A 144,179-nucleotide genomic window follows, 5' to 3' on the forward strand; every position below is an offset into this window, starting at 1 on the left:
AATCCTGTATGCCCAAAAGTAAGAAAGTGCTTAAAAAATGATGGCAACATGTCAAAAGAACACAGGAGCCAACTTGAAGGGGTTCCCACTGGCCCAATGTGGGACAATTTGAAATTCAAAATTACTAACATCATAATCCACTGACTAGAAAATCATAAATCCATTCTGACCTTAATACACTGAAATTTTGGTCAGGAACAGGATACATACATAACTTCAAACTACCACCCCACAAAATATTTCAAAGGGAAAAACAGTAATTTTACAGTGGAGAAGCCTGATAGGTAGTACATTAAGCAACTGATCAAAATAAATGCCATCAGAAATGGGGCAAACTGGAATTGTGCACTACCCAGATGCAATGAGAACACAATCGCTCCTATAATATCCCTGCCAGAAAAGCACAATTGGCATCTAATCATGAGGAAACGGATATAGTTAAATTTAGGGACATTTTACAAAATAACTGGCCTATAATCTACAAAAGCGCTGTGCACAGCAAAACTCAGGACTGAGGAACTGTCCCAGAGTGAAAGAAATGAGAGATGCTACAACCTAAGACAACACACGATTTTGAACTAAATTCTTATAAAACTTTATTGGGACAATAGGTAAAACTTGAATGGGGCCTGAGGATTAGACGGGAGCAATGTATCAGTGTTCACTTCCTGATTTTGATGGCTGTGCTGTGGTTACATAGAAGAATCCTTTCTTTTTGGGAATACAAAAGTACTGGAGGGTGATGGAGCCTTATGACAGCAACTTACTCTCAAAGTGGAGAAACTTTATTTGTACAGTATTTACAACCTTCACGTAAGTTTGAGATTATTTCAAAGTTTTCTTTAAAAAGCATAATGCAGAAAACTAATCAATAGAGTCTTATTATTCTTAAAGAGCTGATAAAGCAATTCAATGATGTGTAACTCTAACAACGGTAATTTTAATTACGATAAACTCTGTCCAATTCCTGGGTCCACCATGCACATGCATGTTCTTCAAAACTGCTTTACTTTTGTATCATTAATTCACCTAGAAGTTTTTCTCACACATGACTTTCAAAATCTTATTTAAACACACACTACTCTTTCTATTAGTTAGGATAGGCATATGTTCATAGGTGCTGTTCAGTAGAGAGAAGCTATGTGAGTCCTATTTTTTAAACCAAACAAAAATATAGGTATTACTATAAAAATAACTTCTCCCTCTTGTGGCAAAAATTGAAAATACATTCTACCAGAGAATCCTAATATAGAGGCACTTAGAACTATTCCTTATAAAGTATTTCCACATAATTTCATGTGAATCCTCTAAATAGCACAAAGCATTTGCAAACAATATACTTAGAGGTAGTTTCACAGTTTTCTTTAGGTCAGCACTGTCCAGATTCTATTTGGATAATATTCTCTGTAGCAAAAAGCTGCAAGTTTGATAAAACGGCCACAGCAAAGTGCCAGAGTTCAAAGGAACCAAATTCACTCACAGTATAAAGATTAAAATAATAGGCAGGTAAAAAGGAAGGGCTTCATTCAAAGGCACCTGCCTATTTAAAATTACATGGGCATCAAGAAGGCTTCCTACCTCGCAAAGTTTAATCTTAAATATTTGCAAGTCCACCATTGGAGATTAATTCCTTGGAGTTGGTTCTGACCAATCTTCAGAATTCATGAATATAAAGACACTCTGGAAGGGACAAGACATTTTCCTTCATTTAAGATTGCCAATGGTCAAAACAAAAGAAAGTCACTCATCTGAGCTATAATGAAACTTAACCGATTCATTCCAGATTCCTACCCCTGTTCTTAGCCCCCCATTCTTCTTCCTATTAAGTCATCAGTCACCGGTAATTCTCTGTTTTACCGATCTTCCAGTGATTAGAAAGTAATTTAAGTGGTTTTTGAAAGTAAACAATTCCGGTTTCAGACTTTGAAATTAAAAGCGGCTCAGTTGGATACTGTCCCATCAACACAGTAACATAAATATTAGTATCTTGGCTAAAATGAATTATTGACAATTTTAATACATGTTGCACAGTACATATTAATATAGAAAAATACATGTTATCAGCAGCATAATGTTGACCATGTTCTAATCCATTCCACCTGCTCAAATATTAGTGCAAATAATTATATATTTGTAATGCATCACTGCTGTCTAGTGCAAATCTATGCCTTCTGAATAAATGACTTTCCTCTGAGGTTGTTTGCTATTTGGAGTATCATGTGATATATTCGTATTTAAATTGGCTTTGTATGGTGAGGCCGACTACAATCTTCTAAACCATTTAGAAAACGAGCAAGTGTATTTATTTGTCTCTCCCCCAAAAAGTGATATTAATCCCAAGAACTGAAGTTTACTGTTATCTCTCAAATAATAATCTTAATGTATACAGGGCCTTGTTTAAAAATATCAATCTTGTTAAGCCCAGCGTTATCACCCTAGCTGCTCCAAATCACCAATTAAAATTCTTACTCTCTAATGTGTCGGGTTTCTCTCCCATATACAATTGAGGGGATGTTTCTCCCCTATATTTGGAAAGAGAAAAGACTGATCAGTGGTAGGAATAAAAGTTAAGAGTTAAGGCAATTTTTAAAAGATTAAACAGGCATTTTTGATTACATGAAAATGACTGACTATTGCTAATACACTGAGTACATTTTCACTCTCGCATTAGCCATTTAAAAGCACCAAATAATTAACAGATTGGCAAACTTATGACATTGAAATAGTCTATTTTTTAAGGTAGAAATACTGATTTCCTCATATCTTCCAAGGTAGAGTTGTCATTTACTCCCATGTTAAAAAACATGGTACAAAATACCTGGACTCTTTCTACTTTAAAAATTATTAAGCAGAAACAGTTTTATGATTATGTAAAATAATACTCACTAAGGAGAACTTTTCGATGAAAAGATTTCTTTTAGGTACACACTTAATATTCAATTAAAATTTCATGACCACTTATAAAATTTTAAAAAACAAATTTAAGAGTATGACCACACATTGCACACATTAAAAAAAATCCAACAGTAAATTAGATACTGACCCTGTATATCAACTTCATAATCTAAACACTACAATGAGAACCAACACTAGATGAAAAGAAAATGAGATTAAGCAAAACTATTGAACCTATCAAACTAAAAGACCTATTTAATGTTACATAAGGAGAACAGTGTACAGAACATAAAGAGTGAGCAAGAAAGATTCAGGCTTCAATCCAGGCCTTTTACTAGCTATAAACTTTGAGCAGGTCTACTTACTAACCTTTTCGTGCCTTAGTGCCTCATCTGTCAAATGGAGACAATAGTACCCAACTCCTAGGGCTGCTTTGGAATCAACTGAGATAATGTATGCAAAGGGCTTAGCATAGTGCATGGGACTTAAGTCAATAAATGTGGCCAGACTTATCTTTATTATGCATCACAATTTAAAAATTGCAGTTTTTACTTTATGTAAAATTATTTACTCTAACAATATGGACTGGACTTTTTCTCCAAAGTATACAATGTACTTCAGGACAGACTCTCAAGCAGAGAGAAGTACTACAGGAACTGAATACAGCTAAACTAATTAGATGGAAGCACAGAATGCTTTGTATGTCAAGTTCTCCATCAGAAATCAGGAGAATTCAGTATGCTTCTAGAAAACATCTCACACTTCTGAGTCAATGGGCAAGATATGGGTAATATGCAGAATATTTTTGCATTAAAAAAAAAAGTTAAACTCCTAGAATGTGAGCTTTTTGAAGTCACTAACAAATTATTCATGGAGCGAACCTCGCTACTCTGACAGTTTAAGCACGCCTTGTCACTATCTTATAAACATGACCACCTTAAGGGGTTTCGTGGCATTTCAGGAACCAAAATTTCTTTATCTGGATACATGTAAATATTCACCATCATAGATGAGAAAAAGGCATTTTCAGAAAGTAAATTCCCTACTTTGAAGCAATCTATTGGCTGATAATTAAATTATTTCACTGTAAGCCAGAAAGCTGATATTCAGATAGCAAAATATTTAAAGTGAAAGGGGAAAGAAAATGGTCTAAAATGTATCACAGATTTAACCTACTTAGCAGCTCTTTTTAAAACAAGGAAGGTGCTAAGGACTTGCAACCATGATGATACTCAAAATGAGGCTGATAATGGTCTTGGAATAGTCAGTCAACTGTCTAATGATCCACCCAGCTGTTACTTAATAATTCTTTATAAAGACTATTCATTTACTCTGGTTGACTGTCATTTTCAATACCATAACTAACAGAAGCCAGACTTCCTTCTAAAACCTGTGTTCTGTATTTCACTTTCTGTACCATTTTATGCAAACATAATATATCAAGTTTTAGAAAAATAATCTGGAGTGTTTTAGAGCATATTTTCAACTTCAAAACATTACCTAAATATTGCATGTTACCTTATATGGAACTGCAGAAAATTATAAAGATTCTCCTTATTCAAATGTAGGCTAAAATTAGTAATACACAAAGTTCCATTATGAGTATCTAAAATTTTACCATGTGCACATGAAAAACCATTTTACTTACTGATCATCTCTTTTGAGCCATAAATTCTGGGCAAAATTTTGTAGTGGCCATACATATGAAAAATACTTAAAAAATTGGAATACAAAGAATGCAAAGAATGCATATTGCTTTATACAATGTTTTGTTTTTCTTAGAGAAAGACAATCTGTTTAGGCTAAATTTCTAATCTTAGTCAACTATTTTTCTGTTAAAAAAAGTGAGAAGACCTATGCTATGAAAAATAAGGAACATCTTAAACATTTAAATAAAAAATAATTCATAAGATTCAGCATGGACATCCTTAAAAAGTAAAAATGGAGTGAAATAAAAAAAAAACAATCGCAGGGAATCTGTTTATTGAGCATTAACGTTAACACTTCTAAATTAAGTATTCACTTACGGGTTTTCTTTGTCACTGCTCTGTCAATGGACATAATGAAAAATATTGCACAGAACTCAAGCATAGAAATAATAATTAACAAAATAACTAAGCAACAAGTATATGGTTTACATTTAAAAAATTAATCCAAACAAAATAATTTGAAGCATTTCTCTGATTTGGAAGTCTTAAAATGTTCTCTCATATTTTATTTGAAATTTTTTCCATTTTTTTTTTTTTTTACAAATTGACACTGTGTACAAAGAGTTCAAATGACCAGTAAAACTACTGCTTTAAAATTGTTGGCTTTAAGTAACAGAGGTATAATCTGAATTCACATCAGAATTTTTTCTAAAATGGCAATAGTACAAGCATATGACTTTCTCTAGTAGCCAAAACCTGTTCTGGCTCTCCCTTGGCTAAGGAACAGAAAACTAGACAGCCTTCTAAAACTGCCACAATTTCCTAAAATGCTTTGATAAAAGTTGGCATACTTCATTTCTCTTGTTTACCTTGATGACACTGGGCTAAACCAAAAATGAAGAAAATTCAGTCAACAGTAACTTAAACAGTAGCTAGCTCCGCACTTGGAAATTTTGGTAAAATTGAGGATCATTCAGAAACATATTCTTAAAAGTAGTTTTCCAAAATTAGGCCAAAAAGCCTACCTTTAACATGGAAAAAAATGCCAAGAATGAGTTGAACATTAAAGTTTATCTGCTCCTAGAAGACTGAACAGCACAGTGGAAGCTGGAAGACCGCACACAGGGAACGATCCGCTCTCAGAGCGAGTTTAAAGAGTTCATGGAGTTCCACTTGACGTTTAAAATTTTATAAGTGATTTATAATGTCACCATATTAAGCCAATTCAATTAACTACAATCAGTAAGAACTGCTTCAGAAATGCCTTGAAAAAGATAATGCAAAAACTATAGATTTGAAAAGCAAGTAGTCTTTGCAAAGGTCATCTCCAGACTTAGAATATATAGAATCTACCAATTCCCAATTCCTCTAAAAATAGAAAACTACCTGCATGTTTAGTAATCCCATTTTGTTCCAGTTTAGCATTAAGATAGAAATCTTAAAAGGACTGCATTGTTGCTAAACATTGTCAATACTTCTCATATGCACCATTTAGACTATACCTCACTTTTTAATTTCCCTTATAATATTAAAATAATGAATAAATATGGTCCTTTAGTTAAGGTCCTCCACCTTATCTTAAGTGAAATATAAAATAAGGTAGTTTTATTAATTTCTTGCTAGCATTGGCTTAAAATCTGTTAGCCAAATAAGAAATAAACTTCCCTAAGCTTTTTTACCCAGAAAGCAGATGTATTCTGATCCACTCCTAATATCTACATTAAAACATTTCATCATTTTAGTTTATAACATTTCTCTTGGAATAGTATTTTTGTTGTACCTCAGAAAAAATCCAATGAACCAACCACAGAAATATGCTCAATTGTTAATCTTTTGAAAGAGGAAAAAGTTCTCTAGGAAAACCTAAAATAACAATTGCCAGTGCTGAAAAGGTCATTACAAATTGATAAATAATAAAAGCAGTTTTGCTATATTTTATCCATTATTAATGCAAAACAGGATGGTGAAATTTCCCAATGGAATATGTTAAAGAACATGGACTGGAACACTGCTAACACCTCATTTGCCTTCTCACACCAACATTCTCCAGGATGAAAATAGCGATATATAGTTTCACAGAATTTGAAATTTATAAGTTCAAGAATGAAATTAAAATTCAACTTAAGGGGAAAAAGCAAAATAGGGCCAGTAGTGTCCAAATTTCAAATAAAATCTCAAGGGTAAGTATGGCTGCTGTTTTTCCAAACAGTCATTTTTCCATAAAACGTTGGCTGTGTCATAAGAAATCTCCTGTGCTTTCTATCAACCGAGGCCTGCTGGAGTGCAACACTTTCCCTTGTAAATTCAACCTCAGCTGAAATGTCGAGCAAGGCGGGCAGATCTATAGTCAGCACGAAGTTGTACGAAGGAGTGAAGAATGTTCTTGTCCAGATTAGCAAGTTGTTCTCCTGAGCAGACTTGCTTTAAATTATCTGGGGCAACTACCAGAAGATTGCACAGTGCATGCAGAGTATCAAAAAGCTGTAATACCAGTGGAATCTGAATTGAGATAAGAGAAGGAAAAAAATAACAATGAAACAAAACAATTTCTAGTCTTACAATTAGTTTGTAAATTCTCACATACGGTTAGTCAGGACTTACTAATGTGGGAGAGTTCGATACAAAGTCATTTGTTGCTTAACGACGGAGATCGACGGAGATAACATTCTGACAAATGCGTCAGTGGGTGATTTCATTGTTGTGAGAACAGCACAGAGCGTACTTACACAAACCTAGATGGTATAGCCTACTACACACCTAGGCTATATGGTCCTAATCTTGCAGGGTGCAGTCTGTTATTGACTGAAATGTCATACAGTGCATGACTGTATTACAATATTTAAAAGCTCCTGAAGTGTTAAAACTCAAATATTTCAGACATTACATAAACTTGCTATAACCTTTTTGAAAAGATTTGAATGTCAATTTTCTTCAATAGTAACAATCACTTACACATTTATAGACTACAATTAGTTATCATTAATTTAGCACTTCTCCTTATAATTTAAATCTTAAGGAAAATTGATTTCAGAGAGATGTACATGAAGAAAGAACATATTTTCCTGATGTGTGACATAAACAGCATTAGTTACGAAAGTCAACAAGATCATTTGGACTGTGGAACTGAAATATGGCCTTGTCTAAAATAAAGCACAAAGCAAAAATGTGTTAATATTGAAAATATGATTGGAACAATACTTCTTCAGTTAGGAAATGTTAGATCTGTCTCACAACAATATCAACAAAAGTTATAAACTTTTCACTAATGATTACAAGGCAGTATAGATTTTTTAACGGGCTGACTTAGGTTCTTGAGCCTATGCAAGTTTGATATTTGTGAATACATACCTTGAAGTCTTTGGCACACTTCCTATATTCAGCTACATCACAAATTGCTAACATGCCACCCATACAACTGTAGGAATACTGTTGAAGATGCTCGTAAATAAGTCGATGAAATCGTACTCCAAGTTCCATCAAAACTGTATCTACGTTCTTCCCATCCATGGAATTTTTAATCTTCTCCACTTGTTTTCTTACATAAGCACAGACTTTAACACAGGCCTGTAAAATTTTTTCTACACTTATTACAAAGAAATGTGTATCAGCTTAGCTAAGGAGAAAATACATACAGTTTCTCATTAATCTCTAAGGATAAAAGAAAAAAGCTTAGAGCACAGTAAGATACACTAATGAAAATGTTAACAAAAGTAGTAACAAAGCAGATATTCTTACTAGCATACGCATTTTACTCACATTAGTATACTGAATCAAAACATTGTTTTCATCTTCTGGCTTAAAATCTGTTTTCTTTTGTTCTGCAGCCAAGATATGCTTCATCTGTCCCATCATACAATTTAATGTCCTAGAGAATTGAGAACACCATAGATTTGATCCATTTAATTTATTGTATATTTACTTTTATATTATTTATACTACGTTAAATGAAAATTATTTAACTTCATGTCACCATAAAACTATTTTACTATTGGTACTCTTTAGATTTTAGAAAAAGTAAATTCTAGGTCTTGATATCAAAGAGCTCTTGGTTTTATTAGCTTCCTGCTCAAAACATGGGGCAAAGTTCATTTGCTCAATACTTTAAGGAAATCTTAAAGATCTTAAAAGCCTGTCACTAATTTATGTCTTTAACAACTATATATAGAGGATGCTTAGGAAGGGAGGAAAACAGAGGGCTTATAGAGAATGGCCAAAGTTTGGAAGAACAGGTGAAAAGCACATGAGTTTCACAATCTAAGGACAAGTGGGAGGCTGGGTATGCGGTAGAGAAGAACCAGCTGAGAAATGAGAGCATGGGTTGTAACACACCAATAATGTTTGAGTTATGTGATATTTTCCAAAAGCAATCAGTAACCCAGTTATGGGAATAAAAGAGACTGCACTGAACCAGAGTTTAGGATCTGTAAGACAGCTACGATTAAAGGAAACAGACTTTAGGGTAATTATGAGGGAGTATTTCAAGAAATGGACCAAGCAACCTAAGCACAACAATGAATAAAAAGTAAAGCTAGGAAAAGGATAGTAGATTGGCAAAGGATGAAGATATTAAGGGCTAGAGTTCTTGCGTAGGTCAGAAAACAGGTATATGGAGTTGGAAGGAGGTTATGGGCATTGACTGGGATATTCAGGGTCAAGATTTTTGTTACCAAGGATAACAGGGTGTAGCAGGATACAGGAGTAGGTAGCTAAAGTGGAGATAACCGAGAAAATGAATGGGTCACACACAGGAAAGTGGAAATAACCTAAGACTTAAGGTTAAAAGAAAAATTGAGCCAGATGCCCAAATCCTTAACAAATGTAGGGAACTGACATAAATGATTGAGAGACAACAGCAATAAGTAAGGGAAGACAATGTTAGCTTCAAAGGCAAAGGGGTTCTGGTCTAACAACAGATGCATCCTAGTCTGAAAATATCAGCAGGGATGCAGGTGAATGCTGAGCTAACCTCTTGGCCCTACAGTGCATGAATAAAAGAGAATTAGAAGTTCAGTCAAGAGACCACCACAGACCACTGTGCCTTCAATTAGTCAACTAATGCAAAGACTTCAAGACTAAGGCTTACACAAAAAGATGAAAAGAAATTATCATACATATTAAGAAGGCAACTAGGAAATATATATTTCTTATACCTTTGAAGGCTTAACATATCCAACCTCCCCACCTACCAAATATGATTTTCAGGTATTCTAAGGCAAAGCAAGAAGAAACAATTTAAGTTAATAGGAGAGACACAGGCTAGGAAAACACATACTTCTTGAAGTGATGATTATAATGTATATAATGTATATGTAGGCATTATTATTATATTAAATGAAGTTCTGTGTATGTATAATCTCATGTGGTCCTGACTAAAAACAAAGGGAGAGACCAGTTTTTAGAATTTTTCCAAGCATATAATTCTTCAGCAAACTAGTCTCAGTAATTAATTCTATAACATCCTTATTTCTTCCAGTTTTATTCTTCAATTTTATTTTTTCCTCATTATCACATACTCTATGGTAGTTCTTTATCTTAGTGAGAAAAATTGGGAAGTGAGTTGCAAGTTTGTTACTTCTAATAAAGAAAAAATGATTTACTTTTTCATAAATTAAGAGTGGATTCCAGGTTATCATACTTATAACAGCACTGTAACTAACTTGCATTCAAAGATGCTTTCCTGAATAGAAAAGAGTACAATTACAATAAATAAAAAAGCCAGGCCCAAACCTGGTAGCAAAGGCTTTAGAATTTGAGTCACAACTCTACCACCATTAACTGTGTGATCTTGAGCAACCTATTTAATTTCTCTAAGCCTCCATTTTCTCATCTGTAAAATGGAAACTGAATTTCCTACCTAATAGATGAAATAATACAGGTAGAGGTCCTGGCACTGTGCCTGGCACATAGCAAATGCTTGATAAATGGTAGCTATTATCATCATTAATAAATATATCATAAATAAATATCTCAAAAAAAGGTAGAGATTCACCGCTCTATACCATGAACAGGTAATTAACTACAATAAACATTACAAAAACTTTTGAATGTAGAGTTTGCATTCACTTAATGGACGTTACCTTTAGAAAATTAGTATATTTATTTAAAGCATTTCAGACATAAGCCTGAAAATTCTAAATGAAAATAAAATCCTCTACGTATATACCATTTTTAAGGAGTTTGAAGTGCATGTGTGTATGGAGGGGGGAGGGGACTTACAAAAAAGGCTTTTACCTGAATGTGGTTAAAATATAAATCTAAACATACTGATTCCCAGAAATAATAAACTTAGGGATCCAATACAAACAAAAGTCTAATAAGAATGAAAGCAATATGTAAAAATAAAATCAAATATTACAGCAGGATGATGGAATTAAGAGAGACCTTTTCTGAAAATCATTTTCATGCTGCTATAATGGTGTTTTTACAATTTAAAAAAAGGCAAGAGAAAAAGTAAAACTAACTTACCTATCAATGCCAGTATCCAGTTTCATCTCCATTTGTTCAATTATTTCTTTTTTCTTCTGAAGGCATTCAGATAACTTAGGAGAGGAGCTATTGAATATTTAAATAGGAAAAAAAATCACACTAGTACCCTTACAACTCTAAAAGTTTTTCATATGCATATGTGTATTGTTATATACACACACACATTATTTTAATTTGCTCACAAATATAAGCAGCACATAAGAAGTAACTATTTAGTATTCACTATGCCCAATTCATCACAATAGACTGGGAAAACATACCCAGTTAAAAGAGAAGGAAGAGGAAGATTAAGATTTGTTACTTTCATCTCTGAGGAGACATCCCTTAAGAATATAAACATGTGATTTTGAAATTCTGGAATTATTTGGCTTCCTTTTTAATCTAATATCTGGTATAACAGTAAGAAAGGTCACAGGCTATCACTAGAGTATTAACAATAAAGTAAATTATACTAATTACAATTTGGAGACTAAGAGCCAATCCAGTTGTATTTGGCTTTCTTACGTTAAAAAAACTCAAACTTGGGGCCAGCCCGGTGGCCGAGTGGTTAAGTTCACTCGCTCTGCTTCGGCGGCCCGGGGTTTCGCCGGTTCAGATCCTGAGCTTGGACATGGCACCGCTCATCAGGCCATGTTGAGGTGGCATCCCACATGCCACAACTGGAGGGACCCACAACTAGAACATACAGCTATGTACTGGGGAGATTTGAGGAGAAAATAGCAATTAAAAAAAAAAAAAGAAGACTGGCAACAGTTGTTAGCTCAGGTGCCAATCTTAAAAAAGAAAAAAAACAAGACCCTCAAACTTGACAGTCATATTTGCCTTCTGAATATCATCTAAATGTCAAAAACACCCAAATTGTACTACACATACAATTTTATAAAGCATGTTCAAATATACACTACCTTATTTAATCCTCACATGCTTTAAAAGTTCACACAAATTTGACAGGAAGATAGAAACCAAACTTCACTCATCAAAATCTGTTCTATTAATATCATAAAATTTTTGTTGTATGTTTTTATATTAGAACAAACGGGTACAAGCTAGAGGTCCTCTTTCACATTAGATTTAGGTTTATGACAGATTCAATCTATTCAAATGAACCAAAATTAATACCACAGTAGGAAGAGAAAACAGGAAGGCAAGGAAAAATGACAAGGACTTTTGCTTTTTCTCTCACACTCTCCTGTCTTGTTCGATCTTTTTATGAAAAGGTATTACTTTTAAAACTTAACAAGATATGCAGAGTGTAATAATACTCATTGAAATACCAATGAATATCATAGCATTTGACTAACCTTATTAGTGGCACAAGGTGATCATTAAACTGCTTGTCAAAAAGATGAAAAATAGTATTGGCTTGTTGCACAACATCCAAAAAATATAGATTTGCATTCCTAGAATCTGAAGAAGGAATTCCTAAAATTGGAAAGAATGTATTTGTTAGAATCATACTTGAAGAAATTCAACTTGGTAACAAAAAAAGAATGTAGTTTTACATATACAACATGCATAAAAGTGTCATTTTAATAAAACAGCAATGAATAGAGGAGTAAAATTACGCTTGTTAATAACTTAAGAAAATTCATCCAAAGTTTTTATACCCAAATTTTCACTATGTACTCAGACTTCATTATTTGCTGAGATAAACTGAAAAAATAAACCAATAAATGAATCATGCCAAACTATACCTTCCCCTTTCCTTTCCCACTCTCATGCTCAATAATTCACATGAGCCATGATACACTTCCATCATTTTGGTTATAACCAGGCCTCATTATCTCTGATAACAGTTAAAATAATTTTCTGAGTAGTTTTCTGTTTCAAATCTCCTTATCTTTTATGCTATATATTGTTGCCACAGTAATGTACTTAAACTTACACATTTCACTCCCTATGCTCTCCACTATTTGCTCAAAAATATTTAGTCTCCTCACTGTCTACAGAATAAGTTCTTGATTTTCAGCATATTGTTCAAGCCACTCCACATTCTGACCCCAAAAGATAGCTGACCTCTCCAGATTTCAGTTTCCTCTTTTTTGTAAAAGAGTGATAAATAAACTCTAAGCTCCCTTCTAACCCTAGATGTTTATGTTTTTAGCTAAAATTAGAAAGCATAAGGGGCTAGGAAAACTGTTCACAGCAATTGAGAAAATAAAAAGTTTAATACCTAGAGTTCTTTATAGGACGATGGTTTTTTCAAGGTTTTAAAAATGGAAAACAAAGGTGTTTTATTTTCCCACAAAAGACACAATCATTAATTACTAAGAAAGTTAAAGGCTCCAACAAAAACTTGAGGAAAAAATAAAGTCAATACATGTGTAGAAAATACTAATCCTTGCTATTAATGAAAGACATGAAAATTAAGGCAACATTTACATTTTTAACCAGTAAATTGATAAAGTTTTTAAAGAATATTCGATGACATGCAGAAAAACTGGTACAGTGACACATGCCAGTAGCAGTGTAAATTAGTGACAAAAACCCCTTAGGAAAACATTTTATATAGAGAAATTCTAAAAATTTGTAACACACTTTGATCTCGTAGTTTCACTTCTGCGACATCATCCAAAGAAAACAGTTCAAAATAAGGAAAACACTTAAAGTTCTATAATGTTCAAGGTAGCATCATTTATATTACTAAGTTGCTGAAAAGATCTAAGATGTCTAATAATAGGGGACGGTCAACTTTATAATATATATGCACGACAGAATTTTATACAATCATTAGAAATAATAAAAGTACTAAGTAATAGCTGCATAGAAAATATTTATGAATATAAGGGACATTCTCTTCCTATCAAGAAATTTCCTAAGCCCTTCCAAACTGTGAATTCTGCTATTAAAATGAAGATGCTAGCTTTCCATACTAGCTAAACATTCTAACAAATCCTTCATACCACACGGATTCAAATTAATGTTACTTTTTTAATCTTCTTTAATCTGCACATCTTTGAGGTGAGTATTATTATCCAAATACAAATTACCACATTAAGTCATTTGCAAATGGCAAATGTTAAATACTTGACGTCAAGAACCTGCTGTAATTAAGTACAAAAAAAAGCAGGATATAAATGCTTATCTACATCATGAGAGCAACCATGTAAAAAAAAAAACGATAATAATAAACCACAAGGTTACTGAATTATGGCTAATTCTGCTTCAATGTTAGAAACTTTATGGAATGATGTTATACGCAGTCAATAAACATTTTTTGAGCATGTGCTATGTGCTTTATAGTGCTAGACTATGATGGCGAATAAGAGAGGTAAGATTCCTACCACAAGAGCTTACATGCTGTTCTCTCTACTTAAAATACTTTCTCCAAATATTCAGTTTATTCCTTCACTTCATTTGGCTCTTTGGTTCATATATATGTCTCTTAGAGAGGCTTCCTCTGACCATCCTTTTTAAAAAAAGCCCTCTGCCCCAGAATGCCCCATTCCCCCTCCCCATTAGTCCTCCCTATCCCTTATTCAATTTTATTTTTCTTCAATAAACTTTGTAGTCATTTGTCAATCTTTTCCATAAGAATGTAAGCTCCATGAGTACAGGAGTAGGCACTTAATAAGTATGTGTTGAATGAATGAATTCTGGTGAGAGGAGGCAGACATTAACATATGAAAATTTAATTGTGATAAGTGCTATGAAAAAAGTTAATTCAATGATGAAATAACGAGTAATAGGCTGGGAAAGGAGGGCTACTTTAGCTAGGGTGATCAGCAAAGGCCTCTCTGAGAAGGTGACATCTTAGCTGAGATCAGAAGGTTGAAAAGCCAGACATGAGAAGAGCTGAAGGAAAATGATTTGGGGGATGGGGAAACACCAAGCACAAAGAGCCTGAATGAGGAAAAAGAATGAAGGCCAGAGTGGCATGGACAGTGAGGGGAAATGCAATGAAAGGAGGCCAGAACAAAAGCCTTCAGTTTGTTGTTGTTTTCCCCCTAAGAGTAATAGGAAGCCAACAATGGTCTTAAACAAAGAAATGATAATTAAACTTACTGCTGCATGGAGCGAGTAATTTGGAGAGGCAAGACTGTACACAGGGAGATCAGTTAGTAGTGGACAGATAGAGATGACGTGTTTAAATTAGGGTGGCATCAGTGGAGATGGAGAAAAGATGAATTTGAATTATGTTTGGAAGTATATTGTCAAGATTTGCTGGTAGACTGGCTAACAGGATTGACAAAAAGGAAGAAATATGGCAAATCCTGGATTTGGTGCTTGAATAACTGGTCAATAGTAATGCCTTTTAAAGACATGGGAAGAATGGGAGAAGAACAGGTTCAGGTGTAAGATAAAAGAGTTTCATTTGTAATCTGTTAAATTTGAGATGCACCCTGAACAGGTGGAGAGGTCACGGAAGCAACTGGATCAATGGGACCGGAATTTAGGGAAGAAGTCATTATTATCCTATTAATACCAGTAAACCCAAAAGACAAAAAGCAAAAGAAAAATTTTAATATGAACCTACTCCTTTCCAAGCTTATTTTGGAGTATTTCCCTTTCTAAACCTTACATTACCCAAATGCATCAAGCAGAATTGTATCATCTTCATTTCCGCTCCCTTGCCATTTTATAACTTCTCGCATTATACTACATTTTGCCATACACTGTAGTGGCTTATGTATTTACCCTACCCTGCTCAATGTAAGCAATATGAGAAGTATGTCTTTGTACAGCTTCTTGCATTACAGAAGCTCAAAAAGCATTATTCATTGCACTGAACTAAATTTGACAGAATGGAATATATATAAAACAATATTATGTATATAGTTCAACCAAGCAGCATCAAAGGAATTTAACACAAAGTATAATACAAATAAATATACTTACCAGCAAGTCCTGTTTCCAAAGCATAATCAATATGCTCAATACATAAAAATTCCACAAGTATGGTAAAAATTCTAAAGGCATTCCTTGGTAAATCAGAAGGATCAGAGAGCTTTAAAAACAAAAACCAAATACATTACTCCTCAAGACTACCTTTAAAAAAAGGCAACATTTTTTTTCAGCTATCAACTTTGTAAAAGACTTTGCAGTCAGTATTCAGTTACCAGTATTCAGGTATCAAAATGATAACTTAGACCTCTTCCTCCCCACCCCCAAAGCCTCTCTCACGTACATACACATATACCAGACAAGTGGTTTTCTGACCTGGATTGCAATCCCTTAGTGGTTTGTGACAAGAAAGAAAGAGAGAACCAATAGAAAATAAAGTATAAAGTACACAGTAAAACAAAACACAGTTTCATGAAATACACACACACACACGTATAACAAATGTACACTAGGCTGCCATGTAAAACGCATTTTTTATTGTGGATCATCGTCAAAGACGTCTGAGAGCCACCAACTAAACAAAGGCTATTCTGGCAAAATTCAGAACAAAAATGATTCTTCATTTTCCCGGGTGGTGGGGATGGGGAAATGAATAATAGATGCACTATAAAATATGACAGGCTCAAATCCCAGCTTCATCACTTCCTGGTTGAGTGAACCCTAGAGATGTTATTTAACCTCTCCAAGCCTCAATTTCTTTATCTGTAAGGTGGGAATAATATTACTACGTACTTACATCCTAGCCTTAAGGTGACAATAAAATATGAAGATACATGTAAAGTATTTTTAGCACAGTGTTTGGCACATAGTAAGCTCACAATAATAACTATTCATTTTGATAATGATGTTGCTGCTGCTAAACACTCAGTAAAGGAATTACTAGCAGTTATGCCGAGAAAATGAAATCCCTCTCTAAAAGTTAGAAAATTACCTCTCAACTTTTTATAACTGCTTCCTATATTATTTACCAATTGATTATTGCCTATTTGTAGTCTCCATTCAAGCACCCTCTCAGAGTAAAGCTTACTATCTGGTACATACAGCTGGGAGTTGAAGTGCATAACCCACTTTAAATCCCCTAAATCTCCACTAATTATGAATACTAATTTGGTATTACTCAGTTCCCTTCCTGGTCTTCTTAATACTACCCCAACCTTCACCCTTCATCAGTCTCTCTACCACAACCCCCACCTCCCTTCTTTGCTCACTGATGCTGAACAGATGCCCTTAACAAGCCATAAAGAATAAATTTAATTTTTCACCTCCCTCCTGTTTACATCCACACATCCATGCATAACTGATAGAAGAGGTGGAGAGAAAATTGGAAAGGACACGGAAGACATAAACAACATCGTCAATCAACTGGAGCTAAATGACATTTATAGAATACTTCATCCAACAACATCAGGATATTCTCTTCAAGTATACACAAAACATTTACCAAGATGGATCACATTCTAGGCTAAAAACACAAGTCTCAATAAATTTAAAGTGGATTTACATTATACAAAGTATGTTCTCTAACCACAACAGAATCAAACTGTAATCAATAACAGAAAGATATCTAAAAAATCCCCCAATATATGGAAACGAAGTAACACAGTTCTGAATCAGTCTTGGGCCAAGGGAAATTTTAAAATATTTTGAACTGAATGAAAATAGACACAACATACCAAAATTTGTGGTAGGCAGCTAAAGCAGTACCTTAGAGGGAAATTTATAAGACTAAATGCCTATATTAGAGGGGCTGGCTCTGTGGCCTAGTGATTAAGTTTGGTGAACTACACTTCGGTGGCCGGGGTTTGGTTCCCAGGCACAGACCTACACCACTCACTAGCAGCCATGCTGTGGCAGTGACCCACATACCAAATAGAGGAAGACTGGCATAGCTGTTAGCTCAGGGTGAATCTTCCTCAAGGAAAAAGAGGAAGACTGGCAACAGATGTTAGCTCAGGGCGAATCTTCCTCAGCAACAGCAACAACAACAAAAAAGCTTATATTAAAAAAGAAAGGTCTCAAATCAATGACCTCAGCTTCCATTGTAAAAAACTAGAAAAAGAAGGGCAAATGAAACCCAAGTAAGCAGAAGAAAAGAAGCAATAAAGAGTGTAAACTGATGAAACACAAAACAGAAAAACAGAGAAAAATCAATGATACCAAAAGCTTATTCTTTGGGAAAATCGATAAAACACTCAGAAAACTAGGAATAAACGAATTTTCTTACTCCAATAAAGAGCATCTATGAAAAGACCTACAGTTAGAATCATTCGTAATAGTGAAAGATTGAATACCTCATTCTTAAGATAAAGAATAATGCAAGATGTCTGCTCTCACCAGTTCTACACAACTTTGTGCTGGAGGTTCTGATCAATGCAATAAGGCAAGAGAACAAAATAACAGGAACCTATATTGGAAAGGAATCTTTATTGGCAGACAACATGATAGTCTATACAGAAAATCCTATGAAACCTATTAAAAAAGTTATTAGCACTAATAAGTGAGTTTAGCTAGGTTGTAGGTACGAAAGCAACACATAAAAATCAACTGTTTCTATATACTAACAAGAAAGTATCAAAAACATAAATTAAAAAATACCATTTACATCATATTAAAATAGCACAAAAAAATTACATACTCAGGGATAAATCTTGTATGCTAAAAATTACAAAACTGCTGAGAAAAATTCAAGATCTAAATAAATGGAGAGATATACTGTATTCATAGACTGAACATTCAATATTGTTAAGATGTCAATTCTCAACAAAACTATAGATTCAATGCAATCCCAATAAAATCCCAAACTTTCTTCCCCAGAAACCAGCAAACATCATCAAGACTTAGATAAAAATGCAAAATGCTGTTTATGGAAATGTCAGAGGACTTACGCTACCTGATTCAAGACTAGAAAATCTCTTGTGATCTTGAGTTAGACACAGATTTCTTATATACGATAGCAAAAACATTATCCATAACAGAAAAGTGTTAAATTGGATTTCATTAAAATCAAGTTCTATTCCTTCAAATGCTGTTAAGAGATTAAAAAGACAAGCCAGAGGCTGAAAGAAGACATCTGCAAATCACATTTGTAGATATAAATATCTGATAAATGAATTTTAACTAGAATACAGTCATGTGCCTGTTTAACATTTCAGTCATCAATAGATCACACATACAATGGTGGCCCTATAAGATTAGTATCACATAGCCTAGGTGTGTAGTAAGCTATACCATCTAAGTTTGTGTAAGTACACTCTATGATGTTTGCACAACGAAACCACCTACTGACTTATTTCTCAGTATCCTCATCAGCCAGTGACACATGACTGTACAGAATTTTCAAAAAATAAGAAAATAGACAACGTAATTTTAAAATTACACACAATACACAAAAAATACACCAAAGAACATATATGGATGGCAAATAAACACATGAAAAGATGCTCGACATCCTTAGTGATTAGGAAAATGCAAACTAAAACCATAATGAAGTATCACTACACACCCTATTCGATTGTCTAAAATTAAAAAGATTGATCCTATCAAATGTTCAACAGCAGATGGAGCAAATGGAACTCTCACACAGTTGGTGGGAATGTTAAACGAAACAATAACTTTCGAAAACAGTTTGGTAGTTTCTTAGAAATACCATTATGACTCTGTCATAATTTATATACTTATATACTCAAGAGAAATGAAAGCATTTATCTGCATAAGACATATACATGAACGTTCACAGCAGCTTCGTTCATAATAGTCAAACACCGGAACCAATCTAAACGTCCATCAATAGATAAATGGATAAACAAATTGCGGTATATTCATGCAATGAAATACTACTCAGTAGTAAAATGATACATACCAATTAATACACACAATAACATGGATGAATCTCAAAATAATTATGCTGAGTCAAAGAAGCCAGAAACACATGCACATACTATAATATACTATAATCCCATTTATAAAAAATTCTAGAAAATGAATCAACTTCTTAAGGTACAATTCACAAATGTACACAATTTATAAAAATTATCAAATTGTTCAGTTTACTATATATGCAGTTTACTGAATGCCAATTATATTTCTAAGTTACTTTTTAAAAAAGGAAAAAAATCAACCTGCTCATTACACTGTCCTTTTTAAATATCTTTTAAAGCTTCCATCATCATCTACGAGGTCAAGTCCAAATTTCTCAGCATGGTACAAAATTTGTGGTAGGCAGCTAAAGCAGTACCTTAGAGGGAAATTTATGAGACTAAATAAAGAGTTTTTGTCTAGCTTTTTAACCTCCCCTCTGATTACTCTCCCCATGTACATTTTTATTTCAAGCATTTCATGCTGCGTGATTGATCTCTGTATATGTCTTTGTACATGTGCTATTCTCTCTGTCTGAAACAGCCTGCCAGAATCATCATCTTGAAGATATCCTGTTAAGCTTTCGAGACCCTTGCCTCAAATGTCTTCTTTTTGAAACCTTTCCTGATAAATTCTGTTCCCCCAATGCCTTAACCAGGCAGAGCTGGTTGCTTCCTCTTTGGTCCCAGCAGTGTATACCTCCATTGCACTAATTCTTTATACGTCTACCTCCTTTCTCCACATTCTTCAAAAGTAATGTATACGCCTTAATATTTATATCCTCAATGCCTAACATGGCAGCTGGTACAAAGCAAATACATGATAATGATTATTGAATTAGATCACAGTGAGTTGAACTGAATTTCAATTTTGCGACTTTCCAGACAGAAGGTCATGATTTAGAGCTAGTTGCTATGATTCAAAAGATAAATTTTGATAACTTCATGTTCGATGATTTGAGGCTTTAAAAATATTTTAACATATTTCCAGCATACAGAAAAGCAGAGAAATTACCATACAAAGTATATCCATCGCCCACCCAGATGTGTCATATCTTAACATTTTTCCAAATGTACTTCAGTTTTTTCTTTTTTGGGGGGAGTAGGAGTCCAATATTATAAATATGGGTAAAGTCCCCTCGGTACTCCTCCTTCAAGGCAGTCATTACTCTGAATTTATCATGCTGTGCTTGTGCACATCCCTAAAACATACACTGTTTTATTTTTTTAGAACTTTATATAGTAGAATTATACTGAATATATTTTTTCCTATCTCGCTCTTTTCACTCAACATTGTATTTCTGAGACTCACTCACGTTGATATATGTAACTTAGCTTAGTCATTTAAATGGCTGTATAGCTTCCTAGTGTACGAAGAAGGTTAGTTTATCAATTCTCTTCCTGAGGTACATTTAACTTGTTTGTAATTTTTCACCGTGACAATGCTGCTATGATGTTAGACATGTCAAGTGCTCCTACTGAGTTTCTCTAAGGAATTGCCAAATTACTCTCCAAAGGAACTACACCAATTTTTAATTCCACTGGCAGTATATGAGAATTTCTATTGCTTCACATCCTTACCAACACTTGGTATCATCAGATTTCTTAATTTTTGCCAATCTAATGAGAATGAGATAGTATTTTCCCTATTTAAGTTTCATTTCCCTATTAGTGAGATTGAATATCTTATTGGTAATTTACATTTTCCATATTTGCTTTTGTGTAGCCTTTGATTTGTCTCCTATTGATTTATATTTATAATTCATATTGATTTTCTGTCCATCAATATAAATATATAGACCACATACAACAATACAAATAAAAAATTAAGACTGCTTCAACTCTCAATTCCACTACTTAAGAAGTATGTATCTCAGTTTCTTTATCTGTAAAACAGAAATAACAACTTCACAGGATTGGTAGGATAATTAAATGAGTTAAAATATACCTAAAGTGCTTAGAAGAGTGTCTAGAACATAGTATGTGCTCTATAATTATCAGCCATTATCATTTGTTTTATATAACCTGCTAGTAATATTGGTTACAAATACCTTCTCACAGCCTGTGACTTATTTGCTTACTTTGTTAAAGTGTGTTTGTTGGACAGAAATTCTAAATTTTAATGGAGTCAACCTTTCATTCTTTTTCTCTGGCACGTCTGTTCTCAAAACATCCTTCTCTCCCTAATGCTCTTTATGAGATAGGTTTAACCCTCCCTTTTCTATCTTGACTTAATATCCTATAAAAGAAAAATTTGGTATGCTGAACTTTAAAATTATATTAAAATATACTTGTAAATAATTTTAAAATAATTCCGTTTCCCAAAACAAAAATCCTATCTTTTTTATTACAAAAAAGTTGTTCCTAACCAGAGAGCAGATTTCTATCTTAGTACAAATAAAGCAAGAATTAAAATACACAAGTATATACAAATAAAATAAATTTACAATTACTCTTACCCTATGACATCTTTCAAAGGCTTGTTTCGTTTCTTGTAAAAGATTAACCACCACTTCTTGGGATAGGAAAGTTTCCCCATGAGTATCGATACTTGGCCCCAGTGGTAAGTTGGTACGTTGTCTAATTCTCTCTTTCAAATCTTGAATACTAGTGTATCATATCGACAAATGAAAAAAAACCCACTTTATTATACACAGATTTCAATTTCAAGTACTCTCAAATTTAGTATACGTCAACAAAAAATGGACCAAAGCCAGAAGACTCAAAAGTTGTAATTCTAATAATTAGTTCTGTAAACTGAAGCAAGCCTTAATCTCCAACCAGAAGACTTTCATCTGAAAAATTAGTAGATCTGGAGTTATGATCTCTTTCAGATCTAAAATTCTGACTCAACAGCCCAAAACTCCTTGTTTGGTTTCCTTAAGAAGCTGGCTATTCCAAATGAATTAATATTCCAGATAACTAAATTGTTCTGCTTAAAATAAACTTTAAAATTTCAATGCTTTTTAAATATATTTAACCATTTAAACATATTGCACGTCATCATTATTACTAAACAAGATATAGTAAATACAATTTAGCTTTTCTTAAAGACTGGGGGGTCACTTTGAACATTTACTATATGGTACCTTTAGAAGGTTAGATTTTTTTTTTTGCTCCCAGAATACATAGGTCCAGAATACTGTGAACTAATTTTTTTCTTTTAAAGATTTTATTCTTTCCTTTTTCTCCCCAAAGCCCCCCGGTACACAGTTGTATATTCTTCGTTGTGGGTCCTTCTAGTTGTGGCACGTGGGACGCTGCCTCAGCGTGGTTTGATGAGCAGTGCCATGTCCGCGCCCAGGATTCGAACCAACAAAACACTGGGCCGCCTGCAGTGGAGCACGTGAACTTAACCACTCGGCCACGGGGCCAGCCCCGAACTAATTTTTTTTTAAATTCTAATTCTAATTTTAATTTTTTAATTCTTTAGTTTGTTCTTCCTTTACTTGCTACTGCCTTTCAGATGTCACCTTTTCTTCCTAATTCTAACCTCTTCCTAGTCATTATTTAATATATGACAAACTGAAAAACAAGAAACTGATTTGAGTGTGTATGTATGTAGACTCTGGACTCTGACTGCATGATTCCACAGAAGTCATTCTGCTTCACCCTAGAATCAACTGGGTTCCAGATGGTTGAGATCTGGATAACTGAGGTGCCACCAATTCTTACAGCAAGTCATTTTCTTCTAGTATGTGAGTAACTGCAGGTTTTAAGGTATTAATTAAATAATTTTCTGCCCAAACCACTGAAAAGCTCAGGGTACCTAAATTGTGAACTATTTACTGTTTTTATCACATCTGCAACAACAACAAAAAATGACGTGCTTCTTAGTCAATAGCCTAGAATAATATACTCAGTCTGATTAAAAAACTGCAGAATTCTTTACAGTACTTGTATTCTGCTTTACATTTTTAATCATGCTATGTTAGGTCATTTCAACATATGGTTCAAGGAATTGATCAATGGTGTAAACTGGATTAAAAGAGTTCTTTATAAAAAATTCCAATGACTGTCAATATTTGACCAGTTTGTCCAAATATAATAAAGTTCTTAATATTCTTAGTTTTAACTACAACATTTAACAAAAACACTCACCCTCCTGTGCCAATCGATCTCTTTTGATGGTTTTTTGAATCATAATAGCGCTGCAGGATCATAGCACTTCTGCTTTTCAAATATCCAGTCTCCACCTCAATATAGTTCTCCAAATAGGAAATGAAAATGGATTTGATAAGCTTAGACAAGAAAGTCTGTTTATCAGTACCTAAGTTAAACTCCATCAACTTGCTGGAAAGATTTGTGGTTCTTTTCATGGAAAGGGGGGAAAAAAAGATTAATGTATATTTTAGGCATAGTAACAATACTAAGGAATACATATTTTTACACTGTGACTTTAATAACTTATGTTAAAGCACCATTTCTTAAACCTTGGGAAGGTACTTAGGATGCAGAGAGCAGCTGTTTAGGGTTATATATGAAGTAGAATGGATATTACAACCAATAGTACAGTTTTCAAAACTGCCATCAACTCCTAGGGATGACTTAGGAGAGGAAACCGAGGCAACCAACCAGTCTAGAAATGGCAACAGTGGCAGAAAGGCTTCAAGCATGCTCTAATGCCATTGATGGCAAGGTACTCAAGTCAGAATACTGAGAGATCCGTTCATTCTCTTTTGTGTTTGTCCATGTGGACTTTCCTCTAATTTTCTTTTCCCCATTGTTAAAGATAGGCTCAAAATAGTGTTGTTGTCGAGATGGACTTTCTGACTATGATTGCTTTTGAAAACCCTCCTCCCAAAATAACACTAAGGAATAGCAATAGGGTTGGGAAAAAAACTCCATATGAAGCATCTGATATAATATTTCTAAATGTGACGATGTCATTTACAAAAGCACAAGATAAATTCTCAAAACAGACTTAAGGCTGAAATTGTCATTTGTTAAGAATTTGTCACTTCCTTTTTCAATTTCTAAAGTTTTAACTGAAAGTAAGTGCAGTTATACTAGTTCTTAGAGGAAAAAAACTAAAGAATAGTGAACTAGCTTACAATTAAAATCAGAAACAAAATTCTCCAGTCTTAGTTTAATCAAGGTAAACAAAGTTTTATGTTTCCTTAATTTACATTAATATAAAGCGTAATGTCCAATTCCTTAACTTGGTGTACTAAGAATGCTGCTCTTGTACACTACTACTCTAGAGAGCCAACCATTTAATGCTAAAGGGTATATTGTTATCTGACAAACTGTTACTCAAAAACACCTGAACATTTCCCCATTTTACATTAAAAAAAGAAATATGAGATGTTATTATTTTCTAATAATTAAAAATATACCTTGTATATAAATCATAGAGATTTTTGAGATACTGCTCTGCATCGAACTTCCTACATTCTTCTAACTGGTCTTTCACAAAACTCTAAAAAAGAAAAGTCAACATTTTGTCAATTAAGTAAATACTAAATAATATCGTCAAGATTTTTTTTCTCTAAAATTTCTGCACATTCTTGAACTGTTCTGACTTAAAATCCAATGGGAAAGGCAATGCACAGAAAATAGACCAATATAAAAAAATAAGAAAATAGGTTTTTAGTTTTTATCGCTTCTCATATTTACTTGTACATCTCTATCAGTTTTGGGAATAAGTATTAAGAATTTGAAAATATCTTTTCTCTTGAAATTGGCCTTTCATCCCTCATGAAATACATTTAAAAAAAAAATCAAAAAACAAAAGCTGAGGCTAACCAATAGAGTCAATTCCTTAAAGCAGCTTTTCTCAAACTATGGTCTGGTAACACTAGTGTCCCAAGACATTAACAGGCATTACTCTGAAGCTTCCCAGTTTTAGAGTACTGTACATTATACCCCCAGTTCTAGAGAATCACAATACATATTAGTACCTTTAAAGGCTATTACAAGCCCTAAATCATGTTTTAAAAACTTATGTAATGTTGCTTAATCCAGGGCTACACATACTTTAGGAAATGTTGCCATAAGGTATACTTCTATGGGAGCCAAGGCTGTAAGTTAAATTCCTGTGTTTCTTCTTTTCATGTTAGTATCATATTATAAAAAATTCTAAAGACTGCACTTGTAATTCTTGTCCAATTTCACAAATGCCATCTATTAGTCAAGGTGAGGACCCAGAATAAATACAACCTGAGGCTACCCTACTACAACCTGTTACTGCTGCTGCTGCTACCAACAAATTTCAAACAAGTGCTCTGATGAGACTTAGTGATTAGCACCTTTTTTCTGGATGAGCAAGAAACATTTTTCAAAAAGCATGACATTGTCATTCCTTTCCCTTCACTGAATAAGTAGATTACTGTTCCTAAGGGCATTACATAAGCAAACCAAATTTTAAAAAACTTTTAAAACATAGTGGAAAAAATCACATATTGCCTTAAGAACTACTTAGTCATTGTTTAAAATTACCTGTAGTTTGATTTCAAATACATTTTGAATAAGTTTAGCCAGGACTGTTTCTGGATTACTGAAGATATCTCCAACTTGTTTGTTCACCCGTTGACACAGTATTGCTGCATCTTCAAAAATATCACTTCTCAAGTAAGCACCCTAAAGAGCAGAGGCATTTTACACAATATTTTAAATGGTTTTTAACACAAATTAGCATAAAATAAAATAAATCAATAAAGTGTTCTGTTATGTTACCTCCTGGCACTGCTTTATATAAACATCAACACAATGGGAATAACCCTATGAAGAAGAAAGAAATACATATCACTGTTTGGTTCAATTATGATAATACTCATAATCTCAATAAAAGAAATATTACATATAATAAAGCTATGTCTATATCCCAATGAATGGCCAACAGTAACAGTTGTTGAACTTAAATAAAATTAACCGTAGAAAACCAATAACCTACTATCTTCTCCCAGTACATTTCTATGAAATTGATCAGCTAATTCATATCCTGGCAGGACTTGAGACTGACAGAAAAAAACTAAAGCATAACTGAGTTCTTTACAGCCATTTTGCCCCATGATCACCTAGCCACCTCCTTCAACTCTAAAACATGCACATACATTTCACACACACACACACACACATATACACAGATTCAAGGTCTTGAGAAAAAGTTTTATGTATATATATTTCTTTCTTTTCTCTCTCCCATTCAAAGCACTTGCCTTCCCTTGCAAGAATCTACACAGAGCTGCGTTTAACCGGCACTCGAAATTTACTTCTAAAACTGAATCCATTTTAATAGAATGTGTTTAAACAAAATAATCTGTCATAAGCCCACTACAATGAGATTTTTTTCCCCTATTAACAAATCATACTTCAAAACAAGTAAGGTAAGCAACACAAAGTACACTATTGTCTTCAGTCATTCTCAAAACTCATTCAGATTCAGATATGTTATTTAAATGAAAAGTTCAATAAATGGCTTATATTTTCCTAATCTGATACAAATATAAAGAAAGACTGAAGTAAGCACTATGTTTTTTCAAGTACGTCCTTTGCAGAAATACACTGCAATACAGGGATTCTCTCCCTAATTCAAATTCCAGGAAGACAGTTCCATAATACAGTATTCCTTTGTATTACCATCTGAGAGCCTCTGGATTACTAGTCATATTCCATCTACTCTCTGGTTACTATATTCTAATAGATAAGGTCAAGTCTTCTTGCTTTTGACCTATTTCATAACATATTTGACTAAAAAAAAAAAAATTAACCCAAGAAGACAGACAATATGATTTTCTATGTCAAACTGTATAAATTCATCGATAAAAACATTAATATTATTGAATATAAAATACTGATTTAAATAATATTAAAACATCTAAAATTTAATATCAGTTATGGAAAGAGATGTGAAATATACATTCAAATTATTCAAAACAAGGAAAATTATCACTGTGATATAATCATACAACTACAGGGGAAAATCAGAGATTATAATATATAGAATTTATATAATCTCCACAGTCTTGAAGACTAATCTTCATTTTTAATTTTCACTATTTACCTTAAAATGAAGTAAAACTGCTGCTACTTCTCTCATTCTGGAGATTTCACCTCTTCTTTGAGCACTGGTAAACTCTTGAATCAGTTGGCATTCTAAATCATGGTATTTACCTATAAATAAAAAGACAGTCATTCAGCTACAATGAGACAGACAAAGTATCCGAGTTATCTACAAGTATATGAATTATTTACAGATATAATGATTACGGATCTAGCCTTCTTTTGAGAGAATTAAAAAAACAATATGAGATTACAGGCAGTGAGTTTAGCCCCTACAATATACTGTGGTATATAAATCTCTATTTTCAAGACAAAAAAAATCTTCCCAACTGGTAAAACAGATGAGCTCTCATAGTCTGATTGCCATATACCATTGTTTCTTAAAAAAGTAGCTGACTGGGAAAAACCTTCTCAATGTCATTTCTGATAGCAAGAGAGAGGAAAAATCTTGAAGCTGAGAAAAGGGTGAGGAGGACTACAGAACTCTACTTGAATTCAGATGCCTTCACCATGAACAATGGTGGATTCAACATCAAATTCCACCTTTAAACAATCTGTGGTATTTGATTCACTACGTTCTTGAGGCTATTATGTTTCTGAATGAATACCTGAACTTTGGAGTAATCTATAGTGATGAAAAACATTTCCAGGAAGTCCAACTATCTATGTCATCTTTATTCTAACACTTTTGGAATAGATGGTTCTTCGAACCTTCTATGCAATGGCCCCCCAAAGCAGGACTCAGGCAACCATGGGAGCCTGCAAATACAGTGGCTTTTTCAGAAACCTAGAAGGATCTGCCTACAATCCAATCCAAAGATTGGCAAGAATCAAACTGATCATGTGAGGAATTAAATACATAGTGAAATGCTCATGTGACCTTAGCTTTTTAAAAAAAGAACCTACTTTAGAGATATATGTACGGATACAAAACAATCTCCAAGATACTTTGTTAAACTAAAACCACAAAGTATAAAACTATTTGTATAGTATGCTACCAATTATTTTAAAATAAATGGGGATAGAACTAAATTCTATACATATATACACGATTTATGTTCTTCTATGCTTGTATGTCCATAGAATGCTCTGGAAGAATACTCAAGAAACTAGTAATGGTTGTTTCAAGGAAGAGGAATCAAACTCAGGGATGGGGGGGGGATGACATTATTCCCTATCTCTGCTTTTACTATTGTTTTCCTTTACGCAAGTAGTTTTATTACCTATGCAAAACTGTTAAATAAATAGAATCCCACTTACTTGCAATTTTGGATTTTACTTCTGAAAATCTGAAAGATAAAAACCAATTATGAGGTTCATTAGCTATAACAAATGTACCAAAGTAATGTAAGATGTTAATAAAAGAAGAAACTGGGTTTGGGGTTCTATGGGAACCCCGAGTGTACTAAAGGTCATCATAAAAAAAGAAAGAAAAAAAGACAAAGCCAGAGGGGAGCAAGTACTGACAGGAAACACGCCAGGTAACAAAACTGAATTTGGGCAATTCAGGTAGGGTAGCTAGTTCTCATCTAGGAGACCCACACTGGACAACCAATTCCCTTATTAAGGAGGGAGGAGTTCTATATTAGACATTAACAACACAGCCAGCCCCAATACTGAGTTACTGTCCCTACTCATATTCACTGGAATTTAAATTCACTTGATATTTGTCTATTTCCCCCTTCTGTTGGGATTTTTTCATATAAAGTTCCATTATTGCTATTTAAAAGAAAAACGATAAAATAAGTATATACAAATGAGTTATTTTAAAACTAGAAAAATAAAATAGAAGCCATAAAAAAGACCCAGCAAGGTGCCTGGCAGAGTAATCATTGAATTTTTGCAAATCCAGAAACTAAAATATCACACACTACCATACACTAGAATTTTTTCAAATTTTAACTATCAAGGGGGAATGTACATCATGGAAAACTAATGTTGAGAGACCATATGTAATCAGTTTGAAGGAAGAAGAGAGTGGCTGGCAAAAGAGATGCCAAAGACAAGATGAAGAAGGTAATAAAAATCTAGAGAGTTATACAAAATTGATCTATCAACGTCATGGTGGATAACAGAGTGCATGTAAGACCATATTGTTCTTTGTGAAAAAATTAAATCTGATTAGGATCTATACTCAATTCCAAGGCTTGGTAGACAGGCTAAAAGAAAACTGTCAGAGAAGTTTGTAATTAAGAAGTGAGAGAAGATGAGTATACACACGTAGGGGACAATAGGATGGAAAGGGGGTGGAAGATGTAGCCAACAATTATCATGCACCTATTGTGAGCCACCCATTTTACCCATTTAAGTAAATGGTCCAACTCTGAAATGAGATAAAGTCAAAGACAGGTTTTTGTGGGTGACTTTAAAAATCATATAATACTAGGCAAGTAGGAGATTATTAATGATAATCATTACTGCTAATCCTTTATGATGATATGGAGTTGAGAGCAAAATAAGATATATTTTAGGGGTAGGAAATTCACTCTCACTCTATGTTTGGGACCTAATGGTCAAGCTTTAAGTATAGCAATACACTTATATTCCACCTGTACCTGAGGATCTTCAAGCATTACCAAAAGAATAACAGATACTTTGTCTGTTATATGGGAAGACATACTTCTTTCAGATATTTACATGGGGAACTACTCCTACCCAGATTTTATTAAAGAGTCTGACATTCCATGGACCAGGAAATGATGAAAAAATTTCCTTCTCAGTGAAGTTTCTTTTAGGATGGAACCATTAATTCCTGACTTAGCAATGGCCCTAGAGCCGTGCATCTAAAGCAGGGGTTCCTAACCAGAAGTCCCTAGGGAGGAGTCTGTAGACAGGTTAAAGAGGCTAAAACTGCCTGAAATTGTAGAGATTGTGTATAAGATTTTTTTTTTAAGAAACTTTATAGCTTCATCAGCTTTTCAAAGGTATCCAAGACTCCAAAAAGCTTAAGGACTCTCATCTAGAGACAGGAAAAAGCAGCTGAATGGCCTCATGTCTAAACTTTCCCTCTCCCCTCCCACCCTGGTTGTTAAAGTCCAAAAAATGAAAACTCAAAAATCTCACTTCAGTCAATTTCAAAATTCTCCTTCACCAATTTTTTTCAGAAGAAAAACAAAGGATTGAAATTATTTCAACATATATCATTAAATTTAGAGATTAAAAGACCATATATTTTCAATCAATTATTATATACTGTACCTTGTACAAAGGAGGTGCTCAATAAATTCTTGTTGAATTAATGAGCAAGATCATACAGGGAAAAATACAATTTTATTCTATAAATTACACTATATCCAAATTAGCTCTTAAGAAATAAACTTGCCTATCAAAAGGTAACTCCTGGGCGATTAGGTGCAACTTCTGAATGATGTCAGCTGCCTCCTTTATCTATTAAAAAATAAATAAAAGCAGTAATTAAAAAACCCCTTAGGCATATCAAAAAATAATTTATGTTTAAAAATAGTAATATTCCCTCCGATGTATGCACACAGACCCCCTACCCAAACAATTTTCTTTTAAAATCCACAACAAATAGAACCTTGTGAGCAACAGGAGTACATCTAGGGTATCAGCAATAAGAAGTCAATAAAACAGAAACATTCATCTTTCTGATACTGAAATCTTGAGATTTTATGCCACAATGCCTTCACAATGAAACTTACAGTTCAAATTTACTCTGAAAAAATTCGAATCATTGCTTGCTGAAAGCAGAAGTGTAAGTCTGTCCTGAGTTTATGAAACCAAAAAGGATAAATAAGATTTACGAAAATAATTCAGATCATACTGCTGCACATATCCCACTTTATGCTAAGTGAATAAAACAACAAAAATGCTTGTCATTTAATGAACACTAATTTATGAAACATGTTCTAAAAACAAAGATAAAGTTTAATATGCAGTCTCCTGAATAAAAACTGGCACAGAAATGTGTGTACATAGTCATGTTGTAGAACTAATGGACTTAGGCAAGAGGGTCTAAAATTCTTCAACTGCAAATATTTGACTGTGCTTACTTACACTAATGTGTAGGGGAGTTATATAAAGTTTACTTTTTAAAAAATTTCAAATAAGTACTGAGTTTTATTTTGGCACACCTTCAGGAACTGATTTTAGGATCATTCACTGTGGATAACAACAGCAGGTCCAAACAATATTGTTGTTGCCAAATGATAGCGAATATAGCATTTCTGCTCCAGTTCCCTCTTCTCTCCCAGTCAGCATGCCATTGTCAGTTTCAGTTACCGCTCACTCACTCTATCCTGCTGCACATGGGCACAGGTATCACTGCAGTACCATTTTTCACCATGCCACTTAGTCATCCTAGCAGCGTCCATCTTTTTCTCCTCATCAATACCCCCTCCAAAAAGGACCAGCCTGGTACACAGTCAGCTCTATATTTCCAACAGGATTTCGTTGGTGTTCTTCTAAGATACAGTAGTCCTCATTATGTGCTGTGTGCAGATTTCACTTAGCATAGTAAGAAGTACAGCAGTAAATAATACTTGATTTTATTGAACTCCCACAGGTAATTATTTTGTAAAAATTGCTTAAAGCACAAGTAGCTCTTAAGGTCACCCGTCAGTTAAAATATACTGCTACAATAAATACGGAAGCTGTCAAAATCACAACCTAATAATTTGCTTACATCTGTTACTGACATTACAGGTGAGGTGAGAGACCACCCACGCCAACAAACAGTGTTAAAGATAATCGGAATCACCAGGCGTTACCTACATGAACAATAATAAGCTGCAATTCTAGGCAGTCAAACAACTAACAGATTTGGTAAGGCAGGGATAAGAGAGAATATATCATATGGATATAAAATACGTTTTTTCCAGGGAAGGAAATTAGAAGATTCTGAAAAGTAAAGGTTAAAAAAACAAAAAGGATTATGAAGCAAGAAGAAAAAGGAATAACACATGTTGATATCTTACCCCTGGAAAGGAATAAGATTTGTTGATATCTTCTTATCCTATTCTAATTCCTTCCACAATCATACACCTCCCTAACCGTGTGGGTGATTTTCCTATTCTTTCCATTGGGAAGGTGGCTGGTACAGAGTGCAAAAATTGAGAGAGCCAGAAGTTTATCTGATAATTAGTAACCTAATGCCATATATGAGTTGCTAAGTGTAGTTAACTGTGATGGTGCCAGGCCAAAAATAATGCTTCACAATCAGCAAACAGTAACCCAAAACTTACAGGAGACATGAGAGGAAAAACAAGACAACTGGGGAAGAAAGGAATGAAGTACAAGAAAAAGGAAACACACAAGATGAAAGAAAATGGGATACAGAAGAGAGTGAAGCAAAGGAGAGAAAATAAGAGGAAATAGCTTAAACGCTGTTAGTCTACACCTACTCCTCAAAAATTACAGATAGCTGACTGACCAAGCGAATGAACTAGCCAAGAATATGAAGATTATTTTCTTTCAATTAAAACCTCAAAAATTAAGAGACAATAGTAACACCAAAAACCACATAATTACTTGAGGATAATTCAAATGTTTAAAAAGTATAAAGAACACAATTTCATAATGCAAAACATTACAAACCACACAAATAAGGTTAAAAATATGTGTAATCAGTCAATTTAAAAATATTTATTTTTCTCTAGAGTCTAAATGGCTGCCTTGAACTGTATTCAAATAAACAGGCCAAATCACATTAGCTAAAATACCTGCCTTTTGCTTATAAGAGAGCATAAACATAAATATAGAATCCAACAGGTATAATCCAAGGTAATCCGAGGCATAAGACTTGAATTGTACACAATTTTTCTATATGTAAAACATTTTCATATTATATATTCTTTTATAATATATTACATGTATGTTGATATTTAGGAAACAGAAAAGCACTCCATAATTGTCCTGAACAACAGTTCAGTGTTCAAGCTTTGTGTAATATATACACACTGTTATACATAAAAATCACAGGTATGAAAGCTAGATATTGCCAGTGTTTTACAAGTGTTTAAGCGTGATAATGTTCTTGATGCTAATCTTATCAGTTCTACTTTATACTACAAATATAATTCCTGAAACTCATTCTTTAAAATACTGTCTTTCTTTAGAGGAATTATCTATGCATATGTAACCATTTTTTCAAAGATCTCTAAAAATTATAAATTCTATAGCTATATAGTTCCTACTCACAAAGAACGTGTTGCTTAATTCAAAATGAACTTCAACAATACTTAGCTTTTAACATTCCACTGAGATATTCCATGGAGAGTAGCCTCGGAATAATTCAGGAAGACTGTACTTAATATATTAGTGGAGAATGCTACCACGTGCATCCATAAGTGTCTATTTTTTCATGTATTTTGATTTTTTTCCCCCAAGGGGAAGAAAGTAAGCTAAAACCTTCTTTCAAAAGATTATAGGGCAGCCAATACCATGTACCCTTGGACCAGGACTACATGACGTGTGCTACAAAAAGGATTAACATAAACAATTAATTCAGATTTTTCAATTCTCTTTTGCTGTAATTCTTCAGAGGAGATCTTTATTTAAGTAATAAAAACTAGAAGCTCTGAATTCCTTGTACAGAAAGATACTGCAGCTTATCATGGATTTAGGTCAGACCACCCCCTTACCCAATGGCATGTAACTATTAAATTCTGATAATATTAAAAGTCAATTATGGAAAAGAAAAGTTTATCAACAAAATTACCTCGGCCATTTCTAAACCACACATAATTTCATAAAGAAAAATGGCAATCGAATTAAAAATTTGAATATAAACACTTGACCAGCAAGCTGCAGGCAAGTGTACTAATTTACATATCAGAGCAATAAAAATTTTTAATAAGTCAGATACTCAATGATTTGAAGTCTAACTCTGAAACGTAATAACTGTAGTTCGTAATTAGGTTATCATTATTAATGCTGTAATTTGCTTTTATCCTTCTGACAGTGCTTACCTTTTCAGAATTTGTAAAAACATCAGATTTCAATTCTCCATCTAGAAATTCATTAAAGTATTTCATCAATTTCTGAGCCTCCACTGCCCGTTGTCTGGGTGTGTTGACCCCCTCCAACTGGTCTCCAAGGTGACAGACCTTGGTTGCTACATAGCTGATGTGCTCATCCAGTTCTTGGAAATGTTGGAAGGCAACCTAGGAAAAATGTACATAAGCATAAAATACAACCAGAGAATGTTTATGAGTTAATTCATATGAAAACGAAACCACCAATCTCATCACTACTCTCTAACTTAGGTAATTAAAGATGCCATAGAAGTTATGTACGAGGTGATCCACAAAAACGATGCAAGCCTGTTAGCACTGCATGATCTAAAAACCTTTGAACCAAGGTTTTTAAAAAGCTGCAGACTTTTACACCTTTAACTATTAAAATAATCACATTTTATCAAGAATACATATGTTAATCAACAGAACAGCAAGGCTACTTACTAGTCATCCTATTTAACGAAGTTCCCAGTACCATTTAGTCCTAAATAATGATTCTGAAAACAAAGAACTAATTATCAAAGGGACCAGTAATCTGAACAACTCGCTTACTACTATACTGAGTCAAAAATATGTCAGAAGTAAAAGACTCTATTTAAAAATAAACTATATAACAGTCTTTAAATATTTAAACGGCAATACTAGTATTATAAATAAGGGAAAATGGGTTTTTCCTAGTCTTGAAAACAGAAAAGACTGTAACAATTATTCCACTGAGGCAAAGGTACATTACTTCCTAGAATATTCTTCCCCTTTTCCCTGGGTATACTGGCTGTCCTGTGGTAGACGAAAATCACATACAACAAATGCCTTACAATTGCCATTAACAAAATTACTGATAATTCAGTATTACACTTTTGTTTTATCCTTAAATTGAGGGGGGAAAAGCTGCAAACATTTACTAAGGACTTCCTCTGTGCTAGACACTCTTCTAAACATATTACATGTATTTACTTATTTAATCCTTACAATGACCCATTTTATAGATGGAAAAACTGAGGCACACAGAGGTTAAGTTGCTTGAGATTACACAGTTAATAAGTGGCAGAGCAGACACGCTCCAGAACTTGCTAGAATAACTTTTTTTTCTGCACACTTTTTTTTTTTGTTTAAGGAAGATTAGCCCTGAGCTAACATGTGCTGGCAATCCTCCACTTTTTGCTGAGGAAGATTGGCCCTGAGCTAACATCTGTGCCCACCTTCCTCTACTTTATATGTGGGACACCTGCCACAGCACAGCTTGATAAGCAGTGTGTAGGTCTGCACCCGGGATCTGAACTGGCAAACCCCAGGCTGCTGAGGCGGAACATGTGAACTTAACCGCTGTGCCACCAGGCTGGTACCCTGCAGGCTTCTTTTTTTGGTGAGGAAAATTGGGCCTGAGCTAAGATCTGTTGCCAAATTTCCTTTTTTTGTTTTCCCCCTCCCCAAAGCCCCAGGACATAGTTGTATATTCTAGTGGTAAGTCCTTCTAGTTCTTGTATGTGGGACGCCATCACAGCATGGCTTGATGAGCAGTGCACAGATCCATACCCAGGATCCGAATCCATGGACCCCAGGCCACCGAAGTGAAATACACGAATTTAACTACTATGCCACCAGGCCAGCCCCTAGATTAACTATTAAAACTATTACTACCACCAAGGGAAAACTGCATTACAAGTATTTGGAATCTATCATCTTTACTAATTAAAAATACATTATCTTCTGTAAATTACTGACTTTATTAATTATTTTCTCACAGCCATATATGCTTAAGTGAAGGAATCTAAACAAATGAAATTTGAGCAGAAATTGGTTGCTAATCTCTAACACTAAAAGAGCTAACAGCCCCTGGGAAGCAGCAATGCTAAGTGATGCTCCTCAAGCTACACTTACAAGGACAATCAAGTTTCAGATCAGGCCCACGCTGTCAACTGGATTTAGAGGTTCCAGATTAAGTCTAAGGCCTAACAATGGCTAAGAAGCTTGGCCTACTTACTCCAGAGCCAATCTAGAGACTTTGTTTTACTCTGAAAGAGTTCCACATCTGCTTTTCCCACAGTTACACTAGAATTCTCATTGGGGCACACACCTCATGACTTCTGTGAAACTTCTCAGACCAGGTTTCCCTGGGGAAAAACCTGATCCAGGCAATAGTTGGTCTAGTATTACTTCGTTTCATGATTAAATGAGAATGCAAATGACTACCTAAATATCCAAGCTAATAATGAGGCCCTAAAATAGAGGTCTGCTGAAGTGTCATTCTTGAAAGTCTGCATTGTTAGAGGAGCAAGGACCACACTGTACTGGATACCAACGCATCCTAAGAAGGGAGTACTGCAATCCCAAACCAAAGCTCAGTAGCAAGCCAGTGCCAAGAGTTCCTGATGATGATTAACATTTTTATCCCATGGGATGGGAGCAGTAGAGAGAAACTGCAATAGCTACTATCATTTGACTAGACTTTTTTCAAGAACTTAAAAATGGAAGGAAATAAAAATATTACAGCCTATACAAACTATTCATTGCTTAGCTAAATGTTTACCTGATTGCTTTTCTGGAGCTCTTGTACCTTCTTGGCAAATTCCTTGGCTTCTTTCTGACACTGTTGCTCTAGTTTCTCTACTTTCCTTTGAATCCTTTCATCCATTATCTGGAGTTCTTGAATATGATTTACAAATTCTTCTAATAACCTAATAGAGGAAAATTAGAGTATGTATCAATCCATCCAGGATCAATCATTAAGAACTGACCAATTTACTTATAATTGTAAATAAAATATCAATGAGCATTCCTTGAAGTAGGGATGATCATGTAAATTTTCTCTACAGTGTCTTATTAGGGATCATCTCTGACGTGAATGAAAATCACCCAGAATCTCCATTAACCCCCAGAATAGACAACAATTTTATAGAAACAGTCAAAAAAGTAAATGTACTATATAAAAATAATATTGTGCATTCCAAGGCACAGTGACTTTCTGTTCCCCTGATTTACAACTATACTTAAAACAACATACTCAACATGTTTTTATGTTAGCAATGTAACCAACCTTTTCTAATTTATTACTAACTGGAGAAAGAATTCAATTCTTATAGTGCAATAAAATCCCTCCCCTCATATCAGTTAAAGTCCTCCTCTAAAATAAAACAAATGTAAGAGGAAAAAAATCAATCCCAAATTTCTAACGCCTGTGTCTTTTACTGGCCAATTGTTAACTAAAATCCCTTTACATGAACACTGAGAGGAATTCCAGCAGTCACCTCTACTCCAAACACAAATTTGTACTAGATTGTGTCTTTGAAGAAAACATCTTTACTTCACCTTTTAGGGTCAAAAGCTTCAGGTCCCCCTCTAGAGCCTCCTCCTGGGGTTCTCCATACAAGACGTTCAATGTACTCATCTGCCACAAAAGGCTCCTAGTTTACAAAATAAAGCTTCTTTAAGAAAGTTGCAAAGAAAACTTAATACTACTTACAAAAATCAAACAGGTTCTACTATGTGAGAACTTAAAATGGAATTAAACTACTAATTATTTAAATACGACTACTGTCATGTGTCGTTTAATGATGGGGATACGTTCTGAGAAAGGCATCATTAGCCCATTTCGTTATTTTGTGAACATCATAAAGTGTGAAGTGGGACAAAATCTGCCACCCCAAAATACGTCTCTTTAACATAAGGATTATTTTAGATTGATTATTTTTAAGAAAAAAAAAAGACTCAGAGAGTTGTTCTTGTTACCTCCCCCCTACCCGCCTAAAAGAATTCAGATTAAAAAAATCTGTCTCAGGAAGAGAGCTATCACCTTAGCATAACATGAACTAGGTGGTGGTCAAGGAGGAACCTAGAAAAGTCTGTTTGTTGGGTGTCCCTCTGTGTTCTTCTGTTTCTGTGTGGCTAGAGAAATACCTGTTTTCCAAACATTTGCTCCTTTTCACCTACCTGTGAATTGCCTTCCTTCCCTTTGAAGTCCCTGACTCTCCCACCCCGAATATCTTTTGTCTTTAGCTGAGGATGGTATTTAAGGTGAAGGCTTCAGCCATTCTGGCGAGTTACTCCATTTTCCCGGGTTTCTCCCATGTATATATGTATTAAACTTTTGTTTGTTTTTCTGCTGTTAACCTGTCTCAAGTCAATTTAATTCTTAGACCAGCCAGAGAACCTAGGAGGGTAGAGGAAAGCTTCTTCCTCCCCTACAGTACTTTACACAAACCTAGATGGTATAGCCTACTACATACCTAGGCTATATAGTCCTAACCTTAAGGGACTACTGTCATATACGTGGTCTGTCATTGACTGAAACATCGTTATGTGGCACATGACTGTATATTATTGAAATGTACAAGACTTTTTCAACTTAAAGCATCTTCAATAAACAAATTACTTAATGAAAATTAAGATATTAAAATATTAGAACAGTATTATGACCAGTTAGAACACTCCAATAGAAAAATGAGCAAAAAATGCAAACAATTTATGGAAGAAGTACAAATGGCCAAGAAACATAAAATATATGTGGCCTCAACAGTAATCAAATAAGGTCAAATTATCACTTTTTTTAACTCTAACTGACAAGGTTTCTTTAAAATTAAAATATGCAATACAGTAGAGCCTAAATTTAAGCCTAAATTCACACTCTCATTATTGTTAGAAATGTTAACAGGTACAATACTTTTTGAGGACGATAGGTAATAATTTGTAACATGAACAGTATGACAAATGTGTGCACCCTTTAACCCAGTAATTTTACTTTTAAAATTCTAAGGCAAAAGCAGATATGAACACAAAAATGCTTGCAGAATGTTCACTGAGTATTATGTATAATACTAAAAAATTGTTAATATAATTATTCAACAAAATCATTATTGAAAAATTATGGTAAACTCATAAGATGAAAAGCTATGCTCCTGTTAAAATCATGTTGTAAAAAAATTTAATGAAGTGAGAAAAAATGCTCACATAAATCTGATGACAAAAGCAGGATACAAAATTTCTAAATTTTCTTAGAGAAAAAGCATTAATTATATAAAAAAGAATGTTACAGTAGAAGATCCAATCAAGAAAATAAACATTCAAATGTTCACCATCAGTTAATGCATTTTTTAGACTAATATACACTAATTTACATATTTTCCTTACTACCCTCCTTCATGCAGATAGATATCATATATTGCCTCCCACTCAGTATGTAATTTAAACTGGTAGCATTTGCTGGTAATTCCAGTTTGAATTCTTATATCTGTAAAATTTTCCATTTGCTAATCCTACTTTAAAAGTATATTTTCATTAATAAACATTCACTGAAAAATAAAATTTCCAGTGCCAAGCACTCTGTTAGGCTTTTGAATAAAAAGATGTATAAAACACAAACTGCATCCTCATAAAAACTCATAGAAACTCATAGCCTAACAGGGAAAAAAATACAAATAAAGAATTCAATAGTATGTGACAAGTAAAATTAAAAATTTGTGCACAAACTTCAGTATTAACATTGCTGAATGGTTAATTCAACAGGTAGTTGGGCGATGGAAACGGGATTTTCATTAACTCAGCAAATGCTTACTGAGTAACTACTATGCTGGGCATTGTGGCAGGAACTAAGAACACAGACGTGAATTCAACAGACAGGGTCCCCTGCAGGACCTCATAGAAATGATCTAGGCAAGGGTGCCAACATTAAATGAGTAATTATAGAAATAACTAATTACGATTGCGATAAATGTGAGGGAAAGAAAAGTCCTGGACATTCTAAGAGTACATAACAGGAGCAGAGATGATGGGAAGATAGTGAGGGATGGAAGAAGAATGGCAGGAAGTGGGTGCTGCACAGGCAAACATTCTGAGATTTTAACACTTAAGCTGAGATCAGAAGAAAGAAGAAAAATTAGCCAAACAAAAATAGAACAAACAGTTTTCCAGACCACCAGGGAAAGAGAAGACTGAGACTAACCCATAAGAAGAACTGAGAAGCATGGACTAGATCAGACAGACCATGTACGGAAGCATCTAGAAAGAGGTAACAGTTAAGACTAACAGATGATAAACTTGTCCTTTTTAATCATTATTATCATCACATTGGCACTTGAGATAACGATTCACCAGTCTGATGTGAGAGGAGAAATGAGAGGATGAATTTCATCAGAATAAGAAAAACTATCAGAATAAGAATAGGAATACCAAAAAGAATAATAGCTCACATAAACACTTCACATGCATTATCTCATTTACTACTTTCAATAAGACTTTAAGGGAGGTCCTACTTTATCTCCACTTTATGATGAGGAAACCATGATTTAGAGAGGGTAATTACTTGCTTAAGATAACACAAGTTGTATATGGCAGAGCTGAGATTTGAATCATTCTGTTTCTACTATTGTTGTGTAAAATTAAACGGCAACTTTGGGAAACTACAAGAAGCTCCTTGTGCCTAAAGTTAGGTGGTAAAGATAAGAGGTGAAGCTAAAAAGGTGAAAATTGCCAAATGAAGGCACATGCTCATCATTTACTTTGTCTTTTAAATTTTCTTATATTTATAAACATTCAAATCATCTGACACATCAATAACGCAAACAAATTATTTTATCAGACAATTGACAAACTGTCACAAGCCTATCTGTACATAAAATCCATTATCAACTTTCAAACTGGTACATATTTTATAAGGAAACATCAAGCAGAAAGAAGAGAAAACAATACAAGCAGGTATTAAAATTTTTTTAAGACTTTTTACATTTTACTATAAAAGGCTATTTCACAGTGGTCAAATAAGTGAAAAATAGCAGTCATATCAATCCAGTTTCTCTCATAAGATTTCATTATAGGAAAGCTATCTGATATGATTAAGTCATAAAAAGTAAACAAGATTGCTAGCTACTTTAAAGAAAATTCAATTTATCTATGTGCTGACATGTTTGCAAATGAAATCCTAAGGATGAATTAGATATTCCGCAAAATAATTCTTTTTGGCCCTCTATCATCATTTAGATAATCAAACCTCTAGTCTACTTCACTTCTGTTTAGGCAAAAGAGTTGATGTATGTCTAACAATCCTTAATTTACATATATAAATTGAAAAACACTGACTCAAGACACAGGGATTTATGTTTGGAGCTACCTAGAACTTTAGAAACTAAGCTACCCAGAAACTTTGGAAAATCTCACAAGCACATGAAATTTCCCTAAATAATGATGAGATAGTGATGACAGCTAAATTTTTTTTGTTTACTATGTGCCAGATATACGCCTAGCGCTTTACATACTTATAGCTCATTCAATACTTATGAGATGGGTTCTACTAGTATTGATTCATTTTATACCTGTGAAATTGTGTGATACAAAAAGGTTATTTAATCCAACATCATATAGACCTACATGATTTGAAAAGTCCAAGTCTTCACTTCTGGTAAAATCAAGAGCTTTTTCTTTAAAAGATGCTAAATTAATTTAGGAAGTAGTCAGTTCTTCCAAAAGTCCACAACAGTTCCAATAAATAACTTTATATATTAATCACAGTCCTCTTCTCTGTCAATTTTTTTTGCATACATACTTGTGTAAATACTTAATAATCTTAATTCTTATGTGTTATTCATTTATTAGTTTCAACTAATTGTAGTTTTCAATTAAACATGTTACACTGTTCCTTAATTTCAATATACCAGTTTTATTAAACAATATATGTCCAAAAACTTATAAATCAACAAATAAATATAAGAGACATGGTGAAAAAATAAGGATTTTTTCATACGAAATATTTTCAGTTTTCTCAAAATACAGTATTCCTTCATTTAACAAATATTAATTGAGAGCCCACTACATGCTACCAACTATTCTAAATACCCAGGAAACAGCAGTAAACAAGGAAGGAGAAAAATTTCTGCTCCTGTGGATCTCATGGAGGAGAGTGACAGACAAATGAGCAGATATATGATAAAGCAATTAAGAAATACGAAGAAAACGAAAGAGGATACAGAATGATGGATAGGAGTGGGATTATTTTTTGGTAGAAGAGATCATGCAAGGCCTAAGAAAATAAATTTTGAGCAAAGACGCAGATGCAGCTGAGGAATATGCCATCTGGGGAAGGAATGCTCCAAGTACAGGAACAAACTTATTATGCAAGCAATGACAAGAGGCCAGTGAGACTAGTGCAGAGTGACTGAAGGGGAAAATAGCTGCGGATGAGGTCAAGGGAGGCAGTGAGAGTCCAGAGCTTGTACCAAGATCTTCTGGGAGGTTCTATGATATATTCCCTACTATGGATTGAAGAAAAGACCACGTTCCCAGGAGGAAGGACTCTGCAATATGCTGGCAAATATATGCAGTAATGATTCTACTATTCCTTCCCCTAAAAAGAGGTACAACAATTTACTTGAGTAACTGTACACTAGGAAAAGGGGAATACTCAAACATTTTGAGCTCTGTTATAGACAGGGTCCTAGCTGACACTGATACTTGATTAACTCAAAGCATCATGGACTCAAAAGAGTGAAGACATATGGGTGCCAAGTAATAAACAGATTCCTAGCCAAGGTCCAGCTCACCATCGCTCCAATGGGTCCATTAGCCCAACTAGCGGCCACTTTCCCAGTCTGCAAATGTATTACCAGGGATAGACATATTTGATGGGTGACGCAACTCCCACATTGGGTCCTTGGCATATAGAGTAAGAGCTATTATAGTGGTGAAGTCCAAGTAGAAGTCTCCGAAATTGCCTCTCTCTACTCAAGGTAGTAAATCAAGGGGAATGAATGGCAAAAAAATTAGTGCCACTCTTAAAGCTCTAAAGCAAGGATCAGCAAATTTTTTCTTAAAGGGCCAGATAATATTTTAGGCTTGCAGGCCACACAGTCTTTGTTACAACCATTCAGCTCTGCCTTTGTAGTATAAATGTAGCCATAGACAATACATAAACAAATGGGCATGGCTGTACATCAACAACACTTTAAAAACAGGCATCTATGCCACAGGCTGGAAGTTTGCCAATCCTCAATCTAAAGGATGCAGGGGTGCTGTTACCCATCATTTTTCTCATTTAATTCATCAGTCTGGATTTTGCAGAAACCAGACAAATCCTGGAGGATAACTACTTCAAAATCAACCAAAAAGTAGCCCCAGTTACATTTGTCATGCTGGATGTAGTATTTCCCAGCCTCACAGTATATGGCCAAAGATTTGGTGGATATACTCTTTTCTATCCCTGACAGTTCACAGTCACATAGAACTGACAATAGTACCCATTTACAGTTTTGCTTCAAAACTGTGTGAACTCTTTTATCCTCTATTATAACATGATCTGTACCATATGGATATCCTGCAGAACACCTTATTGATCCATCATACTAACTGACATCAGGCTAATTGGGCCAAATAAGCAAGAAGCGGTGAGCACATTGGAGGGGCATTGGTAAGACACAAGTGTCCCAGAAACTGGGACATATACTACACAAAGATTCAAGGGCACACCAAATCAGTAAAAATTTTATGGTGGTCAGGGAATGCTGGGACATCTTATCCAAGGTAAAGGACAAATTATTGTACCTTGCACCTCCCACTACAAGAAAAGACACATAACATGTGGTAGACTTTTTCAGGTTCTGGAGGCAGCATATTCCACTCCTGCTCTGGCACATATATCAGGTGACACAAAAGCAGAAAATGGCTCTGCAGAAGTGAGGGCCATACAACCTAGAAGACCTTACGGTGTTTAATAAACACTAATCAGTGTTTAGTAAAGTATCAAAGGTATCAGTGTTGGGAAACAATGTCATGTGGAGTTTTGGCAAGCCCCAGTGAGCTAATCACAACACAGATCCCTGAATTGTGAAGCAAGATCATACCATCTGCAGCAGAGAATTATACACCTTCTGAAAAATAACTCCTCACGTACTACTGGACCCTGGTAGAGATGGCACACCTGACCACAGGACATGAGGGGACCATGTACCCAGAACTATACAACATGAGCTAGGTTCTAAAAGACTCACCAAGTCATTGTGTCAAGTGGACCCAAGAACGATCCATCAGATGGAACTGGTAAACGCAAGATCAAACATAAACAGGACCAGAAAGTAAACTGCATAAGCAGGTAGCCCAAACTCCCATGTCTTCCACCACTATTGAACTAGCACCCCTTCCCTCAACTCACAAGTATGGCCTTATGAGGGATCTCTTACCACCAGCTGATGAAGAAGGAGGAAGCCTGAGCTTGGTTCACAGAGAGTTTGCTAGGCAAGTGGGTACCAACTGAAAATGAACAGCAGCTACAATTACAGCCTCACTCAGAGGTGGCCCTGAAATTCAATGGCAAGAAAAAAATCCTCCCAATAGGTATAGCTTGAGGAAATACACCTGGTCATCCTCTTGGGTGGACAGAGAACTGACCTGACGTTAGAATATATACGGACACACACACAATGGCAAAGGGTCTGGCTATCAGAGGAGAAAGGCTGTAAGTCTGAGGACAGGGAAGTCTGTGGTAGGGGCATGTTGGATAGATACACAAGAGTGGGCATGAGGTGTGAAGATGTTTCTATCACACACTTTTGTCAGCACACACCAGAGGACATCCACCATGGAAGAACAATTAAGCAACCAAGTAGACAAAACGACTGTGCCAGCTGACATCAACCAGCCTCTGCCCAGCATTAGCACAGTGGGCTCATAAAGAGAGTGAATACAGTACAGAGACAACATGGGCCCAACAGCATGAGGTCCTATTTACGAAGGCTGATCTAGCTACTGTCAAAGCTGAATATCTAGCCTAACAGTGACAGAGACCAACTCTGAGCCCCTAAAACAGGCCTATCCTTCAATTAGACCAATCAGATATGTAGTGGCAAGTTGACTACAATGGGTTCTTTCCATTCTGGAAGAGTAATTAATTTTGACAGGAAGAGAAACATTCCAAGTTGGGTTTACCTCTCCTCAGTGAGAGTGTTTGTTCCCCCGGCATGGGATCCTACATATCACATCAAACCAAGAGACCCATTTTATAGCAAAGGAAGTGATCCACTGGTCATATCACAAACACCACCACCCAGAAGCTGCCAGTCTGACAGAGCACAGGAACAGCCAGCTGAAGGCAGAGCTGAAGCACCAGTTCAAAGACAACACTCTACAAAGATGGAGCACTATCTTTCAAGATGCAGTATACATTCCGAATTAAAAACCTTTATATGATGCTGTGTCCGCAAAAGGAAAAACACATGAGTCTGGGAACAGGGAGTAAAAGCATCAGTGGACTTGCTTATCGTGACTCCCAATTTATACTTGCTATTCCTGCAATTCTTGGATCTACAGGGCTAGAGGTCTTGATCTCCAAAGGAAGAACACTTTTGCCTGAGAACATAATAAGAATCCCATTAAACTATACTACAGGTGCTGCCTAGGCACTTTGGCTTATATCCAGGGAATAAAAGGCAAGAAGAGGAGTGACTATCTCTGGCAGGAGCAATTGACTCTTATCCTCAGGAAGCAGGACTGCAATTACACAATGGGTGCAGGGAACAATATGTTTGACACACAGATCACCTCACGGGGGATCTCTTCATACTCCTTTGACCAATTCTGACCATAGACAAGTGCAGCAACTCTGGCCTAAGAAGGGTATGGTAACCAGTTAAGCCACCAAGAGTAGCAGAAGTACTAGCTAAAGCTGAGGGGGAGCTAGAATGGAGAGTAGTAGAGGGAAACGACAAGTATTGACTGCAACCTGAGACCTGCTGTAACAGTAGGGGCCTTATGTAGTTCATCCCACTAACCTAATGCTTCTCCAGGATAAGAACCCCAACCGGAATGCTGGAGGAGCAACTCCCCAAATGTATATGAAGAAGTAGGGTCTAGTGGCACAGGGGTGGTCTGTGGCGGACACAGTGATGTGTCATCCAGATCTCCCTTCAAAGAAGGGACTTGCCCTACCTGCTAGCAGTGCTGTCAGCAGACTGCCTTCACCTGGCAGTATTTTCAGGGATCCCCTCTGCTGCAGAAAGCCACTTCACTCAAGGTCATACCTTTCCCAATGTGGTCTGTATCCAATGACTGACTAAGATAGAGATATAAAGGCCTGACCATTTTGGTCCAAAGCAGAACAATTCTGACAAGTCATTTTAGTTCCAGAAGTCCCCATGGGGGCCAGCATTATAAAGCTCTACTACTCTATAGGCCGAACCTTTCTTCCTCACCCTGCCCTTCCCAGATATTCAACCCGAGGGTACTTTCTAATAAATATTCTGCACACTAAAGTCTGTCTCAAAGTCTGCTTCTCAGAGAACTCAACCTGTAACACTGTAGTAGTCAAGAGATGATAATGGCTCAGAAGAAAGTGGCAGTGGAGGGGGTGCTGAGAAATGGTCAGGTTCATGGCATTTTAAAGGTCAGGTTCATGACATTTGTACTCATACAAATTGCTGATGGATTGGACGTGGAGAGAAATTTTAAAAGGGAATCATGATTACACACAGAGGTTTGCAGCCTGACCAAGTGTGTAAATGGTGAGCAGTGCCATTTACTGAGACTGAGAAAAGAGACAGAAGAGGAAGCGGGGAACGAGTTCTGCACGTGATCTGTTGTAGAAGCCTCTCACGTACACAAGTGAAAATGGAGAGCACACAGGAAAATAAGTTTGTGTTACAGGGAAGAAATTGGAGCTAGACATAATTTTAGAGTTACTGAAAACTCAGAACTGGATGAGATCACCTAGAAAGGAGAAGAGCGTACCAGCATTTGGAGATGAGGGAGGAAAAGGATCCAGCAGAAGAGACAAAGCAGGAGGGGCCAGAGACAGAGGAGGAAAAATTAGGAGAGAACTGTGTCCTGCAAGCAAAGTGCAGCTTTTATCCTCAAAGGCAATCAAATTTTTACAAAGGTTTAAGATAAATCAACTACTGATCCCAATGGAATGGAAGTTCCAAAAAAGCAAAAAATAAAACAAAAACCTTTCTGCTTATAAAACCAAATCCCAATAACTTGCTTTCTAATACTTAACCTTGCTGCAAATGCATTTACAATGAGAAAAAAGCCAAATTAACAAATTCTAAGACTTCCAAATGACCATGTCCCCCCAAGAGGATTCTCAAAGATACCTATAAAACAAGTCCCAAAAAACTTTTAGAATTTCATGAACCTGACAAAAGTGTATCTTCACCTTCTGTTTCACTATAATAATTAAAAGCAAAAATTGCCAAAATAAAAACAAAAATCTAACAAGTATGCACTACAAAGATCCTATCACGTTAAATCCAACTTTACATAATTGATTACTGTGTTGCTCTGTTAAACTGATTTCTTACTCTTTACAAATGCTACCAATCGTAAGAAAAACGTGGGGTTTGTGGACTTTTCTCTTAAAAGTTCAACCTCAAGCCCTTGGACAGAAACATAAATCCCTAATTTAATATTGTTTCTTTGAGAAAATCGAACTTAACTTTTATATTTTCTTATACTATCTTTCCCCAAAATAGATCCAATACAATGTGTTAGAACCACTCACAAATGCAAAGAAACTATAACATTTTCCCCTAGCCTAGGTAAAAGGCTCAGGGGATTTCAAAGAAAAGTATTTCTGTGTCCTGTTAAACCAGCTAATCCATGGGTTCAAGTACTACCTATAAGGTGTTTTCCTTAAATTTACTGAGCATACCACTGCTAAACTGATCTTTAAAACATTGCTTCCTTTTAATCAGAAACTTCTCTATGCAATTCTAAAACTACCAAGTTCACATTCTTACGTCTACCCTTTAAGGTTCTTATCTGACACAACCTACCTAAATTTCTTTGGACCCCAAAAAGAACAGCCATACTACCATCAGCCTATTGCAGTCTTCTCTTCAAACCCATGCTAAATTTCTTTGGACCCCAAAAAGAACAGCCATACTACCATCAGCCTATTGCAGTCTTCTCTTCAAACCCATGCTACTTCTGCTTCCTCACCTGTGGCTAGCAGGTAACTCATCCCACAAGGATACCCTTTCTCCTCGAACAATTCAAACACCTTTATAAATTACGCAAAGCCTGGCTCAATTCCCATTTCATTATTGAGGAGTTCCTCCCATACATGATCTCCCCTAATTTCTTCACTCTTAAACCCTCATAAGGTTTAAAAATTCAAATCCCAACACAGAACAATATGTTACTTTCATTTTGCCATTTATTGTTTCATCATAACTTCTGTAAGTTTCACTTTTCTCCACACTTAGATTGAAAGCAAGGGCAGGATCTGTCATACACTTCTTTTGCTTTCCAGCTGTGGTCAACAGAACAAGGTTGAGCACAACCATAGATGCACAATAAATCAAAACGTGCTAGTTGGGGCCATGGCCAAATCCCCTGCAAAGGATCTTGAAAAATCAAGCCTTGATCCATATAGCCAAAACCAAAAAGACTACCATCCCACACCCCAGAAATAAAGAATAGGCACTCTATGGTGCTTTAAATCCAAGATTCTAATAGAAACCAAATATGAGTCTTATGCAATTCTGGCATTGAAACTAAATGAATTTTACTACATTTGGCCTCTGCTTTTTAACCCCATTTGATTTGGTTTTCATGAGACTCTTTATGTGCTTCATGGCAGATTAATAAACAAATTATATTTATTGAGTATTGATTTTTTTGAAAAGCACCAGAAAATGTTTCATTTTGTCTCAGGCTAGCAAAATGAGATTCATTCTACCTATGGAAACATAGAAAGATAAAGCACATTAAGACGCTTAAATACAACTAAGGCAAATTTTGAAAACTACCTGCAACACTATGAGAGGAATAGTTTTACTTTTTTTAAACTAAAGTCAACTTTAAAATTCAATCTTGCAGGGGACACCAGCTCTTCAAACTATGATAAAATTAGCCAATTAACCATATTAGCAGAATTATTTTGAAGACTATTAAATGTGGTACCTTAGAATTTTATAAAATATTTTAGATTCTCTTAAACAAAACCTCTCTGCAGGACAGAATATATCTTACTTCTGACAGTAAAGTAATATGAGATTTCTATGCCCAAAAGAGAAAGGCAACAGAATGTTACCGTCATTTTTATACCAGTTTCAGCAAAATCATAGAATTAGACTTTAAAAATTTTAAACTAGAATGGTCTTTAAATATCATCTCAGCCCAACCCTTTTATCTCATTTTTATACATAAGTAAACTGACGAAACAACATTTAAGTCTTCTCAAGGTACTAAACTGGTATTGTAGCCCAGAGGTTTTCCCACTCTACTATGATGTCTTTTAAAATCATATAAAGACCATGAAAATTATCACCTAAAATCTCTTATATAATCTTCCATTAGCATTTCAAATCAAATTAAGTGTATTTACAAATTTACACATTAAACATATTTACAGGCACTTAATAAACGCCTCTGGGATAAAATTAAGCAAGTGAATCCAAGGAATCATTTACTTTTTTGATTATGTCCTCAGTAACGAAAGATGTATATATTACATAGTTAGCTATATTCTCTTATTACTATTTTCATACTTCAATTCCAAGGAAAGAAAATAGCATCAGAAAAGTTAGCTCAAGTTTTTAAAATATCTTATATACATAAACTTTTAACAATCAAAACTTTTAAACTATATACCACTCAACTAACCAGAACTTTCATTTAGCTTTTGGATTTTTTGTTTTTTGAGGGTGAGTATTACACAAAACTTGGACCCACTATTAAGAGAACAGTAAAAATCAATCTTTCAGATTGCTCTCTAACACACACACACCAGACTATCCAATTTCCTGAGCATGCCAGGGACTCAATGTTTCACAGTAATTACACACACGTGCCATCAATAAGTTATCCTCAATGTAAGGACTTACTCATTCCAAAAATTCACTTCCAAATTGGTTTGACTAGAGAACTCAGAATACAAAATACCAAACGTAACCCTATTACTCTTAAGCCTCTACCTCCACCACTCTACTAAGAGTGGTAGAAGTCTACTGGATCTTGGTGTAGATAAGTTGATCAGCTCCTGTTCCAGTTATCTACTGCTGCATAAGAACCACTCCAATAAATGAGTGGCTTAAAATAATAATAATCAACATTTTGTTCACGAATCTGCAATTTGGCACAACTCGGCAGGGAAACCTAGTCTCTGCTCCATGTGACATCAGCTGGGGCAGCTCAGCTTGCGGGATCTGATGCTAACTCCAGGTGAACAGTGTCAGAATTGAACTGAATTGTAGGACGCCCAGTTGGTGTCTGCCGGAAAACTGAAGCGAGCTGTGGGAAAAGCCCTCACATATCTGGTGTCAGAAGCGAAGTATTGAGAGAAGTGGTAGAGTGTTGAGAGAAGAAACAGAGTTCTTCTCCTTTTACTCCCCCAACTAGATTTTTAACTCAAACCATCTTTCATGGGGCCGGCCCCCGTGGCCGAGTGGTTGAGTTCGGGCGCTCTGCTTCGGTGGCCCAGGGTTTTACCGGTTTGGATCCAGGGTGTGGACATGACACTGTTTATCAAGCCATGCGTGCTGAGGCAGCATCCCACATAGCACAAGCAGAAGGACCTACAGCTAGAATATACAACTATGTACTCGGGGGCTTTGGGGAGAAGGAGGAGAAGAAAAAAAACAAAACCATCTTTCAACTCCAGTACCTAGAATGACTTCTGACCTACAGTAGGTAAGGCACTCAATAAATACCTGCTGAAGGAATACATTTTCTCCTTTACATGATGCTGTACTTGGTAGCCAGTTTCCATAAACACTTCTTTAACAGCTAATAATGGCTAAAACAAGTAGCATTTCAACACCCTGAAGGTAAAGGAGTGCTCCTTACTTGTATATCTCACCTTCATTAATATATATTTAGCTAGTAATTGAACAAGAGAGATCTTTTTTAATAAGTCTGTTTAAATAGCTTTTGTAACTTAGTTTGAAAATCTAAGAGAGAGAAATGCGTGTGAGCAAAAATGTCTTCTTGGCTACTCATACTCTAATCTGAAAGTCAAACAGCTATCGTCACCACAGTCAAATTACCTGACCTCAAACACTATTATCAAGGCACCTATTTACAGGAAAGAAAAAAATCAAATTCGTAATCCTGGCATTAGGACCTCCACAATTAAAACCCAATTTACTTTACATGCCACTCCTCTTCATGCATGCTATACTGCAGCCAAAATGAACTCTTTCTTCGTCCCCAGGGGCTACACTTACCGCCCTTTATGTCCTGGCTTTTCTGTATGCTTTATTGGAAAGTCCCTCCACCCAGTTCCACAAACTCAAATCTAACTTATCTTTTGTATATCATTCAAATGCCACCTCCTAATCCTTTCCCACTTCTAGAGGTAATCTCCCATCCTCTCAAGTCCTACAGTACTTTATCTAGACCTCTCTGAGACCATTCATAACTTTATTTCAAGAGTATGTAGTTATATATCCATTTTCTCTCCGCCCACTTCACGATAAATGGCAGGTTCTATGTATAATTCAACATTTTCCAAAGTATGTTCCATGGAATTCACAAAATTAACAAGCAGTATAAAATAAAACTCTTAGGGTCAAAACAGTTTGGGAAATGAACTTTTCAGAATCTTTAACATACTAAGATATACTGCAAATCTCTAATGAAACAAAGTATACCTATTTCCAAAACTTATTTGGCCTCTGTACCGTTTGGGCTGTTTTGCAGCACATCTCATAGGATTACTATTTCTCTGGAATGCCCTTTGGAGACATGCAGCCTCATTAATTTTGTCACCTTATCTTGAACTTAATAGGTTGTCAACAAATATTTGCTGAATGAACAGGTAATTGACTCTAGTTAACAAACAAGACTCCCATAAAGGCAGCTTGCCCAAAGATAAGTAGAGACTCCAGAAGAATGACAGGAGAGCAAAACAGCACCTGAGAAGGGAAAACAACGTCCTCAGCAGTGCAGTAAGAGAAGAGAGAAATATTTTCGACAGCGGAAAAAGAATTTACTACCCCAGTCGATTTTTATATGTAGAGGTCATAATTAATCCAAACCACATAGGAATTCGTGTTTAGAATGTTCATCCCGAGGTAATCATTTAGAAACACTACAGATAGATCCTTTCAGAAAGATCTGTCACCTAGGGTTGAAACTAAGAAGGTATTCTGGTCAATTTCCAGGATCCACACTATTAAAATAACTGAATCATCTACTACTAAATCATTTCTATTAACTGAGGAAATATCCTGTAGTTTGATTTTGTTGTGTGAAGATGTTTATGTTAAAAAAGGAAGTCTTGTTGGACTAATAAGATTTTACAAGAAGTAGAGTTAACACTTATGAAAATTCATGGATTCAAAGCATAACTTTGTATAGATTTAACCTCTTTTTCAGGCTGGAAAAATGAAAGCACAATTCAACTTAATAGTGCATTAAAACCAGGATGCGTAAAAACAAAATATCCTTGACTACATCCTGACCTCTGTTTCCCACAGTTCTCCAGCTGTGACTAAGAAAGGGAAGCAGCAGAAAAGACACTCCCTGACTTGTCCTACAATGTAGATCAGATGGCAGTAGCAACAGGAAATGGCAGCAAGGACTGAGGTTTTTTGCGCTTTTTTTCCCTCCTCCCTCTAAAGCAAAGAGAACAATTTTTCACTTAGAGGTGATAACTTATTCAAGAGTAGAGTCCATTATAGGGCTGAAAAGATACATACATTTCTTAATCGTAACTATTAACATTTAATTGTAATTATTAATGTAATATGCTTTTAATTTTGATGAAGCAACAAGCTACGTATGGTCAGGAAAGAGAAAGTGACATTAGTTAAGATCCAGAAGCATGTTTAAGGTTGCTCTATGAACCCTCTGGCCACAGGACTAGTCTGTCTCTATCATCATTGGTCAGTAAATGAATATTACTGGCTAGTGCATAACTGGAGTCACTCAGTTTAAGGTAAACTCTAATTTGGTTTAACTACTTTACTAAATAGCAGGACCCTAGAAAGCAAAACATATATATGTATTTTATATATATGTATATACACACATATATTTCTCTACCTTCTCTCCTTCACCCGGGGCGGGGGGGGGGGGCAGAAATCAAATATATTTTCAAATAAGTTATATGGACTCCTATGGTCAAACATTTAAACAAAAACAGATATAATACAGTCCGAAACACAATTGGGAATGTGGAGCAGAATTCATTAACTCAAAGGTTAATGCCTTACAAACTGTACGACAAAATAACAGTTTTCCATTAATAGCTGTATAATCACGTATTTCACTAAGTAAATTAAAGATCTCAACTTCATAAATAGATTCCTACCTTTATAAGATATGAAAAATAGAACAAGGAACTACAGAACTACTTAGTATCTTTCCCAGGAACACAGAGTAAAAGCTTTTAGCAGAAAGAGCCTCTCCCTGCTCCTGTGTCAATCAATAACCAGATGGCACAATGCTGGAATGAGAGAAGTGAATGTAATACATCTCCCAACACTTAAATCTGAGGAAATGCAGTTAATATTTCCAAGTTCTTTCTTGTAATTATAATGCCTCATTCACAAATCACTATTTTATTACAATTTATTATAACAGTATGTTATTACTCTCAACAAAAGCATTATCTATCCAAAAGCTGAGAGAAACCCAAACTATAGTAACAGCAACGAATGAAAACTTCCCAATTGCTAGAAAAACTAAGGCATTCAACCTTTAAGCCAAAAAATCCTGCTGAATCTTAAGCAGAAAAAGGATCCAATCTGCACTTATGGAGAAATTTTCTATTGTCAACTGCAGTCTTCCCAATGATTACACTTCTGTTACTCATCATGAAACACAAGCACACACAAAAAGGGTCTTTCTTTCCTTTTTCTTCACACCTGTTTTCTTCTCTTTCACAAAAGAAGATCCCTTGTACATTTCATTGCTTGGTGGTCCAGTTAGAATTTCCCTATTCTATTATCTCAAACATCACAGCTCCTTATATTGGATTTTACTAAATTAAATTTTAAGTTTTAGACTGAAAATGCTCAAGGAAACACATGAGAATGCTCACTGTCTCACGCGTTAAGGATTCTCTAGCTGGCAGTGAGGTGGTTTTATAATACACTTAAATTCCTGAAGACCCAAACACAAATGTTGATTTTAGTCTTGCCTCCTTCCAGTCTGAAAGGCTAAGTAGGCCTTTATTGTCCTAAAAAATACTTCAGCCTTTTCAAATGTAAGAGTAAACTGGCAGGCATGTGAGTGCCACTTCTGACATTTACTAACGGAGTACCTACTCAACATCGCGAACCCCCAGTCGCCCCGATCTCGCGGGCCCCCTTAGAATACCACGCGAGGACTCAAACGACTAGACGGGGCTCGCCCAACCCGGGGCTCCCGCCCCTCCTTCCGCTCCCTGAGTCAGCGCCCACGGCTCAGCCCCCCGGCATCTCCCAGCGCCCGAGCGCCGCGGCTTCCAGTCCTCCAGTTCCGGGCTCGCGGCCCTGCCCACCGCCCCCCGGTCCCCCAGCCTCCCCTCCCCCAGTCCACGCCCCGCCCGCGCGGACACCGGCGCCGCCGCCCCACCCCTTCGTGTCCGCACCTTTCTTCCGAGGGCTGCTCCGGGCAGCAGGCGGACGCCTGCGCCTCTGCCCGCCCCCCGCAGCCTGCACCCCCGGCCTGCCACTCCCCGAAGAGCCGCCCGACCCACCTCGAAGAGCTCGGCCGTCGTAGCCATCCCGGCCGGCGGAGAGGCTCGCCTCGCGCTGGACGCCGTTGCCTCTTCACATGCTGCGCCTCAACGGCGCCGCGCACACGTCCCCGCTCGGCTCGCCGGCTCCGGCTCCGGCTCCGGGCCGCCGCGGGCTCCCCCGCTCCCCACAGAGCCCAGGCGGGGCGGGAGAGCGGCCATGAAGCGAAGCCGCAGACGCCTGTCAGCTGCCTCCCGGCGCCGCCCGCGCCGCTCCCATTGTCACCGCCTCGTACGCCGGAAGTGGACCTGCGCGCGCCTGGTTGGCTGTCGGGAGGGGCCGGCGAGGGAAGCGAGCAGCGGGCGGACCGCAGAGAGGCGCGCAGTTCGTGCGCGTGAGGAACCGTGATCCTTGCGGGCCACCGTCCCGGAAGTGGACTTTAGAGGAAGAAAGTACATGGGTTGCTGCGGATTAGTCAGTTTCTCAGATTCTGGGTGCGGATTCGCCGAGATGTTTGTGGTATGTGTTGGCCAGGAGGGACTCAGAGGTTGTAGTCACTTCACCTGCAGGAGGCTGGCTTCTCTGCTGAGCCTGACCTGTTTGTGGTGAAGAGGAAGGCGGCTCAGGATGAGCGAGCCTCGGGACTTCTGGGAAGAGTCCATCTGAGAAAGCCGGTCTGCGCTCTTCCTCGGGGCCACCTTAGAGTAGGCTGATGCGTTAGTGGCTTATCATGGCCCAGCGAGCGATGTGGCTCATAAGCCACGAACCGGGAACTCTACTGCGTGGCACCGTCAGATTCTCCAGGTAAATGCAAGTCTGAATCCTAGGGGATGCTGCATCGGAGGGATGGGTGGTGTAGCATAGTTTTGTGATGCAGTCTACCCCTGGTCCACCACCTTGGGCGAGTTGCTTAACCTCTATTTCATGTGTGAAATAGAGATTTCAATAATACTGCCTCAAAGTTTTGTGAGAATTAAATGAGTTGATTCCTGGTACAAATTAAGTATTATGTGTTTTCTAAAATTAGTATTACCGTATCTTAAAATTAACTCCACCTGCTTAAAATTGCTGTGGAGATGACGCAGGAAAACTTACCACTCAACGTGTTTCAGATTTTTCTACTTTCGTTAATAAAAGTCATTCAAGGACATTTTAACTCATCCTTCTGGGAAATCCTTGATGAGCAGTATCAGCCTATTGTCATCTTATTATGTTTCATTCCTAAATTTCCGAATAGTTTAAAGTTCCTAATTGTTGAAGAAAATTGAAAAAGTACAAAAAATTAAATTATTTTCACTTTTTCTTGGATTGTGTAAACTGATCTGATTCCACTTGTGGAATTTGCCACATTTTATCGAAATACCTCTGTGAAGAGAACAATACCATAACTCATTGTAAAATGTTGGTGGCAATTGAGTAATCTTTCACCTTTTATTCTTAGTGACTATTGATGGTTCTTTCTTGACATCAAATTCATTCTTCCCTGAGGAAAGATCTATAGTGAAGAAGCGTAGCTCTGAATTGAGATTGAGGCCAATAGGGATGAGTGTAAGTTTAAATGTAAAATGGTTGGCAATATGGATATGAAAAACTCCCTCTTTGCAACCTAAAGTTTTTGTGACTGAGGGCATCAAGAGTTGGAGTTTACCATTTTCCCCCAAGATACCTGGGCTTACATTTGTTGGTACTGGACCTCAAATAAGGAGATTAATAATATTTCTTAGTGTAGTTCATCAGCCTCATTGGTCCATCCAAGGTCCTCCACGTTTTACTTATATATTGCCCTATATATATCTTTATTTCTGCCGTTCTCCTCCCCGCCACAGGTAACTTACATGTTTGTTGCTATCCTTTTATTTCCGTCTTTGTGTGTGTATTTTTCAAATTACATAATTAAGTGTGCAATAGACTTCATTCCCTTTTCTTACATTTGTTAGATTCTCAGCACTCTTTTTAAGAATCATCCATGCAATGATGGACGTGGGAAATGTTCTAAATCTGTGCTATCTAATATTGTAGCCACTAGACACATGTAGCTATTGAGCTTTTGAAATGTGGCTGTTGTACCTTTGGAACTCAGTTTTCTATCATTTTAACTTAAGTTTAAATAGCCACATATGGCTAGTGGCCACTATATCGAGCAGTGCGGATCTAGGCCGTTGCTTCTCCTTGGTCTGTAGTACTCCTTTGTTTACATCCTCCACATTGTACCTATCCTCTTCGCTTAGTGATGTTATCCCCCGTTGCCTCCAACTCACCCATCAGAATAGTGCTACGGTAGATGTCCTCAAAAAGTCCATGGGGCATATCTTTGCTGATTATGACTAAATATTGGTAAATAATTAGCTCCTCAGAATACTTTCACCAGTCTTCACTCTCACCAGCAGTGAGTGAGGGTTCCTATATCTCCTTTCCTCCTAACACTTAATTTCGATTTTTACCAGTATTGTTGTAAAGGTATCTTATTTTTATTTTCATGTTTCTTTGTAGCAATGATTGTTAACTCTTTGGGATTCCTCTTCAGTGAATTACCTATTCGTTTCCTTTGTCCGTTTTTTCCTTGAGAGTTGCTGGGTTTTTTCCTGTTAATTTGCAGGAGTTCATCGTGTATTCTTGCTGTTAGTCTTCTGTCATTTTTAGCTATTATAGATATTTTCTCTTAATTTATCATTGTCAACTTTACGTTGCCCTTCGTTAAACAGAAATCACAAATTTTATTGCGATCAAAGTACTTAGTGCTCCAGGGGATTTGTTGACGTCTTTTCCTACCCTTAATTCCCAAAGATATCTTCCTACATTATTTTCTCTTAACTGTATCATTTTATCTGTTATATTTAGCTCTTTAGTCCATCTGTAGTCCATCTTTGGGTATGATGTTAATATGGGAATCCCATTTTGTTTTTCTTGGTACCGTGAGCCAGTTTTCCTAACATCATCTTTCAAACAGTACATATTTTGTTCATTGTTTTGTGGGGCTATTGATAGTTTATTATGTCTTCCGTGTAAACATTGGTATGTCTCAGTTCTATTAGTTTATGTATCTGTACTTGGACCAATACCATACTGTATTTATATCTGTGACTTTGTAACTTATTTTACTATATCATAGAGGTAAGATTTTTTACTGCTTATAAAATAAGTCTCTTGAAGAAGTCATACTTGTTTTGAGAATTTTTTCCCACTGTGCTGAGAATATTTCAGAAGAAAAATTCACATCTGTTTGGGTGGGCTTTTCAACATCTCTATGGAAACAGCAAGTTGGGTTCAAATAATTCATTTGTTACTTATTAATTCTGTACCATTGAAAAAAATAGTTAAGGTTTATTATTTTCAATTTTCTGACCTCTTGGGACTGGTGTTAGGGCTAAACAGATAAACAGATATGCTGTAGCATATTATCCACATATATGCCAAAGGATAATGGCCGTCATTTAAGATTTAAAAGGCACATGATCTTTCCTGTATCTGACTACTTTTTCCCCACAACAGAACTTGTTTTAGGTTCTAGTTTAGAGGTTTACTGTCAGATAGATAGTAATAGTATCAGCTTAAGTCTGGCTTAGGTTGGTATTGTACCGCATAGTTGTAGGACTGTTTAAGGTTTGAGACCTGTTTTAGAAAAGGCCTAGAATAAATCTAAAATGACAGGATGAGTCCTTGAACAAAAATATATTTTGAGTACATATTGAGGCATCATATAAGGCCCAGATTAACTTCTTATCTTTACATTCAATCATGAGATTCTTACACTTAAGAAGAACTTTAATTATCCTCCAGATCGCTAGAGGATAAGACACTACACTAGAGATTAGTCCAAAATTCTCAGCTATTCTTATCCAGAGACTCAAAGAAAGAAATGACATTCACCTGCTAGGCCAGTACTGGCATGCTGGCTAATTCTTTCCCTTTCTCAATCAAGAAAATGCATCAGAATGTAAATGAGTGAGGTTTCCTAGTACACAGATAACTTTGAATACATTCCTGTTTTTCTTTCTTAAAATTATTAGTAAACATTGATGTTTTGTTAGTAGTATTAGTGAAAAAAATTGTTTTGGCCAGGTGTGTGCTTGATCCTTGATGAGAATTGCTGATGTGTTCTTCAGTTACTCCTTTATTTTACAAATAAGAAAGTGGATTTAGGGAAGTTAGGTGATTTACACAGAAGTTAATAGCCATTAGATGACTTTGTTCTGTACTTTGGAGTGGAGGAATAAGGAATAGGGAAAGTACTTTTGTTTTTTAAAGATCGGCACCTGGGCTAACAACTGTTGCCAATTTTTTTTTTTTCTGCTTTATCTCCCCAAACCGCACCCCCCCCCCCCCCCCCCCCCCCGCCCCGTACATAGTTGTATATCTTAGTTGTGGGTCCTTCTAGTTGCGGGGAAAGTACTTTTTTTTTTAACTAAGAAAATGCAATCTAACATTTCTGTAAATCAGCAAAAGCATCTTCTATTCTGTTTCCCCAAAAAAAGGATGAATAGTAACTTACCTTTCAGCCTAGAGTTTGCAAACCATAAAGGATTATTCAGATTTTATTCTTTTTATTACCTCACCGTATCTTCCAGGGCCATAGCCATAAACCTTTATTACTAAAATGCTCCTACATAATTTTGTAAGTGTTGGCAAGAAGACTCTGGGTACCTGTTATTCACTATAGGTTGAGTAGAATAAAACCTTCCTTTTACACTGTATCATCTCAACTAGTGAATCCAAGATTGTGGAGGGTTAAATTGAACCACCTCTTTTGATCTACTCTACTAAGATGGAGTCAGAAAAATAAAGTCCTTAAAGATGCCTAAAATGTGTCCAGATGTACACTTCTTGCCAACCAGGCAGGAATCTGAGTGACCAAGAGACTAGGATTTTGAATTAGAACCACGTGCTCCACCTATTTAAAAAAGTAACTAAATTGAATTATTTTCAAAAATAGATAACGACACTTTATCATTTGAAATAATATACAAAGTATGCAACAGTTACTATAGTAGAAATTTAACAGGTAATAAAATATTTTTTGGTTGTGGTTTTTGTGTGTATGTATTTGTTATTGTGTGTTTCGTGGATATTACTGTCTGCCTTGTGTTTTGGGTTTGTTTTTTGTTTTTGAATTCTTCCATTTTTATTTTACTTGGAAGCATCATTTATGATGTTTTTGTTTTCATAATGCAGACGGTATCCAACTGTTGAAAAACGAGCCAAAGTCTTCAATGGAGCAACTTATATGCCTATTCCTGAAGATGATCCCTTTCTTAAAGCACTACTCTTCGAACTTAGATTATTGGATGATGATAAGGACTTCGTGGAAAGTCGTGATAGCTGTTCACACATCAATAAAACATCCATCTATGGACTCCCAGTAGGAGGTGAAGAACTCTGGCCAGTTGTTGCTTTTCAGAAGAATGGCATGATATATGCTTGTGTTCCACTAGTTGAACAGACTTTGTCCCCTCGTCCACCATTAATTAGCATTAGTGGAATTTCACAAGGCTTTGAACTTCTTTTTGGAATACAGGATTTTCTTTATTCAGGTCAAAAAAATGACACTGAGCTAAATACAAAATTGAGCCAGTTGCCTGACTTGCTTCTACAGGCTTGTCCATTTGGAACTTTATTAGATGCCAATTTACAGAATTCATTGGATAGTATTAATTTTGCTTCTGTGACTCATCCACAAAAACAGCCAGCCTGGAAAGCTGGAACATACAAAGGCAAACCACAGGTTTCTATTTCAATCACTGAAAAGGTAAAATCCATGCAATATGATAAACGGGATGTAGCAGATACGTGGCAAGTTGATGGAGCTGTCACTTGCAAGGTGAGATTTTTCTCTGCTACTTGTTTTATCATTCCATTTAACATCTGTGGAGAGAAGTAAAATTTGCTAACTTTGTTTTACATTGTTGTATGACATTCTTGATTTTTATTAGAAACAGCAGTCACTGAATGTTAGATTCATGTGAAATTTTGTGATATTACCTTTCTGCATTTCTTACTAATTGTATTAGTTATATATTGCTGTGTAATGAATTGCCACATTCCTCCAACAGTAAACATTTACCCTTCTAGTTTCGGTGGGTCAAGACTTCAGGAGCAGCTTAACTGGGAGCTTCTAGTGTGAAATCTCTCAAGAAATCAAGATTTCGGCTGGAGCTTTAGTCTCCTACAGATTTGATTGGGGCTGGGAGATCTACTTGCAAGGTGGCTGACTCACATGGCTGGCAAGTTAATGCTGCTTATTGGTGGAAGGCCTCAATTCCTTTCCATGTGGACTTCTCAACAGGCCACCTAAGAATGGCTCACAGCTTGGTGATTGGGTTCCCGTAGATCAAATGATGAGAGAGAGAGAAGGTTAGAAAATAGGAAAAGACAATAGAAATAACAATACAGCTAGCAGTGATCAGTGCCATGTTGAACATGATCAAAAATAAAAACCCTCCAAGTACAATTTCTACAAGTGCATATTAATAATATTCTCAAATGTCTTTATTTTTCTAATATCTTCCTTTACTCTTTGCACTTATGAATATAAAACTTTTTTACATATCAAACTTAATGTCGATTGGCTATGTACAAATCATATAGATAAAAGTAGATTTTAAGAACTGAGAATTAGAAGAATCCTGGCAGACAAATTGGGTATTTCTTTTCCTTTTTAACCCTAAAAGTGACTTAAGATTTTATGTGTCTATTTTACTCACTTCCATCATGATCAAAAATACATTCCAGTTATTAACTTCATTAGAAAAAACTAATGTAAATAGCTCCAAAATTGAGGTGTTTGTGAATTATGTCATTCATAAGTCTTAAAGTAGTTGAATCCTTTTTTCTCACAAGTTCTGTGAAATAGCAGTAGGAAAACTCACCACTTCTTTTTTTTCATTCTGTGGCAATAAATAGGGAATATGTTATGTATACTTGACTACTAATTAATATGGTTGGTGTTTAAATGTCTCAGCTCACTGATAGGCCGACTCTAGTTTATTGCTTATGGGAATTTTGGATTGGTTTCTATTTCTAGTCTGATGCAAATTATCATGATGGAGAACTTTCTTTTTTAAAAAACTTTCTTCTAAAAATAAAAAGAATGGGGATGTACCTTAACCCATGTATTAAATATTTCTTTAAGCTTGTATGTAAATAGTACAACTCTTAGGCAAACTTTTTTTAAGTACTTTCAGGAGCTTAATGTTTAAAGGAGTTTTATTGTGAAGCCTGTTGTAGATGGAAATAGTTATCTTCATTTTATCTTAGTACTAGTAGGAAACCTGGCAAACCAAAAACCAGTAGGCTGAAGTTCTAGTCCTCACTCCACCACTAATTCTTTGTGTGTCTTTAGGAAAGTCACACAAATTTTTGAATCTTTTCTCATTTTTAAAATCGGGTAAGTTCCTAGGTCCCTTTTCTTTTTATGATTCCTAGTTACAAGTCCAGCTATACATATGTTAGATTGGTATAAAGGGTGGTGGACAGATTTATTCTAGAATGGATATCCTCATTCCCGAGTAAATGGTTGGTGATCTAGCATATTAAATGCCTCAGGAGTGGATAATTTGTTGGTGGTTTCCTTAATGGTTGCATATTTCTGATTCCTTTAAAATGTTAGACTGTTAGAGGCTAATTTAATAAATACAAGCTGAATGTTTAAAAATGTTAACAGTATTTGCTATTAATATTTGCCCCTTTTATTATCTCCATAAATATCTGTCAAAAAACGAAACTTTTCTTTTGTTCTTGCTAGTTCACATATAGAGAGTGAATTAGCAGATGGTTTAAAAGTTGAAACACATATTTTTAAGTTTATAGTTAGGCTGTTTGGCATTTTTATTTTCAAATGTGATGGACATTCTTGTAACTGACACCAAAAGACCTTTATAAGGCACTGATTATACTTGGTACTGTTCATAATGCCTGCCTGCTCTCTAAGTGCTTACATTGTGTAGCAGATATATTTTTGAGTTCACGCATATGTCAAGCAGCAGATAAAACATAAAAAACTGAAACATTTATATTAGAATGGAAAACAAAGATAGGGTCCATAATTAGAAAAAGATATCCATTCAGCAAACATTTTTTGTCACTTGCAATAGCAATGTGCTAGGCACTAGAAGTACAAAGAAAAATATAGCACTTCTTGCTTTCAAAGAACTTAAAGCTTCAAGAGGGAAACAAACAGGGGCACAGAGAAATACTGGTGGGGGTGGGCAGTTATTATATGATCCAGACTGTGTATGTGATAGTCGAACCAGCTGCTTGCCTTTGGAGCTAAGCATTATACCTACTGAGTTCCACTGACTTAAAACACTGTGCGGGTCTAGCCAAACAAAACTTACCAGTAAGCCTTATATGGCTCAATTGGCTGGTTTTAATTCAGTGCTTTAATAGAGGTGAATATGAAGTTAAGAGTTGAGGTACAAAGGAAGAACCTGACTACCCTACCACACACACAAACACACACACACACAAAAGATGTATAAGTCTGGGTGGGTCAGAAAAGAAACCGCTACAAGATTTATGGGAGTAAAGGTGTAATATATTAATATATGTAATATAATATATATGTATAAGTTACATATAATATATGTAATATAAAAGAATAAAATTATTTGTAATATAAAAATGTATATATTAATATAGGAATTAGGGCTTACTCAAGTATGAGAGGAGCTGAGAGAATAAAAGTCTCTGATCCTCTGGCTGCAGCCTTCCAGAAATTGCCGCTAATGACTCCAGTCTGGAGACTGGAGGTAGATAGAGAAGCCAGAGTTCACGGAGAAGTCTGAGAAGCCGCTACGTCTGTGTTACAACCTCAAAGCAGGAATGCATGGAAAGGTCTGTGAAAGTGCTGCATCTGGCCACTGTAGCCTTAAAGCAGGAGGTCAGAGAGGTCTGTGAAGCTGTCATATTCAGCTTCTGTGACCTTCCAAGAATACTGGCTTCCCTTTCGCTTCGACCTTCCAAGTCTCTCATGAGTACCTCTTACTGGTAAACCACCACAGACCACAGAGGAAAAGAAGATCCTGGGCTTCTCTACATGGCAGAGGTAGAGCTATGGAGATGATGATACAGAACATACGGCTTCACACAAAGCATCAAATGAGCTGAGTTTACAAAGAGAAAAGAAGTTTCTAGCTGGAGGAGACTAGCTCATACAAAAGCATGGTGGTATAAGACATGATTTATTCAGGGAAATTCAAGAATCCAGTATGTCTCCAGCCTAAGTTACAGGGTAGAAAATGATTAAAGAGATAGATGGGAGGCAAACAATGAAAGACTTTTAAAACTAATTCAAAACGGAGGGGGGACTATTTAAAGCTCTTGAGCATGGATACAATATACTTAGAGTTTTCTTTCATTAAGGTAACTGACGCTGATCGAGAATGGATTGATTAGAGGAAAGCAAATTTAGATACATTTAGAGGGCTATAGCAGAAATAATAAGGGCCTGTAAAATGTGTTTGCAACAGGAATGGAGAGAAGTTAGGGATTTAAAATAGCTTTTTAAGGGTTTTAGATGTAAGCAGAGGGCTCTAGGAAGGCTCTCCTGGTCTCTAGCATAGGTGTCTGAGAGCATGATAGAACCATTAACCAGAACACAGAAAACAAGGAGACCCATAACTTGAGAGAAAAGTGAATGACATTGTGGAAATTGACTCAGATAAATTCAGAAAGCCTCACCCGGAAGCGGTATGCTTCTAAGATCTTGGTAATATCTGTTTCTTTTTGTATTGCAGTGTGATTTAGAAGGAATCATGCCGAATGTTACCATCAGCTTGAGTCTCCCCACCAATGGATCTCCACTTCAGGATATTCTAGTTCATCCTTGTGTGACTTCTCTTGACTCTGCCATTCTGACGTCTAGTAGCATTGATGCAATGGATGATTCTGCATTTAGTGGACCTTATAAATTTCCATTCACTCCACCTTTAGAGTCATTCAACTTATGCTACTACACTTCCCAGGTAAGCAACCTTGGAAAAGTTGAGACTTTACTAATCTTCATATTTATGAGTTCTGTTATAAGCAAATCATTTATACTTTTGGTCCAAATGAAAACTTTTCATGAGTTGTTTACCAGACAATAATTGATGAATGAAGATGAAGATTCAGTTCTTTGAATAGGATACGTTTTACCCCTGTTCTGTGACAGCATTAAATGGCTTTCGAAGTCATGAGATTTACTCTTTTTTTGATGTTCCCTAAGAAGGAGTAGATCCTGGTATGATTTAGTCATGATTTAAACCATAAACTTAAAATACCTCTAATCGCAGCAACTGTGGTTACAAATACATAATATTATTAGTAGTATTTATTGCTTATTGCATAACTGTTGTGTGTCAGACATTGTCATAAGTACTTTACCCATATTTTCTCTAGTACTTTCAGAACACTTCAAGTAGGTATTATTAGCCCCATTTTATAGATGAGGAGAGTCTCAGAGAAGTTAAATGACTTGTGCAGGGTCCTATAACTAATAAGTAGCAGAGCCTAGATTTGAACCCACATTTTCCAGACTCCAAAACCCAACCTCTTTTTTACTATACCATTTGTCTCTTGTCCTAATTGTGAATCAGTAGTTTAGAAAAATCTACTCAAGCTAACTTTAAGTAAGGAGTATTTATTCTGAGAATGAGAGAGGCAGTTTCATTGCCATTCAAGGACAAGAAGTACACCCAGGTCGTACTAGGACTAGACCAGAAAATAAAAATTAAAATCACTCTACACTGTTTCTTTCATCTCTGCTTCTCAGTCTGTTCCAATTGGCTTTCTCTGCTTGCACATGACGTACAGCTCTAGGACCTATGCTGAATAAGTAGAGTCTCTCTATTTCTTACTTCAGATGTACCAGAAAGAGTGAATTGGTCACACCAGCCTGCATATTGTTTCTTCTTCAATCAGTTACTGATAACCAATTGAGTAAGCTACTGCAGAGCTTGGGGCTGGGGGAGTCACAAGATACAAATGGGCCAGCAGGAACTGTGGGCAGGGCTTAGTGATGGATATGTCTATAGCGCATCCCGTGTTGCAGGTCACAGAGAACCTGGAGGAGGCGAACCCAGATGAGCAGGAATAGGAAAAAATGCACTGCACACCTTTGTAAGGCACCTTTCTCATCTCTGGAAACAGAGAGATGGAGGAATTCCTGTCCTTAAAACAAATGTAGCTCCATCATCTATTATCAAAACAACTTGGGGTAATCCATTAATCATTAAAGACATCTGTACATAATGACTATATTACTGCAAGGCTTTTTTCCTCAATCACCATTGATATTTTAGACTCATTAACCTGAGAATTATATAAAAATTTGTTTGTTTTTTTTTCCAGGTCCCTGTCCCACCAATTTTGGGTTTTTATCAAATGAAAGAGGAAGAAGTACAACTAAAAATAGCAGTTAATTTAAAACTTCATGAGAGTGTGAAAAATAATTTTGAATTCTGTGAAGCCCATATACCATTTTACAATAGGTAAGAGTAAAGTAACATATGCCATGATTTCTGCCTGCCTTAGTACATTCCCACTGCCCTACAATAAATTTTGTTTTATTTATATATTTTAATATATATAAATATATATTTTTTGTATATTTATTTATATAAGATCTAAAGGTTTTATGTTATTCAAATGAATATTGATTCTGAACCAAAACATAGTCATAAAAATAATCTCTTTACCTTTAAATGTGTCTTTATTTTTCTGGATAAACTTGATAGTAAATATAAACTTAAGCCAACATAGCTTCCTCAGGGATTATTTCACTCCTGGCTTTATTTCTGGTAATTTCTCTACTCTACATGCAAGTCAAGCCCAGCTATCAACTACCTGGTGAATTAAGCCAGTAATGTCATAGATTACTTCCTCATCAGTTCTACTTTTAAGTTTGTTCTACACCATACTTCTTTTCAAAACCTAAATATATAGTAAAATCATAGTTTTAATGTTATATCAATCCATGTAGTTGCATTAACACATTCTATATGATTTTATATTGTCTTTGGAATTAGTAATGAAATGTATATCATCATCAAAAATGTTTATTGTGTTTCTGGTGTTTTTTGAGATGTAATATTCATTATTTGTTCTACTCTATTCTGCAGACTTGAACACAGGTCTGCTTTTATGCTGTCCTTGTATTAAGTAACAGTAGCAAGATTTGACTTAGATCTCTTAACACTGTTATATCTGTGATCATTTTTTCTTTCTGTCGTGTCCTTTTCTGTTTTAAAGAGGTCCAATCACACATGTGGAATACAAAGTTAGTTTTGGCCAGCTCGAAGTATTTCGAGAGAAAAGCTTATTGATCTGGATTATCGGTGAGCTAGGTTTTGCTTATTGACTTTTTTTCATTTATTTGCTATAGAATCTACTTAATTTAGGATACTTGATTGCTGTACTTGTGTTTTTAGGACAGAAGTTCCCAAAATCAATGGAAATTGGTCTTTCTGGAACTGTAACTTTTGGAGCCAAGGGTCATGAGAAGCAGCCGTTTGACCAGATTTGCATTGGAGGTACAGCATATTTAAAGGTAAATACATTTTTATGGCTCACTATACTAGAAAACTTTCTTTTGTTTCTAAATTATACATAAGTAATTGATTTTTAATGTTTTCTAGCCTTTTTTGGAGGGAAGGGGATTCTGTTCTTTCTGTTTATGCTAAGTTCTTGTTTAGAGTTTTGCGAGATTCTTTTTTGCTTAGTATTAGTCACCTTCTATTTCACTTAATACTTTAAAAATTTTAAGGAGAAACAGTGAAGTATAACATAAACACCTCAACTTAACCTAGTTCTACACAGTTCTTAGTTGTCGTATTTGAGATTTACATACAAAAAATATAAAATATAGTCTTGCCCTCCAGAGATTTTTCAATGATGCATGTCAATAATTGATCAGTGCTAACAACTTTTGGTGTTTCAAGGAAAGAATGAGCACTTCTGACCACAGTGGCCAAGGAAAACTTTGCAGTAGAGATGGAGTTTAAACAAAACTCTGAGGCCCAGATAAGCATGAACATGAAGCCTTGAAGATTGACTAACATTTGTATAGGTAAAGAAATGACCTAATCACAGGAATGAAAGATAACAAGGCATGGTTAGGAACCAGTGCTAGAAACAATAAGGGATTTAGGTCTGGATCGTAGAGGGTTTGAATCTGACTTTTATTCCTTTGTTAGAAAATGTTATACTTTTTTTGACTGTGAGAGTGGTCTTTCACAAAGTAATACTTGGTGAAGATCAATCTGGAATAGATGTGACAAAGGTGAGTGGAAAAAAAACTTGAGACAAAAAACCAAACTACTTTTTAGCTATATTGGTATTCCACATGAAAGGTAAAAAGATAATGATGCTGAGCTAGTATAGTAGCACAGAATGAGAAAAGAAGAGAGAGAATGGAAGAGACTGCTGTAAGAGCTGTGATAAAGGTAAGGCCTCGAGGCTGGCCCCATGGCTGAGTGGTTAAATTCATGTGCTCTGCTTCGGCAGCCCAGCGTTTCGCCGTTTCCGATCCTGATCGCAGACCTAGCACCAGTCATCAAGCCATGCTGACATGGCATCCCACAGAGTAGAACCAGAAGGACCTACAACTAGAATATACAGCTATGTGCTTGGGGGATTTGGGGAGAAGAAGAAGAAAAAATAAGACTGGCAATAGTTGTTAGCTCAGGTGCCAATCTTAAGAAAAAAAAGGTAAGGCGTTGGTCACTAGTTAAATATAGAGACAAGAAATAGTTTTAAGTCAAAGATGGTTTATTTAAAAAAATACCTTAACTCAGACTTGAACCTACAAGAGGACAGAGACCCTATGAATCTAATTCTTTCTTGTTTTTTTCTTTATTATTTTATCAAGGTCATATAGTTTATAACATTGTGAAATTTCAGTTATACATTATTATTTGTAAGTCACCATATAAATGTGCCCCTTCACCCCTTGTGCCCATCCCCCCCAAACCCCTTGCCTCTGGTAACCACTCAACTGTTCTTTTTTTCCGTGTGTTAGTTTATCTTACACATATGAGTGAAATCATATAGTGTTTGTTTTTCTCTGTCTGGCTGATTTTGCTTAACATAATACTCTCAAGGTCCATCCATGTAGTCGCAAATGGGACTATTTTGTCTTTTTTCCTGGCTGAGTAGTATTCCATTGTATATATGTACCATGTCTTCTTTATCCAGCCATCAGTCAATGGGCGCTTGGGTTGCTTCCATGTCTTGACTATTGTGAATAATGCTGCAGTGAACATAGGGGTGCGTAAGTCTCTTTGGATTGTTGATTTCAGCTTCTTTGGATAAATACTCAGTAGTGGGATAGCTGGGTTGTATGGTATTTTTATTTTTAATTTTTTGAGAAATCTCCATGCTGTTTTCCATAGTGGCTGCACCAGTTTGCATTCCCACCAGCAGTGTACGAGGGTTCCCTTTTCTCTACATCCTCTCTAACATTTGCTATTTTTTGTCTTCGTGATTATAGCCATTCTAATGGGTGTAAGGTGATATCTTAGTGTAGTTTTGACTTGCATTCCCTGATGGTTGGTGATATTGAACATCTTTTCATGTGCCCATTGGCCATCTGTGTATCTTCTTTGGAAGAATGTCTGTTCATATCCTCTGCCCATTTTTTGATCGAGTTTGTTTTTTTGTTGTTGAGTTGTGTGAATGCTTTATATATTTTGGAGATTAATCCCTTGTCGGATATATGATTTGCAAATAGGTTGTCTTTTCATTTTGTTCATGATGAAGCCCCACTTGTTAATTTTTTCTTATGTTTCCCTTGCCCAAGTAGACATGGTATTTGAAAAGATCCTTCTAAGACTGATGTCAAAGAGTGTACTGCCTATATTTTCTTCTAGGAGTTTTATGGTTTCATGTCTTACCTTCAAGTCTTTAGTCCATTTTGAGTTAATTTTTGTGTATGGTGAAACATAATGGTTTCCTTTCATTCTTTTGCATGTGGCTGTCCAGTTTTCCCAACACCATTTATTGAAGAGGCTTTCCTTTCTCCATTGTATGTTCTTAGCTCCTTTGTCGAAGATTAGCTGTCTGTAGATGTGTGGTTTTATTTCCAGGCTTTCAGTTCGGTTCCATTGATCTGTGTGTCTGTTTTTCTACCACTACTGTGCTGTTTTGATTACTACACCTTTGTAGTGTATTTTGAAATCAGAGATTGTGTTGCCTCTGACTTTGTTCTTTTTTCTCAGGATTGCTTTAGCTATTCAGGGTCCTTTGTTCCCCCCATATGAATTTTTAGGATTCTTTGTTCTATTTCCATAAAGAATATCATTGGGGTTCTGATTGAGATTGCATTGAATCTGCAGATTGCTTTAGGTAGCATGGACATTTTAGCTACATTTATTCTTCCAATCCATGTGCATGGAATATCTTTCCATTTCTCAATGTCATTGATTTCTTTCAATAATGTCTTAAGTTTTCATTGTATAGGTCTTTCACCTCCTTGGTTAAATTTATTCCTAGATATTTTATTCTTTTTCTTTCGATTGTAAATGCGATTATATTCTTGAGTTCTCTATGTTAGTTCATTATTACAGTATCAAAATACCATTGATTTTTGTAAGTTGATTTTGTACCCTGCAACTTTGCTGTAGTTATTATTTCTCATAGTTTTCTGAGGGATTCTTTAGCATTTTCTATACATAAAATCATATTGTTTGCAAACAGCAAGAGTTTCACTTCTTCATTGCCTATTTCAATTCCTTTTATTTATTTTTCTTGCCTAATTGCTCTGGCCAAAACCTCCAGTACTGTGTTGAATAAGAGTGGGCACCCTTGTCTTGTTCCTGTTCTGAAAGGGATGGCTTTCAGTTTTTCCCCATTGAGTGTGATGTTGGCTATGGGTTTGTCATATATGGCCTTTTGTATGTTGAGGTACTTTCCTTCTATACCCATTTTATTGATATTTTTATCATAAATGGATATTGGATCTTGTCACATGCTTTCTTTGCATCTATTGAGATGATCATGTTGTTTTTATTCCTCATTTTGTTAATGTGGTATGTCACATTAATTGGTTTGCAGATGTTGAACCATTCCTGTGTCCCTGATATAAATCCCACTTGATCATGGTGTATGATCTTTTTGTGTATTGCTTTATTCAGTTTGACAATATTTTGTTGAGGGTTTTTACATCTATGTTCGTCAGCAATATTGGCCTGTAATTTTCCTTCTTTGTGTTGTCCTCATCTAGCTTTGGGATCAGGGTAATGTTGGCCTTGTAAAATGTGTTAGGAAGTGTTCGATCTTCTTCAACTTTTTGGAATAGTTTGAGAGGGATAGGTATTACATTTTCTTTGAATGTTTGGTAGAATTCTCCAGAGAAACCATCTGGTCTTAGACTCTTTTTGGAAGATTTTTGATTACTGTTTGAATCTCTTTACTTGTGATTGGTATATTCAGATTCTCTATTTCTTCTTGATTCAGTTTTTAGAGATTGTATCAGTCTAAGAATTTATCTATTTCTTCTAGATTGTCCAATTTGTTGGCATATAGTTTTTCATAGTATTCTCTTATAATCTTTTGTATTTCTGTAGTATCCATTGTAATCTCTCCTCTTTCATTTCATTTTTTTTTTTTTAAAGATTGGCACCTGAGCTAACAACTGTTGCCAATCTTTTTTTTTTTTTGCTTTTTCTCCCCAAATCCCCCCAGTACATAGTTGTATATTCTATTTGTGGCATGTGGGATGCCGCCTCAACATGGCCTGATGAGCCATGTCCACGTCCAGTATCTGAACTGGCCAAACCTTGGGCCACCGAAGCAGAGCATGTGAACTTAACCACTCAGCCATGGGGCCAGCCTCTCCTGTTTCATTTCTAATTTTATTTATTTGAGACTTCTCTCTTTTTTTCATAGTGAGTCTGGCTAAGAGTTGGTCAATTTTGTTTATCTTCTCAAAGTACTAGCTGTTTGCTTCATTGATCCTTTCTACTGTTTTATTGGTTTCCATTTCATTTGTTTCTGCTCTAATTTTTATTATTTCCCTCCTCCTGACTTTGGGTTTTGTTTGTTCTTTTTCTAATTCAGTTAGGTGTAGTTTAAGATTGCTTATTTGAGATTTTTCTTGTTTGTTAAGGTGGGCCTGTGTTGCTATGAATTTCCCTCTTAGGACCACTTTTGCTACCTCCCATATGAGTTGGTATGGTGTATTTTCATTTGTCTCCAGATATTTTCTGATTTCTCCTGTAATTTCTTCAATGATCCATTGGTTGTTCGGTAGCATGTTGTTTAGTCTCCACATATTTGTCACTTTCCCAGCTGTTCTCTTGTAATTGATTTCTAGTTTCATAACATTATGGTCAGTAAAGATGCTTGATATGATTTCAACCTTCTTAAATTTATTGAAGCTTCCCTTGTTTCCCAGCATATGGTCTGTCATTGAGAATGTTCCATGTGTACTTGAGAAGAATGTGTATAGTGCTGTTTTTGGATGGAATATTCTGTGTATATATATATGAAGTCTGTCTGGTCTAGTTTTTCATTTAAATCCATTATTTACTTCTTGACTTTCTGTCTGGATGATCTATCCATTGATGGAAGTGAAATGGTAAATTCTTCTACTGTTATTATGTTGTTGTTAATGTCTCCTTTTAGGTTTGTTAATTGTTGCTTTCGGTACTTTGGTGCTCCTGTGTTGGGTGCATGTATATTTATAAGTATTACATCTTTTTAGTGGAGTGTCCCTTTTATTATTATATACTGCCCCTCTTTGTCTCTCATTGCCTGTTTTATCTTGAAGTTTGCTTTGTCTGATATAAGTATGGCAACGTCTGCTTTCTTTTGTTTACCATTAGCTTGGAGTATTGTCTTCCATCCCTTCTTTCTGAGCTTGTGTTTGTCTTTAGAGCTGAGATGTGTTTCCTGGAGACAGCATATTGTTGGATTTGTTTTTTAGTCCATCCCACCACTCTGTGTCTTTTGATTGGAGAATTCAATCCATTTACATTTAAAGCGATTAGTGATATATGAGGGCTTAATGCCGCCATTTTATCACTCATTTTCCAGTTCTGTATTTCTCTTGTTTCTTGTCCCATGTATTTCAGACTACTAATTCTGTTTGGTAGTTCTCTATGATAGTTTTCTCTATTATTTGTGTCTCTGTTCTGATTATTTATTTAGTGGTTACCATGACGTTTGTATAAAAAATCTTGTAGATGAGATAATCCATTTTCTCATAGCTTATTTCCTTAGACTAAGCCTATTCCATCCATTTCCTCTTCCTCTTCTAAGTTATTGTTGTCACAATTTATTCCATCTTGTGTTGTAAGTTTGTGGTTAAAATGATGAGATTATATTCATTTTTGATGTTTTCTTTCCCTTTATCTTTAATGTTATAATTAAGTGTTTGCTAGTCTGTTCTGATAGAGAGCTGCAATTTTCTGATTTTTGCCTGCCTATTTATCTCCTTGCTCAAGGCTTTGTAGACCCTTGCTTCTTTTTTTTTTTTTCAGGTATGAGGGCCTTCTTGAGCATTTCTGGTGGCGGGGGTGGAGATCTTGTGGTGATGCCCTTAACTTTTGTTTATCTTGGAAAATTTTCATTTCTCCATCATATCTGAAGTATATTTTTGCGAGATAGAGTATTCTTGGCTGAAAGGTTTTTTCTTTCAGAATTTTGAATATATCTTTCCACTCTCTCCTAGCCTGTAAGGTTTCTGCTGAGAAATCCGTTGAAAGCCTGATAGGGGTTGCTTTGTAAGTTATTTTCTTCTGCCTTGCTGCCCTTAATATTTTTTGTTTGTCATTAACTTTTGCCAGTTTTACTACTATATGCCTTGGAGAAGGCCTTTTTACATTGATATAATTAGGAGTTCTATTAGCTTCTTTTACTTGTATTTCCAGCTCCTTCCCCAGATTTAGGAAGTTCTCAGCTATTATTTCTTTGAACAGGCTTTCTGCTCCATTCTTCTTCTCTTCTCCCTCTGGCTTACCTGTACTCCATATGTTGCATTTCCTAATTGAGTCAGATACTTCTCGGAGAATTTCTTCATTTCTTTTTAGTCTGTCTCTCCTCCATCTGAAGCATTTCTATATTTCTGTCCTCCAGACTGCTAATTCTATTCTCCACAATATCAGCTCTGTTATGCAGGGAGTCCAGATTTTTCTTTATCTCATCCATTATGTATTTCATCTCTAACATTTGATTGGTTTTTATTTATAGTTTCAATCTGTTTTCTGAAGAATTCCCTCTGTTCATTAATTCTGTTCCTGATTTCATTGAACTATCTGTATTGTCTTGTAACTCACTGAGTTTTTATGGTAGCTATTTTGAATTCTCTGTCATTGAGATTATAAATTTCTGTGCCTTCAGGATTGACTTCTCAGTGCTGTCATTTTCCTTCTGGTCTGGAGTATTAATATATTTATTCATACTATTTCATGGCATGGATTTGTGACTTTGTGTAGATAGCATCTGGTCGCAGCTTCCATCTGCCACCACTGGGTAGGGGGTCAAAAAATGTGTATTCTGAGCTGGCTGTGACCCCTGGTGTCTGTGCTTTTCTGTGATTGCTGGTTGGCTCGCTCACAGCTACTGCTTTTCTAACTTATATGTGGGCGCTCTGGCCAACTGGCTAAGCTGGAGCGCTGGGCAGGGGGAGGGGTGCTTTCTTTTGCCTGTGTGATCCAGGGGGCATTCTCGCTCTGCCCTCACTATCTGCTTTCCTGGGGTGCTGGCTTGATGAAGACACCCCTGCGGTAGCTGAGCCACCTCTGTGTGGGGCTTTCCCATGAGCTGAGAGGGAACTTGGAGAGCAAAGGTGTTCCCGTGGAGGGCCTCCCCTCCCCCATCTTTTCTCTGAGCCGTGCACAGTCCCATGCCCTGGGTTGCTGCCATTTGGGAGGGAGAGGAGATCCCCTTGCCTCCATCTACTTCTTCCAGGCTGTCCAGCACATAAAACTTCAGATGTATGGCTGTGTGGGTCTCTCAGACGTGTTTTGTGTTGTGTGAATATCCTCTGTTGGTTTATGAGTGTCCTTTTCATTGTATCGTAGTGGGGAGAGTCTAAGGGAAGAGCTCACTCCTCCATGATGCTGATGTCACTCTCATTGATTCATTGTTTTATCACTAACATCTAGTGTAGTACCTTTCCTGCAAATAATTGATGAATGGATGAATATAGTTAGAAGGAAGTACAGATATGGAGAAAGTAAGTTGAGAGAGAGTAGGCTTCATATCATGTTTGTTGCTGGTGATAGCAACATATCCCAATGTACGTGTCCAATAAGTAGCTGAAAACCTGAAGCCTGACTTTCAAGAGAGAGCTTAACTGTGATTAAGGATTTAGGAGTTATCCGTGGAGAAGAAATATTTGAGGCAGTGGAAATGAATAAGATCAGATAAAGATAAAATAGGAGATAGATACAGAAGAACCAATGAGGGAAATTGAAGGGTGATCAAAAAGTTAGCGGGAAAAGCTAAATAGAGTGATATTAAAGAAGAAATATTGAAATCTGTACACAAGAGTTCCACTTCTGGGTATTTATCAAAAGAAAATGAAAACACTAATTTGAAAAGATATATGCACCCGTATGTTCATTGCAGCATTATTTACAATAACCAAGATATGGATTCAACTAAGTGTCCATCAGTAGATAAATGGATTAAGAAGATATGACATATATATATATATATATATAAAGTCAGACAAAGAAAAAAGAATACTGTATGATTTCACTTATATGTGGAATCTAAAAAAAACAAAACAGAAACAGATTCATAGATACAGAGAACAAATTAGTGGTTGCCAGAGGAGGTGGGGTGGAGGGAAGGGCAAAATAGATGAAGGGGATTAAGAGATACACACTTCCAGCCATAAAATAAATAAGTCTTGCGGATATCATGTACAGCATAGGGAATATAGTCAACAATATTGTAATAACTGTATGATGGTAGATGGTTATTAGTCTTATCAGGCTGATCGTTTTATAATGTATATAAACGTCAAAGCATTATGTTGTACACCTGAAACTAATCCAATATTGTATGTCAACTAATCTTCAATAAAAAATAATAAACGCTAGTAATTTGGATATATTGGGTTATATAAAATATATTACTAACATTTTTTTTAAAGCAATTAGGGGAAATGGTAGTGAAGTCAGAAGTATACTAGTGATATTCATTTCTTCTATCTTGTCTTCAACTATGTCCACAAGCTTTGTTTCTGTCACCTAACCAGTTATAGTCTCATTGAAAGCATGTAACACAGATTTGTGTTAATTAAATAGGTTTATTTTTATATCATCTATTTACATGGAAATCAACCTTGTCATAACTTCCAGCATCCATAATTATACCAAAGAAGCAAGCAAAAGCCCTTTACTATTAAAGATCATTTGAATTGCAACAGGAAAAGTACTGCTGAGAAGATCTAAAAATTACATTCTACGCATGTGATCATTTAGTTTGGCAATCTAAAGGAGAAAGTTAGGAAATGGGAGAAACTTGCGGGGTAGGGAGATAGAAGAAAAAAGTACAGAAAAGATACTAGGATATTGCAAATTCGGGAGCCTTTAGCAGCAAAGATGAGGAGAACCACAGTAAAAGGAGACTGGAGCTCCTTAAGACATACACCTTTCATTGTTCATGTGAATATCAGTGTGACCCAGAGACACCCCAGTGCTTTGCCTTCAGAGAAGCTACTAATCGCCCTCTGTTATAGCGCAGTGTAGTAATTGGCATTTATACTGATGACGCCACATTATCAATTAAGTGCAGGAAGTATGGATTACATTTTAGGAAGGTTTTTTTAGGTGAGAGAAGGGGTGATTTTTAAGGTTAGTTCTGTAAAAGTTAAATTTTACTTTTCTGAAAAATTAAGTAGGGCATCTCATTCTTTCCAAACACCAGATAAACTGGTGTTTCTGTTTTAGTAATTGCATTCTTGTGTTTTGCCAGAAAGTGTATGTATTTCTGTTAAAGAAAGTATTATGATCTGAAATATATCACAACCACATAGCCTTAGAGATGAAGAGAATATACAGAACATCAGGCCCCATAGGGGAAGGAGCACCAGCTCTTGTGATCAGTTGGGTCTGGGTTCAAATGCTGGGTCTCCTACTTACATGCTGAGATGCTAATTGCTTCCATCTCTGAACCTCAGTTCCCTCATTTGTAAATAGGGGTGCCTTGCGGTATGGATTAGAGTTCATATTAGTGAAGCACTTGGTATGTGTTAAGGACTTCATAATGGCAGGCTTACAAAGAAATGGCCCTAGTGCAAAGGAGAAAAAGTGTGTATATGTGTGCGTATGCACAAACACACACACACCATATTCAAGTTTAATGTTTGTGATTTTTATTTTGTGAACTGTGTGAAATAAAATTCCTAAAATTGTGTCAAGGAAAAAAATGTGACTATCATTTTTACCAAATAATCACCTCAATTTCTTACATTCTCTTCTTTTTTAGCTTCATTTTAGGATCTTAGATTACACACTCACTGGATGTTATGCAGATCAGCATTCAGTTCAAGTTTTTGCATCAGGAAAACCAAAAATAAGTACAAGTAAGTTTTACAGATTCAAACTAATGTGAGGGAATTAAAATAATATTATGTAATTATTCCCTAAGGTAAAATGTAACAGAAAGAGATCGGAGAATAATCCCACTTTATAAAAAGTCTGGCCTGATCCCGTCCTGTGTGACGGTTTGTGTACTTTGCATTGCCCTCTGCCTTCTGTTTGTGAAACAGTCTGGACGAGCAAAGATAGGCACAGAGGTGGGCTTTAGGATAAAGTTGGATTTGGTTTTGCTGTAGTTATAATAAACTCCCTGATTCAGATTGTTCCCAGGGGCTTTGGTGTTGGGCAGACAAGGGGTTGGGTCTGGTTTGGACAGTTTATAGTTTATTAGCTGTGTAACTGGACAAGCTAGTGAACGTCTCAAAGTTTTAGTTTCCTCATCTATAAAATGGAAATAATAGTATTATTTACCTCAGGATTGTTATGAGGTTTAAATAAAATTATATTAACTAAGCACTTAGCATGATGCTTAGCTTGTGGCATGGACTCAGGAAGTGTTCGGTATAATTACTATTAAATTTTAAATGTTTTTAGCAAATGTTGTAGCCAATGAGCATTATTTAGCACTCTCTCTATTTTATGAAAGGAGGGCAATGGAAAGAAGATTTCCTGCCTTCAGTGAGTTTGTTGGTTGTGAAAATATGTAGAGTATATGAAAACATAGGGAGATAAAAAGCAACTAATAAATGCATTCAGAATTATTTAATTCAGATCAAATATATATCTGTGGCATAGAACAGAAAAGTAGCTAGAATGAGGTGTAGAGTTAGCTAACATAAGTAGAAATCTTTTGCCTTATATATTAAAGAGAATAAAGCTATTATATTTAGATAAATATTTCTTAAACTAAGGATTAGGATTAAAACTAAGGATTAAACTAAAATAGGTAGGCTAGGGCTGGATTTTGTATTTGAAAGTTTCAAAAGAATACTGAATTCTAAGCAATCACTTGTGAATGGCAATAATAAATTCTGTTTAATGTAACCAGAATAAGCTGTATTCTTTACCTCCCTAGGCTTTCCCTGTGTTTTCTCTGACATCGTCTTTTGGTTGCTTCTTAAAAGAAATGCTTATATATGGGAGAGTCTTATGTCAGTTTGGACAAACCACAATATTTTCGATTGTGGGGAATATGTTGTGTCTTTAGATAATGTCTAAAATATTTTAAGTATCTTATTAATATTAACTATTAAACATATTGTAGTAATTCTCAGAAAGCATAATACAGGATGGGACATTTCAGTAGTATACTGGCTTCTCAATATAAAATATATCGAATGAAAGAGGTCATTTTAAATGGATAAATATGACCAATCTTTTATTTCCTTCCTCCGTTTGTTTCAGGACATGAGTAACACTTTGTGCAACTATGTAAAACCTTTATTTTGCTGTTATCTTGACAATTAAATCTATATTCTCAGTATATCATTTAGTTCTGAAAATAGTTTAGTAATGCTGATAAAAATGTTAATTTAAATAAGAATAGCTAAGATTTACTGCTATGGGCCAGGCACAATTGTAAGTATTTTATGTGTGTTAGCTCATTAATCCTCACAACACCCTACGTAAGTGTCGTCATCTCCATCTTACAGATGAGGATGCTGATGTGACAGAGAGATTAGGGTCACATAGCTGGTAAACGACAGAGCTGGGAATCAGACCCAAGCAGTCTGGATTCTGCTCAGTTGACCAGTATGCTGTGTTGCCTCTCCATGTTACTAGGTTCTCAAACTGAAAAAAAAGAAAAAAGGCAACAAAGTAATATATCCTGCCTTTATCCTTTGCATTATGAAGAATGGTAGAAAAGGCTAGTGATGTGTGTAATAATAAGAGTTTACATACAGCTAGCTCCAAATGATCATTATGGTCTCAATTTTACATATCAGAAAACTTTAGTTCAAAGAGGTCGTCGTTTGTCCAAAGCTACAAAGCTATTAAAACAAAAAGCCTGAATTTAATCAGAACTATAAGAAACCACCAAAGCAAATGTTTTTTAAAATGTTATTAGAAAGTTGGATGTTTTCTGTCTCTGAAACTTTGAGTGGGTAAAGAATAGCAAGATGAGGGCCTGGCCCGGTGGCCGAGTGGTTAAGTTCCTGCACTCTGCTTCGGTGGCCCAGGGTTTCGCCAGTTTGAATCCTGGGTGCGGACCTGGCACCGCTCATCAAGCCATGTTGAGGCAGCATCCCACATGCCACAACTAGAAGGACCCACAACTAAAAATACACAACTATGTACTGGCTTTGGGAAGAAAAAGAAAAAAATAAAATCTTGAAAAAAAAAAAAGAAAAAGAATAGCAAGATCAGAATCAGGAGCTGGTGAAGAGGTTACAGAAGGGAAACCAATAAAAAAATTACTGTCTTTGTAGTCAAAGTGGTGGTCCATAAAAAACAGAATTTAGGGGAAATGTGAGAAAAAATTGACAGATTTGGCATAAATGAGGGATTTTGGCATAAATAAGCTCCAAGATTGATTATTTAAATATTTAATGAACCCGTATTTTAAGTAGTAAAAATTATAATGATCTCTTGATAAAGTCGAATTAAAATCAGTATTTCAGAGTACTATGCCTTCTTTGAAGTAATTGTGTTCCACAATTTTAAAATATCATGACTTTACTCTCACTGAATTTTTGTTAAGATAAATACAGTCTTATCATTTCTTTTTTTGTTTTTTAGACCGGAAACTAATTTCTTCTGACTATTACATCTGGAATTCTAAAGCTCCTGCTCCGGTAACATATGGATCATTATTACTGTAATTGTCCCATGTTTAAATGGGACTTATACAATAGTAACATAAATTAAATCATAGTCTTTCATTTTTAATGTGTATGCATATAACCTATGAGTGAAAAATCAGTGAGTGATTTAATTATGAAAATGCTCTTGTTTAATGTTTTTGGTCTGACATAGTTGGAAAGACCATTTGGAAGACTAAGTCTCCAATTTTGTTACCATTTGATTTTACTCGTGTTAGAGTATATGTTGTATGTTTTATGTTAGAGCACAAAACAGTGATTCACTTTAGGCTTGTTTTGAACTAGTCCTGGGTCATCCTGCCACACATGTTCCTTCCTGCCCCTGTGGCAGACATGGCTAATCAGTCACAGCTCTCTTTCTCCACTGAGCCTTCCTGAATACTGGCTCAGGCTCCTCCTCAGTGCAAAGCTGCAGGCAGCCACTCCCAATGGATTGTAGATGTCTTGCAAGATAAAAAGCCGTTTGCTCTTTCAAACTGAGTACTAAGCTCCTAGTACAGTATATTGTTACAGAATACCAGAGACCACAGTAGAAACAGCTGTCAATCTCTTGAAAAAACAGCCAATGAAAGCGAACGAAAATTGTTTAAATATTAACCTGTTCTTAATCAGAACTATCCTATTGACTAATAAAGAATCTGCATAATTCTATTTAAGGTGTTTATCTCTGCTCTAGAGTTACTTTTCTGGTAAGCTTATTAATATGCCACAGTAACATTTTGCTTAAGATGTCAGTAGGCATGTTAAGAGCGGGGGTATACCTTCAGAAGATGAGCATAGTGTTTTGTGATCACTTAATGTCTGCAGCCAAATTTTTGAAGATAAATTTAGGTATAATATTGCTTTTTTCCTGTATTATTATATTGAAAATCATTAATAAATGAATTCAGGTCAAAATTTAAAAGCCATTCTATGTGTAGAGAGTATCATTTAATCTTATTTCAGTCTCATGTAGCATATTTTCTTTTAATTTGTCACTCTCACTTTCTTATTAGCATTCTCTTGGTTTCTTCAGGAACCATCCAGTCATACTCTTTATTCTCTACCTGTCTTTACAAATGTGAGTCTCCTGTTTTGAAAGCAGTTCATTGTCAAGTTGGACTTTACGTGACCATCAAGAAAAGATGAAATCTCAAGGTTCCTCAAGACTTAATCCATGTCAGCTTTCTTCTTACAGAATTAGAAGCATTATAAAAATATGCTTTGCAGATTCCTATTCAATTAAATTATCTCTTGGTTTCTATTTTTTAATGAGTCTCCTAAGGACAAGCATAGAACAAGCTGCTAACTTCTTGAAAGAGAGCTATGATAGTTTGAAGGGATATTGCATATAAATTTAGGATTTGAAATATGATTTTTTAATTAAGGTCAATCCTACTCATTATAAACTCTCAGTTTCAGCAAGGGATTATCATGGCATAATGTCCTATATTCAAAATTTTCCCAAGTAACAAAAAAAAAATACAATAACTGCCAGACCAGGACTTTAACTTATTCTAGCTTAATCATAGATAATCAGTAGTAAAAATTTTCCTTTTGAAAGAAGAAAAAAATAATTTCCCTTAAGTTATTTGATCTCTCTTAAACTCAAGGAAAGCTTAACATTTAACTTATGTTCATATTAATGGAGCCATTTGGGCATCTTGATTGTATAAATGTTCAGCGAAGAACACTAAGGATAGGCAAGAGGCATTTATCTAGTGAGTAGGCAGAAAGTCAATATAATAATCCCCTGGGGAAAACTTTATAAGCAATCAGAAAAACCAGTGGAACTTTGATTTGACATTTCTAGAAACCTGAGGAAAATCTAGGGAGACTGGAAAAGTAGAGGGCTGATGGGGAACCTGATGCCATCTGTGGCCATTCCATTCTAACATAACGCTACAGAACTAAAACCAAGTCATGTTTTTATCCCGTTGAGATCAGCTGGGCACACTGCGATCTTTTGATTTTGTCTAGAAACCTGTCACTTCAGGATAATTTCTGAAGACAAAGTCTGTTTCCCGTTTGGTAGGTGACCTGTTTAATGTTTTCCCTGTGTCTGGGAACTCCTTAGTGTAATTAGCGACCTTTGAACTCCACAACTAATCCTGAGCTATTTTGTATTCCCTACTCATCTTTAAGGCTGGACCTTTCTTTTCTTCAGAGTCCGCTGCCACAATTAAAGAAGAAACAGCTGCATTTCAAAGGGATTCCGATTCCAGAAGCTTAATCGTGATTGACATGTTCTTATTCTAAGCTATAAGACACTCTAAGAGTCCTTTCTTGGGTTAAAACTTCAATCATTTTCTAAAAAATTATCTCACTATGGATTTTATTCATTTCTTTGATAACTATTCTTTGCATTTTTTAACTTGAAAGATGCTTTGCGTTTGCGGTGAATATGAGCACCTACTTCCAGTTAAAGATGTGGGTGGTGTCAGACCTACTCGAGATGCAAAATTGCTAAATTCCCTTTCAGTGCCTAAATATGATTAGGAAATCTGATGTCTATCCTATGGATAATTATACTTCAGTAGACCCAAAAGGTACAGAAAGTGTTAAATTTCTGAAAATGGTCTCCAGAAAAAATGGTTCATAATTTTGGTAAAACCCTTCTTTTCTTCATTTGTTACTAAACAATATTTTTAAAACTTTTTAAAGCCAGCAATACCCTTACAGTGTAAGGCAGTACCCTTACACTAGTGGGCATTTTTTACTTTTTCAATAATTGGTTCAAATGTCAAGATTGAAGTAAATAGCCTTGTTGGGAATTCTTAGGAGAATTATTTGTTTAAAAAAAATTTTTTTTCATTAAAATTAGTCTGTCTCATAAAATTTAATTTTTTCACACCAACTCAATATAAAGACTTAAAATTATTGTGCTTTTTACATTGTATGATTTAAGATCTTTCAAAGCACAACTTTATACATAGTAACAACTGCTCACATTTCCTTGTGTTCTTTTTTTAGTATTTCAAACTGCTTTATTGACCTTCGTAGACTCCTGCAGCACCCCAGAGACGCAGGGAGGGCGAGTCACCATCCAGAGCCTCTGTGGCGACTGCTGCCACAGCAGAATGGTTGTTTCTAAGACAAAGGTCAGAAAAGGGATGTTAATAAACAGTCCTCAGGTTTAAGGGACTTTTTTAGGATTACATCTTAAATTCCAACAAATCAGATTTAGGAGTTACTGAAAGTGAAATTGATCCATCCCTCATCCAAACTTTGCAATACTTTCCTGTTCTGACATCATTTAGATAGTTAGCTGTATTATCAGATTAGAAACCATTGTACCGGGCTGCTGAAAGGAAAAGGAGGCAAAAAGCTAAACATGGGATGAATTCTGAACCTTTTAACCTGGCTGAAGTACGTTGGTCCCTGTTATGCAAATACCTTCAATCCTCTGCTAAGTTCAGTGGAAATAATTTTCTTGAATGACAGGTTTATTCAGCAAGGATTCAGTTGGTGATTAATCCCCCTTTGATCTAGGGTATTTCACTTAACTACCAGTTACCTCGTTCTGACAAAGTGCAACTGAGATTAGGGAGATCACTAGAACACTACCAGGGTGTGCGTTTATTCTCTCTAACCTTTTAAAGCAAGGGCCAAGAATGCAATTTATTTTCAGTATTTGAAGATGTAAAGTCCTGTCTGCTAAGTTAGAAAGTCAATTGAATACCAAATGAAGTTTATTTCTTACGTAATAGAACAAACATTTCTTTTTGCTTTGCCTAACAATGATTTTAGGAAACATAGGCTTTGAAGAAAGAAGAAACAAAGACTACATTCTAAGTATATCTTCTGGTTTTGTTTCATGTACTGGACTGTATGCTTACTGGCCCTGAGATAACCCCAAAATTAAAGCAGTGGCTACAACTTCTGTTTTATTAAACTACAAGATTTTTCCCCACCCTCCCCCATTAAAAAATGTCATGCTATGTGGTAAAGAAATCCCATTGGGGAAAACATATTCTAATACACAATTATTCGTCTTAAGACTTCTGATCCCAAAGCTTTGTTTGTTAACTTTGTCCTTTTTTGAGGAAAAGGAGCTTGTTATGTTCCTATTATAAGAATAATTGCATTCATTTTTAGAATGAAGACTTTTTTCATAAAGAAAGGTAAATGATGCCTTACAAAAATACTTCAGAGTAATTATTTTAAATTAGCAAAATAACCATTTTCCAGAGTATTGCATACTACTTTTTCTGCCTTTTTCTCATTTAACTGGGTACCACTTCCATAATTTTAAACTTTGAAATATTATATGGAGTTTTGCACAGTATTATAAGAATAAATTTTAAGAAGTGTTTCATGCTAGGTTTCTCAAAGAATTCTCTTTTAAACCATTGTTAATATCAATGTCAGTATTTATCTTGCAAGATGTCAAATTTAGGAATTTATTCCTCAAGTATATTTCAAACCCTTAAAAAAAGAAACTGATTTGTAACAAAATTTGTTTTTAAATATTAAATTAATAATAATTAATTTTATTATTATAGACAAAGCATTTTTAAGTGCTTTATAGTTCATTATTCTAGTAGCAGTTTGCAGTACAAGTTATTTAGATAATTTTTTTATTTTCATTTTTTGGCTCAAACTGTTTGTGATCCAATTTCTAAATTGAAACAATGACTCAAAGAAGTGCCTGTCTAAGTTATATTGGTGCCAAACCAGCCTCTCTAGTTTCAATTTAGTAACCAAACTGTTTCTAAGATCTTTGATAGCAAGTTACTCAACCACAGCAAACTTGAGGATCAGAAAAAGTCTAAGATGGAAAGCAGGATCCCTTGGCTCTATTGCTAAGAAACTAGTATTTTTAATAATTACTCTATGCAGTAAATATTTAATTAATAAAATGTTGCAGTATGTTTTGAAATACTCCATAGAGAAAGAATCTATATAAAACATGTATGTACAGATTTGGGGGGTTTTGGGGTGGGAAGATTAACCCTGAGCTAACTACTGCCAATCCTCCTCTTTTTGCTGAGGAAGACTGGCCCTGAGCTAACATCCATGCCCATCTTCCTCTACGTTATATATGGGACGCCTACCAAGGCATGGCTTTTGCCAAGCGGTGCCATGTCTGCACCCGGGGTCCGAACCGGCGAACCACGGGCCACTGAGAAGCGGAACATGCGAACTTAACCACTGTGCCACCGAGCTGGCCCCTACTTTGTTTTTTTTTTTTATTTTTGTTTTTGGTATGGAAGATTGGCCCTGAGCTAACATCTGTTGGAAATCTTCCTCTTTTTGCTTGAAAATTAGCCCTGAGCTAACATGTGTGCCAGTCTTCCTCCACTTTGCATGTGGGATACCACCACAGCATGGCTTGATGAGCAATGTGTAGATCCACGCCTGGGATCCAAACCCACAAACCCAGGGCTCCCGGAAGCAGAGCATGCAAACTTAACCACTATGCCACCCGGCCGGCCCCCATGTGTATATTTATGTAATAGGTTAGTGTGTCTGACTTGGTGGGTTTCCCTATGAAATACTTCAGTATCATGTCAAAGGAAGACAAATATTTAAAGTCAGATATTCAAATATCTTCCCTCCAAACACAATGTTATTTAATGGTAATGAAGAAATTCATTAAAATGAAAACTGCCGAAGAACTCATGAGATTACTCTTACAAAATAGTTACAACTCTTATGCGCTAAAGGCTTTTCAACTAGCTCCTAATTTTTTTCATCACCTGTTTTATGGCTATGATAATATAGCCTGGAGCAGTGCAATGCCTTGTCTGTATTACTAGTTTACTGCCTTGTAAGCAGGTTACTCTGAGGTCCGGGTTGATTTCTCTAAGGCACTGGCTCATCCCTGTGTAATTGTTGGCAGTGTGGTGTTAATGTATGATGCACGGTATTTACAGATTGATGGATGCCTTGGGATGGAAACCACCTGCTGAATTGTTTCTCCAGTAGGAGTGAAAATTTGTGTATCTTAATAATCCGTTAAACATTTAAAGTCAAACTGTGTGTTTACTTTAACTATCTTCTTTTTAAATAGTAGTTCCTGTAAAAAAGATAATTGTTTAGTTAACACACTACTAATAATAAAAATGAAAAATAAAAAATTATTGTTATCCCTGTTAAAATTTTACTTTTTCTTTCAAGGGACTTGAGTGCCCTCTGCAGGTTTTAAAGAGATAACTAATGACTATATTTTTAAACCTTGTGATTTTTCCCTTTTAGAAGCATAGCCTCCATAAGTGTGATCCATTTTATTTATATTTTTAACTTTGCTGATTTACCAGTGATTGAAGCAAGAGTTTATCTTCTTTGCCAGTTTTACAGTTGTGTTTAGTGTGAAGAATGTAATACCATTGAATTTTCCAAATCACTTAGCTGGGGCTGTTTAAATGTTGGAACTATATACATTGGAACTAATACACATTCTCACAGAAAGGGGATTGAGAAACCATTTAGTTATTTTGAAATTTATTGAAAATGTGGAGAATAACTTGATAATTTTCCGTTACATTTTTAGAGTGTAATGGAATAAGCCTTACTTTTTCAGTATGTGTCATATAAAATTTTAAAATTATGTAAGATTTCTATTTCTTGATCCTGTTGATGAGTGATGTTTGTGTTCAAGCTAAAAAGCAAGCCTTCTTAGAATTTCTTTATTTAAACAGAGTTCGAATTGAACAGATAATGCTGTGGTGTTACTGTTGCATAGATCTAACTAGAAAGAGTATTTCTATTTGAAGAGCAAAAGGCTAAGGTTTCATACCTGAGTCACTCATTTCAGTGTACCCATACTTTCTCAACGGGTATAACAGATTTGTTTCTAAAGGATATAGGAAATCACTTTGCCTATAAAGCTATGGAACTCGAGCACCGGTCGCACTTCTCACTTAAAGCTGCCAGAGAAACTAAATATGATGAGAACAAGAGGAATGACTGGATCAAATTAATAGAAATAGATCTTTTTGCAAGCAACATAATGATCCTGATCGTCAACCTTGAAAAGTAAATTAGAACAAGCAAATTGCTGTTGAAAAATTCTTTCTGCACTCTGCTGTTGCTACTCAGCTAGTCATGGCTCAGCCAGAGGCGAGGAAAAAATGCACTCAGTTTTGCATTAACAAAGGAAACATTATTAAAGTGAATGTTTGCATTGTGTTTCTTGAAGTGTTCAAAGCATATTCGTTGCATCTTCAACCTGCTGTTCTATTACAGTGCATGAGTGATAAAAATAAGTCATTTGTACATTTAAAATAAATGACGTTTAACTTAAGCTTCTGAATTATCTTACTTCAAAATACTTAAGTATCAGACTCGACTTTGTCTTTTAAAGATTTTTGTCTCTAGGAAACGTATCCCATAAAAAAAATTTTAAAGGACTCATTTGCTTAAATATAGCTGCCAATTACTTGCAAATGCTTTATATAACTTTCCTCTCAGAAACTACAATGCATAAAAAATAACAAGCTGAAAATAATCAAACAAAAATGAAAACAATTGTGAAATTACTGAAGTGAGTGTGTAATTGAGTATCTACTATGTGCGTTGGAGAAATAGCTTGGTAATTGGGAGAGTTTTCATGAGCTACAATTATCTTGAACTACTTCCTAAAAACTGAATTGAGAATAGGCAAGACAACAATTGAAAAAAGGCATGCCAATCAGGCATTTTAAGTTTTAATAGGTATTATATATATACTGGTAAAATAGGAGGATAGTCAATAATTAAAAATTCAAAAAGAATTTTAGCTTTCGCCTGTCTAAAATGAGCAATTTAATGACTTCTATATTTTAGAAGTAGAAGTCTAGTGTCTAACAGAGATTAAAGTACCATGTTTTACTTGGTCTTTCAGCAGGTGCTATTGAATACAACACAGCCTTCTGCAGTCTCCTAGGGATTGATTAATTTGTGAAGAACTCTTTTCTTAGATTCACCAATAGGACGAGTTGTCAGTCTTCCATAATTCAGCCTAAAAATCTTATCTATCATGATTAGCAAAGATTATTAGCTAATGCTATAGAGGCTCCTGAGAAGCTCTTAGCCAGATATTCTATTATTTACCATTTCTATAATGTACATTTACAGAGCAATGTATATTTACTAAAGTGTAGAATTAATAAAATTATTTAAAAGTTATGAATTACTGTATATAAGTTTACATTTAAAATGAATATTTTAACATTTTCTTAAAGAACTTTAATCTTTGTCCATAATCTAAAAAAATTTTTTGAATCTAAAATAAAGCAAACGCCAAGCCTCTAACTCTGCTTTTGCTAAGGGAGTAATCAGAAGGGGGTAGCGACGCTTGTAGCTTGCTAACTGATAGCAGCAAGAGGACTTAACCAATGTTGTGATCAATGGCTTCGTGCCCATGATGTGTATTTCCCTCATATTAAATAGCACATGCCATTTTATTTAATATTAAAGGTCTAAACAAGATTGAACATAGGTTATGACTTGGAATTAAGAACTGCTGAGTAATCTAGTTGAAATGGAGACCTTAACTTAGTCAATAAAAACTCATAATTAATGTTAAAATTTTATTGTGCTCCTGTTATATGCCACTCCAGAGCTAGACACAAAGACAAAGAATAGCACCTGATTTTGAATGGTACATTGTAGCTCTTACAATGTGTTAACATTGCAATATGGAAGATTACTTCCGTACATTGTTAATACAGAAATTGTCTGAAGAGGTGATGGTTGAAGTTCACCAGGCATACAAAGCAAAGAAGAGCATCCCCAGAGCAATATTATATCTCTGTAGGTCTATCTCTCTGACAAACAGAATCCTAGAAACCTGAACATCTAATATCGTAAGTATATACATGCAAGGGAAAAGTTTTTGCTTCCAAATGTATGAGATTTGGATATGTAGATAAGTATAAATTTCTAAGGAAAGTGATTGTTACTATATTTAATTTCTGCCGTAATAGACACACAAATAGAAAAGCACTCCTACATGCCTAGTACACACTCCCCCACTTTTGGTTTCCCCTTTCAGCCTCCCTTGCTCGATAACATTGAATTCATGTACATGTGCTAGTATGAGATTTATTTGCATTATTCATGAAGAAAATATGATGTATAAATAGGACTATAAAGAAGATATAAGTGAACTTATATAATCTGTTGATATGCTAATATGTATTATACTTAGTCAATTGATAAGCTAAATTTTTCTTTAGGACAGTTCACATACAGTAGAACTACCTTGGAACACATTCCTAGGCTTGTTTCATTTGAATATATACAAACGTGTGTGTGTGTGTGTGGGTGTGTAACTAAAACAAGAGAAATGCAAGCTCTAGAGCACTGGTCTCACATATTAGTTGTGCAAATCTTACCCCCACCTCCCACACCAACATTTTGAACTTCTTGAGGACAACGACATTCGCCTTCGCATCTTTGTATTCCCAGTGCCACAGTAACACAAAAGAAGCTTAGTCTTGATTCAATGAAGTAGCAAAATGTTAAATATGTAATAAAGCAGATTATCCCACCCACCTAAAATCAATGATGTTTGAGTGTATGGTTTTGCATGTGCGTATAAAAAGGCCATTGTGCAAACAGTGATTCAGGCCGTGTTCAGCACAGATGGATTCTGCCCTGTGATTCCCGTGTCTAGCACTATTCAGAGAATTTGTCACCATTTATGACACTTCTCTTCAGACACACTGTGCAGAGCTTTGCTCAACCTGTTAGACTAGCAACAGCTGAGGCCTGCAGATGCTGCCCGTCATAGGACACATTCTTTGCAGTTACGCTTCAGTGAACCTTAAAGCATTTGGCACTCCCATCTTAGAAATTCCCTTCTGGAACTCGCTCTACAAGGGCTTTGTGAGCTCCGCACCATTCGCCAGTCTATCCTGACTTTGTTCAATGTAATATTGACCTGATATGCTATGACTCCCCTCGCCCAGTAACTCCACAGCTTTCAGTGATTCCTGTATACTGAGGCAATAGAGTTGCCAGTATCCAAGAATTCCAAGTGCTTATTTTGAACATTTTCATTAACCATAAAGGCAGAGTGGTATAGAGGAAATATACAATCTTTGATGGTCATGCAGACCTGATTTCAAATCACAGCTCTGCCATTTGCAAGCTGGGGAGTCCTGGATAAATTAATTAAACTCTGTGGTCTTCACTTTCCTCCTAGCCTCATTGGGTTATTGTGAGCATTGAGTGATACCAAGTTCTAAATGCATAGGTATTCAATTAATGTTCATTTCATTCTAAATCAAAGATTAAGAAATGACCTTTTCATGCAACTGTCTCTGCCTATGATTAGTTATGCCTCCAGATTATCAAAATTATATGAATTCTCCACTTGGTCTTGGTTTTGAATGTTCCACTGTACATTATATTGCAGGAATGCCTACTTCGTTGCTTGAATGGGTCCTTTGAGTTAACAAAATGGCTAAATAGTTAAGTTAATAAAATGGTAGAATTGAGTAGGTCTAAGTGTTTTATAAAGTTTGCTGAGTTGTTAAACTTCATCATTATTCATGGAAAGACATTTACTCAAAATTCACATGTTATAAGGCTTGGGGAAAAAGTCATGTTCTGCCAAAAGTGGGACTGAACAAAAATAAAATTCATCAACAGGAACATTGAACAAATGTTGTAGTAACCCACAAACTATTAACAGAGCTCAATTAATGTCTGCAAGGCTTTGCTTTATATTGTCCAAGAAATAGTCTGTGCCATTCATAACTATTTGCTACATGTGGAAGTCATTTCTTCATAAGATGAACCACTAATTAAACCTGAGTTTGATGTCTGGTAAGGAAATAAATCCATTCAGAATATTCTGACACACATTTATCAGACAATATGCTATGCTAGGCTCTAGGAAAAAAATGTAAAGATTAAACTAAATGCTTGATTTCCCAGAATTCACACTCTGAAAGATATAGAAATGCTTTAATTACCAGCTGTTATCTCTTGGATTTTCTCAAAATATTATTTATAAAAATAATAGAAAAATGATTTAATTGACAACATGAATGTTTTTTAAATGTCAGATTGACATTGATTTAATGACACGTTATCTGATTTGTCAAATTTGGCTTCCTGGAAATTTGAAGCTTCAGAACAAGGGCATTTAAATCTTAGTAATGCTAAAAAAAAGTTGAAAATAATTTCTTCTCTTCTCACAGAATAGGGTCATTTGTTTTGTTTTCTTCTACCTGCCCTTTTGCCCAAATTAGCTCCGCTGAATAAAGTACTCTAAGCTGCAGCTGCCGCTTTCTAATAGCAAAGGGCATGTCCCCTCGTCTTCCCTAGGGCTGGGTCTCTACCACAATACCATGCCTCTCTGATGTCTGAAAGTGGAAGAGTGACCGACATGATAACATCCACGCCTACGTGACCCTCGGGGAAACTCCTACTGAAGACCACTCCCCTGCCCCTGAGGAAGGGAGGAGCTTCCTAACGTCCCAGTCCTGCACAGGATGGTCCCTTGGGATGCCCAGTTGGTGGTGCCTGAGAGCTTCCTAGGCGCTGCATGAACTCGCATCTTTTTTTTTTTTTTTTTTTTGAGGAAGATTAGCCCTGAGCTAACTACTGCCAATCCCCCTCTTTTTGCTGTGGAAGGCTGGCCCTGAGCTAACATCCGTGCTCATCTTCCTCCACTTTATACATGGGATGCCTACCACAGCATGGCTTGCCAAGCGGTGCCATGTCTGCACCCGGGATCTGAACCGTTGAACCCTGGGCTGCCAAGCAGACTGTGTGAACTTAACCACTGCGCCACCGGGCCAGCCCCTGAACTCACATCTTTGATAGTTATTTCTCTTTATATTTCTTTCCATGTCTAGCAAGCCCACTGATTTAACATTTTTAATAGTGATATAAACTTTCCTCCTTAAATTTAAAGATCAATTCATATAAAGAAAAACATTGAGTAAATAATAGTTCGGGTGGTAAATGGCTAATAGAAAGGTTGAAACTCAAATGAGTGCACAGAAGTTATCTTGGGCCTTTTTGAAAATCAAAGATTGATGCTTAGGGAAAACCCTCCATTATGCTACCTCAGATGGTTGTTCAGTAAAGCCCTCGGAGGGGTTAGGAAGCAGTGCAGTCGGTGGAGAAGACACTGGCTTTCAGGTTAGGCAGGCGCAGTTCAAATGCCATCTCTGTTTAAAGAAACCTTGAGCCCAGGGTCCTCATTTGTAAAATCGGAATCTCACTTTCTAAGACTCGTGGATGAATTACATGCATAGCACATATAAAGAGACTGGTACGGGAGTGAGGCTCGTTTATTCCCTTTGACTCGCCCTTAAATAATATCAGCTGTTTCTAGTTTCTTCATGACTTATGAACTGGAAGTAGGGCACCATTTTTAACATTCTAATTATTTATTTATTTTTTGTAATGTGCTCCCAAAGTAGGGAGAAGTGAAATATTAAATCCCCACATTTACTGCAGCACAGAGAAATTAAAACTTTATGTTAATGGCAAAGTCAGATTTAGATTTTCATCTAGTTAAGCTAACCGGCCCACCACTTCTGCTACACACACACACATGCACACAAAATGAACTGACACACACATATATACTTGTAACACAATTTTCCTCTCTGCTTTGGTAACTAAAAGCTGAGAGCTGACATTTTGACTTTTATTTAACCTTTGCCAGAGCTTTTTCGTATACATTTTTAGTTATTTTTGTGTTGTACTCATTCTACTATTCTGTCTTTACCTTCCCTTTGCTTCAGTTTATCTAAATTTTTATCCTCTTGTATCCTATTGTACTACACTATTCTATTATTTTGATCTTTCTTAATGTTATACTATTATACGTACTATTATATCCTTTATTGCTAGTTTCCTCAAACCATTTTTAAAACAAGATCAAGAATATGTGCAAAATAATGTCATTAATTCACCATCAATAATGTTCTAGGCAAAATTTAAGAGGAAAAGATAGGAGAAAATTTAATATGATCCTGAAACTGATTATGTCAGACTTCCCTGTTGACTTCTAACTTTAAGCGTTTCATTCTTGTTCAAACACAGCTAACTTAGTTATGCCATTGATTGTTGCTTTACATCAAAAGTCATTAGAATTCATTTGACCGTTTTTTAAAAATGAGACTCACATCACTATCAACTCTACCAGTCCATGTGTTCAAACGCACATTGTCTTTCAAGTCGGTCTCCCCTGGAGATGATTCTAGTGAAACTGGAAAATATTTAGGGGATTTCTGTTTGCAAAAGCCTTCAAAGCTAATTTAGAAGTTACACAAGAAAAATGAGCCTGCAATTGCCTCTCCTTTTTAAATAAAAACCGCTTTGTCTTAAGCATCTTATATTCATGGGGCTCAATTTTTAAAAATCAAATATTTGGAAGAATATGCCACACAACTTGAAGGCCATTCACAAGGAAAAGGAATTCCAGAAAGATCTGGCACAATGGCAGAATCACTGGGATGACTGTGCAGTTAACCAAAGAGACTATTCTGAGGCGCAGTTGCAAGTTCTGGTGTTTGTTTTTAAACGAATCTCCATAATAAAGTTCGCCCCGCAAGAAATAATCCTACATGTTTCTGGGAAGCCAAAATATTTTCAATCTCAGGATTTATTTTGGTTCTGTTTGTATAAAGCATAAAGATAAATTTTTAAAATAAAAATAATTTCGTGGTCTTTTATAGCAAAGATCTATTTTGACAGGAAAATTCTAGCAATTGTACCTGCAGTGTAGAGGACTGGGGCTGCTTAAAATAAAGGGAAAATAAGAATATTTGTGCCTGTGTTTTCATATTCCAATTTGGATACTCTTTCAAGAGAAACTAAAAATTATGTTTTGTAGCTCATTCTCATGACAATCTTGTGATTATTTGTATTTAATATTAAATATTTCCTGACATTTTTACTTCAACTGTTTTTAGCTATTCACCCACAAATGCAGTAAGGCTGACATAATTACCCCATTTTAATTCATAAAAGGCGTGTATTTACCTATTTGTTTTGAGGCTTTCATGCTAGCATGCTGTTACTGTGACAAGACTGCTCTGAGCACACAATAGGGAAATAATATACATTGCACAGCAACCTCAATAGCTGAATGTTAATTTAACTAGTAAAGACAAAGTAATTACAATAATAAGTATTCTTATCTTCTGATGGAGTTAGAAATAGAACTCAAATTGTTCTTCTATAGCTCATTGGCTTAGAAATCACTGGAAAAATCAACCAAAGTGCAATGCATGCTTGCAAAGCTGCAACCAGTTACTAGAGATCCTAGTAGAAGTCTCAGTGTAGCATCAGTGTAGGCATTAGGGGCATAACTACAGGATTTGACACCTGGAGGGGATTATTTTTTAACACCCATCACCTCCATAGGAAAACATTATTTTCAGTAATAATCATGAAAGGAATGAGAATGATGGCCAGAAAAAGAGTGCAGATAGTGAAAACTTTCTTTTGTTGAATATACCATGTATTATGTTTTGTATTTGTATACAAAATGAAATATTTATTACAGAACAAATAAAGAAAAATAGACTAATACTTATAAATCACATTAATGCACTTTAAAAGGGGTGAATTTATACCTAGGTATTTATCTGTCACAGTAATGAATAATCACATTACAGTAACTAAGTGAATTTTAATAAAAACCAAAACATCTGCAAAAAGTATAATTTAGACAACTAAGTCATACCACTGATGTAATGTTATATTTTCTTGGGTTATTCTTTAGTTTAAAACAAATGATTAGCAATAAAAAGGAATATTATTCAAATTTAGTAAAAGATTTGATGTTTAAAATACAATTTACACTTCTCAAGCAAACACATTACACCTCAGGGTTAGCACGCTGTTTCACTATTGTAATAAAAACTACCCGGAGTGACTGAATTGAAGTAACTCAAGTTCTGTTTCTTCATATTTAGAATCACTGTTCTAAATTGTTAATTTCAAGTACAGTGTTTAAGCGCAGGATTATGTAGGACCACAAAGTTTGGAGATAGAAACTGCCTTCGAAGCGATCGTCAACACTCCTCAACTGTCGTTACTCTGGAAAGGAATGGGTGCAGCCTAGTCCATGCATGGGGCCAACAGTACAACTGGGAATGCTCCAAATTAACTTACATGCAGGGTGCATTGTTTATTAAAGGATAAGTTATCAAAATGTGCTAATTTGAAGCTTTCATATATTTTATTTCATCTCAACAATAATCACAGTAGTTGTTTAGACAAACGAGATGGTTTGGGAGAGGATTGGTTCCTCTAACGTTGTTTAGAATTGTTGGCGCATGACAATAAAAAGCAGACCAATTGTTGGTCAGTCTTAGTATCAGGTTTAGCTTCTCTACAGACAATGCATCCCCTCATTGCCTGCATCAGGAAGGGACCACCTAGCGCTCGACACATCACCGCACACTCTCATTTCATCTTTACCCCCCAAACGTGCTTTGTTTTGTGCCAAATACCTTAACTGCAGAAACATCCAGAGATGTACCACACCAGTCTCAAGTTCACTTTGCATGTTCATCAATATTCACTTAGTGAGAAGGAGATCCAAGGATGCTATCTCTTAGTAAAATTAACAATTGTTAAATAACTGTGTCTCACTGTTCCCAGGGCCATTGTACAACATGATTAGTTCTGCATCATATCCCACCATTCACCATAAAGGCTTTTTTTTTTTTTTTTACCCATTTAACTGCCGAGGAAACGCAGAGCTGGCCTTAGGTGGGCAGTACACCCTCGCCATTTTTGCTTCATCTGTGAACACATTCCTTGTCTCCACTCTGTTCCTTCCCCGATTCTAGAATCTCGGGGCTCCTGTGCTCCTAGATTTCTGGGATTACTTCAGAGTTTCTGTCCCCACTAAAGTATTAGGGACCTTATGTGTTTGGCCATTCAGAGGATTTGCTTTTCAAGTAAGATTGCAGAGTAAGTAAAGCTTAGCATAAAGGCCAACGGTGGAATTTTGGACACTGAGAGTGTTCTGTATTTTGGGTTACAGGGCCTCCATATTACCTCTCAAATCACAGCGCGGCAACCACTCCCTACTCATCCCGCTCACATGGTCCACTCTAATAAAGTGGCGTAGTCCAAATCATTACCTCAAGATTGCAAACAGGGGGAATTAGGGCCTGCGTGCTTATGGGAGCTGCTATCCTGATGAGGACAGGTTTTCAAATTTTTTTATAAAGTCACAAGAATTTTCTGTTCTAAAACTAAAATGCCCCCAGATTCAGGCAGTGCGATTAGCTGTGCAATCATGATTATATCGTTTCCTGTCAGTTTCCTCATCTGAGAAACATGGGAGCAAGGCAAGACGACGATCTCGGAGGTCTCTATCACCTTCTATGCTTCTATTGTCTATATAAACCAAATTTTGTGTAACCCAACTTTTATCATTTGTGGCCACATAATTTTGGGAAAGAGGTGAGACAAATTATTAATAATGGGAAACAGTGATGGTGGTGACAATGATGATAGGGCTCATGGTTAGGATGACAAGTTGTGGAGTTACAAAATTCTTCCCCTTACAGAATTTTCTTGGTTGGGTCACACACACAAAGATTTTTAACAAATTCCCCCTACAGACTTTTCTTTCATTCAGCAGCTGTTTATTCAGCATCTACTAAGTTCAGGCATTATATTAGGTGCTGGGAATTCAGCAGTGACTAAAGCAACCCCCCTGTCCTCATGGAGCTTATACTGTACCAAGGAGAGAGAAAAGAAAGACGTAAGTGTTGAGAGTTTAGCTAAGCCACTCCACGGTATTGCTGCCTTGGCAGCCATTTTGCGTGGCATCCATCGTGCCTTGGCATCCGAGCTGCCCACGGGGCCTTGGACTGACACCAGCCCCTCTCTCGAGCGCTTGCCCACAGAGTCACCAGTAAATCTAAGTTCCTGATATGACCCCCAATGACCCTGGAGATGTGTGCTGTCCCCCATCTCCCAGGGCCTTCTCCTGTGTGTCCCTTGGATAAGACCAAAACCCGCTCTTTTAGGTTTGAATTGACCACTCTGGCCTTTGCCTGGGGACCCCCAAGTACTCCACCTGCGGCCCCAGGTCCTGCCGCCTCTCTGCCTGCACCTTGCCTTGACCACCCCTCGTGGCCCCTCAAAGCTGGCTGTGCTCCTCCTCCAGGATCTGTAATACAATAGAGAATGAATGACTCTATTGCACTGTCCCTTGCAGTTTTTGTTGAACTGTGTTCCAGCGTCTGACACCCTAGGGCTCTGCTTCAGAGACGTTAACAACTCACGAAAATAAGTAAAATGTGTAGTATATCAGTAGTGATAAGTTCTTTAGAGTTAAAAAAAAAAAAAAGGAGAGAGAAGAAAGAAGGATGAAGAGTTCTTGGGGGTGGAAGGGGGTACCAATGCATAATGGTGATAGAAGTCGGGGGGGGGGGGCGGTAAGGGGCAAGAGTAAAGCTTGTGGCAAGTGGGAAAACAGCAGCAAGTGCTATGAAAAGTGGTATCCACACCATTCAGGAAAGAGAAGTGACCTTGCTTGTCACAAGGACGGCAGATGTCTCGAGGGCAGATGAAGGTGTACTCGGCAAACACTTCTACTCAAACTCAATATCTTGATACAAACTAAGTGATTTTCAAACAGTTGCAGTAATTTCACAAGACCCCTGAAGCCTAATTGCAATTGCGAACTACCTTCTGAAACACCAGCAAAATCCACAGACACTAAGGAAATAGTGCTTGAAACACTGTCTCCCAGGGAATACTATTTCTCAATAAGATAGTCTGCCATTGACTCGCCATTTTCCTTTCCAGCTTTCTGTCAGTAGCTATTCCTGGAAGTCAGAGATTGGAAATTTGCCATCCAGGAAACCCCTCTGAGGGTGCTTTAAGGATTTAAACTGAGAAGTTGCCCAATTCTTGGAGGCGTGAACTCCAGGGAAGGGTAGGGAGAGAGGGTTCAGGGTTGAACCAGTCCTGACCCAGAGGTACTGAGGCCAACTGGTGCCCTAGAGGACATGGGGTATAAAACGGAGAGGCCTCCGCTGGAGCTACAGCTTTGGTTAAGCCAGCTCCCAAGAGGAGTTGACCTTCATCTAAGACCTGCTTTGTCCTGCCCACAGAGGCCTCCTCGAAGCACGGGCGGCGCCTTCTGGACCACAGAGCACCCATTTTCAATGGTGAGTTGACGTGCCCGTAAGAAGCAACAGCACCAGCGGACTGGGCGGTCACAGTCAGTATCCCGCTTCACTGGGTGGAGAAGCTGGCCCAAGCAAAAGCCCCTCATGCTCTGGATGATGGGGTCCCATTATTTGCCCATGTTTATCCATATATTTACGGGTAATTTGCAGAACAGTTCCGAGAGTTACATCTCCAAATTCCACAAATAGCTTTTATTTTTCCCTTTCCTTAAGATGAAACTGAGTAAACTGTTCACTACCACCAAGCACAGTTTGAATCTTGTCCTCCAGAAGGAAACTTCAGGAGGAGTCCTTCTCATACAAATATCGACGGAAGCCACACAAACACACGGTATTCTAGGCAGATTCTGAACGTAGGTAACAATAACGGTTATCTGTTAAGGACTTCTTGTTGATTAGTCCCAGGCATTTTCTCTTTTAACCCTCCCAATAACCTGTGAGGGTTCGTACCTCCGTTTTGCAGAGGAGGAGAAGTGGAGTTTGCTGAGGTTAAGTGGTGGCGCCAGAATCTGAGCACAGGGCAGCCAGCCTCGGAAGATCAGCTGTCTCTCTAACACATTGCCTTCCAGGAAGCAAACCTGATTCTTCAGCACTTGCAAGGAGAGGCCTCACGTCTATTTTTTCCCCTCTTGTGGTCTCCCCACCCCGGCGCAGCTAACACTGAAGCTGACTTAAGTCACATTGATCTGGCCCCTTTTTCCTAATTGCGTTGGCGTGAACACTTCTCTACTTTCGTCTTTCTTAACCCTCCCTTTTACAAACAGTGCCATTCAGCCATGTGTGCTCTCCCGCAAGGCCGCCAGCGATCATTTGCAGACATCTGTAGAAGAAACTTTTCGTCCTGATTCTCTCCATTTCCACAAGCAAATGACTCACTCAAATTTCATAGGCAAGAGGTAAGAAAAATGTAAATGTGATTCTTTGAAATGTCTCCTTCGGGTTCAAGGAACATACATTGCAGGGGCTAATTGTCAGAAAGTTTAATTGTCCCCCTGCGTCTCAAGCTTCCCTCGTGTGCTGGGGCACACCATAGGTGCTAAGAGTGAGAAAATTTGACTGCAGTTCTGCTGCGCTCTCTTCATTAAGCTAATGGAACATTTTCCTCTCATTTTCTCCCTAGGGTGGCTGTAGGAGTACAACCTTATAATTGTTGCTCTTACTGTAATTGGAGGTAGTAGGAGTATATATAATCTTAGTGTCTTTCCTATGTGGTGGTAGTTTATTTATGACCTATTGATAATTCCCAGCCCACAGCAGAAAACACAGTGAGTATTACATTAGCATTCCCTCCTAGGAAGGTGACTACACCAAGACTGTGATTAACCGCAGGACACATCGTAGGGATGGCCCATTGTACCAAATATAAACTTCATTACTGCAAAGATTGACCCCTCCGGGTATCAAGGGTGCTTATTTTTTTCACTGAAATTAGTAGAGCCTTCATCTTGACCTTTCTTTAGACATACGAAGCTTCCTGAATCTTTTTGGGAGGTCCTCAAAGGCCACCACACACCTTTTCAAAGTGACGGGGGGTCTCGACGGGCCATCGAAGTCCTGGCAGTATAATGGGTCAGGAGAAAAACATCAAAATTCAGCATTCAGCACCCTGATTTGGGGCCAATGGTCTGTACTCAGTAAAGTTTGGAGCCAGGAGGAACTTCCCCGCAAAAAGGATACTGGGATGCCCTGGGAACCTGTTAACCCAAATATAAACGAGGAGATCTGCTGAGGCACAAACATCTTTTGCCAAATCTTGACCTCCTGCAATGTACCTTGATAAAATAGTCCTTTTGCTACATTTTACAAAATGTAACACTCTTTAGGACATTGAGTATTCTCTGGAAATGCTCCACAACCTATGTTGTATCTGGTCTTCATTAAAGTGTAATGGAGGAGAATTTGCATGTTGACTATTTTGCTGTTTGAAATAGTTCCATTCAAGGACTGCCCTTTATTTTTGAACGGAAAGTGTCTTCTAAGGTCAGTACATAAAGCTCATTATGTAAAAAAAATTAGGTTGGCATCCATGAGAACATAGCGTTATGTATTCTGCCCCTACTAGGATATTGAGCATCTAACAATCCAATGCTGGACAGGACGCAGAATCAAATATCTGAATTATTAAAGCTTACAAACTGCAAATTGGTATTGATCATGTATCTACTACATGGCAAGCACAATGCTAAGAAAGTTCACAGATATTTCATTTTTTTTTTAAAGATGTTGACAGCTACTTTTTTTTTTTTTAAGATTTTATTTTTTTCCTTTTTCTCCCCAAAGCCCCCCGGTACATAGTTGTATATTCTTCATTGTGGGTCCTTCTAGTTGTGGCATGTGGGACGCCGCCTCAGCGTGGTCTGATGAGCAGTGCCATGTCCGCGCCCAGGATTCGAACCAACGAAACACTGGGCCGCCTGCAGCGGAGCGTGCGAACTTAACCACTCGGCCACGGGGCCAGCCCCCACAGATATTTCATTTTATACTCCTGTAGGAGGCAGAATAATAGCCTCCCAAAGATGTCCATGTCCTCCTCCCTGAAACCTGTAAGGATGTTCCCTTATACGGCAAAAAGGACCGTGAAGATGTGGTTAAGTTAAGGATCTTGATATGGGAAGACTATCCTGGATTATCTGGGTGGGCTAATGTAATCACAAAGGTTATTATAAGAGGGAGGCAGGAGGGTCAGAGTCAGAAAAGAAGATACGACTAAGGAAGCAGAAGTCAGAGTGATGTGGCCATGAGCCAAGGACTGTAGGCAGCCTCTAGATGCTGGAAAAGGCAAGGAAATGGATTATCCTTCCAGAGACTCCAGAAAGAACGCATCCCTGCCAACCCATTGTGGATGTCTGACCACCAGAACTGTAGAGAATAAATGTGTGTTGTTTTAAGCCACTAAGTGTGTGGTAATTTGTTACAGCAGTAATAGGGCACAAACACAACCCCCAATAATTTTTCAAAACGAACCTATTGTCTCTACTTTACAGATGAGGAAACTGATATTTCAAGGGTATCAGGTGGCTTAGCTCACCCTGTTTCCTCTCACAATGCATAATGTGTAGCTATTTTTGACTTCACCTGCATTCTCTCTTGAAGCAGATAGATTCTCCCAAGATTTGGAAAAAGCTGCAAGATGTATTAGGTAACTCGCTAACTGGACGTCCTTTGTTTAGTCTTCAGTCATCAGGTTAGATCACTATTTAATGAGCTTAGCTGAGTTTTTTATTTTCTAAAAATTTGGCAGTTTTGTGAAGAGTAATTCAGCAGTTCTGAAATCTGAGGTTCTTGCGTTACTCCTTCTTTTGGCAAACATTTCCTTTTGTCTCATCGTTTATGTTTAGACTCTGTAACAATCTATACCAAGAGGGAATAAACAGTCTGTGAGGAGAAGGGGTTTCATGTGTTTCCCAGTTTGCAACAGAAACTTTAATGAGGTAGAGTCTTAGAGAAGGATGTCATATTCCAGTTTCAACTTCACAGCCCACAGAAATAGAGAGCATGCTTTGAGATGGTTAATGGCCATTTTCCACGTCCCTCGTATCTTGCGGTTCACTGAGGTCTGCAGCAAGTCCAGATACAAAGGTCTGAGCCACATGGATTTAGTTTTGCTCTGGTTTTAAGCACATGTGGCTCTATAGTAGATACGGGTTCATTGTCATTACCCCTAGCTTGGGGCAATTTTCCTCCCCTTTCTATGCAGTACAAGCGAGGGCAACTTCACCACCCCCACGTGACCTAGGCCTGGCTCATCAGAATGTTCTAGCTCCTGACCACAATGATTGGTTCAGAGATCAGGGAGGGATATATGACCCAAGACGGTCCAGAGTTCTTCTGGGGACTTCACTGCCAGAAAAGGAAAAATGTTTCCTCTTCCTCTTTGTCAAGTTATCAGAAAAATATAAGCCTACGACTCATGCATCTTGTGGCCATTTTTCCTGAATCTCGGGGGCAGCCATCTGCTGCAAGAGGGAATGGCGACACCCAGGAGTGAGAGTTGAGAGTTAGAGACAGTCCTGGTTTATCTAGCCGTGCTTCAGCTGGCTCCCCTGGCCCTGGACTCGTCAGTACATGAGCCAACAAAATACGCTTTTCAAACTCAGGTTAGTTGGATATGGATTGATGGTTAAAATAGAATATATTTTTTAAATTAATATTTCAAAAAGGTGATATCATACCTGAAGAAAAAAGTATACAGCAAAAGCCATCCCAACTGCTCAGTTCCCACTCCATAGGATAGCAGTGGTTTTTAACATTTAAGATAACCTTCTAGATTTCTTCATGCATACATAAGTGACTATAAAAATATATCTCTATTGTCCTTTATTTTAACACAAAAAGTATCATATTAGACATATTGTTCTCCACCTTGCTTTTTTCACCTAATAATGTATCCTGTCAATCTTTTCTTATTAATGGATAGGGAGCTTCTTCATTCTCTTATGCAGCTAGCAAATATTATAGGATCATTTTGATCAGAAGTACCTTGGAAAAGCACATTGGTTTTGAGCGGTTGGATCAACTCTGTGTGAGAAAATAGTGTTGCTCCGTGGCAGAGAGCGCACAGGATTTCTGGGCCCATTTTTTTAAGTAGATCTAAATCGCCTTTTCTCACATCTTGATAAACTTACTATTCTCCAGAGATGAACATCAATCTCTAGGGCTACGTTTACCATGAAAATTATGAATGACCCTATCCAATCTCGCAAAACGAACCTCGGGCAAATAGAAGACAGTGCCGTAGGCTGTAAATTGGAGAGCTGCAACTCAATTTGGTTCACAAATTTCTTCTCTTTGTAGAAACTTGGCTTGCTCATTTCTACAAGGCGTCGGCTAAAGTTCTGTAGCAAGAACTCACTTAAGCAGGGATTCCCTTTCCAGGTCTCCGCAGCTCCTACTGCTTCCTACAGTCCCGCTAACGCTGAGGCCACGGTCCTCCCGCCATATATTGTTACCATGCACCCTTGTTTCTCTTTAATGTGATCCCACACAAGGCCTGTGTGGCTCTGATGGACTTTCGACTGTGTGACCCTCACTTTATTATATTTGATCCCGAGACCTTCAAGCCCTCTTCAAGGAAGAGTTGTTTTTCCAAGACTGTTTTGGACAAGCTCAGGGAAAAAAGAGCCTATCCTTTTTCCGTTTTCTTCATTAATGTCCTTTCGTCTACTAGTGAAAGAAAAGAAGGGGGAAGACTACTACAGGTGTAGAAGTCTCAGTACATAAAGTACTCAGATAAAGGTTTCCTTCTCATCTAATGGGCACAATTAGTACATCGATCCACTTTCTTTCCACCTTTGATTTGACTTTCAGTTCCGGGAAAATCAGCATCTTGAATTACTCAGTCCTGAGACTCAATTCTGAGAGTCAATTCTAGATTTCAGGTCAAAACTGAGACCTGACAATGATTTGGTTGCATGCCCAACAGAATTTCTGTGTGTCCCTCCATTGTTCCCAGCACAGTCCAGTCCAAGGTAGGTCTTGGTAACGGCATGTTGGACTTCCACCTGAAGATGCCAGGTTAAACATACACATTTCCTCTGACACCCTTACCAAACACACACAAAAACCAGAAAGAAGTTGTTTTTGTTTTTAAAGAGGCGTAAAGGCTCAAAGACAAAAACAATGGGAAAGGAGATGATAGCAACAAGACGTTGGAAGCCGGAAAGCCGGATACAGGTATCTCAACTCATAAACCAGAGAAGGTCAAGTCTTACAGTAATGATGGGGAAAGGAAAAAAAGGCAAGATTTGCACAACTGAATCTTTAATGCCTCAGGGATTGACGGCCCCAGATATTTATGAAAATGTGTGTGAAGCTGAAGCTGAAGACAGGAGGAATGGCAGAAAGACTGCTTAGGATGTAATCGAACCTCCATCCCTCCTACTTGGCAGAGAACTGGTACCTAATCCTCTTAGAGAGACAAAAAGTAGGGCCTCTGGCCTAGGGGGTTCTAGGAACAGTAGTGGTACAGATGTTATATTGAAAATAAGAAGATTAGGTGAAATATGCAGAGATGCTAAATGTTGAAACCACCACGAGCAGGCTTACCCTATTTGGCCCCCAGAAAATGGACAGTGAGGTTTATACCACCTAGGCAGGAGTGATAAGCTTTCTTTTTTGGAAATCTGACCCAATCTCAGAAAAAGACCTAGATATACTGATGTGGGGTGGGACTTCTCGTGAACAGAGCAGTTCAATCACTCTACAGTGAGACCCATAGTCTTCAAATGTCCCAGGCTAAGCGCCGAATTTCCACTGAGCTTTTATATGACAATTATTATCAAGCAAGTAAGAGTCTCTAATATCTGAAGAAAACCTCCAACATTAAAAAAAGTGCAAAACAAACCAAAAGAAAAAATGAATAAAGTGTAACTTGGAGGAAACAAAGACTATAGAGAGATGAAAACTTTTTTAAAGGTTATCATCAAAATCTTCATAGAAATGAGACAATATTACATCCATGAAATGAGAGGTTCTATTAAAAACGAACATTCAGGAAATGTAAAAAAAAAATTCTTGGAAATTAAAAGTATGATAACAGAAATGAGAAATTCAGTAAATGGATTAGAAGAGAAACTGAGAAACTCCAAGAATGTGATCAACAGACAAATAGAAAATAGGAGTAGTCCTAAGAAAATTAGAGAAATACAAGAGATCCAACACCTGAATAACAGGATGACAGGGAAAATGGAGAGGTAGAAAACATCAACAAAAACGTTCATGAAAATTTCCCAAAATTGAATGGACATGAGTTTCCACATTGAAAAGGTCCAATACAATTAACAAAAATAGACTTATAATAGCCTCATTAATATGAGATTTCAGAACTCAAAGGACAATGAGAAGATTCACAACATTTCCGAGAGGAGAAAACAGATTAGGTATAAGCAATCAAGATTGAGAATCAGATCAGACTTCTCAAGAGAACACAGGAAGCTAGAAGAAAATGGAGTATTGCCTACAAAATTCTGAGGGAAAATAATTTCCATTCTGGAATTCTAGGATCAGTCAAAATATCACTTAAGTGAGACATTTTCAGAGATTCAAGATCCCAAAACTTTGTTTCCTATGCATCCTTTTTCATGTAACTACTGGAGGAGGTCCCGGTATAAAAAGAAAAAAGAAAAAAAAAGAAAGAAACCATTTAAGAAAAAACTTGAAGTCCAACAGGGAACTGACATAGTTGGTATTTTACTATTAACTAAACTACACAGTGTATTCTGTTTCACTATCTTTTCCCTGTTCCAGAATCTTGTTCCAGTGTATCACGTTACATTTAGTCATCATGTCTCCTTAACCTACTCTGGTCTGTGGGAATTTCTCAGATTCTCTTTGTTTTTGATGACTCTGGCCATTTTAATGAGTACTAATCATGTACGTTGTAGAATGTTCCTCAATCTGGCTTTGTCTGATGTTATTATCGTGGTTAGACTGGGGTTATAGGTATTTGGGAGGAAGACCATGGAGGTGAAGTGCCATTCTCGTCAAATCAATCAGGGGTACCTGTTGTCAATATGACATCACTGATGCTGTTTAGCCCTGATTGCCTGGCCCAGAAAGCGCTGCCACATTTCTCCTCTGTAAAGTTGCGTATTTCCCCTTCCCACCCTCTACTTTCCAGAAGCAAGTCACCAAGCACAGCCCACACTCAAGGCGTGGAGAGTGAAATTCTGCCTCTTTGAGGGAGTGTGGTGAGTATCTACATACATTATTTGGAATTCTTCCATATGAAAGATTTATCTTCTCTCCCCTATTTGTTTATTTGTTTGTTCAATTGTGGATTCATGGATGTTTATTTTATACTTTGGATTATAGTCTAATACTGCCTGATTTATTTTGTTGCCCAAATTGTTCCAGGTTTGTCCATTGGCAGTTCCTTTAGGCTGACTCCTATTTCCCTGTAACATGCCTAATTTTTCACTTGTTTCTTCTTGTTTCTTTGAGACTTCCTTACTCTCTGGTACCACAGGATGCTCCAGGTTCATCTTGAATATTCTTTGCCTCATCCCCATAATCAGCCATTTTTCCAAGGAGCCTGGTTCCTTTTATTAGACAATGTCAATACCTTTTATTTATTGGTGTGATTCCTTTTTTTTTTTTTAAGATTCCATCCCCGTCAACTTAAGAGCTAGTTAGAATATCAAAGAAAGAGATTGATAACTTTCCTTATGATTAATACACAATTTCTCCAGCTTCCTACAAGACAGAAACTGTATTATTTATCAGTTATCCCAGAAAAACAGTACTACATATTGGAATTTTCAGTCTTAACATTTTACCCTTAGAAATATTATTTAACTACCATTTTACAATCCACCTGAAGAATGCTAAACAGGTATTCCAAGAATTAGATTCAGTCATACTGACTATTTTAAGAGCAGGGGCTCCATAAATATATAGGATAATTAACATTCTGAGTCTTTGCATTTTTATTACAAATATCTAACAGATACTATAAATCTCATATTCTGAGTCATTCAGTGTGTGCATAACTTCTCTCATTTTTTTTTACTTATCTTGGGGCTAAAAAAGATGTTTTCACTCTACATATAAAATGAATAATGAACACTAGAACTAAGACATTACTTCAGAAAGGGGCAGTTAAGTTAAATTAGTCTGAAATCTATACTATAGGAATGTGAATTCAAAGTAAATTGTATTTTTTTCCAAAAAGCTACATTTGCACTTACAGATACAAGGCTCGACTCAACTATCCGTGTCAAAAGACATGATCTAGTTATTAGACTTACGATGGGATTTAAACATTTTAGTGAGGGGGAAAAATAAAATATTCTTTTGTTTAAGTTTTGCAATTCAAAGGATTTGTTCATTTGGGTCTCCAAGTTCCTCCTTTCAACATGAGAGAGTCTTCAAGGTACTATCTTTGCTTCAAAGGCTTTTGCTTTTGAATCTAACTTTGACTTTGAAACCACTGAAAAGAAAGTAAGTGTATCAGAACAGACCTAATCCCCTGGGAGTCAGCATTGCATCAAGTTTATTAAAATTAAACACTTTTTTTTCTCCTCCTCAAATAGGTGTCTGGTAATAAAAGGCAAATCAGCTGGGTTAGGATAAAACGGGCAAGGTTTTTCCTTCACTAGTTCGTTCGGAAAAGTCGCTTTGCTAATTGAGAAAAATTTAATGAATTTTACTTGTGTTAAAATAAAGGTGATTGCTTTATGGCAACAATGTACTCATTTGAGAAAGTCATTACGTTTATGTATTGTGTTTTCATGTAAATACTTTTGCCAAAATGTATTAGCAAGGAATATAATATTATGGTTCATGGTTCGTGTAGTATCTGAAAAGAATAATTGTATAACTAATCAGTGAAAACAAAGTAAATTGTTCCTCTTGGGTTTGTACAATAAAAATGGAATTAAAATTATCCAGGCTCAAAAATGCAAATACAATGCATCTCTACCAGCAGAAAAATAAAATTTTAAAGGCAAAACCTGAGTATTAAGGCCTATTTTCAATTCCTCCAAAAGTCTTGGTTTGATTCTAGAACCAACCAATCTCATCAAAATTCACTTTACGCATTTTTATAAAGTAATCAAATATTTCATTGTTTTTAAGTCAATAAAATTATTATTCATTCTCCCGAACAAGCTCACTGGTATTCCAAACACATTCTGGGGAAAATTAATGCTAATCAGTGCAGTGGCAGCAATCAAAATAGCACTTTAAAATATTAAACAGTAACATAAGATTAAATTCACAGTAAACTCAAGAGCAAATAACCAATATCAATTTAAACAGATTAAATCCTGGGAAAGGGCAAAGGTTAGAAATGATCTGAAGCGATAACCAAATTCTACTGAGAACAATAGCCTTGGATTAGACAACAGCAACCCCTACCGGAAGCTTGAGGCTGCCTGGAGGCACATTCTTGGAGGCTGCAGGAAAGGAAGGGCAGGGGGAAAGCATCTCTGAGGATGCTCTGACCTCCACCAGGCAGGTGGAGCTGCCCTGGAATTTAGGAGAATCGTCAGTCCCCGAATCGCTTCTTCTCTATTGTGTAATCACATACTTCAGGTTCATCACCTAGACTTTTTTATTTCTCAACTGTAAGTGAGTAAGAAGTTGATGCAGATTTTATTAGTAAACACTTTGATGTGTCTCTTTTTTTAAGAAAGCTAAAATTCTGTGATAAATACCTGACATGAAAAAGCAGCATCTGATCACGCCGTGATTTTAATCAGCCTTCTTTGGAATTTACCCACAGTTCTCAAAATTGTTCCTGCTCTTATTAGAGAATGTTTCTGAGGATGCTTTGATCTGATACCCAAAAAGCATTCATGGCAGCTATACTTATATAATTGTATTCAAATATACGCGTACACACACATAGAGGGCATGTATACACACAGCGTGCGGTCTGTGGTTCCAAGTGGAACCCAGAGAAGCCTTGGGAAGATGGAAAGTCTGCACCATCAGTTTGCCCCTTCGTGTTCAGATTTACGGCTTTTGTCTGTTATTCTTGGGGAGAGTAACATCTTTAACAATTGCTTACAAGAAGAAATATGAAAACTTCTGAGAGATGATAAAAAACAATAATTTGACAAACAGTATTTTGAATCCAGCAATTCAAATAAATCAAATATTTACCCTGGGTTATACCACATAACTAAAGGAAACCCCAGTCACGCTGACTTGCTAAACATGTGTAAATGCCACAAGCAGTAATTTGAGTAAATCAGGAGAGATCATTTTAACACATGGGGCAGACAGAGAGAGAAAGGAAGAAAGAAAGAAATTGACGGGAGCACTAAAACCAGCTTTGGCTTGAAAAGAATCCCAAATTATTATGAAAAGTTGTTGTGGAACCAGCTCTCCACTTTGCGTTTTATTTTCTGAACACCCGCCCCACCACCTCTAGCGTCAGATACTTTTGTTTCATGACTTACTTGGGAATGGTTTTTATAAAAACCTACCAGGGAGGCGCATTATCCAACCAAGTCGAGCCTATCTCAGAGACCATGTTCGCCCTCCCAGACGGAGGCAAGGAGGAGCCAACTTTCCTTCCTCGGAATTTCCGAAGTACGTGGAGGAAGGCAGGGGCAGCTGAATTGGAAGGTGCTTTGTTTACCCTTCTGCCTGAAATACAGAGTAAAGTCATTTCAGAGAGGAGATACATATCTACTAGGAGTTGTGTGTGGCTGGGAGTGTCATTTCCTGAGGCTAGAAGCACTCAACACATTCCTCAAAGAAACAAGACCGAAGTATTTGAGACTAAGGTGCTTCAGGAGTCAGCTTAGGAGCTGGGAAAAACCCTGCATCAGGACAGAGCAGCCCAGGATCCTACCCCGGCTTGGCCCATCTGTGTGCCTTTGAGTGTCATTTGACTTTTCTGTGCCTTAGTTTCCTCATCTGTAAAGAGGAAGAAGTGACTATTTTTTCAGCTTTGATGGCAAAAGAAATTTTAGTGAGGATACAGTGTTTACATGAGACGTGATCTAGCTGTGGTTCATAGAACCATCGCGGTTCAAGCAGAGGATGGGTTCACAGAACCAAAGAACGGAAGTCCATGGTGCCTCTTCCCTGGGTTCTTCCATTCGTTCATTCTTCAGCAGATGTTTGTTAAGGGCCTACTATGTGTCAGACTTCAAACCAGGAAAAAGAATACAAATGTGAGTAAGACTCACTCTCGTACCTAAAAGAACTTGTACTTTGTGGGGAAGGAAGACAAAAGGATCTGTTTTCACAACACAGGGCAGCGAGTCCTCTGCTAGCATACGCCCCAGTGCTGTGACAGCATGTCCGGAGGATCTCAACCAGGGAGGCAAGGGTGAAAACTGTTGCCAAGGGCTTCCCGAAGGGCAGCACCCAAGTCCCACTGAAACCATGAACAGGAGCTAGCCGTGATGAAAAAAGAAAACGTGAGCAATCTTTGAGCTAGAGCCTGGAGCAAACTTGGAAGGTTCTGGCAACTGCAAGCTGTTCAGTGTGGCTGGAGAGCAGGAATGTCCAGAGAAAGGGCAGAGGGAGCAGGAGCGAGCCCTGAAGCACTGAAGGAAAAAGCCCCTTCTACCCAGGGCGCAGGTGTGGGGGAACCAAAGGGGACAGGTGGGAGTTTTGAACACTGGTGGCAAGAAGACCAGGTAAGAGCTTGTGAAAAAGAGCTGTACTAGGGCCTCAGCAGTGGAAATAGAGAGAAGACGTGTAAATATTTAGAAAGCAGAATGAACAGGTTTTCGTGGTTGATTGTGTTTGCGAGAGAGGGAGGAGATGTTGAGGCCGACCTTCAGATTTCTGGCTTGGATAATCGGTGCCACTGACAGCAACGCAGGGTGGAGATCAGTTTGGGTGGAGAAAAATGAAGAATTCTGTCTGGGCCGTGGGTTAACGAGGCATTCAGCTGGAGATGTTGGAAGAAATTCGCGGAGATAAGGGAGAGATTCGAGGCAGAGGCATGAATTTGGGAGTCATCAGGAGCATTGTTCCAGGATCACGTCCTCACAGTTCAGAGCTCAGAGAGGAACTCCCTTCTTCTCTCTACCATCCATTTGACCAACCAAGTATTGGAAAGTCCTGTGGAAGAATTCTGATTGGCTTGGCTGATGTGGCCTCCTTTTCCTGCACCCCTCCTCCTTCCTGAGAATCCTGCCTTCTCTCAGGTACCTGCCCTCTTCCTGGAAGCCATGACCTTCAGGAGAGGATAGCCCCAGCCTCAAGACAAGATGATGAGTCCTGATTGATATATGCTAATCATGATGGTACCATTCCTTTGCCAGGATTGGCCTATACATGAGCAAGTATATATGAGCAAGTATACATGCCCTTCTGGTCAAGAAGACTTAAGGGGAAGTCTGCTGGTGTCTTCTGAGAAAGGTTTTGAGAGGTACAAGAATGTGGCAGGGCACACTCCACTTAGTCCATAGTAGTAGAAAGTTTAGCTGGGCACATGGACATCCAGAATAAAGAATACATTTCTCAGCCTCTTTTGTAGCCCATTCTGGCCTGATAAGTTCTGAACAATAGAATAAAAGTGGAGGGGCCGGGGCTGGCCCCGTGGCCGAGTGGTTAAGTTTGCACGCTCCGCTGCAAGCGGCCCAGTGTTTTGTTGGTTCGAATCCTGGGCGTGGACATGGCACTGCTCGTCAGACCACGTTGAGGCAGCGTCCCACATGCCACAACTAGAAGGACCCACAACGAAGAATATACAACTATGTACTGGGGGGCTTTGGGGAGAAAAAGGAAAAAATAAAATCTTTAAAAAAAAAAGAAAAAAGTGGAGGGGCCAGCCTGGTGGTGCAGCAGTTGGGTTCGCACGTTCCACTTTGGCGGCCCCAGGTTCGCTGATTCAGATCCCAAGCACAGACATGGCACCACTTGGTATGCCATGCTGTGGCAGGCATCCCACATATAAAGTAGAGAAAGATGGGCATGGATGTTAGCTCAGGGCCAGTCTTCCTCAGCAAAAAGAGGAGGATTGGCAGTAGATGTTAACTCAGGACTAATCTTCCTCAAAAAAAGAAAAAAAAAGATAAAAGTGGAAGTGTGATGTGGCAACTCCTGAGCATCTACCTTATTAGACAACTGGCAAGTGTCCTTTACCTACTCTTCCTCCTTCCCTTTATTCTGCTATGTGGAACGTGGATGTGATAGCTAGAGGTGATACAATCACTTGGGACCACGGATGACCTTGGGAATGGAGACCCTACATGGAAGAACAAAATAGAAACGATACTTAAGCCACTGTTATTTGGGATTTTCTGTCATTTACAGTCAAACCGAATACTAATTCAAAGAAAGAGATGGCCCATTTTCAGTCTCTAGATATTGTTGTGTCTAGAAGTGATGTCTGGAACTGCTGCAGCCATTGTGCAACCATGAGGGAAACCAGCCTGAGGCCAAAGCCAAATATAAGGATGGCAGGTAATAATACAAAGATACAGAGCCAACAAACCCTGCAACTACTTTCCTATGGATTTTTTGTTATGTGAGAAAATATATTCCATCATTGTTTAAACCACTGAGTTGGTTATTTCTGTTTCATGCAGCTGAAAGCATTCCAGCTGGTAGAGAGTTTAATGGTTTCTAATGGTTGTAAATTACGTGCTCCTTCAGAAAAGACTCACTAAATAAAGATTTGGAAGAAGAAGGATAAAATACGAAGGGTTGATGAAGATGTGTTATAAAACATTTAGAAAATGGGAAACAGAGAAAAAAAAACATAATTTCACCAGTCTAAAATAAGCAAGATGATAATTTTGACCTTCTGGCCTTTTAAAAAAAGTATTATATATAATTACATCTATCTTTATATATATGTAATCACACTACCTGTTTACCTTTATCTCTGCAACTAAATACAAGTAAAAATTCTGGACAAAAGACAAGAAGCAACTACCTGGGGACTCTGAAAAGTAAAAAAAGAACTAGGCAGTTTAAGGAGGGGAGATTTGAAGAAAAACTGCTATGCGGGTGGTCATTTTTTCTGCTGAGTTTTTTTTGGGGGGAGGGGTCATTTTTCGGTTTGGGGATTTTTTTGCTTCTTTATCCCTCAGCTTTTCCTGGAGGGTGGGTCAAATCAGCGAATGCTCAGCAGACGCAGACGACAAACGCTGCCCAGAGGACTGGGAAGAGGCATCAGTACGAGCTGAAGAGCGAGGGAGGGGACCCTGTTTTTCTATTTTCTCTTCTTTCTCTCCCAGTCCTAACCTGAGGCCAGTCAGGGGTTTGCACTGTCATTGCAGGAAAAGGGGTTACTGTTGTGTGAAGAGAGTGGAGGAATCCCCATTATTTTTCTCTTACTGCTTTGCCCTGAGGGTGGGTCCAGTTGTGTGGAACTGGGAGCTCCTTGCACACAGGAGGCTAAAATTTTTAAAGAAGCTCATCTCTGTGTTCAGAGGACCCTTGGGAACTGAAGATTGTGAAGGAAATCTCAGAGAAGAGCAATTTGGAGAATGACCCTAATTCTGTGAGCAAACCAGCACCAGTCAAGCACAGCGCAGCCTTTGAGAACTGAACTGCTGCTGGAGCCACTGCCCAGGCAGGCGAGACGGAACCTGCGATCTAAACCTACCAGGCGCAGACCCTGCTGAAACCAGCAAGGAAATCTGGTGTTCCCCAGGGATTTGCACAGGACCAGAGACTCACAGCATAATGTCTTAAATGTACAGGACACAATCTAAAATTACTCGACATACAAAGCACCTTGCAAATCTGACCAGTTCTCAGGAGACAAGACAATTAACTAACGCCAACTTCAAAATTATTCAGATGTTGGAACTATAGAACAAAGACTTTTATAATCTCCATTAGGTAAAAGTAAGCATTCTTGAAATCATGAATGGAAGGATAGATGTTCTTAGCAGAGAAATAAAAAGCATTAAAAAAAACCAAATGGAAATTTTGAAACTGAAAACACTAATATCGCAAATAAAAAATTCACTAGAAGAGCTCATAACGGAATGGAGATCACAGAGGAAAGAGTCAAGTAAACTTTGAAGACAGATCACTATAAATTATCTAATTGGAAGAGAGAAAAAAGGAAGCAAAACAGAGCTTCAGGTGCCTGAGGGACAGCACCAAATGCTCTGACACTCGTGTCATCGGAGTCCCTGAAGGAGAGGAGAAAGTGACTGGTGCAGAAAAAGTATTTGAAAATATAATGGCTGAAAAGTTCTCAAATTTGGTGAAAAACATAAATTTACAGATTCAAGAAGCTCGGTGAATGCCAAACAGAATAAATTCAAAGAACATCATGATCAGACATCATCAAACGCGAAAACCCAAAGGTGAAGACCACGGAAGAGGCCGTGTCGGGAAGGGGCTTCAACACTTGACAGCAGGTGGCTACGGAGCCAGGTGGGAAAGAGGCGTTCACTGATTTTGAACAGGGTCTGTGCTCTTGCAACATAACCCCCATTCTCCACACTGCAACCCGTAAAGCTCGGGAACGCTTTACGGCATGTAATGCCTCACTCTCCCTGAGGCATGATGGCCTTGTGATGGGCTCACTCCCACTGCCTGTGGGAAGAGAACGTGAGGAGGAATAGAACAGAGAAAACCACGCTGGATAAGGAGAGAGAAGGCTGGTGTCACCTTTGCAGCAAAATGCGCATGGATTCCCAAGAGGTGCTCTAAGTCAGCGAGAGGCCAGGGCGCCAGGGCTGCCTCTCCCCTTCCTAGGGGAGTGGATTTCCTGACAATCACAGCTGAGAAGAGTTATTCCTTTTCTAGTGTAGCCTTTGCATGCCTCTCTTTAATCAAATTCTAAATGAGGTTTACTTTAAGATCACACATTAAGACTGAAAATAAAATTTAAAATATTTTGTATGTCTTAAAGTGTATACATGATTGGTTTTTGTAAGTTTGGTGTTTACATTGTTTTAAAAATAGTCACTTTATTTATAATAAGGGAATTCAGACCATTCTGACATTTGAATAATTCACACTTCTTCACATTTTATTACTTGTAAAGCACTTATCTGCCAAAAGTACAAAACATTTTTGTAGACACTAAACACGATTTGTTAAAATTGTAGTTGTTTCAGAAGATATCTGTCTGAGCAGTTCTTAAACTGGATATGCATAATACAGCAAGGTGTCTACAGATATTTGAACTCTTTATAGACTTCAAACATAGCAAACTGAAGATTATCAAAAAGTTAAAGAAAACTTGGGGCCGGCCCGGTGGCACAGCAGTTAAGTGCACACGTTCTGCTTGGGCGCCCGGGGTTTGCTGGTTTGGATCCCGGGTGCGGACATGGCACTGCTTGGCACGCTATGCTGTGGTAGGCGTCCCACATATAAAGTAGAGGAAGATGGGCACGGATGTTAGCTCAGGGCTGCTCTTCCTCAGAAAAAAGAGGAGGATTGGCAGCAGATGTTAGCTCAGGGCTAATCTTCCTCAAAAAAACAAAAACAAAAACAAAAAAACCACCAAACATCTTTGCCCTGACACAGTTTGCAAGGTGATAGCTTTTTGTCTAGCATAAGTGTTTCTCCTAGTTTTCTGGAACAGAGAGGCTAGAAAATGTTCACAAATGAATAAAAATAAAGGAAAATTTCAGGCACGAACAATAATTAAAAAGAATGGAAGTTGTTGAAAAACTTCACTGATGCATTCACGCTGACACCACCAGAACAAAGTGGCTGCAATGTTTGTAGTGATCAAGAAATTGCAAATCACTGAAAAGCCAGGTAGGTCATAGAGAGAGCTTGGCTGCGCCGCCCTCAGAAGACGGAGGAGCTGCCATCCTGGGCGGAGACGCAGCTGCGGGCAGAAGGGCGAGAGCCCAGGCGCGTCTGCTCTCGGAACGCTGGCTTATCACCTGGAGAAACATCCATCTCCCCGAGTGCCCCACTGCGCTTTCCCACCACACATCCAACACCAGATGGACAGCCAGCTGCCAGAAAACGCTGTCTGCTGGCCGCCTCAATAGGAGGATGGTATGTGGAAGGTGCTGTTTGCAAGTCTGTTCTTTCATGTGGGAAGTGCTTGTTCTGCAGCAGGAGCTCGGCGCAGGGGTTACGTGTTGCACAAATGTCCAGAAACATCAAACATCACGCTCTCTGCAGAAAGCTAGGCTCCAGCTTCAGCTGCTGATTCTTTTGGCTCTAGCTGAGTCAAGTAGCACACAAAGAACAGACAAAAAAAGCCTGCGAACGTCTGGCGGTCACCATGGGGCATGACAAACCAGTACCGGCTGACTCCGAACATTGTTCCTTCTCTGCGGGAGAACGGCTGCACCTGTGTCCAGTTGAAGCTTGGCCATGTCTCCTCCCCGGGACCTCTGGAAAACTCCACAGCCATGAGACAGGACTCTGCTCATCGAAGCCCCTTGTTTCCTTATACATTTGAATGCTTATTCCTATGGAGATTGTATTCCTCAGGCTTCACTGATTTTAAGCTTGAGCTTTTTTTAATGAATTCCAAAACGAGGCATGACACAATTGTTAAAAATAATTTCTTCTTCAATAACTGAGCCCAAGTGCAGTTTCTTTTTCTGGAGGCATATGGAATTAGCCACAAGTCTCTAATATTAGCGCTTATATCTCCCACATAACCCTTTGACAACCCAAACTAATCACTCTTTCAATTATCCACCTTCTCTTTACTGTAATATTAATTCTCACAGACCACTCTTGAGTGTCTTCTGCCTGTTGTCATGGTATATCAACTTTTTAAAAACATCATTGTTTTCTTTAGTACGAAGTAAAAAGAAAAAGCATTTTCTTTCATCTAATGTTATGGATGTCAAAAATAGGAAGATATTTATGGATCTTAAGTACTGTCTGGCCGTTGATTTCATTTCTTAAATGAACATTTCTTAAACGTGTATAAAATGTCCTATTAGGTAAGAATGAGGCACCCTTTACTCTTTCCATTTTATAGAAAAGGAAATAAAAGCCAGTTGCATGATTTCTACAGATCCCTACCATGCAGTGGGGAAACGAGAAATTTCAGGAATACCATCCAATAAAATGATTTGACCACTATTGTGTCATCATTTTTTAGTGTAGCAACAGCATCGAGAAATCTGCGCATTTCAATCGTCTGTGGAATGCAAAATTGTGGAAAGAAAAAAACACTTCTTTCACCACTTCGCCTTTTTGATCTTCTCCAGTGTCAACTGTGGGATAGGATTGCTGACCACCGGTCACAGCTCCACTGTGATGTGGGCATTTCAACGACAGGGCATCTCCGAGCAGGAGATGTCTACGGGTGGTGAAGCCCTCAGCACACTGAAAAAGCAGACACAAGGAGAACTGGACTGTCATGTTAGGCTTTCTTCCTTATTTGTAGTTATATGGTTGGAAGAGCCTCCTTTCGGTTAAGTACCTTGACTATTTTTATGTTCACAAAACACTCTCTTCAAACGTCGACCTGCAAAAATCCTTGAAGGCAAAAAGGCAAACAAACGTGCTATTGTTCACTTCGATGACACGGGGCACGTCCCAATGTTTGCTCTAATCTGCTAATACCCTGTAGCAGGTGGAAACAGTCAAAAGAATTCCCATGAGAGCCATTTTCTCATTTGAACAAGATGGAAATGGCACTGGATTAAGTTCAAATATCATCTGTGACTGTAGCATATAAAGACATTAAAGGAGGTTATAATACTGTGAAGACTACCCTTGCAACTATCACTATCTCCTAAAATCCACTCCTAAAGCCTATTTCCACCACTGAAGAAAAGACAGTGGGAAAGCACCAACAACATAGCCATTTCACCGCAGAGCCAGTAATCCACATGTGCGTTACAAATTCATCCACAGAGTCCAATTTAAAAAGATAGAACAGGTAAAAACGACAGTGTGATTGTTTCATTCCTGGTCGATCACACAGTTCCTCAGAATGGACCGTGACAGCCATCAGGAGACGTGCAAGGAGCACGAATGGCAGGGGCGGAAGCAAAGGCTGTAGCAGACACAAGGCAGTCACTTGCCACAAATAATTTCTATGAAAATTCACAACTGGGTAATTCCCACAAGATGATTTCAAGAAGGAGGTAGTAGATAATCTGGGTTTTGACTGAACAACTGAATGTACAAATAGAGAATGTGCAAATCTTGAACCACAGGTATTAGAGTACCAATGAGATGGTAAGTTCTTATAACTCGTACAGACACACAGCTAGTAGACTCAACACAGATGTTCTAAGATTTTATCAACCAATAATTTTGGAGAAGTAACTGATCCCACTGCCTAAGTGAAAACATCACAAAAATAAATAAGACAATTTGGGCAGAGGAAAAAGTTAAATGAAGAAGCATAAAAATAAGACAAGTTGTCATCTTGGTAAGTCTCTGGTTTCATGTAGACTGGTGACTCATCTTAATGACAATTCAGCAGATAGTATCTTAAGGATATTTCTATGCTGACAACAAATACTTATTAAGTACATATTGTTATGCATTTATAGCTGTTGCAACAAAGGAGCAGTTGTAATAAAAACGTGAAAATATGGAATATAGTATTTCTGATGTCTTAGAAGAAATCAGCACAAATAGATACAGCCTTTATTATGTAGCAAACACAATTGATTTTAAACTTGATTCATTATTAAATCTTTATCTCTGCTCCACATTATGTTCTGAATGAAAGGCACAAATTAGGGAAATATGGAAAATAGCCTGAATGGCACATTAACATCTTGAGGTAAAACCATATGATGGGTGTTTACTAACACAAGGAAGAATATGCCATAGTCACCAAGGAAGGCTTTCAGTGGTCCTAGGCAATGGGAGAAGGAAAGAAAACATAAAAGAAGCCCGATCAGGGGAATAAAGGTTTTCCTAAGGTAGCAGCATTCCGGAGGATAGAACAAGGGAAAGTGGAGACAGTGAAATGGCAGTTTGCAAAACAAGCAACATTTGGCAAACAACTTGGGTTAAAAAACACTGGTAGAAGAGTCTGTGGATATTTGTTTGGTTTTTCTTTAGTGGAAAGAGATTTTTAATTATGTGAATATGTGTAAGTTATAAAATAATTCATTATTTAAAACTTGAGAATAAAGGAGAATAATAAATGTTAAAACACTTTGATAAATGAAAAGAAGGACACAACAGCAAAGTGTATTTCCATGATAGTTTGTATTCATCAAGATGCTTGTTTTGCTATTATTTATAAGTGTCAATAATAACATGATGCTGTAGATCATTGACAATAATAAGCTACGCATATTTAAATGTATATTTGCCGTTGATGTTAAAGTCAATATAAATTTAATTGTTCAGTTAGAATTCTTGAACAAGAAATTCTTTCTCTATGTATTCTGTATACTCCTCTGTATACTCTGATATTCTTTCTCTGTGCTTATTTTTGGTTTTCCCTCAGAGAGTGAATTAATTTCAACTAGTAATTTTTTTAAATTATTTTTACTTGTTCCATAAAAATGAAATTCTATGATCATAATTTTGGTAATTTTTATAGTATTCCAGGGAGGTAATCTAGCATAACTTACTAAATCCTCTCTTTAGCTCAGGAAAGTGAATGTGGGGTAATTGTTTACTGTAAATAGTCGACGCCTGTGGATAGTTCTCTAGTTCAAGCAAAAGAACTAGTTGGTGAAGATGGTCATCAGGAAATTCAGAATTTAAAAGTTCAGTTAACCAACTAAATGAACCCCACTGCTTTGGTTTACTTGATAGAGGCATGGGTGTTGTTTCGCTTTTGAGTTCAGTCTCAATATCATAACGTATTTTACCTCTTTGAGCTTCTCTGATTTCTTCACCTTGCCATTCCTCCAAGGAATGGTAAGTCTAAGAAGGATCTTATATATTAATATATCTTAAATCTTTTATTTTGACTCCATCTATAATTAAGAATTAAGCCCATTAATTAATAATTAAGCCCCTATCGTATAATTTTTTTAATTTATGAAAATGTAGAGACTGTACTACCAAAGTATACAATTTTGACACATTTACACATGCTTTTACTTCCAGGTGAGAAATGAAACAGTATTGCTGAGAAAATTATTAGAAATATGACCTACATCTCAGTTGTGATTGCCTCAAAATCAATATCCTTTTATTTGAACAAACAGCAGCAGAAATCATTAAGATAGGGCCCTGGCAATTCAGGTTAAATTATAGCTCAATCGTGAATTTCTTAGATCATTTGGACAAACTGTTTCAACAATTTCCATTTCTGCCTCTTGTGAGCACAAAAAGCATAATCATCCTTGCGGGATGCTATGACTCTGAAGAACATGTTTTTGGAAAAACTTTCCAGATTCTTAGGTATCTAATATAAGAGAGGAAAGATACTGTTTACAAAAGCCATATCTGTCAAGAGCTGAGTTTTATCACATATGTTTGAAAGCACGTCCTTATCCCTATGTGGGTAGCACTCACATACAACTTCAGAGGAACACAGTACTTCATGAAATAAAATCCAGAACAGGCTTTAAAAAATAACAAAGAGCCTGAGGAATAAAGCAGATGAACTGATTTCAATGCCTGAGTCCTGAAGACTCTTTTATTTATTCCACAAAGTATCCGAAACATGTCAATACCATAGGTTCCTGTGTTGATCTTGTTTTGAACTTCCCAAGTGAAAAACATACCCAAGAAGCAAAATTCAATTTAGAACCAGCTGCAGTGAGAGCCGTAGGCGTGACCAGTCACGTTCGAGCCATGAGCTGCTTCTGCCTGCTCATGCAGGCCTCCAGCTGCCCCCATGGCACCCAGTTGTCCCAGAGGTGATGTCTCCATGGCTTTCTACCACCTCTCTGCACAGCCTATTAGACAAAAACTCTCTGCTGTTTCTGAGTAACAGAGTGCTGGCAAAGACATATCATTATCTTTTGTAGCTTCAATTTCCAAGAATTTGACCACTGGCTAAAACAGCCATTTACCTATTTTCATAAACTATTTTTTCAATTTTATTTTTTCTATGATTTTTCACATCATTACATCTGCTACCACTTCCTTCACAATGCACATTATTTCCGTTAGCTTTTCTCTGTCTGCCTTAAATCTCAGCTAACGAGATCTCTTATATGTAACTAACCTTTCCTTTTCTTTGAATGTTCTTTAGGACGGACAAACCCCACGAAGACATACTGCTGGCTAAAAGCACACCATCAGGCGATCATACCACAGGCAGTAACCACTAAGAAATACCAGAGGTTAAGAGGAAATTCTGCTTTTCAGACCCAGTAAGGTAAGAACCGTCTTATACTAGCACAGAATTAGCAGATGTTAAGCCTCGGGTCATTGCTAGAAGATGTATTCCAAATCTTTGACCTCAGGGAGCTCATCAAATTTATCAGAATACCTTGGTCTTTCAGTTCTGCCCGGTGTATCCCCAAGAAAAGAAATTAACTACAGTTTAGGTTTGGAACTAAAAGAGATGAGATTCACAATGCTTGCCCTGTGTCTAATAGTTATAAGAGGTAAGTTTCCTTTTGTTTCAAAGATTACTATTTTGAGTGTTCAGCAATGCTAAAAACATCTTTTTAAAAAATCAGATCTTTTAAAAAGTGCAACATGAAGTTTGTTGATTATCAGAGTACTTTTTAAAATTAAAATATTTCTTCTTTTTCTTTATTTTAAGTGTAAAAAACTAATGATTTTTATTTTGTACCTTTAGCTATTCATGGAGCATTAATTTGAACTGTATGAGTAAGTCATTTCTTCTTTCCAGGTATTACAAACTGTCATGCTCCTAACAGACAATTTTATATCACAGAGAATGAAATTTCCAATTTGCAATAAGTAGCTTCCTTTCCAGTGGCTCTGATGGTCTAGTGGCTGAGATTTGGCTCTCTCACCTCTTTGGCCTGGGTTTGTTTCCCAGTCAGGGAGCCACAACACGCGTCTATCTGTCAGTTGTCATACTGTGGCAGCTGCGTGTTGCTGTGATGCTGAAAGCAATGCCAGCAGTGTTTCAAATACCAGCAGGGTCACCTGTGGTGGATACGTTTCACAGACCAAGACAGACCAGGAAGAAGGACCTGGCCACCCACTTCCAAAAAAGCTAGCCAAGAAAACCCTATGCATAGCAATGGAGTATTGATATAATGCCGGAAGGGGAGAGGATGGGTGCAGAAAGAGCGGGCAGGGGTCCAGTCTGCTGTCCACAGAGTCACTGGGAGTTGAAATCAACTCCATGGCACTAACAATAGCAGCTTCCTTTCTCAGGTCCAGCATCAAATACTGTTTATAAAGATGTGTAAGCAGGAATTTTTTCAGTCCTGTTGGACTATGTGCATTGACATTAATAACATTTGAAGGGGGCTAATGAATTTTCCTGATTTATGTGATATTCTCTTAATATTTCTGGAGAATGAAACTAGTTATATGGAGGAGGGGGTAGCAAGACAAAGGTTAACTGAAATTTCAATTATCAATCAAAACATCAGTTATGAAATAGCAATCATGACAGTGGCCTGCAACCATTTCCAAAAACCAAACAACGTCCCTGTCTTCAAGCTACCTCAGTGTCTTGAGCTGCCTGGCATGCTAGCTTTTCCACTCTCCACTTAAGGCGGTGACGATGGGCACCTCCTCACTGGGAGTCTAATTCACAGACACTCAGAACATCAAGTCAGAACACGCATTGACAAATGACTCAGTGTCACCAAGTTAGGAAAATTACAGCCTATAGGAGTCTTTTTACCTGTCCAAACCCAAACGCTCTCCAACCTATTCAAACTCTCCTTTCTCACTGAAGACGGGTAGAGCTCCAGCATTCACAGCCTTTAAGCCACTTGGCTCCATACGTCTCATAACATTTAGGTGGCAGGTGACTCAAGTCATAATGTCCCACAATCGAGATAGTTCAAAGGGGTCTGCTAGTGTGGTTATTCCTTCCTCCTTCACGTTTCCTGAAGAGGAAGGAGAGGGAACTCATCCTTGTTTATGTGCTGGTGGACTCCACTGGGTACTTTCTGAATTCACTCAGCAAATATTTACTGAGTTTCTATTACATACCAGGCACCGTACTAAGCTCCAGGGATATAGCGGTGAACTAAATATTCATTCAATTCTTATGTCAACCCTGTAAGGTAGATAGTATTAATTCATACATTATGAATAAAATCGTACTATCCAAATACTTTTAACCCATATAAAAATATGAAAAATTTAGTCCCTTTACTGTGTGTTTAAAGAGGAAATCTAGGGCCCGGACTGGTTGCGTGGTGGTTAAGTGTGTGCGCTTTGCTTGAGTGGCCCAGGGTTTGGGGGTTCAGATCCTAGGCACGGACCTACACTCTGCTCATCAAGCCATGCTGTGGCAGCAGCCCACATACAAAAAATAGAGGAAGATTGGCACAGCTTTTAGCTCAGGACCAATCTTCCAGCTGTGCCAATCTTCCTCACAAAAAAAAAGAAGGAAATCTAGTAAGTAGATCTTTTTCTATGATGGAAGAAAAGAAAAATTGGATTTTTTTCCCTCTTGAAATCTGATAGTAATTCTCCTTTATTCTTAAATATTGATAGTGTGTGGGTCTGGCTCTTGACAAACTCATGCATGCACAAAAATATCAGAACAATAAAAAGACAAATAACCCAAGCGAAAAATAGGCAAAGATTTGAATAGACATTTCTCCAAAGAAGATACACAAGTGGCCAATAAGCACATGGAAAGATGCTCAACACCATCAGTCATCAGGGAAATGAAAGTGAAAACCACAAAGAGATACTACTCCACCCACTAGGACAGCTGGAATCAAAAAGACAGACAATTAACAAGTGTTAGCAAGAATGTGGAGAATTTGGAACCCTCATACGTGGCTGGAATGAATGCAAAATGGTGCAGCCACTGTGGAAAACAGTTGAGCAGGTCCTCAAAAACTTAAACAAAGAGTTACCATACCACTTCTAGATATATACTCAAGAGAACTGAAAACAGGCACTCAAATATGCTTGTACATGAATATTCATAGCAGCGCTATTCACAGTAGCCAACAGGTGGAAACAACCCAAATGTCCATCAAAAGGTGAATGGATAAGCAAGATATGGTATATCAATACAATGAAATTTAGCTATAAAAAGGAATGGTGTACTGATACTTCCTACAACATGGACTAACCTTGAAAACATTATGCTAAGTAAAATAAGCCAGACACCAAAGGCCATATATTGTATGACTCCATTTCTATGAAATACCCAGAATAGGTGAATGTATAGAGACAGAAAGCAGATTCGAGTTTGCCAGGGGCTGGGGTAGAGAGAGAGTGAATGCCAATAGGTACGGGATTTCTTTGGGATAGATGAAAATGTTTCAGAATTAGATAGTAATAATGGTTGCACAACTCTGTATATACAAAAATCTACTAACTTCTACAGGTTAAAAAGGATGAATTTTATGGTATGTGAATTACATGCCAATTAAAAAATTTGAAAGTAAGCTGGACAGTTGATAAAAATCAAGAGTATGACTCCTGTTCCTCTTCACCCAAAAACCTTGTTACGTACCCTGGCACAAACAGGAGCCTGACACGCACGTGGCTTCGCACTGCCGCAGCTTGTTTTAGAGATTACTTCACAGTGAAGTTGTGAGTTTGGAGTTTTGAACAAGGGCGGCAAAGTGCGGGGACTTCACGGTGCGCCAACCTTGTGGTTTGAGCTTCGGATTCCTTGAAAATAGCAGCTAGTCTGATGTGTGACATCCCAAGTCTAAGGACTTCCTATTTTGTACTGCAGTTCCTACAGACATAAATGGGATTAGCTTTTTGAAAAAGGATTTCCTTTTGGAGATATGTGTAAAAATACTGATAAGGATAATTTTATACAAATCACATGAGAACTAGCTTGCAATTTCAGTTTTAGTCAAAAAGAATTTGTGAGTGTGCATGTGTGTGCAATAGAGAGAATTAGAATTTCCTAAGGTTCCATTGGGCTTAGAGTGAAATTTAAGCAAAATATTAGTATATTCTTAGTATATTTAGCATTTTGCAAAATCTGGTCCTGTGTGAAAGTGAATTTTAAAGGGATGATATTTTCACATTTCTTTAATAGAGATATCAAGTAACCTTTGACTTGTAAAAGGAGGAATTGGGTTGCAATTAATGGGTTAACGAATTAGGAATTAAACGAGTTAGGTAGTAACTGGTTAGGATTCAGTAAATTTACCAGTCCTTCAAACTAACAGCACTTCGTACTACCACAAACATCCTTGCCTTTGTGCCCTACAATTCTCAGAATCATTTCCAGCTTCCTGCTTCTGACTTGGACCGGTTCAAGTGAAAATTCAGAAATCTTATGGGCTGGTCTTGTTTTATTGATCCAGCTCAACCTGAAACAGTCCTTGTAAGAATCAGATTTATAAAGATCAGACTTGTGAGAACCCCTATTACGAAATTTGAAGCTGAGCATAGCTTTCCCAGGAGATACATGTGGTGGTTTGGAATAAGCTATCAAAATAATTATTCGTTGTTCTGAACCCAAAGTCAGATGTTCCATCCTTACCTTCTCGTGTATCCTAAACAAAAAGTAAGAAAGAAAAGGAATGCTTGCATTGTTGTTAAATTCTGTTCTCTTCTTTGTAAACTTGTAGTCCTCTCTCAAGCTCACTGGCTACACCCTAAGAAAAATGTGGAACACAGAAAGAAGCCAGACTCAGTAGTCAGCTGTATAGCCCTGGTCCCTTCCCGCATATTCAACTGAGAAGAAGATAAAACATACAAGCATTGGGTTTGGAATATAACGTTAATAGGATGTGTGATGGCCTTTAAAATAAGGTAATATTGAGTAATTTAGTAGATCTATATATGGCAGAAGTAAGCATAAAAAGATAGGGTGCCAAATTTTAAAGCTATAGAGTCTTCTGGAGATCAGAGAATAAGAACAGGGTCTGTTTGAGTATAGTTATGCTCAGCAGCAAAAGAATAAAATAGATCTATCACTCCAAGACATTGTGATAATACAGAAAATAAGATTATAACAATTCTTGACACCTGAGGAAAAACGAACCATTCAAAGGAGTAGAAGAGTTCTGGGCAATTGATAATCCTCCTGTACTTCTCAAAGCCACTCCGAGAGCCCAAATACAGTGGTGATGGAAATGACTACTCAGAACACAACGGCTTAATGTGTTGGGGGTTTGCTTTTTGTTTTGCCAAGTTTCAAGAAGGTCTTAATGTCCTGAGCCCTTAATCCTGGGGAAAAGCTGTGAAAGTGCTGGCAGCTCTGGGGATGATACTCGCTATGATAGTCATGGTCTGAGTTAGCAGATGCAAGATACACGCGTGGTATCACCCTCACTCGTGGCCAGCATCTTTAACTGATCATGACACCATGTCCCAGATTTGTCCTCAGAATCCTTTGCAGCACAGTACTACAGGCAGCCACTAATTTTCAATTGGATCTGCCTCAAGAGAACAAGCTCATTCACCACAGTCTGTTCAAGGGTGCTCAGGGGATGGGCTCAGGGAGTGACTCATTAAGGATGGGACTGGTAGGGACAGAAGAAGGAGGAGTCCTGGAGTCATAAAGATGCTAAATTTAAACAGAACAAAGAGCTGACCAAATCTAATGCCCCCGCCCCCATTCATAGATACACACACCAATGCTATGTGTGGCTTACACAAGAGTCTAAGCGGTATTGTTTTAAAAAAGCACACTAGACTTGAAGTCAGGAGATGGAACGCTATTCCTGCTTTATCTCAACCAACCACTCTGGTTTGCCTGGCACTTTCCTTTGAGTTTCTATATGTATTTATTATATATGTGTGTGTGTGTGTATCTTCCTGGTAACAAAAGCAATTTCTTCTTATTTTAAAAATTCAGCTGTTAGTAAAATATATGATGGAGAAAATAAACATCCTCCTTAATACCTCTGCTAGAGAAATAACCACTCAGTGATTTTGTGTCCATTCCTCCATATTTTTTCATGCATATTTAAAGATTTTATTTTTCCTTTTTCTCCCCAAAACCCCCTGGTACATAGTTGTATATTTTTAGTTGTGAGTTCTTCTAGTTGTGGCATGTGGGACGCTGCCTCAGCGTGGCTTGATGAGCAGTGCCATGTCCGTGCCCAGGATCTGAACTGGCGAAACCCTGGGTCTCCAAAGCGGAGCGCAAGAACTTAACAACTTGGCCATGGGGCCAGCCCCTTCATGCATATTTAGTTTGGTCTGTTTAACAACAGTATAGTATTCTACTATCTGCATGCATCATAATGTATTTAACTAGTCCCTTTATGGATGGACTTTCGAGTTGAGCACAGTGTTATTCCATTGTAAATAACGCTTCAGTCAACATCCTAGTGTATATGTTTTTGTGCACTTGTGCAAATATTTCTGTAGGAGAAGTTCCTAGAAGTTAAATTGTAGGATTAGAGAGTATGCATATGTAAAACTTTAATAAAAATTGTTAAATTGACCTGCAAATATGTCATATCAATTTATATTCTCATCAGCAGTGTGTTAGATTGCCTGTTTCTGGTTTTTTTTTTAAAGAACACAAATACAATGAGAGAAAATTGCTTAAGATTAGGCTCATATAGTCTTAGGCTACAGTACTTAACAGAAAGAAAAAAATTATGTGTCCAAAGGGAGAAATATTACGGCTGCTGGATGTCAGGCCAAGCAGATATCACAAATGTGCTTCTGGGGCATTTAATTGATTTCTGAGATTCCTCAGCATATCAGAACGGAAAAATAGGGCAATACTTATAGAGTGTCACATTAAGGGAGTGAGATAAAAGGAGAAAGTCAAAACTTCCTCTTATTATTATTGGGTTTTTTTTGTTTTTGATCATCTTAAGTTCTAACACTTTGTCTCAAGATCAAGACAGCATATTACTGAGAATAGTGTAATATAAAAAATTAGATTTGTAAAAGTGACAACCTACTTTATTCACCAAGTACATGTGTTTGGGAAAATCAATGAAATAACAAATTTTGTGGAAAAAACGTGCTTTTAAAAGATCATTTCATGTTTAGTTTAAACACTTACAACACTGCCAGGCTTTATGTGATTTTTTTTGTATTAAATAGTGAAGAAGTGTTGCTTAATGGACAATGCATTAATTGATGGTGAACGCTGGTAACTGCTAGTATTTCTGAGCACTAACCCACGCTCTATGTTAAGTGCTTTACGAGCATCATCTCATTTAATCCTTATTATAGACCTATGAGGTAAGCGCTATTATCCCCACTTACAGATCCAATGCATAATTATTTTCCCTGATAAAACTCTTTAAGTATAGTCACAAATATAGATACTTTAGATGGCGATAGTAATGCTGGAAAGCACCTTAAAGCTCATCTTCCTCCTGTGCCTCATTCCTCCTTCAGAAGTGGGTACAGATTGATTACACCTTTACTCTTCCTACCTTGTATTGTGAGGATTAAACATTAGCACAAAAACAGCACAAGTAATCCATTCCGGATTCACCTGACAATGAAGGGAAGAATTTTAAACATGGTGGTAGAGCCTCTCAGCTGAGGCGAGCAGAGGCTGGAATCCTGCCCGCAGGTGGCCCTGCTTCCCTTCTTTGTTAATGTCCAGGCGGGCAGAACGTGGCTCTGCTCTTCTGAAGTTTTCTTGATACAAAAGAGTCTCAGGAAGCCCCAAACAAGCAGCAGGAATAGATTCTTGGTGCTCATGGATGAGCCATCATGAGGACAATTTACCTCATTGATGAATTATTGCTGGACAATTGATGAGTTGTATTATAGTATGAGAGCAAAAAGGAAGAAAGCCCCAGTGTACAGTAAAACCAAAACTTACATTTGGCAGGGAAGGGATCCATGTCGAAAAAGAAGCTTGCAAATCTTAGTAGGTATATGCTGGGCACAGACAACATGGACAATAACTTTTGAGCTTGGTAGAAGGAAAAAATGGCATCCCCGAGACAAAGGAAAGAAGAGAGGAATTCATGGGAATGCACAAAAGGGGCGTAGCATTTGTTCCACGTCAGTACAAAAGTATATTGTGTTTGTAGTGAAATGTCAAATTCTGAATAATACTTCACTCTGCACCCCAGTCTATTTATAGCAGAAGTGTCATCCTTGGAGCATATTGAAGAGGTCTCAGAATGTGAGCAGTTAGATGGAAGATGATAATGAAGCAGCCTTGATGCAACTTGACCAAAAGTAATGAAAGAGATGGAGAGGTGGCGAGTCATCCGTGCAGCAAAACCTAAAGGAGAGGACACCGGGTGTGACTGGTGTGATCTTTGCTGTTTAGCGCATTTACAAATTAGAATCCATCTACGTCTGCCATTCTGCCTCCATCTGAACATTCATAGTTTACTAAACTCAGTTCCTGAACAAAATGTAAAGAGTGTCCAGTCGTGCTTTTGTCTGAGAAAAGGTTCCCCAAGAAAGGAACATCTTAGAAATGAATTTCTAGGCTTCAGGTTTCAAACTATTCTCCTTTTCAGGGCTCTTAATTACTTTTTGTCAAACTGGGAAGTTACTCTGGAATGTTTTCAGGATGCTCCAGTCCTTGCAAGCTTTATACCTAAAGCAGATTCACAGCTGTGCCCAGAACAAGCTTTGAAGTCACCACGCTTGGCTAGTATCTCAAATGTTTTGCTTTAATCTGTGGACACCATTTTTCTGAGGAAACCTTCTTGTGATTTTTGTATTTCCTGTCACCAAGAATTTTTATTCTATAATGTTTGTATTTCTTATGAACCAAGGGTGACAAATATGGGCAAATATTTTGCCAGTTGTGCTGTCTTTGGTAATATAGAATTAAGAGAGACAATGTCACTGAAGCTGTGTGATTTCTTTTAAATTTTCATTATAATTGGTTTTGATTAAATAGTAATTTTATATTTTCTTCTTAGTTTTACCTTCTGATATTTGAATAAGAAAGGTGGAGTCAATTACCTGTAAAGGTTATGTAAAATTCAAAAAAGTTAGAAAAAACAATTTCATTTTTTTTAACAATTCAATTTCCTGATGAGTTTTATTCATTTATTTGTTGCAGGCATAGATTTTAGGAAGTTTTTATTAAAATATTTAATAGCTATTTAATAGATGTTTAACATTTAATTAAACAATTATATTGCATATGAAGTTACATTTATAAAATATGATGGGAAAAAGAAGGAAAGCTAAGAGGAAAAAAGAAAAGAGGGGAGAAAAAAAGAAAATTTAACAAGAGAAGATAGAAGTAATATAAAAAAGAACCAAAATTAAGGAAGAGCATGAAAGAAAAAGAAAATAGAAACAGATAAAATAAATGAAGGAGGCGAAAAGGAAAAAGGGGTAATTTTGAAGTGATTGTTCTCTAAAATCTTACTGTAGTTGATGCTATTACCTCAAAACATATATACGTCTTTAAATAAATGTTTTTATTTCTTGAGTACACACAATATACTTCTTTAAATAAACATTTTTATTTCCTGAGTACACACAATATTAAGAAAGAGTGGTCCTTGGGGCGGGGCCCATGGCTGAGTGGTTAAGTTTGCATGCTCCACTTTGGTGGCCCAGGGTTTCACTGGTTCGGATCCTGGGTGCGGACATGCACCACTCGTCAGGCCATGCTGAGGCAGCGTCCCACATGCCACAACCAGAAGGGCCTACAACTAAAATATACAACTATATATTGGGGGAATTTGGGGAGAAAAAGCAAAAAAAAAAAAAAAAAGAAAAGAAAGAAAGAAAGAGTGGTCCTGAATGCTTTTCTTTCCTGTTATTATATTTTAAGAGAAAGAAGCTTTGTGTGTGTGTGTGAGGAAGATTGGCCCTGAGCTCTTTTTGCTTGATGAAGACTGTCGTCAAGCTAATATCTATGCCTATCTTCCTCTATTTTATGTGGGACGCTGCCACAGCATGGCTTGATGAGTGGTGCTAGGTCCACGCCCAGGATCCGAAACTCTGAACCCCAGGCCGCTGAAGCAGAGCGTGTGAACTTGACCACTAGGCCACTGGGCCGGCCCCAAGAGAAAGAAGATTTTTAAAGTGATCGTTATTTCTCAATGTTCCTGGATACAAGGATAATCCAGTATGGTTATTATTTATGGTTAAAAAAGAATTGCTTGTGTAGATTTTCCTACACTAATATTTGCTGTTAAGGTGTTCATCTATTTGTTCATTCTAAAAGATAATTGAATAGCTTAGGGGATACTGTAGCTCCCACCAATGAAAGGTGCTAAAAATATTGAATAAATGAACAAACGGTAGATTCTTGTGTACAAAACCAATTCTATCTTAAAGTCAAATTACTCTCTGAAAAACCTATATCTGACTCTTCCAGAGGCCAGTGAATACATTTGGGGTTAGAATTTATAACACTGCCTTAAGAAAATGTATGATAATCAGGAGTCTCTAATCTTGATTCAAACATTTTTAGCATAGTTTTTATGTTTTAAATTCAGCTTTACCGCCAGGACCACCTTGAGGTTATAAATGCTGTGTTATCAGAACTCAGCCTACTGCATTCACTCCCTCCTGTCCAGGCAAGAGCTTTTTGTTCTATTGCACACCTTGAGCACACATGTCGGCTACAGCGTGTACAACAGATGCATGGTGTCTGGCACAGCACATAGAGTATCTTTAAAACAAGTATAAGCACTGGGAGCTGGATCTGAATTGAAGTTGCCTTTTCATGGTTTCTTCCTTGTAAGATGACAGCCTTTTGAATATCTGCTGGCTACGTGCAACACTGGGTACTCAGGCTAACCATGTGAGGCTTAGAAAGTTTTGGTCTTCTCGTTCCCTACTGTGTGTTGGCACATTGTATTGTTCAAGCGGCAGAAGTAGCTAGGGATCAAGCCAGTTGGCTACATGGCGTTGTAAGTCAATTACTGAGAAAGATGAGGCCAAGTATAGCCTTCTCTGTAAAGAAGAGCCAAGAAGATTCTAAACCTGTTTGAGGATCTCAAGAGAAACAGCCCCAGATAGGAACGCTACTTAGTCTTAAAGGATGGCTGATACTTTATATGTACCCGGCTCCTCTTCCCCTTGGAGCAGAAAACAGGACATTTTGAAATGTGTAACGCCCCTGCTCCTGAAAACAATGGTACCGTTCATCTCTTTCTGGTGACTTTATTTTCTTTTGTTGCTGGATCCCCTACATAATTGTAAGCATATCGCAGGCAAGCACAATGGTAAACAGTGGGTGGACGCTTCCTCCGTAGATGCAACAATATCTGCCTGGCTGGCACTGCTTGATTTGGCCATTAACCCACTTTTATACTGTACCCTCTTTTGAGCAAAAGGTGCAGAAAAGCTCTTAAGAACTTGAAGGAGAAGATGCTTTTCAAATTTCATTTTCTGGTCCAAGATATTTTGGCGAGTCAGTCTGAAAATGCTAAGAAAAAAGCAAAAAGAAAGGCCTTCGAAAAAGTCATAAACAACCCTGGGCCTCTTTTAGAGTAAGCAACACGTATAACCTTTGTCAAAGTGCAATACTACGGCTCATAAAGCAACCCGGTCAGGTGAAGAAATATATGAGCATATTTCAAGCAATTCGTCTGATGGGGTGGGGAGATCTCTCTGGATTATGGGAGTTGTCAAATCACAAGCAGGCAGCCCTTTTGTACCCTAGTTGGAGAGAGTCTGAGCGTGAGTGAAGATGCCCTAATGCACTGTCTTTAGAGCTCGTTGTTTGCTGTCTGACCTCTCTGAGGCAGCTGCAATAGTTTCCTGTCTGGCCTTCCTGCCTCCACTAGTTTCCCCATTCAATTCAACCTCCACGCAGCCACAACATGATCTCCCTAAGGCACCAATGATTGAACCAGGCACTCTCTGATGGAAGCTTTAGTGGTGGAAAGCGAATGGGTATAAGATCCTCTCCCATAGCTTCCTTACTTGCAACATGCTCTCAAAAAATTGCACAAAGTACTTGATGTTTTCTGGACGTGCCCTGTGCATCCTAATGACAAGCCTGAACTCATTTTATTCTCTTCTCCTAGGATACCTACCCTCCACCAACTGCCCCCATTCTACTGTATTGAAGTCTTACCCATTGTTATGGATTAAAATTTGTCCCCCAGAAAGACATGTTGAAGTCCTAACCCCTGTATTGTGAGTGTGACCTTATTTGGAAATGGGATCTTTGTAGATGATCAAGTTAAGTTAAGATGAGGTCATTAGAGTGGGTCCTAATCCAGTATGACTGGTGATCTTATAACAAGGAGAAATTTGGACACAGACAGACACACGCAGAGAAAAGACAATGTGAGGACGGCCAGGTGACAACAGAGGCAGAGACTGAACTGATGTAGTCATGAGCCAAGGAGTGTCAAGGACTGCTGGCCACCACCAGAAGCTAGGAAGAGGCAAGGAGGGAGCCTGCTCCAGGTTTCAGAGGCAGCACGGACCTGCCACACCTTAATTTTGGATGGTTAGTACGCAGTTGGTGGTACCTGATTACAGCAGCCCGAGGAAAGTAAAGCATCTTCCTTCAAGGCCCGCTTCCCATGGCACCCACTCCATTAAGCCTTCCGTGACGTCAGTCTTTCTAAAGTAATCTCTTGTGCTCTCCTACAGCCTCCTAATGTTATTTTAAGGGTGTATCTTTTTGTTTACATTTTCCACATTAAATTGTGAGCTACCTGAGATAACTCTTGATCCATTTAATCTTTTTGTCTCCCCCCAGAGCGTACAGCTCTGCATTTCGAAAGCTTCCCTTAGATGTCTATTGAACTAAGTGAAATGGAATCTATGTTTTTAAAGAAACCAATGACAACTCATAAGAAACTGATTTTAGATAATGTTTTATTATCGCCTGTTAACTCATTAACCATTTCTGAAAAAGCTCTTAGAAAAAAACACAATGGAAAAATGAGGAATGGACAGTAACAGGCAATTCTCAGAATAAGGATAAAAAATTTGGAAAGATATCACATTACTCATAATTAAACTAATACCAATGAAAAGAAATTACCATTTTTCACCTATTAGATAAAAGATCCAAGTTTGATAATATACCATTTTGGCATGGATTTAATAGAACTAGCATTCTCATACATAATTAGTGAGGATGCAAATTAGCACAAATTCTTTCAAGAGTAGTTTGAAAAACATCTGCCAAAATTTTAAATGCGCATACCTTTGACCTAACAATTCTGCTTCTAGGAGTTTGTCCTCCGGGGATCCTCACACGAGTGCTTACAGATATCTGAACAACTCCATTCAAGGCAGCATTGTTTGAAATAGATGAAAACATTTTGGAAACATCAGTGTCAATGAGTAGGGGACTAACTGAACAAATTATGGTTCATCCACGACACGGAACATTGTGCAGTCCCTAGAAAGAATGCAGTAGAACACCACGGGCCGGTAGGAAATGACCTCTAATGCATATTATCAAGAGAAAGTAAATAAAAATATACAATGCTATACAAAGGATGCTTCTATTTGGGGAGAGGAGTGAATAAGTACATCCTTATGCTTATATACCATGTGACGGCTTTGTAACGATGTGCAAGGAACCAGTAATTGTCATTGTCTTCGGGAGGAAGTCTGGAAGTCTCAGAGGAAAGGAAGATTACTTTTTAATCTATATGTTTTTGTACTATTGGAAATTTTACTAAAAGTATGTATAAATTATTTTCACTTTAAAATGCTAATAGAAAGTTTTCTTGGAGAGATGCTAATATTAAATATGTACATAAAATACTATTTGGTGATCATTAGACTCATTTTACTTATTATAATAAATGAATGATCCATCTAACATGATTTAATCAGTTTAATTTTATACTTGTTAAAATTTATAATTTGCAAATGCGCTTAAGTACCTGTTTTAGAATCAGACATTAAACAAAGTTTCACAATTTTATTCCAAAAGCAAAACTTGATCATTGAAGAAAAATTAGCAAATAAAGACAAAAATAAATAAATGTCTGTATTTCTACCTCCCAGAGATGATCAGGTAACAATTCGATGAGTATATTTCCAAAACTTATTCTATGCTAAAATATGTTTACACACAAAGGACGTGTATGTAATTATAATTTTTAATTGATAAAATGTCATTAATATATCTCTTTTTTAAAAAAATTATTTACTTATTTATTTGAGGAAGATTAGCCCTGAGCTAACATCTGCCACCAATCCTCCTCTTTTTGCTGAGGAAGACCAGCCCTGAGCTAACATCTGTGCCCATCTTCCTCCACTTCATATGAAGGACGCCTGACACAGCATGGCTTGACAAGCAGTGAGTATGCCTGTACCCGGGATCCAAACCCGTGAACCCCAGGCCACCAAAGCGGAACATGCAAACTTAACTGCTGTGCCACCAGACTGGCCCCCATATTTCTGTGTTTTAAACAGAATTAGACTTTTAGAGCTGAGGAAATCTTAAAATTAATTTAGAACAGGATGAAAAAAAAGTGGTACCTACATATACTACTACACGTATGTCACGCCCAGGACAGACGTTGCTGAGTCATCGTGGCACTTTCACATGCAGTTGAGACATAGCCTCAGAGCCCTCCTCAATGAAGTGCTACACAAAACCACAACCAAAGATGAAAGAGTAAAGTCGGGCAAGTTGAAACTGATTATTTATCACTATCTTGACTATCTTGACTAAAACGACTATTTTGATAATAATGAGGAATCAAGTGATTTCTTGACCAAAGCCACACAATTAGCAGTGGATCCAAGGTTAGGAACTTGCTAAAATATATTATTGTAAGTTTTAAGATACTATTTTATGGAATACACTTCAAAATATTATTTTTTTTTTGGTGATGAAGATTGGCCCTGAGCTAACATCTGTTGCCAATCTTCCTCTTTCTGCTTGAGGAAGATTGTTGCTGAGCTAACATCTGTGCCAGTCTTTCTCTGTTTTGCATGTGGGACACCGCCACAGCATGGCTTGATGAGTGGTGTGCAGGTCCACGCCTGGAATCCAAACCCACGAACCCTGGGCTGCTGAAGCAGAGCACACGAACTTAACTACTAAGCTACTGGGCTGGCCCAAAATATTAATTTTTAAAGACTGAAATTGGAGGGCTAAATGAAGTTTTGGGCGAAAGTATGAAACAATTAAGTACAGCTAAATTTCTGTTTATTCTTTGTGTTTAATCCACATTTAGACCATGTGGCAATTCCACCTCTGCTGTAAGCACACTGTCCTGGGAACACAGCTGCTCCTCTACTCGATATTTTGAAAGACCGGTATAGAGAAACCTAAAAGGCCCTTCCAAATTCTTGTTTATGAAAACCATCTGGGATGCTCAGATTTTAGGATCTAGGATTTCAGAAATCTGACATAGAGAAATGTCACCTCGACCCCTGAATTTGGGGACTCTGGGAGAGGAAAACTATGTGTGCGTGATTCCTATCTTTGGCTTCTGAGTTCTTAAGGCAAATGGCAGCCCACGGCCTTCACCATGCTGTCTGTAGTGGTGTCTTAGACAGTCTGGGTTCACATACTGTATTAACAATGTGTGGTGGCCTGGAATGCACATCCTCGGACCGCATTCGACCAGTGGAAGATGATGGATACGGCCCAGTTGAGTCAACAATATTTAACAAGCATTTATTGAGCACTTATTTTGCCCCAAGTGCTGTGTTAGGCTCTCAGGCTGCAAAGATCAGGCAGACACAGTTCCTGGTCTGAAGGAGCTACCGCAAGAGAGGAGAGACAGACATAAACAGGATCGTTTTCACCACTTCAGATTTTTTCTATGGTTCATACTTGTCCCATGAATGAAGAAACAAAAGGCAATATTTACAAACCAAATCTAAATAATAGTCTAGTTTTTTCTTAATATTTTAGAAAATACATGAGTGAAATACCAAGTTGTAGAACAATGCCTTTTGTTCTTATTATATTCGTAACATATTTTATTTATTACTTTTGATTTATATATATTAGACAAAAGATATACCTGTTAACATTGGTTATTTCAGAGAAGAGGTGTTGTCTGCAATGGGCAGAGTGGAAAATTTTCATACTTGTTTTCTATTTGCTTTTCTTGTTAGATTTTTAAATGAAAATATATTATTTGATAACTTTAAAAATAATAAATCTGTAAATAACCTCCATTATTTCAAGAACAATGGTGTATTTTCTTATAATCCTTTTAAATCAAAAAGCAACTTCTTTAACAGGGTTAGCTAATTCTAAAACTCATGAATTTGTGTTTTTTTCTTATAAATCAAAACAGGTTGGCCTGGTCCCAATGGGTAGCATAGTAAGCAAGTTTAGTGGTGATTAAAACATTTCTACAAGGCTAAATAGACGTTAGAAGAATAAAAAGATTTGGCATATGTTTCCAATGACTTTGTGAATGTGTTTTCTTGTGCTGGAAGGACAGTTTCTTTGTGGACCCTATCCTATTCCAGGCATTCTCTTGAGGTCAAAGGGAACCCATGTCATGTCTTAGGGGAACAAAACTAGCTGAAAAGCTGCAATTCCATCTGATAGTGTTGACATACTAAGAATGAAAGCACAATAAAATCACACAAAATTATTATACTGTCCACAGCACTATCCTAGCATACTTTCCTTGTAATCCATGTTTTACAGGCTACTACAAGGTACATCAAACACTCAATATAAATGGGATACCAACACAATGAAAGCAACCCAAGAATTAACAATAAGAATGATAATGATAATATGGTACTACTTACATGCAGAAAATCTGTGGCTGACAGAATAAAACAGCTATGAGGTAGCTAAAAGGGGTGAAAAGATTGAGTGTGAAAAGAGAAAATTAAGAAGGTTTTTAAAATGTTTTAGCTTTATAATAGAAACAATGCTGATACACAGGGCATTAGGCATCCCCTAGTGACAGCATCTGGACAGGTGACTGTATTTTCCCCCTACCTTTTACATAGTCTTTGGTAATTTTTCGTTTTGTTTTTGTATTTTTTTTTTAAAGATTGGCACCTGAGCTAACATCTGTTGCCAATCTTCTTTATTTTTTCCTGTCTTCTCCCCAAAGCCCCCTAGTACATAGTTGTACATTCTAGCTGTGGGTCCTTCTGGTTGTGCCATGTGGGACGTCACCTCAGCGTGGCCTGCTGAGCGGTGCCATGTCCGCACCCAGGATCTAAACCAGCGAAACCCTGGGCCGCCAAAGCGGAGCACGCAGACTTAACCACTCGGCCTCAGGGCCAGTCCCCTGTGTTTTTTTAATTGTAGTAAGATAGACATTACATAAAATTTGCCTTTAAGTGTACCATCCTAGTAGCATTAACTACAGTCACAGTGTTTTGCAGCCATCAGTATTACCCATTTCCAGAACGTTTTCATCCTCCCAAACAGAAACTCTGTACCCATTAAACAATAACTCCCCACACTCCCTTTTCCTCAGCCCTTGCTAACCTGTAATCTCCTTTCTGTCTCTGAATTTGACCACTCCAGGTGCCTCAGATAAGTGGAATTACACAATATTTGTCCTTTTGTGTCTGGCTTTTTCACTCAGCATAATGCATTTAAGATTTATTCATGTTGTAGCATGTGTCAGGACTTTATTCCTTTTTAAGGCTGAATAATATTCATTATATGTACATATATAGCATACTTTGTTTACCCATTTATCTGTTGATGGCCGTTTGGGTTGTTCCTACCTTTCGGCTACTGTGAATAGTGCGGCTATGAGTTTTCATACCACTGCTGGGTGGCTATTTCCTGCTACTTCATTCGAAAGGCACAGGACTTTGATAAGAGCATACATCAACTCCTGAATAGTTTATTTTGTTTTTGCCATGAGTATTTGTAGGGGGCCACTAAAGAACCCACAGATTCAGAGACTTCAATAACATGAACACATAGTGAAAGACATAGTCTCGGAGGGTGAAAGAACTCCTTACTTTTATATAATTTGATCTGTGGTATTAGCATATTTCAGGAAAGAATACGTCAACAATTGGAAATAGCTTGTATCAAAGTGTAGAAACAGCAGAAGTTGAGGGGCCAGTCCAGTGGCGTAGTGGTTAAGTTCTCACGCTTGGCTTCAGCGGCCTTGGATTCCCTGGTTCGGATCCTGGGCACACTTATATACCACTCATCAAGTTATGCTGTGGCGGCATCCCACATACAAAATAGACGAAGACTGGCATGATGTTAGCTCAGTGACAATCTTCCTCAAGCAAAAAGAGGAAGATCGACAACAGATGTTATCTCAGGGCCAGTCTTCCTCCCCCCCCAGAAAAAAAGAAGAAGAAGAAGAAAGAGAAAAGAAAAAGCAGAAGGTGATGATGCAGTTTGAAGCTGGAGAATTCTCATAAGCAGACTGTCACTTATCAGTCTATGGAACAGTTACATCCATTGTGGAGACAGACACAGCAAATTGTTACATTCTGATAACATTTATGTCACTAAATAAACAAAAAGGCCAAATTGTAAACCTTGAAAAAAATGTCTTTCCTCATGATCTACTTGATGTTCATGCCCCCTCACATGCTCTATGGCTTCCAGGACATTTTTACTCAGAGTTTTTAATTTAATAATTAGGTGTACGATTATTTGTTGACTCTTTCTCTGCTTCAAGCTCAGTGAGGATGGGGTTTGTGTTTATCTTTTGCACAGTGCTTGTTACATTTCTTCATCAGTCTTTTACCAATTTGGTTGGTCTGATCCACTCAGACCAGAATCTGGAAATTAAATGCCAAAATTTGGAGAGTTAAAGCTGTAGACTTTAGATAATTTACCAAGACAAAATTACTTAGAATAAAGTCAGTCAGGCAGCCTTCCCTGGCAAAACCCTTCCGGCACACTGGACGTCTCTCAAACCCCACTAGCACTCAGAATTGCTCAAGCACCGAGAGGATATGATAGAAATTTTCATTGATATTCCAAAATGCTCTCTGTAGAAATGTGCACAAGCAGTTAGATTACTATCATTAATTCTTCCTAGCAAGATACTGCAAGATTTTAACACTCCAGAGTGGAAACTAAAATATAGATGGAATAATGCAAAGCAAAAGTACAATATTTTAAATAGCTTTTTAAATGCCTTAGTTACCTTTCTTTTTTTTTTAATTTTTATTGAGTTAATGATAGATTACAATCTTGTGAAATTTCAGTTGTACATTATTGTTTGTCATTCGTGTTGTAGGTGCACCCCCTCACCCTTTGTGCCCACCCCCCACCCCACCTTTCCCTTGGTAGCCACTAATCTGTTCTCTTTGTCTACATTTTTAAATTCCTCATAGGAGTGGAGTCATACAGAGATTGTCCTCGTCTATCTGGCTTATTTCACTTAACATAATTCCCTCAACGTCCATCCATGTTGTTGCAAATGGGACGATTTTGTTCTGTTTTATGGCTGAGTAGTATTCCATTGTATATATATACCACTTCTTCTTTTTTTTTTTTTTTAAAGATTTTATTGTTTTCCTTTTTCTCCCCAAAGCCCCCTGGTACATAGTTGTACATTCTTCGTTGTGGGTCCTTCTAGTTGTGGCGTGTGGGATGCTGCCTCAGCGTGGTTTGATGAGCAGTGCCATGTCCGTGCCCAGGATTCGAACCAACGAAACACTGGGCTGCCTGCAGCGGAGCGTGCGAACTTAACCACTCGGCCACGGGGCCAGCCCTACCACTTCTTCTTTATCCAATCATCTGTTGATGGGCACTTAGGTTGCTTCCACATCTTGGCTATTGTAAATAATACTGCAATAAACATTGGGGTGCATGGGACTTTTGGAATTGCTGACTTCAAGCTCTTTGGATAAATACCCAGTAGTGGGATGGCTGGATCGTATGGTAGTTCTATTTTTAATTTTTTGAGGAATCTCCATACTGTTTTCCATAGTGGCTGCACCAGTTTGCGTTCCCACCAGCAGTACATGAGGGTTCCTTTTTCTCCACAACCTCTCCAATATTTGTTATTATTAGTTTTAGATATTTTTGTCATTCTAATGGGTGTAAGGTGATATCTTAGTGTAGTTTTGATTTGTATTTCCCTGATGATCAGCGATGATGAACATCTTTTCATGTGCCTATTGGTCATCCATATATCTTCTTTGGAGAAATGTCTGTTCATGTCTCCTGCCCATTTTTTGATCGGGTTGTTTGATTGTTTGTTGTTGAGTTGTGAGAGTTCTTTATATATTATGGATATTAAGCCTTCGTCAGATGTATGAGTTGCAAATATTTTTTCCCAGTTAGTGAGTTGTTTTTTTGTTTCAATCCTGTTTTCATTTGCCTTGAAGAAGCTCTTTAGTCTGATGAAGTCTCGTTTGTTTATTCTTTCTGTTGTTTCCCTTCTTTGAGAAGACATGCTATCTGAAAAGATCTTTTTAATACTGATGTCAAAGACTGTACTGCCTACATTTTCTTCTAGAAGCCTTATGGTTTCAGGTCTCACCTTTAGGTCTTTGATCCATTTTGAGTTTATTTTGGTGAATGGTGAGAAAGAATGGTCAATTTTCATTCTTTTACATGTGGCTGTCCAGTTTTCCCAGCACCATTTGTTGAAAAGACTTTCTTTTCTCCATTGTATGCCCTCAGCTCCTTTGTCAAAGATAAGCTGTCCATAGATGTGTGGTTTTATTTCTGGGCTTTCAATTCTGTTCCATTGATCTGTGCACCTGTTTTTGTACCAGTACCATGCTGTTTTGATTACTGTAGCTTTGTAGTATGTTTTGAAGTCAGGGATTGTGATGCCTCCCATTTTGTTCTTTTTTCTCAGGATTGCTTTAGAAATTCGGGGTCTTTTGTTGCCCCCATATGAATTTTAGGATTCTTTGTTCTAATTCTGTAAAGAATGTCATTGGGATTCTGATTGGGATAGCATTAAATCTGTAGATTGCTTCAGGTAGAATGGACATTTTAACTATGTTTATTCTTCCAATCCATGTACATGGAATGTCTTTCCATCTCTTTATATCGTCATCCATTTCTTTCAGAAAAGCCTTGTAATTTCATTGTATAGGTCTTTCACTTCCTTAGTTAAATTCACCCAGGGTATTTCATTCTTTTTGTTGTGATTGTGAATGGCATTGTGTTCTTGAGTTCTTTTTCTGTTAGTTCATTATTAGAATATAGAAATGCTACTGATTTATATCAGTTGATTTTATACCCTGCAACTTTGCTGTAGTTGTTGATTACTTCTAAAAGTTTTCCAATGGATTCTTTGGGGTTTTCTATATATAAGATCATGTCGTCTGCAAACAGCGAGAGTTTCACTTCTTCTCTCCCTATTTGGATTCCTTTTATTCCTTTTTCTTGCCTAATTGCTCTGGCCAGGACCTCCAGTACTATGTTAAATAAGAGTGGTGATAGAGGGCATTCTTGTCTCATTCCTGTTTCCAGGGGGATGGCGCTCAGTTTTTGCCCATTGAGTATGATGTTGGCTGTGGGTTTGTCATATATGGCCTTTATTATGTTGAGGTAGTTCCCTTCTATCCCCATTTTGTTCAGAGTTTTTATCATAAATGGCTTTTGGATCTTGTCAAATGCTTTCTCTGCATCTATTGAGATGATCATGTGGTTTTTATTCCTCAGTTTTTTGATATGGTGTATCACATTGATTGATTTGCAGATGTTGAACCATCCTTGTGTCCCTGGTATGAATCCCACCTGATCATGATGTATGATACTTTTGATGAATTGCTGCATTCTGGTTGCCAAAATTTTGTTGAGAATTTTTGCATCTATGTTCATCAGTGATATTGGCCTGTAGTTCTCTTTTTCCATGCTGTCCTTGTCAGGCTTTGGTATCAGCGTGATGCTGGCCTCGTAGAATGTGTTAGGAAGTGTTCCATCCTCCCTAATTTTTTGGAATAGCTTGAAAAGGATAGGTATTAAATCCTCTCTGAAAGTTTGGTAGAATTCCCCAGGAAATCCATCTGGTCCTGGGGTTTTATTCTTTGGGATGTTTTTGATTGCTATTTCAATCTCTTTCCTTGTGATTCGTCTGTTCAAATTGTCTGCCTCTCCTTGAGTGAGCTTTGGAAGATTGTAGGAATCCAAGAATTCATCCATTTCCTCTAGGTTATCCATTGTGTTGGCATATAGTTTTTCGTAGTATTCTCTTATAATCTGTTGTATTTCTGCAGAGTCTGTTGTTATTTCTCCTCTTTCATTTCTGATTTTGTTTATTTGAGCTTTCTCCCTGTTTTTCTTTGTAAGTCTGGCTAGGGGTTTGTCAATTTTATTTATCTTCTCAAAGAACCATCTCTTTGTTTCATTGATCCTTTCTACTGCCTTTTTCATTTCAATAGCATTTATTTCTGCTCTGATTTTTATTAATTCTCTCCCTCTGCTTACTTTGGGCTTTGTTTGTTCTTCTTTGTCTAATTCAGTTAGGTGTAGTTTAAGATTGCTTATTTGGGATTTTTCTTGTTTGTTAAGATGTGTCTGTATTGCGATGAATTTTCCTCTTAATACAGCTTTTGCTGTATCCCATATGAGTTGATATGGCATGTTATCATTTTCATTTGTCTCCAGGTATTTTTGATTTCTTCTTTAATTTCTTCAATGATCCATTTCTTGTTCAATAGCATATTGTTTAGTCTCCACATCCTTGTGCCTTTCTCAGCTTTTTTCTTGTAATTAATTTCTAGCCTTATAGCATTATGATCAGAGAAGATGCTTGTTATTATTTCAATTTTTTTAAATTTGTAGAGGCTTGCCTTATTTCCCAGCATATGGTCTATCCTTGAGAATGTTCCATGCACATTTGAGAAGAATGTGTATTCTGCTGTTTTTGGATGAAGTGTTCTAATATGTCTATTAAGTCCAATTGTTTTAGCTTGTCGTTTAGCTCCAGTTTCCTTGTTGATTTTCTGTCTGGATGATCTCTCCATTGATGTGAATTGGGTGTTGAGGTCCCCTACTATTATTGTGTTATTTTTGACATCTTCTTTTAGGTTTGTTAATAGTTGCTTTATGAACTTTGGTGCTCCTGTATTGGGTGCATAGATATTTATAAGCATTATTTCTTCTTGATGAAGTGTCCCTTTGATCATTATATATTGGCTCTCTGTGTCTCTCTTTACCTGCCTTATCTTGAAATCTGTTTTGTCTGATATAAGTATTACGACACCTGCTTTCTATTGTTTGCTATTAGCTTGGAGTATTGTCTTCCACTCCTTCACTCTGAGTCTGTGTTTGTCCTTGGGGCTGAGGTGTGTTTCCTGGAGGCAACAAATTGTTGGATCTTGTTGTTTAATCCATTTTGCCACTCTGTGTCTTTTTATTGG

The 144,179-nt window shown here is 37.1% G+C and overlaps 2 protein-coding genes across 3 annotated transcripts; one reads left to right on the forward strand and one right to left on the reverse strand.

The window, feature by feature from the left end:
- Positions 1-4,861: 4,861 nt before the first annotated feature.
- Positions 4,862-55,602, reverse strand: EXOC5 (exocyst complex component 5). The gene is made up of 18 exons (XM_023627792.2): positions 55,313-55,602; positions 38,017-38,111; positions 37,238-37,385; positions 34,663-34,857; positions 31,056-31,120; positions 28,994-29,022; positions 27,735-27,844; positions 26,408-26,452; positions 26,171-26,311; positions 25,069-25,151; positions 23,831-24,040; positions 22,189-22,336; positions 15,870-15,978; positions 12,332-12,452; positions 11,010-11,096; positions 8,301-8,409; positions 7,893-8,108; positions 4,862-7,043 (listed from the first exon to the last, which is right to left on the reverse strand). The coding sequence occupies exons 1-18, from the start codon at positions 55,337-55,339 to the stop codon at positions 6,855-6,857; spliced, it is 2,127 nt and encodes a 708-aa protein (XP_023483560.1). The 5' UTR covers positions 55,340-55,602; the 3' UTR covers positions 4,862-6,854.
- AP5M1 (adaptor related protein complex 5 subunit mu 1) lies at positions 55,332-81,826 on the forward strand. 2 transcript variants are annotated; one of them, XM_005605206.4, is made up of 9 exons: positions 55,332-56,096; positions 60,462-61,107; positions 65,024-65,251; positions 66,618-66,757; positions 67,518-67,603; positions 67,697-67,815; positions 77,709-77,805; positions 80,501-80,556; positions 81,599-81,826. In XM_005605206.4, the coding sequence occupies exons 1-9, from the start codon at positions 56,023-56,025 to the stop codon at positions 81,659-81,661; spliced, it is 1,509 nt and encodes a 502-aa protein (XP_005605263.1). In that variant the 5' UTR covers positions 55,332-56,022; the 3' UTR covers positions 81,662-81,826. The 2 variants fall into 2 exon arrangements, with proteins under 2 accessions (XP_005605263.1, XP_001496456.1); XM_001496406.7 differs by lacking the exon at positions 81,599-81,826 and having other exon boundaries at positions 80,501-81,491.
- Positions 81,827-144,179: the final 62,353 nt, after the last annotated feature.

Source organism: Equus caballus, chromosome 24 (assembly GCF_041296265.1).
Source record: "Equus caballus isolate H_3958 breed thoroughbred chromosome 24, TB-T2T, whole genome shotgun sequence".
Taxonomy (NCBI): Eukaryota; Metazoa; Chordata; class Mammalia; order Perissodactyla; family Equidae; genus Equus; species Equus caballus.

Excerpts from the sequence above, each read along its gene's own strand:
- EXOC5 (XM_023627792.2), bottom strand. The coding sequence starts at position 55,339 with ATGGCTACGACGGCCGAGCTCTTCGAG. Across the intron at positions 34,858-37,237 it reads AGCTCCAGAAAAGCAATCAG|GTTGCCTTCCAACATTTCCA; the intron begins GTAAACATTTAG and ends CATTTTTCCTAG. Across the intron at positions 26,312-26,407 it reads ATATAAAGCAGTGCCAGGAG|GGTGCTTACTTGAGAAGTGA; the intron begins GTAACATAACAG and ends TCTGCTCTTTAG.
- AP5M1 (XM_005605206.4), top strand. The coding sequence starts at position 56,023 with ATGGCCCAGCGAGCGATGTGGCTCATAAGCCACGAACCGGGAACTCTA. Across the intron at positions 56,097-60,461 it reads GGCACCGTCAGATTCTCCAG|ACGGTATCCAACTGTTGAAA; the intron begins GTAAATGCAAGT and ends TTCATAATGCAG. Across the intron at positions 66,758-67,517 it reads CATATACCATTTTACAATAG|AGGTCCAATCACACATGTGG; the intron begins GTAAGAGTAAAG and ends TCTGTTTTAAAG.